General features: G+C 46.0%; 1 protein-coding gene across 1 annotated transcript; it reads right to left on the bottom strand.

Moving 5' to 3' along the window:
- Positions 1-9,722: 9,722 nt before the first annotated feature.
- Positions 9,723-73,399, bottom strand: slc25a14 (solute carrier family 25 member 14). The gene is made up of 10 exons (XM_038775298.1): positions 73,289-73,399; positions 72,148-72,230; positions 60,059-60,206; positions 51,113-51,207; positions 49,025-49,110; positions 41,761-41,856; positions 24,894-25,018; positions 21,408-21,543; positions 20,203-20,283; positions 9,723-11,917 (listed from the first exon to the last, which is right to left on the bottom strand). The coding sequence occupies exons 2-10, from the start codon at positions 72,209-72,211 to the stop codon at positions 11,876-11,878; spliced, it is 873 nt and encodes a 290-aa protein (XP_038631226.1). The 5' UTR covers positions 72,212-72,230; positions 73,289-73,399; the 3' UTR covers positions 9,723-11,875.
- Positions 73,400-112,609: the final 39,210 nt, after the last annotated feature.

The raw sequence follows: 112,609 nt of genomic DNA, 5'->3' as shown, positions 1-112,609 counted from the left end.
TTGATTGCAACCCCGAGATGTTGAACAGTTCGGATGGGGCAGTTTTTGTACAGTGTGTGCAGGAGGGTTTCCTGACAATATGTGGAGGGCACATTGGATTTGGTACTGAGTAATGAACCGGGCCAAGTGTTAGATTTGTTTGTAGGAGAGCACTTTGGAGATAGTGACCACAATTCAGTGTATTTCACTATTGCAATGGAGAGGGATAGGGGCATATGGCAGGGCAAGGTTTATAATTGGGGGAGGGGTAATTATGATGCGATTAGGCAAGAATTAGGGAGCATAAAATGGGAACAGAAACTGTCAGGGAAAGGCACAAATGAAAAGTGGAGCTTGTTCAAGGAACAAATACTACGTGTCCTTGATCGGTTTGTCCCTGTCAGGCAGGAAGGAAATGTCCATGTGAGGGAACCATGATTCACAAAAGAGGTTGAATGTCTTGTCAAGAGGAAAAAGGAAGAGTATGTAAAGATGAGAAAAGAAGGTTCAGTTGGGCTGCTTGAGGGTTACAAGGTAGCAAGGAATGAGCTAAAAAAAAAGGGCTCAGGAGAGCGAGGAGATGTCCTTGGAGGGTCAGATAAAGGAAAACCCCAAGGCGTTTTACTCTTACGTGAGAAGTAAAAGAATGACCAGGGTGAGGGTGGGGCTGGTCAAGGACAGCATTGGGAACTTGTGCATGGAATCAGAAGAAGTAAAAGAGGTGTTGAATGAATTCTTTTCTTCAGTGTTCACCAAGGAGAGGGGCCATGTTTTTGAGGATGAGAGTGTGATACAGGTGGGTAGGCTGCAGGAGGTAGATGTTCTGAGGAAGAATGTATTAGCAATGTTTTAAAACCCGAGGGTCGACAAGTCCCCCGGGCCAGACGGGATATATCCAAGGATTCTTTGGGAGGCAAGGGATGAGATTGCAGAGCCTTTGGCTTTGATCTTTGGGTCCTCACTATCCATGGGGATAGTGCCAGAGGACTGGAGGGTGGCAAATGTTGCTCCTCTGTTCAAGAAAGGGAATAGGAATGACCCTGGTAATTATAGGCCAGTTAGTCTTACTTCGGTGGTCGGTAGGTTAATGGAAAAAGTCCTGAACGATAGGATTTATGACCATTTTGAAAGATGCAGCTTAATCCAGGATAGTCTATACGGATTTGTGAACGGTAAGTCTTGCCTCACAAATTTGATTGAATTCTTTGAGGAGGTAACTGAGTGTGTAGATGAACGTAGAGCAGCTGATGTCGTATACGTGGATTTTAGTAAGGCGTTTGATAAGGTTCCCCATGGTCGGCTTATGAAGAAAGTAAGGAGGTGTGGGAGAGAGGGAAATTTGGCCTATTGGATAAGTAACTGGAAAATTTTCAGATTGGAGACCAGTTACCAGTGGTGTACGACAGGGATCAGTGCTGGGTCCTCTGCTATTTGTGATTTTTATCAATGACTTGGAGGAGGGGGCTGAAGGGTGGGTCAGTAAATCTGCTGATGACACCAAGATTGGTGGTATAGTGGATGAGGTGGAGGATTGTTGTAGGCTGCAAAGAGACATTGATAGGATGCAGAGCTGGGTCGAAAAATGGCAGATGGAGTTTAACCCTGATAAGTGCAAGGTGATTCATTTTGGTAGAAAAAATTTGAATGTGGATTTTTGGGTCAACAGCAGGGTTCTGAGGAATGTGGAGGAACAGAGAGATCTTGGGGTTCATGTCCACAGATCTCTGAAGGTTGCCACTCAAGTGGATAGAGCCGTGAAGAAGGCTTATAGTGTGTCAGCGTTTATTAACAGGGGGCTTGAGTTTAAGAGCCGCGGGGTTATGCTGCAACTATACATAACCCTGGTGAGACCACATTTGGAGTCCCGAATGCAGTTCTGGCCACCTCATTATAGGAAGGATGTGGAAGCATTAGAAAGGGTGCAACGGTGATTTCCCAGGATGCTGCCTGGTTTGCAGGATAGGTCTTATGAGGAACGGTTGAGGGTGCTAGGCCTTTTCTCATTGGAGCGGAGGAGGACGAGAGGCGACTTAATAGAGGTTTATAAGGTGATGAGGGGGATAGATAGAGTGGACGTTCATCCTCGGGTGGATGTAGCTGTTACAAGGGGGCATAACTATAAGATTCATGGTGGGAGATATAGGAGGGATGTCCGAGGTAGGTTCTTTACTCAGAGAGTGGTTAGGGTGTGGAATGGACTGCCTGCTGTGATAGTGGAGTTGGACACTTTAGAAACTTTCAAGCGGTTATTGGATAGGCACATGGAGCACACCCGAATGATAGGGAGTGGGATAGCTTAATCTTGGTTTCAGACAATGCTCGGCACAACATCGAGGGCCGAAGGGCCTGTTCTGTGCTGTACTGTTCTATATTCTATGTTCACTGTTTAAAGTACCAACCCCGACACACTATGTTTTGGGACGATACTACCAACTGAGGATAGCCACCTGGTAGGCAGCCCCGTCATGAAACGAAAATGAAAATCGCTTATTGTAATAAGTAGGCTTCAAATGAAGTTACTGTGAAAAGCTCCCAGTCGCCACATTCAGGCGCGTTCAGGGAGGCTGGTACAGGAATTGAACCGTGCTGCTGGACTGCCTCGGTCTGCTTTCAAAGCCAGCGATTTAGCCCTATGCTAAACCAGCCCAATCATGGCAATCATGAGAACCTCCTCCCGACACTTCTCTGTTCCTCAATTTTATGGAAGCAGGCCTCGCCCAGAATGTTTCAGCGAGACAATGTACAATTTCTCCATGCCCAATATACTTCAGCAAACCAATATCCAATTCGCTGCTGAGCAGCTTCTAGTTGTGCAGCTCTACGTCCGCCTAATAATTGATGTCTATCATCACCATTTTCTTTATTTTATCTAAATTCTCATTTGGTTGTCGGGTGAAAAATGCATCAATCCAAAAATGGAACATGTTGAGCGTGAGTGAATGGCCACGCTGAGCCTGATAAGCAGCTCTTAACGTGGCCGATGGAAGCCAGGAGACCCCACTCCGGGATCTATACGGTTCGCAATGCCTCATGAGATCTAACACGATCTCGCGAGATGTTGTGATGTAAATGCTGCCATTGTGGCAAATCTGAAATATTAAAGCGAGACAACTAGTCTCAGTCTAACGTGTGGGTTCCAAGGTACCCGAAGTGTTGGGATCTATCCCCTTTACCTCAGAGACCTTGGGCAAGCACCATTCAGTACTGGTCTTCACAAATGAGGACCAGAAGAAACAACACTCGTAGGTCACTCCCTGGGGATCAGAGGTAGAAAGAGGGAAAATCGACCATGGATATCTAAGGAAATAAGGGAGAGTATCAAATTGAAGGAAAAAGCATACAAAGTGACAAAACTTAGTGGGAGACTAGAGGACTGGGAAATCTTTAGGGGGCAACAGAAAGCTACTAAAGGATAGTAAAAGTTTCTACAAATATAAAAAACAGAAAAAGAGTGGCTAAGGTAAATATTGGCCCTTTCGAGGATGAGAAGGGAGATTTAATAATGGGAGATGAGGAAATGGCTGAGGAACTGAACAGGTTTGTTGAGTCGGTCTTCACAGTGGAAGACACAAATAACATGCCAGTGACTGATAGAAATGAGGTTATGACAGGTGAGGACCTTGAGATGATTGTTATCACTAAGGAGGCAGTGATGGGCAAGCCTACTTGTGACAATAAGCGATTTTCATTTTCACAGTGGAAGACACAAATAACATGCCAGTGACTGATAGAAATGAGGCTATGATAGGTGAGGACCTTGAGAGGATTGTTATCACTAAGGACGTAGTGATGGGAAAGCTAATGGGGCTAAAGTTAGACAGGTCACCCGGCCCTGATGGAATGCATCTCAGAGTGCTAAATGAGATAGCTAGGGAAATTGCAAATGCACTAGTGATAATTTACCAAAATTCACTAGACTCTGGTGTGGTCCCGGTGGATTGGAAATTAGCAAACGTGACACCACTGTTTAAAAAAGTGGTAGGCAGAAAGCGGGTAATTATAGGCCAGTGAGATAACTTCAGTAGTAGGGAAGGTGCTGGAATCTATCATCAAAGAAGAAATAGCAAGGCATCTGGATGGAAATTGTCCCATTGGGCAGACGCAGCATGGGTTCATAAAGAGCAGGTCATGCCTAACTAATTTAGTGGAATTTCTTGAGGACATGACCAGAGCGGTAGATAATGGGGAGCCAATGGATGTGGTATATCTGGATTTCCAGGAAGCCTTTGACAAGGTGCCACACAAAAGGTTGCTGCATAAAATAAAGATGCTTGGCATTAAGGGTAAAGTAATAGCATGGATAGAGGATTGGTTAATTAATAGAAAGCAAAGAGTTGGGATAAATGGGTGATTCTCTGGTTGGCAATCAATAGCTAGTGGTGTCCCTCAGGGATCAGTGTTGGGCCTACAATTGTTCACAATTTACATAGATGATTTGGAGTTGGGGACCAAGTGCAAAGTGTCCAAGTTTGCAGACGACACTAAGGTGAGTGGTAAAGCAAAAAGTGCAGAGGATACTGGAAGTCTGCAGAGGGATTTGGATAGGTTAAGTGAATGGGCTAGGGTATGGCAGATGGAATACAATGTTGACAAATGTGAGGTTATCCATTTTCGTTGGAATAACAGCAAATGCGATTATCATTTAAACGATAAAATATTAAAGCATGCTGCTGTGCCGAGAGACCTGGGAATGCTCGTTCATGAGTCACAAAAAGTTGGTTCACAGGTGCAACAGCTGATTAAGAAAGTGAATGGAATTTTGTCCTTCATTGCTAGAGGGATGGAGTTTAAGACTAGGGAGGTTATGCTGCAATTGTATAAGGTGATAGTGAGGCGACACCTGGAGTATTGTGTTCAGTTTTGGTCTCCTTACCTGAGAAAGGACGTACTGGCGCTGGAGGGTGTGCAGAGGAGATTCACTAGGTTAATCCCAGAGCTGATGGGGTTAGATTACGAGGAGAGATTGAGTAGACTGGGACTGTACTCGTTGGAATTTAGAAGGATGAGGGGGGATCTTATAGAAACACTTAAAATTATGAAGGAAATAGATAGGATAGATGCGGGCAGGTTGTTCCACTGGCGGGTGAAAGCAGAACTAAGGGACATAGCCTCAAAAGGGGAAGTAGATTTAGGACTGAGTTTAGGAGGAACTTCTTCACCCAAAAGGTTGTGAATCTATGGAATTCCTTGCCCAGTGAAGCAGTTGATGCTGCTTCATTAAATGTTTTTAAGGTATAGATAGATAGTTTTTTGAAGAATAAAAGGATTAAGGGTTAAGGTGTTCGGGCCGGAAAGTGGAGCTGAGTCCGCAAAAGATCAGCCATGATCTCATTGAATGGCGGAGCAGGCTCGAGGGGCCAGATGGCCTACTCCTGCTCCTAGTTCTTATGTTCTTAACAACCCTATCAACCTTGGTGGTAACTTTCAGGGATCTATATATGTGGACCCTAAGATCCCTCTGTTCCACACTTCCAAGAATCATGCCTTTTACCCTGTATTCAGCATTCAAATTCGACCTCGCAAAATGAATCACTTCGCATTTATCTGGGTTGAACTCCATCTGCCACTTTTCAGCCCAGCTCTGCATCCTGCTAATGTCCTGTTGTAACCTACAACAGCCCTCGCCATTATCTACAACTCCACCAACCTTTGTGTCATCAGCAAGCTTACTAACCCACCCTTCCACTTCCTCATCCAAACCTTTTTAAAAGTTCCGCAGGGACCCCATTCGGAACTGGGACCTCCCCTGCCTGAATAACCCCATGCCCTCCACCAGTCCAATGGGCGACCCCAGCCCCTCCTCCACCTGGGGAACACCAACCCATCCAGACCCAGCACATTCCCAGCCTGCCGGCCAGGGGCTACGATTCATAAAACCTCCTGTAGAATTCCTCAAATAATCCATTCACCTCCACCGGGTCCAGTACCACTCTTCCCCATCTGTCCTTCACCCTTCCAATCTCCCTCGCTGCTACCTGAGTTGGTGGGCCAGCATCCTCACTCGCCTTCTGCCCATACGCATACACTGACCCTCCACAATTGCCACACTGCCTTCCCTGTGGACACCGGCCCGAACTCCATCTGAAGCTTCTGCCTCTCCTTCAACAAACCTGTATCGGGGCCTTCGAATATCTCCTGTCCACCAGTAGAATCTCGTCCACCAGCCTTGTCGTCTCTGCTCGCTCCTCCTTCTCCCTTTGCGCCCGGATCGATATGAACTTCCCCCTAATCACTGCCTTGAGCGCATCCTACAGCGTGTCAGCCGAGACCTCACCTGTACTGGGACTTGTGGAAGGAAACCGGAGCACCCGGAGGAAACCCACGCAGACACAGGGAGAACATGCAGACACCACATAGTGACCCAAGCCGTGAATCGAACCTGGGACCATGGAGCTGTGAAGCAACAGTGCTAACCACTGTGTTACCATGCCGCCCATATAATACAACTACATCATTTTACTAACAATTCATTAGAGATAGATGTACATACAGAATATTATCCATTAAAGTTTTGGAGAACTTTAAAAATCAAAATGCAAGATGTTTTAGATCGAATTTATTGCTTCAATCATTTAACTTAAAAATGAATATATATACTATAATCGCTTATTGTCACAAGTAGGCTTGAATTAAGTTACTGTGAAAAGTCCCAAGTCTCCCCATTCCAGTGCCTGTTCGGGAATGCCAGTATGGGAATTGAACCCGCGCTGCTGGCATTGCTCTCCATTACAAGCCAGCTATTTAGCCCACTGTGCTAAACCAGCCCTTATATTATACTTGTAGATCATAGAATTCCAGTGCAGGAGGCCATTTGAGTCCTTGTAAAGAGCACCCTACTTAAGTCCACACCTCCACCCTATTCCAGTAACCCCACCTAATCTTTTTAGACACGAAAGGCAATTTAGCATGGCCAATCAACCTAACCTGCACATCTCTGGAAGATGTGGAAGAGAAAACGTGATTGCAGATTTAATCACGACTTTGAAATGTGGGAAGACTGAAACGTTCAAAAGTGGAAAGACTGACATGGACTCTACTCATTTTAAATTTGCACTCTCCAAAGTAATATATCTCATACAGTATTAGTGGTGTTTAGTAACTTCTAATGTTTAGAGCTGAAGGGCTTTGGAAAACGAAGCCATCTTCTCATATTGCTGTACTTTTTTTAAAAGGGGAAGTGGTATAAATGTAGGCATTTCAGAGATGTTGTATTATATGTTGTATTATTTGGAGCAATAATAGGGCTGGTTTAGCTCACTCAGCTAAATTGCTGGCTTTTAAAGCAGACCAAGCAGGCCAGCAGCATGGTTCGATTCCCATACCAGCCTCCCCGGACAGGCACCGGAATGTGGCGACTAGGGGCTTTTCACAGTAACTTCATTGAAGCCTACTCGTGACAATAAGCGATTTTCATTTCATAAGGGTTAAAAGTCTTGGTTAATGTGTGTATAACTGCTGCAGTGGCCTTTTTAAAAATTCCTGGTTTAAGAGACACACACTTTGGCAACAAGGGATAACTAAAGCATTGTAAAAGTTTGGACTGATGGAATTTTATTTATATAGAAGGTCCCTGGGGAGTAGATAATTAGAGACATTGTGTTTGATAGTAGTAAGATGATGTAGTTATTGGGAGTAGCCAGTGTTCGAAACAGTCAGGTATTGACTTTCAGTTTTGGCTTTCTGTTCAGTTAAAAAATTGACTGTATGGTTTTCTCAAAGAAGTTTAGTTAAAAAGATTTTGCCTGTGAACAGAATAGCATTTTCCAAAAAGACTGGCAGGTTCAACAGTAGCTGACACAGGAAGAATCTGCATCTGCCTCCTGAAGGATTTCTCTTGCTGAAAGTGGTTTACCCAATATATCTCTTCAGCAAGCATTAATTTTGATTTTGACCAGTGATGGGTTTTGCTTGTTTGGAGATAGAAGATAGCAGATAGTAGTCAATGTTTCATGATGTGGAGATGCTGCCATTGGACTTGGGTGAGCACAGTAATAAGTCTGATTTGGAACAAACCTGTTGAACTTTAACCTGGTGTTGTAAGACTTCTTAATGTTTCATGTTATTGTTAAGCAGTGTTTAACCGGTAATTTAAGCTACTTTCTTTCTCAGGTTAAAGTTAGTAGTACTGTGTTTGTAATTAAGTTTGTTTGAATGTACCATATCACTGCTTGTGCATGGAATCACTCCTGGAGCATGGTATCCTCTTCTCACAGTCTTACAAATGAAATAAAATATTGGGGCTTCTGTCCGATATCCTGGGGTCTGATCTAGGATCGTAATACTACGGGGTCCATCTTAAGTAACTATTTACCTATGATTGGACAGTTGAATGGATATATGTAATTAAATGAACACTTACCATGAGGTATTTCCCAGCCCCCTAAATAAGCTTTCTGGACAGTGAAGAAGCAAAGGAAGGAAAGCACATGGCAGGAACCTGCAATGGTAAACCTATGCTAATTTTAGCTCAACACCTTAGCCAGCTTGAGAGGGGGTGGATGAAAAGATCACTACCGTAAACTACACTGTCCTGCCTCATTATCCATCCATCCAATCTGGGGTCGGTGAACTGTTCTCAGCTGTTACTTTGCCTATCTGGATTATGCGCAGTATTTGAACTTTCACTCGTCAATAGCTACTTGTGACTCCTCAATCCTTGAATAAAACTTTACAGTAAATAAGAGGGGAGAAAAGCATATCACAATGAACATTTTTATTCTCCACATTGAATTATCAAGTGGGCAACTATGCATTAACAGTTGAAACCACCAAAACCACCAGTGAGATCAGTGAAGTTTAAACATCTTTGCTCAAACATTGACAAAGGGTACGAAGACCTTGGACCAAAGAATAAAAGATGGACAATGACCCAGGCATTGCAATCTAACTAATGCCAATATCTTCTGGATAGCTACTGATGAAGAAATATTAGTAGTTTTCACAATATAACTAGTTGTGGTCATGACTTTCTTTCATAGAACATAGAACAGTACAGCACAGAACAGGCCCTTTGGCCCTCGAAGTTGTGCCGAGCAATGATCACCCTACTCAAACCCACGTATCCACCCTATACCCGTAACCCAACAACCCCCCCTTTAACCTTACTTTTTAGGACACTACGGGCAATTTAACATGGCCAATCCACCTAACCCGCACATCTTTGGACTGTGGGAGGAAACCGGAGCACCCGGAGGAAACCCACGCACACACGGGGAGGACGTGCAGACTCCGCACAGACAGACAGTGACCCAGCCGGGAACTGAACCTGGGACCCTGGAGCTGTGAAGCATTTATGCTAACCACCATGCTACCGTGCTGCCCAAACCATGCCTTTTAACCATGCAGAGTACAATGAAAACATACAGAGAAAATGCCACAAGCGTCATTTTCAGATCCTCTGACAATTTATCCACAGAAATAAGTTGTAAGAACTATAAATATGTTATAAACTAAAGCATAGTTGTATTCAAGCAAGTTAAATGGAAGTCTGAGTGGTTAAGACGATGATGAGTGAGCAATGATTTCAGTCACAAGCAATTGGTTAGTTTGTCTTAGTAATCAAGGAACACTACACACCTGTTGCATGAGGAAGTCCCTGATTACTGTGAACAGCAAGAGGCAGCAACATCGGCAGGAAAAATGGAGTCACACTGGAAACAGGGAGTTGTCTGGTGACAGCGTCCAGCACATACCACAACAATGATATTCAGGGAATGAAAAATCAGTTTAAGTTGACTCACTGATGTAGAGAAGCATAGTGCGTTCATTATTTTTATACCATTACATAAAGACAAGTTGTACAGATTGACCTTTGCAAATCCAATTATATTTTATCCCCAAAGCCTTCTCAAACTACCAGCATATCAATATCACAAATTGGCAGTTTAAACAGGCACCTGTACATTATAACTGTATTTCTAAAATAGGATAATTTTATCATAAGTACTGTATTGATGAGTTCATTTATGACTGGCCAGCTCTACCTTTCAGGCTCAAATACAATAAATACTGAGAAACATTTTTTCCTTGCATTTCAAAACAAAATTTTACAATTCAATCTACATTCTGTATCTAGGAATTCCCAGTCCTCTATATTGCATTTAACTTGAGTAAGATTGACCAAAATAACATTGCAGCAACATACGACCGCCAGCACACTGGCACCCTTAAGACTCTTGCACTGTAACCAATCTGATTGGGAACATGATCCAGCAGGACACAGTGCTGAAGGGTAGATCCAAGCAATGTTCATTGGCATGCAGTGGTTTCGGCCAGATCGGAAGCAGCTTCACCACCTCCAATGGCACATCACATTGGCTGATAGTAAAGCTCTTGTAGTAAACCCCAGAAAAAAAAGCCACCATGAATCTTCATGGTTTGTTTCAAATTCAGTCATTAATGGTTAAAATTTGAAAACAACTGAAATCTCAAATTTTTGATTAACTTTTCAAAACTCAACTTTAATACTGAAATGGTGCTGAGATCTGATGAGGAGACGGTCACCAAATTAAAATTCTGCTCTTCTGTAACAGGCAACATATAGTAATGACTACAGGAAACAAGCAGAAGCTGTGTGATTGGAGCTTCTGTCAGTATCCCCAACCAGCAATGCACCTAAAGGATATACAGCAAGATGTTTGTGTGGGATAGCACTTGCACCCAACTGTTGTCCCATTTCCTATTGCTCTGGTGCAGAGTGTTAAGTGTCCACCAACTCGATTGACATAATCAAAAATCTCAGCATTATGTTTAGGTGAGGGAGCAAGATTACTACAAGCCTACTCGTACATATAGCTAGAAACTGGAATTAACCAGTTTAAAGACTGGAAAAGTCAGCCTTGATTACATTTTCAGGAAAAGTAGATTCACAACTGAAGTTTTGGTGTAAATTTGATAAGATACTTGATTCTTTTTAAGGAAGGTGAAATTCTGAAAAGCAGCTCAATGATAGCTGTCTGGTGACTAGCTAACACAAACGGAGCAATGACATGATGACATGACACTATTTATACAACAACTGCAGTTCCTTCAAAATAGTTTCTAAATTCTAAAAAAAAACTTCTCTAAATTCACGACTGGCACAAAGTAGAAACAATATAGATTCCTTGTTTCTGATAGATTTGGCAAGTCAACATTGTTTGGAATGAGACTGAGGGTCCCTCCTCCCAAAACGTACCCTCTACATTGTGCGTAATGTGGTTGAAAGCCCAAGACGTAGCTATGCGCCATACAATGTGCAGGATGTGGCTCAGGGATCCGAGCCACAGAAATCCACCCTCTAGTTCATGTATCTCTGTCAGGGTTGCAGTGTGTGTGTCTGATTGTGCAGGCACCAATGTTTACAGCTTTTGTCTCATTGGTAAAAACATTTTGAATCAGGAATTAGGATCATACAGTGAACACATATTGAGAAAATAAGCTGATATGCGAGCCAGTGGTCAGGAACACTTATGAAACACACAAAGGTCAAGTGCACACAGCCACGACACAAGTTAAAGCTTGAAGTACAAAGGGACTTTTTGTAAGTAACCTTCACATTGATGTACAACCCCCACAAACATATTCCTAGCCATGTGCGTTTGTGTGCAACCCGATATTCTCAACTGGATGGCGCTTCTCGTAAATGGTTTCTTATTGGGCAATATCACCATCAATTGAGGTTGCAAAAATCACCTGATGTTCTTCATAGTTTCCAGAAAAAGAGAACCATTGATCACTGTCTGTGAATCATCTTTCCAATACAATGTATTTGAAGTCGAGTGCAGTAACATTCATGCATCACCCTAGGGCAAGGGTGGAATAAAAGGCAACAAGGTTAAGGCTTCCCTCCGGTCAACAAAAATACGGCAGGCAGCATTGCAAGCATCAAACACAGTTTTGGAGAGATTATGTTATGCTAGACAGGGATCTTTCTGAGCTGTTCATATGTAATGAAGAACTGAAATAAACAGTTAAGGTAAACAATATGAATGAGTAATTACCGTCAGCATGTTCACGACATAAAACATGAGAACATCTTACATAGAAATAGAAATATAGAAATAGAAGTTGGAGGAGGCCATTTGGCTCTTCGAGCCTGCTCCACCATTCATTATGATCATGGCTGATCATCAAGTTCAATACCCTGATCCCGCCTTCCCCCCATATCCCTTGATCCTTTAACTCCAAGAGCTCTATCTAATTCCTTCTTGAAATTACACAAAATTTTGGTCTCAACTACTTTCTGTGGTAGCTAATTCCGCAGATTCAACACTCTCTGGGTGAAGAAATGTCTCAGTCCTAAAAGGTCCTTATCCTCAAATTATGACCCCTAATTCTCGACACCTTCACCATCAGGAACGTTCTTTCTGAATCTACCCTGTGTAATCCTGTTGGAATTTTGTAAGTTTCCATGAGATCCCCGCTCTCTCTTCTAAACTCCAAAGAATATAATCCTAACCAATTTAGTCTCCCTTCATATGAATCAGCCTGGTAAACCTTCACTGCACTGCCTCCATAGCAAGAACATCCTTCCTCAGTAAGGACACCAAAACTGCACACAAGACTCCAGGTGTGCCCTCACCAATGCCCTATACAATTGCAGTAAAACATCTCTATTCCAGTACTGAAATTCTCTCACTATGAAGGTCAACATACCTTTTATACTGCCTGCTGCATCTTTGAGCTTACCTTCAGCGACTGATGCACAAGGACACCAAGGTCTCGCTGAGTATCCATCTCTCAATTTACACCCATTCAAATAATAATCTGCTTTCCTATTTTTGCTAACCTCACATTTATCCACATTATACTGCATCTGCCATGCATGTGCCCATCTTCAAATTTGAAGATCATACATTTAGTTCCTTCGTCCAAATCATTAATATATAATGTGAACCGTTGGGGCCCTAGCAGAGATCACTATTGTACCCCACTAGTCACTGCATGCTAATCAGAAAAAGACCCATTTATTCCAACTTTTTGGTTTCTGTCTGCTAACTAGCTTTTTATCCATCTCAAGACACTACCCGTAATCCTGTGCACTTTAATTGTACGTATTAATCTATGTGAGATTGTGTCGAAAGCCTTCTAAAAGTCTAAATAAACCACATTCACCAGATCTCCCTGGTCAACTCTACTAGTTACATTTTCAAAGAATTCTAGTAGATTTGGCAAGCCTGATTTTCTTTTCGTAAATCCATGCTAACCTTACCTGATTACACTGCTTTCCAAATGCTGTGCTATGAAATGCTTGATTATGGACTCCAGCGAGTTCCCTACTACAGGCGTTAGGCTCACTTGTCTATAGTTTCCTTTTTCCTCTCAACCTCCGTTTTTGAATAGCTGGGTTATATTAGCTACCCACCAATCTGTAGGAACCATTCCACAGTCCAAAGAATTTTGGAAAATGACCACCAATGGATCTACTATTTCTAGGGTCACTTCCATAACTAATCTTCAATATTTCTCAATTGAATTAGGTTCATAATGTATCATTTTACCACTCAACTCAGTCTCAACAATCCCAGCCTGATCCAAACTGGGCCAACTTTTTCATGGAGCTTTAGTGGAAGTTTAGCACTGACCTATATGAACATGCAAATTAGAAACGGGAGGCTGCCACTCAACCCCATGTGAACAAGCCTTTCCACCTCAGTATGGCACGGTGCCACGGGTTCAATTTTGACTTTGGGTGACTATGTAGAGTTTGCACTTTCTCCCCGTGTCTCCGTGGTTTTCCTCCAGGTGCTCCGGTTTCTTCCCACGGTCCAAAGATGTGCAGGTTTGGTAGATTAGCTATGCTAAATTGCCCCTTAGTTTCCAAAACAGGTGTGTTTACTGGGTTACGGGGCTAGGGTCAGGGTGTGGACGTAAGTAGGGTACTCTTTCCAAGGGTCGGTGCAGATCCCATGGACCGAATGGCCTCCTTCTGCACTGTAGAGATTCTTTGATATGGAGTTAGTAATCTGCTGATACAGTCTTTACTGAGAGAGGATTTAAAGCTGGTCTTCTCATTCTGATGGTATGGTCCAGGCTGAGAGAGGATAAGAATCTGAGTCTCTACTTCTGATGGTACTGTCCTTACCGAGAGGATGAGAAGCTAATTCTCTCACATTCTGATGGTACTGTGCTTACCGAGAGGGGCTGAGAAGCTGATACCTTCACATTCTGATGGTACATCCTCACTGAGAGAGAATGAGAATCTGATTCTCATTTTGATGGCACTGTCCTTATCGAGAGAGAATGAGAATCTGATTCTCTCTCATTCTGATGACACTGTCCTTACTGAGAGAGCATGAGAAGCTGATTCAATAACATTCTGACGGCACTGTCCTTACTGAGAGATGAGAAGCTGATTCTCATTCTGATGACACTGTCCTTACTGAGAGAGGATGAGAAGCTGATTGGCTCTCATTCTGATGGTACATCCTCACTGAGAGAGAATGAGAAGCTGATTCTCATTCTGATGGCACTGTCCTTACTGAGAGATAGCCACAATGTGGAGATGCCGACGTTGAACTGGGGTGAGCACAGTACGAAGTCTTACAACACCTTGTTAAAGTCCAACAGGTTTGTTTTGAATCACGAGCGCCTCACGGTAGCATGGTGGTTAGCATCAATGCTTCACAGCTCCAGGGTCCCAGGTTCGATTCCCGGCTGGGTCACTGTCTGTGTGGAGTCTGCACGTCCTCCCCGTGTGTGCGTGGGTTTCCTCCGGGTGCTCCGGTTTCCTCCCACAGTCCAAAGATGTGCAGGTTAGGTGGATTGGCCATGCTAAATTGCCCTTAGTGTAAGGTTAATGGGGGGATTGTTGGGTTACGGGTATACGGGTTACGTGGGTTTAAGTAGGGTGATCATTGCTCGGCACAACATCGAGGGCCGAAGGGCCTGTTCTGTGCTGTACTGTTCTATGTTCTTTCAGAACACTGCTCGTTCCTCAGGTGAATGAAGTGATGGGTTCTCCTGCTCCCAGTTCTTATGACATTTTTTTCCTTCGGACACACGGCGAAGAATCACTGAAAGGACTACACAATGATATCAATGAGTTCCATCCCACCATCAGACTCACACATGGACTCTCTGTTGGACTTTAACAAGGTGTTGTAAGACTTCGTACTGTGCTCACCCCTGTCCAAAGCCGGCATCTCCACATCGTGGCTATCTCTCAGTAAGGACAGTGCCATCAGTATGAGAATCAACTTCTCATCCTCTCTCAGTAAGGACAGTGCCATCAGAATGAGAAATCAGCTTCACATCCTCTCTCGGTAAGCCAGTGCCATCAGTATGAGAATCAGCTTCTCATCCTCTCTCAGTAAGGACAGTGCCATCAGAATGAGAGCCAATCAGCTTCTCATCCTCTCTCAGTAAGGACAGTGCCATCAGAATGAGAGCCTATCAGCTTCTCATCCTCTCTCAGTAAGCCAGTGCCATCAGTATGAGCATCAGCTTCTCATCCTCTCTCGGTAAGGACAGTGCCATCAGTCATCTGAGCACTTTGCTTTACTGCAAGTCCACGGATAACCTCACAATGCTCCACTTCTCCAGCTTCCACTCCAAACACATTAAAGAAGCCGTCCCCTATGGACAAGCCCTCTGTATACACAGGATCTGCTCAGACGAGGAGGAACATAACAGACATCTATAGATGATGAAATATTCCCTCGTACGAACGGGATATGGCGTTCAAATCATAGATCGACAGTTCCAACGCGCCGCAGCAAAAAAAACGCACCGAACTCCACAGAAGACAACACGGGACACAACCAACAGAGTACCCTTCGCCGTCCAGTACTTCCCCGGAGCGAAGAAACGACAACATCTTCTTCACAGCCTTCAACACATCATCGAAGAAGACGAACATCTTGCCAAGGCCATCGCCACCCCACTACTTGCCTTCAAACAACCGCACAACTTCAAACAGACCATTGTTTGCAGCAAACTACCCAGCCTTCAGAACTGCGACCACAACACCTCACAACCCTGCCATGGTAACCTCTGCAAGACGTGCCAGATCATCGACATGGGTACCACTATTACACGTGAGAACACCATCCACCAGGTAGGTGGTACATACTCGTGAGACTCGGCCAACATGGTCTACCTCATATGCTGCATGAAAAGATGTCCCGAGGTGTGGTACATTGGCGAGACTATGCAGACGCTGCGACAACGGATAAACGGACATCATGCGACAATCGCCAGGCAGGAATGTTCCCTTCCAGTCGGGGAAGACTTCAGCAGTCAAGGGCATTCAGCCTCTGATCCTCGGGTAAGCGTTCTCCAAGGTGACCTTCAGGACGCGCGACAGCGCAGAATTGCCGAGCAGAAACTGATAGCCAAGTTCCGCACAAATGAGTACGGCCTCAACCGGGACCTTGGATTCATGTCGCATTACATTCATCCACCCCCCACCATCTGGCCAGAGCTTGCAAAATCCTATACCAACTGTCCTGGCTTGAGACAATTCACACCTCTTTAACCATGATGATCCATCTTTCCAGTCGCTCCATCTGGACCTGTAAAGACTCGCATTCAAAGTATCGTCTTGCATCATTGACTTCGTCTGTATATGTTTCTGGAACTCGATGCTTCATTCACCGGAGGAAGGATCTGCGCTCCGAAAGCTAGTGATTCGAAGCAAACCTGCTTGATTTTAACCTGGTGTTGTCAGACTTCTTACTTTCTGAGAGAGAGGATGATAAGCTAATACACTCTCATTCTGATGGCACTGCCCTTACCGAGAGGATGAAAAGCTGATTCTCATTCTGATGGCACAGTCCTTACCAAGAGAGGATGTGAAGCAGATTCTCATTCTGATGGCACAGTCCTTACCGAGAGGGATGAAAAACTGATTCTCATTCTGATGGCACAGTCCTTACCGAGAGAGGATGTGAAGCAGATTCTCATTCTGATGGCACAGTCCTTACCGAGAGAGGATGTGAAGCAGATTCTCATTCTGATGGCACTGGCTTACTGAGAGGACAAAAAGCTGATTCGCATTCTGATGGCATAGTCCTTACCGAGAGAGGATGTGAAGCAGATTCTCATTCTGATGGCACAGTCCTTACCGAGAGAGGATGTGAAGCAGATTCTCATTCTGATGGCACAGTCCTTACCGTGAGAGGATGTGAAGCAGATTCTCATTCTGATAGCACTGTCCTTACCAAGAGAGGATGAGAAGCTGATTCATAGAAACATAGAAAATAGGAGCAGGAGGAAGCCCTTTGAGTCAGCTCCGCAATTCATTGTGATCATGGCTGATCTTTTAACCCAATAGGCTAATCCTTGCTGTCTCCCCATCTCCTTTGATCTTCTTCTCCCTAAGCGCTACATCTGATGCTTCTTAAAAGCATACAATGTTTTGGCCTCAACTACTTCCTATGATAACAAATTCCACAAACCGACCACTTTCTGGTGAAGAAACTTCTCCTCATCTCTGTCCTGAAAGGACTTCCGGCGGCAGCCTTGGAGTATGTGGTCGCACACAGAGCGGCTCCTGCTTGAAGATGTTGATTTTGGCCATTTTCACCTGTGTTTTGGATCGATTCGGCAGATAAATGGAGCAGAGTATAAGGGAAGACATTCTCCCCTGGATGGACGTGTTTATGTGCTATCAACCCAGCTGAAGACAGTGAAAGTCCGAACGAAAGAAATGGAGGAGACTCGTGGCACAGTACCAATTACTAAAAAGGCAGTAAAAGGGGTTATGGGGAGAAGCCAGGAGAATGGGGATGAGAAAATATCAGCCATGATTGAATGGCGGAGCAGATGGGCCGAGTGGCTTAATTTTCCTCCTATAGTCTAAGACGGCTTTTATTATCCCAAGCTTGGTTTCGTGTATACGAGAGATGGACCTGGATAATGCCAAGATCGATCTGCTGAACACTAATAAAAACACATCAATTATATGATTCCAAAAATCAATAGCCCACCCCAGTTGGACTTGATCCAATCCTTGAAGCTGTCATGTTCAAACTATCGAATAAAATTGTGACAAACTCATGATGTAACCCCATCCTGTCACCTGTTGTTTACCAAGGTTCTGTGTCCATTTAAAGTTGTTTTTGGTATAATAGTGAGTGGTGGTGTATGCACCTAATTGGAATAATGTTGGTTTTGTAGAGAATACTGGGAGTGATTCCGGACCGGGACTCTCATCAGTTGATCATGGTGGTGATGTTAATTGTGTAATGGAGCCGAGGGTGGATAGGTCGAGTCCTAAGTTGGTGCGAAGGTCAATATGGCGAAAGTGCTGGGAGGCTTCATGGAAAGGATGGGGATAGTGGGTCCGTGGTGGTTTGGGAACTCAGGCACGGTAGCACAGTGGTTAGTATTACTGCCTCACAGCTCCAGGGATCCGGGTTCAATTCCGGCCTCGGGCGACTGTCTGTGTGGAGTTTGCACTTTCTCTCCCTATCTGTGTGGGTTTCCTCCGGGTGCTCCGGTTTCCTCCCACAGTCCAAAGATGTGCAGGTTAGGTTGATTGGCCATGCTAAATTGCCCCTTAGTGTCCAAAAGGTTAGGTAGGGTTACTGGGTTTACGGGGGCAGGGTGGAGGCATTGGCTGAAGTAGGTACTCTTTCTATGGGCCGGTAGACTCGATGGGCCAAACGGCCACCTTCTGCACTGTAAATTCTCTGATTCTATGATACGCTTTCTTCCCGCAAGTGTATAGGGTGTACTCCAGGATTGATTTTTTTCATGGTGAGCCAGGTGGTGCTGATAGGTACAGTTGGGGCCGAATATGCAAGGATTGTGAGCTCAGACCATGCGCCACACTGGTTAGATGTGAGGCTTTGTTCGAAACAGGTGCAGAGGCTTGGAAATTATTTTATTCAAGGTCCTTGACGTGGCCTTGGCCTCTCTTGATTGCCCAACGATGGATTATTTTGAATTGGAGGTTGGATATGCCTTCAGGGGTCGCGGCTTGGCTAGGAGACTTATACAGGTTTCCCTTAAAGCGATCAAATCCTCTCGCTATGAAAGCCAACATACCATTTGCCTTTCTTAATCACGTGGTGTACCTGCATGCTTACCTTCAGTGACTAGTATGCAAGGACACCCAGGTGTCTTTGCACATTCCCCTCTCCTAATTTATGGGGTGGCACGGTAGCACAAGTGGATAGCACAATTCATATAATGAATTGGGGCAGCACGGTAGCATGGTGGTTAGCATAAATGCTTCACAGCTCCAGGGTCCCAGGTTCGGTTCCCGGCTGGGTCACTGTCTGTGCGGAGTCTGCACGTCCTCCCCGTGTGTGCGTGGGTTTCCTCCGGGTGCTCCGGTTTCCTCCCACAATCCAAAGATGTGCGGGTTAGGTGGATTGGCCATGATAAATTGCCCGTAGTGTCGTAAAAAGTAAGGTTAAGGGGGGGGTTGGGTTACGGGTATAGGGTGGATACGTGGGTTTGAGTAGGGTGATCATTGCTCGGCACAACATCGAGGGCCGAAGGGCCTGTTCTGTGCTGTACTGTTCTATGTTCTATAATTGTCTGCCTTCTCGTTTTTGCTACCAAAGTGGATAACCTCGCATTTCTCCAAATTATACTGCATCTACCATTCATTTGCCCACTCACTCAACTTGTCCAAATCACAGATAGATTTAGGAATCGTCCTTACAGCTCACTCTCCCACCCAACTTGGTATCACCTGCAAATTTTGAGATATTATATTTTGTTTCCTCATCTAAATCATTAATATATATTGTAAAGAGCTCTCTCATTCTGATGGCACTGTCCTTACTGAGTGAGAATGAGAAACTGACTCCCTCTCATTCTGATGGTACTGACTACACTTCAAAAGTACTTAATTAGCTGTTAGATGTTTCAGGACAATGAGTTATGAAATGTTCTACATAACGCAAACCTTCCGCACCCCACCCCTTTACCGGAGATATTAGCGGCATTAGGATAGGTTTGGGGAAGGGGATTGGATGAGTTAAGAGTAGCAGATGGAGTTCAACAGGGGTTGAACTGAAAATTGAATCATCCTCTGTTGCTCCATCTGAAACCCACTTCTCTCCACAAAGGTGCTGTCTTTAACAAAAAAAACATTGTGAGAATATCGACTGCAGCAGAGAAGGAAACCTTACAATAATCAGATTGGCATATGAGAAACAATAAAGAGATGTTCCTGGAGATTTCTCCCACAACGACCTAGGCACGTTCTACACTATGTAAGCAAGCTCCTCAGCAGACTGTTCAAACCAAAGAGAATGCAATCAAGCAAAGGGAAAAGGATACAATGATGTTCCAAGGTCCCAACCGTAACCAGTTTGGCCAGAATCCTTTGTACAAAGCAGAGAAACCTTCAGTCTTCCAGGTCTAATAACACAAAAAGGAAACATATCGATTGGCATCCAAGCATATCCTTCTGACACTGAACAATAATCTTTTAAAAATTGGGACTTGTCTCCTCATGCATTGAATATAATATCTATTCCACAATCACAAAGTTGAGTGTAATTTCTGCTTCATTTATACACTTCTGACTGAGCAAGTTCTGTGCAGTATTGGTGCCAACATGCTTCACTTTGCCCCAATGAGTGCTCCATTCACTCCACCACTTTCCCATCAGATAGAATAGTTATAAGACTCTGAGTTGTGAATGAGCTGGGCCCTTCTCAAACTAATAATATTCATTCTCAGCAATGTGGAGAGAAACTTCAAAGTCACACAAAAACCTTGCATTAACTTCGGACAGATTTCCTAACTGTTGTAAATGGAAATGTGACAGATAAAATGTCTCGGGGGAAAATACTCTCAATGACACCAGTCTGATTAAATGAGCCAGGATTTGTATCCCTGATCACAATCCAGTGACTCTGTCCAATCATACAGGTAAAGGGAAACTTTCTCACTACCTCGCCAGTGAATAGCCTGCAAATGCTCATTCGTGATACAGGGAATTGTGTACACCATACCCCCTGTACCCAATTGTGTACCACCATACCCAAGTGTTTAAAGCACACCAACAGAGAGACAGAGAGAGAAAGAGAGAGAGGAATCGCGAGAGAAAGCAAGAGCGACGGGAGAGCAAAAGAGGGAGAAAAAGAGAGAGAAAAAGAGAGACACAGAGAGACAAAAACACTGCAGAGATAGCAGCAGGTTAGAAATATGCTGTTTTCAGTGCCCTGGGTCACAAGGTCTTGCAACAGCAGTTTTCAAACTTTAAGATGTTGGCCTCTCTCTCTGGACTGGGATTACAGCTCAGACCCTGAATGGCACTGATTATGTTTTAAAAAAAAGCTCCACCAATCATATGTTGGGCCGTGCAAGTCTCAGACATGGGCAGATGGTTCGAGCTACCATCCATAGCTCTGATGGGCATGAATTGGTCTTCCTATTTCATTTGCTGCCTATACATTTCTGTATATGTAGAATAGTTTGCAGCAGCTAATGTATCATGTTAGGCACCCACTGGTGACACACTCTCACTTTTGACTTACTTGTAGAATTCCATCCAAGGTCCCCTTGTAAATGATGTGGCTCCCTATCACCACCTTCTGGTTCATTATGCGAGTCCGCACTACATCAACAGGATTGGAAGTCAAGGCACCGGCCAAGCCGCAGGTAAAGCTTGATCTGCAAAATAACAAACTCAAACATTATATTCTATTCTCACAATTGCAGGTATCTAGAGTACACATTTACTCGATCTCGGAGGATCAGATTAATGCCAATGCAATGGACTAAATGTACATTTGGGCAGTTTATAAAAATCCCTATTGCACAGGCCTTGTTAAGAACTTTACTCGGGATAGCTGGGGTGAGAAGGAATCAAGTATCATGGTTGGCAAATTCTTCTGAGGTTACGATTATAGGTGGAGTACTTAAGGGATGGGCTAGAGTGTGTGACCATTACTCTGTATCTAACCCATGTTGCACCAACCCTCGGAATGTTTGAAATGGGCAGTGTAGAGGGAGCTTTACTCTGTTTCTTATCCATATCATATCTGATCATGGCACAGCACTTCTTCCAAGTGCAAAGGTCTTTCCTCTTTATTCCCTTATTTCCCTTTTCTTTTATTTTGGTGTTATTATTTTTGATCCAAGGATGATAAATGGACATGTAAATTAAAAGCAAGCAGCAGAATTCAGAAGTTAGAGGAGGGAACACTCTGCTAGGTTCTGGTGGTTTGAACAGGAGCTGCAGACTTGTTGGCCCCAGAGAGAGAGAGAGAGAGAGATGGGGTGGGACTCGGATGGATTGCATGGTTGGTGGCCAATGAATTACCCCAAGAGGTCGTACTCTGCCTGGTAACAGGTGGTGATTGGATCCTATCCCAGTGGAATGATTTTCAGGGTTCCAAGGAGTTTCAGTTTTGATCCTGGCAGCACAGATACAAGGTCCTGCCATTCTCTCCCCTCTGTGGTTTCTCCAGAAAAGCTTGTGAGTTCTGTATGTCTGAACTGGCAGAGAACCTGAGTGCATCTGAGTTAACTCATTGTACTTGCCCCATGTTTCATTATAGTTATTGGCTATAAATAAACAGTAATTGTGTTTACATTTTCAAATTATTGGGCAGCCAAGAGCCAAAGACTTTGGGTATTTTTCTAAGAATTATTGGTTAATTCACTTGTGTTGTGACTCTGGGTCAAGTGGGGCTGGAATTGACCGTGCACTAGCCCAGGGTTTTGTAATACAGGTCATGCAGTCCTTTCCACCGCTTATCAACCTATACACGTCTAGTAGTGGGAGCCAGAAAGTATATTTGCAGCAGTCATTTCAACAGCATGATAGTGTCCAGTGTTTAAAAGTATTGATTGAATGTTCATTGTAGGCTGTCTTTGACTTTAAATGGGCTAGATGGAGGTTTACTTTGTGGTTCCTTTCTCCATCCAAGTTTTAATTTTCCAGCCACAACTTGCCTTCAGTGGCCCTTCCCATCTCATTAACATCTGTTACATCCTTTCCTTTCCCTATTCTCTCCATAAACTGTAGAATGTGTGGGCGCAGGCACAAAGCAAAGTTTGAACCATAGAATTCCTACAGTACAGGAGGACATTTGACCCATAAAGTGCACTGACCCTCCCAAAGAGCACCCTACCTAGGTCCACTCCCCTGTCCTGTCCCTGTAACCCATCCAACCTACACATCCTTGGACACGAAGAGGAAATTTAGCACGGTCAATTCACCTAACCTGCACATCTTCAACCAGAATCACCTGGCCCCTCATATATCTGGTAGAATGTATTCACAATGCTGAATGGTTCCCTTGGGCGCTTCAACATGAGGCCCATGCTGTTAATCTCTGCATTGTAATGGTTGTGTTACAGTGCTGCTGCCACTCAAGACCAGTGGCAGTCACCAAGACCAGTGAATTGTTTCTGGAAATTAAAGGTTAATAACATGATGGAATCATCAGGGGCTTTGAATCATAATCCAAGATACAGCGACAGGACTGGTTCTAAATTCTTTGCTGGATTCAGTGGCCTATTCATGAGTCAGCCTTGACGAGCTGTTCGGGTCTTTTTGAATCTGGTAGGAATCAAATTACTAGCACGACATTTTTTGGGATGGGAATTCAAATCCAAATTAACTAAATCATTTAAATTTAGTAAATCATTTCAGGAACAAATTTCCAGCAAGAGGCACGCTTGGACAATTTTAATTTAAGTTAAGAAATTTCAAATTAGGAATAAACTAAAGAGTTGGGATAAATGGGTGTTTCTCTGGTTGGCAATCAGTAGCTAGTGGTGTCCCTCAGGGATCCGTGTTGGGCCCACAATTGTTCACAATTTACATTGATGATTTGGAGTTGGGGACCAAGGGCAATGTGTCCAAGTTTGCAGATGACACTAAGATGAGTGGTAAAGCGAAAAGTGCAGAGGATACTGGAAGTCTGCAGAGGGATTTGGATAGGTTAAGTGAATGGGTTTGGGTCTGGCAGATGGAATACAATGTTGACAAATGTGACGTTATCCATTTTGGTAGGAATAACAGCAAACGGGATTATTATTTAAACGATAAAATATTAAAGCATGCCGCTGTTCAGAGAGACTTGGGTGTGCTAGTTCATGAGTCACAGAAGGTTGGTTTACAAGTGCAACAGGTGATTAAGAAGGCAAATGGAATTTTGTCCTTCATTGCTAGAGGGATGGAGTTTAAGACTAGGGAGGTTATGTTGCAATTGTATAAGGTGTTAGTGCGGCCACACCTGGAGTATTGTGTTCAGTTTTGGTCTCCTTACTTGAGAAAGGACGTACTGGCGCTGGAGGGTGTGCAGAGGAGATTCACTAGGTTAATCCCAGACCTGAAGGGGTTGGATTATGAGGAGAGGTTGAGTAGACTGGGACTGTACTCGTTGGAATTTAGAAGGATGAGGGGGGATCTTATAGAAACATTTAAAATTATGAAGGGAATAGATAGGATAGATGCGGACAGGTTGTTTCCACTGGCGGGTGACAGCAGAACTAGGGGACATAGCCTCAAAATAAGGGGAAGTAGATTTAGGACTGAGTTTAGGAGGAACTTCTTCACCCAAAGGGTTGTGAATCTATGGAATTCCTTGCCCAGTGAAGGAGTTGAGGCTCCTTCATTACATGTTTTTAAGGTAAAGATAGATAGTTTTTTGAAGAATAAAGGGATTAAGGGTTATGGTGTTCGGGCCGGAAAGTGGAGCTGAGTCCACAAAAGATCAGCCATGATCTAATTGAATGGCGGAGCAGGCTCGAGGGGCCAGATGGCCTACTCCTGCTCCTAGTTCTTATGTTCTTATGTTTAAACTTTGCTGCTCAAAATTAATTGGATTACAGTGTCTGTTTACAATTTTGTAGCCAGTTTGCTTTCCATCCTGTTACTTGTTCCCCAACTGCACATCTCCTTTGCCTTGCTATCCGTTTTCCCTCACACCTTGTGAAGTATCTTGAAATGCTTTTTCTATGTGAAAGGTGCTATATCAATGCAAGCAGTTTTTTTTTAATAAACTTACAGAAAGTGTGTGTAGACTGTGTCTCCCATAAAGCCGGAGAGGATGATGTGCTTTTTGGTTATATCATAGACTGGCAGCTCCACACCCACGACAATGGCTGCTCGCTGGGCAGTGAGGCTCACTCCCTGACAATCAAATAGAGAAACACCATCTTAATAAAGCATAGCTTCCAACACACAAACAGATCATTGAAATATATTCGATTGAAACATGCAAGATCTTGAGGGACCTCGTCAGGGTTCATGTTGGAGAGGATGTTTCCTCCTCTGAGAGAGTCTGGAACTAGGGGTCTCTGCTTCAAATTAAGGGGTCGTCCATTTAGGACAATGGTGAGAATTATTTTTCTCTCTGATAATTGAGAATCTTTGCAACTCTGCCTCACAATGCAGTGGAGTCTTTGAATATTTTAAAGACAAAGCTTGACAGTGGACGTGGAGAGGATTTTTCCACTAGTAGGAAAAACTAGTACCAGAGGACACCATCTCAGATTAAAGGGACGATCCTTTAAAACAGAGACGAGGAGGAATTTCATCAGCCAGAGGGTGGTGAATCTATGGAACTCTTTGCCGCAGAAGGCTGTGGAGGCCAATTCACTGAGTGTCTTTAAGTCAGAGAGAGATAGGTTCTTGATTAATAAGGGGATCAGAGGTTATGGGGAGAAGGCAGGAGAACGGGGATGAGGAACTATCAGCCATGATTGAATTGCGGAGCAGACTCGATGGGCCAAGTGGCCTAATTCTGTTCCTACGTCTTATGGTCTTATGATAGAATCTTGAGCGACAAGGGGGTGAAAGGTTATTGAGGGGAGGTAGGAATGTGGGGTTCTTACAATCAGATCAGCCATGATCTTATTGAATGGTGGAGCAGGCTCGAGGAGCCAAGTGGCCGACTCCTGCTCCTAATTCATATGTTTGCATCGCATCATCCTCAATGTGGAGAATCATGGCGTAAATAAGTTATTTGTCACAGCCCTCAGTGTCAAACCCTGCTAGCTCTTCTTTTTAATAATTATCAAACACTCCAATGTAAAGGCTGGAAGTGTTAATCTGCAGGAGAATCCTTAGCGTTTTAAGGACACAAGGAGGAGGCCCCTTAAACCTGCTTCACCTTTCAATAATATCATGGCTGGTTTAGCACACTGGGCTAAATCGCTGGTTTGAAAGCAGACAACGGCAGGCCAGCACGGTTCAATTCCCGTACCAGCCTCCCCCAAGAGGCGCCGGAATGTGGCGACTAGGGCTTTTCACAGTATCTTCATTTGAAGCCTACTCGTGACAATAAGCGGTTTTCATTTCTCAAGACTACTTTCACACATTACTCTCAAGTCCCTTCATTCACTTAGTGCCAGGAAATCTATTATCTCAGTGTTCAATATAATCATCGATGGAGCATCTACAGCTCTGAGAAATAAACAATTCCAAAGATTCACAACCCTCCCAGTGGAGAAATTTCTTATCTCAGTCCTAGAACTGTGACCCCTGGCTTCAGGCTGGCCAGCCAGGTGAAACAGCCTCAACATCTCACCTACCAGTTCTCAAATAATGCCATACATTTTAACAAGATCACCTCTCAATTCTCCAAACGCCAGAAAATATGGATCCATTCAACTCAATGTCTCTTCACAGGACAGCTCCTTCACCCCATCTTTGCAAGGTTTATGATTTATGAGTTCTTTTAGAAACAGGACATTTGAACTTCCAATTCCAAATGCTCAAACAACATTTCCTGAAATTTTCTCTCACCTGTGACCAGAGCATACTGTTACAATTATAGTACCTGCTCCTGGATTGAGGCTACTTGCAATTTTGGGTTTCCCCTACGCAAGTTTCCATGTTCACAGCTGAATCAGTTTGTGTTTCAAACTGTGGTGCAGGCTGAACATTGTGCCTTTATTCACCACCCTGTCTGGGTTTTGCCCAGTCGAGCATTAAATCTAAATTGTGAGGAATAACTTCCTTGAGAAAGTATGGGAAACCAACCACATTCATGCGTCAGAGACAAGAAACAGCACACTGCTCGCCCAGCATAAAACGTTCTTTGTAAAAGTTAATCGGGGGGGAATGCATCAAGGTTAAAAGACCCAGGAACATAACTGAATCAATAGTAACCAAACTCTTGCAATAACAAAATCACTCATAAAATAAAGACTGTTCCATTCTGTTGCCTCCCTGGTGCCAAGGTCGCTTTTGCTACAAGTGGCTGCAGAACATTCTTGGTGAAGGCATCTGAGACAAAGCCTCATATACGAGAAGATTTCAAAGTGTGCTCTTCAAGATTGGATTGGATTGGATTTATTTTTGTCAGGTGTACCGAGGTACAGTGTTGTTCTGCGTGCAGTCCAGATAGATCATTCCATACACAAAAAAAAGGCATAGGGCATACATAAATACACAATGTAAATACATAGACACAGGCATCGGGTGAAGCGTACAGGAGTGTAGTGCTACTCAGTAGAGAAGATGTGTGAAGAAACCAGTTCAGTCCACAAGAGGGTCGTTTAGGTGTCGGATAATAGCGAGGAAGAAGCTGATTTTGAATCTGTTTGTGGTTCTTGATGGAAGAAGTTGGAAGAGCCGGGTGGAAGGATTTTTGATTCTGCTGCCAGTTTTCCCAAGGCAGCGGGAGTTATAGATAGAGTCAATGGATGGGAGGTGGGTTCGCGTGATGGATTGGGCTGTGTTCATAACTCTCTAGTTTCTAACGGTCTTGGGCCGAGCAGTTGCGATACTAGACTAGGATCGCTGACATCGAGGGAGAGATTGTTGTTGTAACACCACTCAGAATACCACTCCACTAGGTTCTATATTCTGACTCATTGTCGTTCGAGATCCACTACGGTCGTGTTATCAGCAAAGCTGTAGATGGAGTTGGAACCAAATTTTGCTTCACAGACATGTGTGTACAGGGAGTATAGTAGGGTGCTAAAGTTCGCAGCCTTGCAGGGCCCCGGTATTAAGGACCATCTTAGAGGAGGTATTGTTGATTTTCCTTACTGATTGTGGTCTATGGGTCAGAAAGTTGAGGATCCAGTTGTAGAGTCTTCGGTTTTGGAGCTTTGATTATGATCTTGGCTGGGATCTTGGTGTTGAAGACGGAGCTGTAGTTAATGAATAGGAGTCTGACATAGGAGTCCTTGTTGTCGAGATGCTCGAGAGATGAGTGCAGGGCCAGGGAGATGGCATCTGCTATGGACCGGTTGTGGCGGTATGCGAATTGCGGTGAATCGAGGCATTCTGGGAGTATGGAGATGATGATACCTCATGACCAACCTCTCGAAGCACTTCATAACGATCGATGTCAAGGAAACCGGACGGCAGTACTTGAGGCACGTTGCCTGGTTCATCTTTGGCACCGGTAAGATGGTGGTCTTCTTGAAGCAGGTGGGGACCTCGGAATGGATTAGGGAAAGGTTGAAGATGTCCGCGAGCACATAAAGAACAAAGAAGAATACAGCACAGAAACAGACCTTTCGGCCCTCCAAGCCTTGACCGGTCATGATACCAACCTTTTCCAAAACCCTCAGCACTTCCTTGTGCGGTATCCCTCTATACCCATCTTATCCATGTGTTGTCAAGTTGCCTTTTGAACGCCGTTAATTTGTCTGCTTCCACAACCTCCCCTGACAACGCGTTCCAGGGACTCACTACCATGGAATGGTGGGAAATTTGGCCAGTTGGATAACGAACTGGCTAACCGATAGAAGACAGAGAGTGGTGGTGGATGGCAAATATTCAGCCTGGAGCCCAGTTACCAGTGGCGTACCGCAGGGATCAGTTTTGGGTCCTCTGCTGTTTGTGATTTTCATTAACGACTTGGATGAGGGAGTTGAAGGGTGGGTCAGTAAATTTGCAGATGATACGAAGATTGGTGGAGTTGTGGATAGTGAGGAGGGCTGTTGTCGGCTTCAAAGAGACACAGATAGGATGCAGAGCTGGGCTGAGAAGTGGCAGATGGAGTTTAACCCTGACAAGTATGTGGTTGTCCATTTTGGAAGGACGAATATGAATGCAGAATACAGGTTTAACGGTAGGGTTCTTGGCAATGTAGAGGAGCAGAGAGATCTTGGGGTCTATGTTCATAGATCTTTGAAAGTTGCCACTCAAGTGGATAGAGCTGTGAAGAAGGCCTATGGTGTGCTAGCGTTCATTAGCAGAGGGATTGAATTTAAGAGCCATGAGGTGATGATGCAGCTGTACAAAACCTTGGTCAGGCCACATTTGGAGTACTGTGTGCAGTTCTGGTCACCTCATTTTAGGAAGGATGTGGAAGCTTTGGAAAAGGTGCAAAGGAGATTTACCAGGATGTTGCCTGGAATGGAGAGTAGGTCTAACGAGAAAAGGTTGAGGGTGCTAGGCCTTTTCTAATTAGAACGGAGAAGGATGAGGGACGACTTGATAGAGGTTTATAAGATGATCAGGGGAATAGATAGAGCAGACAGTCAGAGACCTTTTCCCCGGGTGGAACAAACCATTCATTAACAGAAAGCAAAGAGTGGGGATTAATGGGTGCTTCTCTGGTTGGCGATCAGGGATCCGTGTTGGGCCCACAATTGTTCACAATCTACATAGATGATTTAGAGTTGGGGCCGAAGGGCAATGCGTCCAAGTTTGCAGATGACACTAAGATGAGTGGTAAAGCGAAAAATGCAGAGGATACTGGAAGTCTGCAGAGGGATTTGGATAGGTTAAGTGAATGGGCTAGGGTCTGGCAAATGGAATACAATGTTGACAAATGTGACGTTATCCATTTTGGTAGGAATAACAGCAAACGGGATTATTATTTAAACAATAAAATATTAAAGCATGCTGCTGTGCAGAGAGACCTGGGTGTGCTAGTGCATGAGTCACAGAAAGTTGGTTTACAGGTGCAACAGGTGATTAAGAAGGCAAATGGAATTTTGTCCTTCATTGCTAGAGGGATGGAGTTTAAGACTAGGGCGGTTATGCTGCAATTGTATAAGGTGTTAGTGAGGCCACACCTGGAGTATTGTGTTCAGTTTTGGTCTCCTTACTTGAGAAAGGACGTACTGGTACTGGAGGGTGTGCAGAGGAGATTCACTAGGTTAATCCCAGACCTGAAGGGGTTGGATTACGAGGAGAGGTTGAGTAGACTGGGACTGTACTCGTTGGAATTTAGAAGGATCTTATAGAAACATTTAAAATTATGAAGGGAATAGATAGGATAGATGTCGGCAGGTTGTTTCCACTGGCGGGTGAAAGCAGAACTAGGGGGCAGAGCCTCAAAATAAGGGGAAGTAGATTTAGGACTGAGTTTAGGAGGAACTTCTTCACCCAAAGGGTTGTGAATCTATGGAATTCCTTGCCCAGTGAAGCAGTTGATGCTCCTTCATTACAGGTTTTTAAGGTAAAGATAGATAGTTTTTTGAAGAAAAAAGGGATTAAGGGTTATGGTGTTCGGGCCGGAAAGTGGAGCTGAGTCCACAAAAGATCAGCCATGATCTCATTGAATGGCGGAGCAGGCTCGAGGGGCCAGATGGCCTACTCCCGCTCCTAGTTCTTATGTTCTTATTACAAGTGGACATAAATTTAAGGTAAATGGTGGAAGATATAGGGGTAATGTCAGAGGTAGGTTCTTTACCCAGAGAGTAGTGGGGGCATGGAATGGTACTGCCTGTGGAAGTAGTTGAGTCGGAAACGTTAGGGACCTTCAAGCGGCTATTGGATAGGTACATGGAATAGGGTAGAATAATGGAGTGTAGATTAATTTCTTCTTAAGGGCAGCATGGTAGCATTGTGGATAGCACAATTGCTTCACAGCTCCAGGGTCCCAAGTTCGATTTCGACTTGGGTCACTGTCTGTGTGGAGTCTGCACATCCTCCCCATGCGTGCGTGGGTTTCCTCCGGGTACTCCGGTTTCCTCCCACAGTCCAAAGATGTGCAGGTTTGGTGGATTGGCCATAATAAATTGCCCTTAGTGTCCAAAATTCTATGATTAACCTAGGACAAAAGTTCGGCACAACATCGTGGGCCGAAGGGCCTGTTCTGTGCTGTATTTCTCTATCACTACCCTCTGCGTAAAAAAAACTGCCTTGCACATATCCTCTAAACTTTGCCCCACGGACCTTAAACCTATGCCCCATAGTGACTGACCCCTCCACCCTGGGAAGGAATGCCTGCCCATCCACTCTATCCATGCCTCTCATAATCTTGTAGACCTCTAGCAGGTCACCCCTCAATCTCCATCTTTCTAATGAAAACAGTCCAAATCTATTCAGCCTCTCCATGGAGCCAACACCCTCCAGACCAGGCAACAGCCTGATAAACTTCATCTGTACCCTCTCCAAAGCCTCCATATCCTTCTGGTACTGTGGCGACCAGAATTGTGCGCAACATTCCAAGTGCGGCCATACCAAGGTTCTATGCAACTGCAGCATGACCCGTCAGTTTTATACTCAATGCCCCATCCAATGAAGGCAAGCATTCCGCATGCTTTCTTGACTACCTTGTCCACTTGTGTTGCCACCTTCAAAGATCTGTGGACCAGCACGCCAGATCTCTTTGACTTTTTATATTCCTTTTTTTTAAAATAAAGTTAGAATACCCAATTCATTTTTTCCAAGGGGCAATTTAACGTGGCCAATCCACCTAACCTGCATATCTTTGGGTTGTTGGGGGTGAAACCCACGCAGACACGGGGAGAATGTGCAACCTCCTCACGGACAGTGACCCAGGGCCGGGATTCGAACCCGGGTCCTCAGCACCGTAGGCAGTAATGCTAACCACTCTGCCACCGTGCCGCCCGACATTTTATATTCCTAAGAGTTTTACCATTTACGGTATATTTCCCTTCGATGTTAGACCGACCTCACATTTGTCCGGATTAAACTCCATTTGCCATTTCTCTGCCCAAGTCTCCAACCTATCTGCTGTATCTTTTTTTAATATAAATTTAGAGTACCCAATAATTTTTTTTCCCAATTAGAACAAAGAACAAAGAAAATTACAGCACAGGAACAGGTCCTTCGGCCCTCCCAGCCTGCGCCGATCCAGATCCTTTATCTAAACCTGTCTCCTATTTTCCAAGGTCTACTTCCCTCTGTTGCCGCCCGTTCATATACCTGTCTAGATAGAACATAGAACAGTACAGCACAGACAGGCCCTTCGGCCCTCGATGTTGTGCCGAGCAATGATCACCCTACTCAAACCCACGTATCCACCCTATACCCGTAACCCAACAACCCCCCCCCCCCCCTTAACCTTACTTTTTAGGACACTACGGGCAATTTATCATGGCCAATCCACCTAACCTGCACATCTTTGGACTGTGGGAGGAAACCGGAGCACCCGGAGGAAACCCACGCACACACGGAGAGGACGTGCAGACTCCGCACAGACAGTGACCCAAGCCGGGAATCGAACCTGGGACCCTGGAGCTGTGAAGCATTTATGCTAACCACCATGCTACCGTGCTGCCCACACATTTAAGAGATGCCTCTTAAATGATGCTATCGTGCCCGCCTCTACCACCTCCGCTGGTATAGCGTTCCAGGCACCCACCACCCTCTGCGTAAAGGGGCAATTTAATGTGGCCAAACCACCCACCCTGCATTTCTTTGGGCTGTGGGGGTGAAACCCTCGCAGATATTGGGAGAATGTGCAAACTCCACACGGACAGTGACACAGGGCTGAGATTGAAACCTGGACCCTCAGCGCCGCAATCCCAGTGCTAACCACTGTGCCACATGCCGCCCCGTCCTGCTGTATCTTCTGATAATTCTCCACACTATCTGCCACTCCATCAACCTTGGTGTCATCCGCGAACTTACGAATCAGACCGGCTACATTTTCCTCCAAATCATTTCTGTGCACCACAAACAGAAGCTCAAGCACCGATCCCTGTGGACCACCACTAGTCACAATCTTCCAATCAGAAAAACACCCTTCTACTGCTATCCTTTGCCTTCTGTGACCGAGCCAGTTCTGTATCCATCTTACCGCCTCACCTCTGATCATGTCTGACCACCTTTTTGTACAGTCTGCCATCAGGCACCTTGTCAAAGGCTTATATGAAGTCCATGTAAACAACATTCACTGCCCCCCCCCTCATTAATCATCTTTGTCATCCTCAAAAAACATGTTTAAGTTAGTGAGGCACGACCTCCCCTTCACAAAACCATGCTGTCTATTGTTCATGAGTCCATTTGTTTCCAATGGGTATAAATCCTGTCCCTGAGAATTCTCTCCAATAATTTACCTACTACCGATGTGAGGCTCACCGGCCTCTAGTTTCCAGGATTATCCCTGCTACCTTTCTTAAACAGCGGTACTACATTAGCTATTCTCCAGTCCTCTGGGATCTCACCTGTAGCCAATGAGGATACAAAGATGTTAGTCAAGGCCCCAGCAATTTCCTCCCATGCTTCCCTCAGTATTCTGGGATAAATCCCATCCGGCCCAGGAGAATTATCTCCCTCAATATCTTTTAAAAGTCCCAATACCTCCTCCTTTTCGATGTTAATATGATCCAGACTGTCCACACACACCATACCCAAGAATCAACTTCCACAAGTCCCCATGAACACTGATGCAAAGTATTCATTTAGTACCTCGCCCATTTCCTCTGGCTCAACACATAGATCCCCCCACTGTCCTTAAGTGGTCCAATCCTTTCCCTGGCCACCCTCTTGCGTTTTACATATGAATAAAAATCTTTGGGATTCACCTTAATCCTACTTGCCAAGCACTTTTCATGACCCCTCCTGGCCCTCCTAATTTCCCGTTTCAGTGCCTTCCTACTTTCTCTATACTCAAGGGTTTTGACTGTTCCCACCATCTTGACCCTACAAAAGTCTCCTTTTTCTTTTTGATGAGGTTCACGATATCCCTCGTTATCCAAGGCTCCCTAAACTTTCCATATTTATCCTTCATTCTCTCAGGAACGTGACTTTCCTGAATCCTAATCAGCTGTCGCTTGAAAGACTCCCACACGTCAGATGTTGATTTATTATCCAACATCCGCACCCAATCCAAATTCTTCAATTCCTGTCTAATGTTATCGTAACATCTGCCAGCTGGTCCGCGCAGGATACAAGTGCATGATCAGGGACCCCGTCGCTTTCTGAGGGTTCACTGTCAGGAAGGTCAATTTGACTTCAGAAGCTGTGGTGGTAAATATGGTTCTGTCCGAGGCTGCTGGGGCAGTTGACAATAGCTTAATGGTTTCCTGCTCGAACCGAGCACAGAAAGCATTGAGTTCATCAAGAAGGGGGATGCTGCTGCCGGAGATTCTACTCGGCTTTGCTATGTAGCCTGTTATGTTGTTTGAAACCTTGCCTCAACTGATGAGAGTCCGTGACGTTGGTCTGTGACTCTAGCTTGGTCTGATATTGTCTCTTGACATCCCTGATGACTTTACGGAGGTTGTACCTGGATTTCTTGTATAGGTCAGAGTTGCCCGTCTTGAACGTCTCAGACCAGGCCTTAAGTCGGTAGTCAATCTCCTGGTTAAGCCATGGTTTTTGGTTTGGAGTGGAGTTTGGAAACCCTTATGTGAAAGCCAGTGAGACCAGTTGTCCTACAGTACAATAAGCACCTGGGTGGGTTTGATGAGAAACCCACAGATGTTATTCGGGTGACATCTGTCACTTGGTTTCAGGTGTGGCTGCGTCTGACCATAGATCACCGATTGGTTTACATGGACTATATATTTACTGAGACCATTAAAGTATAGAATATTTTGTAACCTATATAATCCTTATACATCTGTACATACCTGTAAATGTATGGTTAGGTGAAGGAGTAGTGTATTACAGTTCATCTTTTCTTAAAGAATAAATCTTGCCTGAAAAGTTAATCATAGAATTCCTACAGTGCAGAGGAGGCCGTTCGGCCCATCGATTCTGCACCGACTCTCTGAAAAAGCACCCCACCTAGGCCCAGCCCCCACCCTATCTGCGTGACCCCACTTAACCGGCACATCTTTTTGGGGGAGGGGGGGGGGGGGGGGGGGAAATATTTTTATTCAAATTATTTTTACCTCTTCACTTACAACAGTAAAACTTAGTTACTAAATCCCCCCCCCCCCCCCCCCCCCCCCCCCCCACACAACCCTGCCCACACCAGGCAACAGCTAACAGTGACCAGCACTTTAAAGTACAATATAAACGGCCGCCATCGTGCACTCACCCAGGGTGTCATAACAAGGGGATTTGAGGGAAAAACATTTTACCCAGAGGGTGGTGGGAGTTTGGAGCTCGCTGCCTGAAAGGGTAGTGGTGGCAGAGACCCTCATAACATTTAAGAACTAGTTAGATGTGCACTTGCAATCCCAAGGCATACAAGGCTATGAGCCAAGTGCTGGGAAATGGGATTAGAATAATTAGTGATTGTTTTTGGCCAGTGCAGACCCAATGGGCCAAAGGGCCTTTTCTGTGGTGTATGATGGTAAAACCCTTCCACTGACTCTCTCACAGTAAAATTAACCTTTCCAAGGTGTTAAAAACGCCATCAAGTCACCCAGCCATGCCATGGTGCTTGGCCTACAGCCCATGCGGATTAGGTTCCATGCCACAGTGAGGTAAAGGCCAGGACATCAGTCCCTGTCCACAGTTGCAGCACAAACAAATCCCCAAAGTCTCAAAAAAGGACTTCCAGAGCCCAAAGCTTTGAGCACGACCACAACATGTGCACATGATGCGCTGGGCCCCCCAGACACCGATCACATCTATCATTCACCCCCTCAAAAATCGAATCATTCCAGCCTCCGTGATGTGTGCTCAGAACCCCACTTTCAGCTGACGAGACTCAGCCTTGTACAGGATGAGGTCACCTTTACCCTGCTCAGCGTCTGACTCCAAACCTCCACCTCTGAGATCGGTACATAACCAACGTGCTGGCCACGTCCGATCTGGTATTTTGGTAAAAGGTCTTAATTACCTCATTTACCTTCTCCTGATCTGAGACCAGCCCCCCCCATTCCTTGCCCTAATCTGGGCAATCTCCCTCTCAGCCTGTTTCCTCAGTTCATATGCCAGGAGCCGACTTGTCTTCTCCCCATATTCATAACTAGCCCCTTTAGCTCGCATCAGCTGTCGTACTGCTAAATCTGTAGGGTCAAATTAAACTGCGTTTGCAGCTTTCTCCTCTCCTCTAATAGTTCTGGGGATGGGCTGTCCGCATACTTAGGATCTACCGCTATAATATTGTCTACTAGTTTTTCCTGCTCCCTCCTTGCTTCCAGCTCCACATGGGTCTTGAAAGATATAATTTCTCTCCTAATGACAACCTTCAGAGTTTCCCACAGTGTCGAGGGAGAGACCACCCCATTGTCATTATTTAAAATATAATCCCCAAGGTCCTTGCACAGAACACAATGTCCACTAGCAGACCCACATCCAGCCGCCATCCCTTTCGATATCCTTTGCATACCCCCAATTCAAGGTCCATGCAACGTGGAACATGGTCAGAAATGACCACCGCCGAGTCCTCAGATTTCTTCACCCCTGCCACGAGAGCTCGACTTATTACAAAATAGTCAATCCTGGAAAAAACATTATGTACGGAGGTGAAGAACGAGGACTGTTTTTCTCCCGGGTGTCCAAACTGCCAAGGGTCTGTCCACACCCGCCCTGTTTTTTTCCCATCAAAGTCTTAGCCATACCCCCCGGGGCCAGCGATCTTGGCCTAGAAAGATCTACCTTTGGGTCTAGCACACAATTCATGTCTCCTCCCATAATAAGCTACTGGGTTGCTTGATCCAGTATCCTTGCCAGCAGCTGTTTCATTAACATTGTATCATCCCAATTCGAGGTGTACACATTCACAAACACCACCTGTATCCCTTCTAACACCCCAGTTACTACAATATACCTTCCTCCTGCATCTGCTCTTACCTCCGCCAAAGGATTAATAAGGATTGCCACTCCCCAGGCCCTATCAAACCCCGAGTAGAAAACTTGGCTTACCCAAGCCTTCCGAAGACGCGCCTGATCCCGCTCATGACCCATGCTACCAGTGCCCATGCTACCAGTGAGGCAAAGGCCAGGACATCAGCCCCTGTCCTGAGTTCCAGCACAAACAAAACCCCAAAAATCGCCACCAATGCGCAGGCTCCAACCCAACGTTCAGGATTACCGACATGGTCTCTCCAGAGGCCCACATGCTTTGAGCACGACCGTAACATGTGCACATGATGCACCGGGTCCCCCAGAAACCGATCACATCTATCATCCACCCCTTCAAAAAATCGTCCTTCTTGACCCATTAAGCTTAACCAAACTAGTCCAATAAGTCGCAGCCACATCCCCCACTTTACTCCCTGTTAACTAGCTAACTTTTTAGTGCTAGTAAGGTGACCACCCAACTCCAAGTCCCACCTATTCCTTAACAATCGCCTTCATTTCTGCCCCAAGGTTGTTTCTTCCCCCTGATCCTCTTTCCCGCCCATGATAAACAAATGCCTTAAACTAAGGAAACACACCCCATCTCCCCACCGTCCCAACAACTATAAACCCATAAAGAAGGATAATCTTGTGACAAAAAAAAAACTGAGGAAACAATCCCACCATTAACCCAACTCAACTCATAACAACATGAATATGAACAATAGAAACAGTAAAGTATTAACACCCAACCAACCAACATTCCTCAAGTCGTCGCCAGACCACGATCTCTGATAAAATCTCGGCCTGCTCAGCAGTTTCAAAATAGAAATCTTTTGAGTCAAACGTAACCCTTGGCTTTGCTGGGTACACAACCCAAAATTGCACTTCTCAATTGAACAGGACCGTCTTCACCTTATTGAAGGCCCCCTGTCATTTCGCCAGTTCCGTGCCAACGTCCTGGTCAATCCTTACCATGTTGCCATCCCAGTTGATGTTTCGGGCTTTCTTGACCTATTCCAGGACCAGCTCCCTTCTCTGGAAACTACTAACCCGAATGATCACCGCTCGAGGCTCATGCGGTCGCAGTTTCTGCATCAAGGCCCTGTGTGCCTGTCGACCTCCGGCACAACAAATACCTTATCGCCATTAATCAACTGGGAGAACTTCACAGCAAGGTATTCAGTCAGCCTTAAGCCATCAACTCCCTCGGGTAGACCCACCAGACTCAGGTCCATACGTATGCACATGGACCTATTTTACAAATCATCCAGCTGGTCTGATTACTAAGTTTGCGGACGACACGAAGGTTGGTGAAATTGTGGATAACAATGTCAGAGGATGCAGCAGGTTATAGATCGATTAGGGACTGGGCGGAGAGATGACAAATGTGAGGCTATGCATTTTGGAAGGTCTGCTACAGGAGGGAAATATACAGTAAATGGCAGAACCCTTAAGAGTACTGACAGGCAGAGGGATCTGGGTGTGCAGGTCCACAGGTCACTGAAAGTGACAACGCAGGTGGCGAAGGTAGTCAAGAAGGCATGCTTGCCTCCATCAGACGGGGCATTAAGCATAAAAATTGGTAAGTCATGCTTCAGCTCTATAGAACCTTAGTTCAGCATCACTTGGAATATAGTGTTCAATTCTGGTCGCCACATGAGCAGAAGGATGTGGAGGCTTTGGAGAGGGTACAGAATAGGTTTACCAGGATGTTGCGTGGTATGAAGGGCATTAGCTATGAGGAGAGGTAGGGTAAAATCAGTTTGTTCTCACTGGAACGACAGAGGCTGAGGAGCGACCTGATACAAGTCCTCAAAATAATGATGGGCATGATAAGACTGGATAGTCAGCTTTGTTCCAGTTGTCAAACATGATTTACCTCATAAATCCATTTTAATTTTGTCTAATCCCATTGATATTTTCTAAGTGTTCTCTAATCACATCCTTTCTAATAGACGAGAGCATCTTCCCCACTTCTGATGTTAGGTTAGCCGGTCTGTAACTCCCTCCCTTTGAATAAGTGGTGGTCAGTTTTCAGAAAAGAGGAGATTGATGTAGAAGGTGCAGTTAAGGAGGAGTGTGAAATATTGGATGTGGTAAACCTGGGGAGAGAGGAAGCATGAAGGGGATGAGAATCCTTCACAGCAGATAAATCACCAGGGCCAGATGAGCAGCACGGTAGCATTGTGGATAGCACAATTGCTTCACAGCTCCAGGGTCCCAGGTTCGATTCCGGCTTGGGTCACTGTCTGCGCGGAGTCTGCACATCCTCCCCGCGTGTGCGTGGGTTTCCTCCGGGTGCTCCTGTTTCCTCCCACAGTCCAAAGGTGTGCAGGTTAGGTGGATTGGCCATGATAAATTGCCCTTGGTGTCCAAAATTGCCCTTAGTGTTGGGTGGGGTCACTGGGTTATGGGGATAGGGTGGAGGTGTTGACCTTGGGTAGGGTGTTCTTTCCAAGAGCCGGTGCAGACTCGATGGGCCGAATGGCCTCCTTCTGCACTGTAAATTCTATGAATGATGAAATGTATCCCAGAATGTTAAACAAAACCAGGGAAGAGATTGTGGAGCATTCAAGGCTCTGTGTGCCCTGTCGACCTCCGGCACAACAAATACCTTATCGCCATTAATCAACTGGGAGAACTTCACAGCAAGGTATTCAGTCGGAGGACTTTGTTGTAACTTTGTTCAAAAATGGAGTGAGAGATGGCTTGGATCACTGTCTGTGCTGAGTCTGCACGTTCTCTCTGTGTCGGCATGGGTTTCCTCCGGGTGCTCCGGTTTCCTCCCACAAGTCCCGAAAGACGAGCTATTAGGTAATTTGGGAATTCTGAATTCTACCTCTGTGACCCGAACAGGTGCCGGAATGTGGCGACTATGGGCTTTTCACAGTAACTTCACTGCAGTGTTAATGTAAGCCTACTTGTGACAATAATAAAGATTATTATTATTAGATGGACCGAATAATTATAGGCCAGTCCTTCTGACCTTGGGTCAGGGGCAAATTATTGGAATTAATTCTGTTAATGCAAACTGGTTAGAAAAGTAGCTTGGGCAGCAGAGTGGCGCAGTGGGTTAGCCCTGCTGCCTCATGGCGCCGAGGTCCCAGGTTCGATCCCAGCTCTGGGTCACTGTCTGTGGAGTTTGTACATTCTCCCCGTGTTTGCGTGGGTTTCGCCCCCACAACCCAAAGATGTGCAGGCTAGGTGGATTGGCCATGCTAAATTGCCCCTTAATTGGAAAAAATGAATTGGGTACTCTAAATTTATTAAAAAAAAGAAAAGTAGCTCACTGGCAGGAAACAACAGGTAATGTTTAATGGGTGTGTTTGCGACTGAACAGCTATTTCCAGCAGGGTTCCACGGGGCTTAGTACATGATAACCCTACTTGTCATGGTATATATTAATGATTTGGACATAAATGTAGGGGATGTTCAAGATGTTTGTGGCAGGAAGTGGGTGGCACAGTGGTTAGCACTGTTGCCTCAGCGCCAGGCACCTGGGTTCAATTCCAACCTTGGAGTCGTCAAACAAGGCAAAGGATTGCACAATTGATGGGAAGCTACTGAGAGGTGAAGAGGAATGAGGGAGCTTAGAGTGAATGTCCACAGATACCTGAAGATAGGGCAGGTCGATAAGATGGTTGAGAAGCAATGTGGAACTGCTTCTGGTCAGCTCGTTACAAAAAGGATGTAATTGCAAAAGAGAGGGAACAGAGGCGATTAACCATGTTGCCAGGACTGGAAAATTGAAGCTATGAGGAAATTTGGGTAGGCTGAGGTTGTTCCCTTGGAACACAGGAGATTGAGAGGAGGTTTGATTGAGGCATGTAAGGTGCCTGGATAGAGTGGATGGGAAGGACCTATTTTCCTTAGCATGGATGTCAGTGACTAGAGGGCATCGATTTAATTGATTAGTGGAAGGATCAGAGGGGGGATGAGGGGGAACAAAATCATCCAATGGGTGGTAGAGCTCTGGAACTCACTGCCTGAAAGGGTGAAAGAGGTAGCAGACTTATTAGTTAGCTGGCAGACAACAAAGGCACGATGGCACATTGGTTAGCACTGCTGCCTCACAGCATCAGGGACCCAGTTTCGATTCCAGCCTTGGGTGACTCTGTATGGAGTTTGCCCATTCTCCCCGAGTCTGCCTGGGATTCCCCCGGATGCTCCGGTTTCCTCCCACAGGTCAAAGATGCACAATTAGGTGGGCTGGCTAGTCTCAATGCACAGGGTTACAAGGATAGGAATGGGGAGTGGGCCTAGGTAGAGTGCTATTTTGGACGGTTGGTGCAGACTCAATGGGCCAAATGGCCTCCTTCTCCACTGGAGGGATTTTAGGATTCCAGATGGGCAGAGTGGCCTGCTTCAGGCCGCACATTTTTGTAGTTTTGAAATATCTGAAAGGGATGTATGCAGGGAATGGAGGTATGGGCTGAGGAGTTGCAGGACATCAATTGCTCTTTAGGAAAGCCACATGGACATGATGGGCTGTATGACCCTCTCCTGTGCAATCACAATTGTATGGCCAGTCACAATCTGCAACTCTACTTTCCATTTGATAACCCATCCCATCTTCCCCTGGCATCCCTTTATCCAAAACTCTCCTGCAGTCTCTCTTATACCGCCACACATTACCCACCCATGCCCCCCACCCCCATACTTCTAAAGGAAAACATTCCTGTACCCCTGCCTCCACAGCCAACATCTGAGCAGAAAGGTCCATCTTGTACTGGTGATACACATATAACCTCTGCACCACACCTCCACCACCATCAAACTCGACTCCCATCCCAGTGAAAAATAAATTGAAATATGCTTCACTATTTTTTCCATCAATACAAAATGGCCTTCTTATAATCCAAATAATTCCATCCTTTTGCACGAAGAGTGTCAAAAAGAACTAGCATTCAGGGAAAGCAGTCTGCAGCTGTAGGCTGCATCACAGCAACAACTTAAGCATAGGACAGCAGAAAATAGCATAAACTGATCGATAGTACTACTATATTGAATATTTCAATACTTACCCTCCATAAACCCCTGGTACCCTCTTGCTGGTAGATATTAATAAAGTTACCGATCATACTGCCCTGACACAGACCACTTTGAGCCTGCATCCGAATCTAAAAAGAGAATCAAACAGTTACACTGTATCAGTAGTCAGCCAGGAGAACCAGTGGATTGGGGATTACTCACTATGTGTTTATTATGGATAACGGATAATTCACCCACAGCAATGAATTATAATAATTCCTCTTTGAGAGAGAAATTTGGGCAGAGATGTGATTCTCATTTCCACAAACAAAGACAGTTCAGTGCTGTTACTGTGCCTGTAGTTTAGCTCCCAGAGCAGTTGCTGTGCCTGTCATTCAGCGTCCAGAGCTGTTACTGTGCCTATCATTCAGCTCCCTGAGCTGAAACTGTGTCTGTCGCTCAGCTCCCAGAGCTGTTGCTGTGTCTGTCGCTCAGCTCCCAGAGCAGTAACTGTGTCTGTCGTTCAGCTCCCAGAGCAGTAACTGTGTCTGTCGTTCAGCTCCCAGAGCTGTTACTGTGTCTGTCGTTCAGCTCCCAGAGCAGTAACTGTGTCTGTCGTTCAGCTCCCAGAGCAGTAACTGTGTCTGTCGCTCAGCTCCCAGAGATGTTACTGTGTCTGTCGTTCAGTTCCCAGAGATGTTACTGTGTCTGTCGTTCAGCTCCCAGAGCTGTTACTGTGTCTGTCGTTCAGCTCCCAGAGCAGTAACTGTGTCTGTCATTCAGCTCCCAGAGCAGTAACTGTGTCTGTCGTTCAGCTCCAAGAGCTGTTACTGTGTCTGTTGTTCAGTTCCCAGAGCTGTTACTGTGTCTGTCGTTCAGCTCCCAGAGCTGTTACTGTGCTTGTTGGTCAGCATTCAGACCTTGGTGATTATGCACTGAAGTCTGCACTTCAGCACTCAACTATGGCAACTGAGTTTAGCATGTGAAAGCCAAGGTAACAACATAGATCTTCCATTTTAAGATACACAAAAGACTTCAGAACATCTTAGGAATCTGAAGAAAGAAAAACTAATAATAGACAAAATGTGGAGATGTCGGCGTTGGGCTGGGGTGAGCACAGTAAGAAGTCTTACAACACCAGGTTAAAGTTCAACAGGTTTGTTTCAAACACTAGCTTTCGGAGTACTGCTCCTTCCTCAGGTGAATGAAGAGGTATGTTCCAGAAATATATATATCGACAAAGTCAAAGATGCAAGATAATGCCTTGAATGCAAGCATTTGCAGGTAATTCAGTCTTTACAGATACAGAGATAGGGGCAACCCCAGGTTAAAGAGGTGTGAATTGTCTCAATCCAGGACAGTTGGTAGGATTTCGCAACCACAGGCCAGATGGTGGGGATGAATGTAATGCGACATGAATCAGGTTGAGGCCGTACTCATGTGTGCCGAACTTGGCTATAAGTTTCTGCTCAGCGATTCTGCGTTGTCATGGCAGGGTTGTGTGGTGTCGTGGTCGCTGTTCTGAAGGCTGAGTAGTTTGCTGCAAACAATGGTTTGTTTGAGATTGCGGGGTTGTTTGAAGGCAAGGTGTGGGGACGACCTTGGCAAGATGAGCAGCAAACTACCCAGCCTTCAGAACAGCGACCACGACACCACACAACCCTGCCATGGCAATCTCTGCAAGATGTGCCAGATCATCGACATGGGTAAGACATGAGTGTTGCATCTAAAGCTAGCCAACACACTTTATGAAAGATGGGAAGGCAGTGCAGAGTGCAGACAAGGTTTACGAGAATGGTTCCAGCGTTAAGGAACTACAGTTGAAGGAGATAGAGTAGACAAGTTGGGAAGGTTGAGAGAAGATTTGAAGAGATGTTCTAGGAGGACTAGATAGCGATAATCTGTTCCATTGTTGGAAAAAGCGAGAGCAAGAGGGCACGGACTTAAGGTTATTGGCAAAAGTAGCAACGGGGACATGGAGAGGGACCTTTCCACACAGTGAGATTCACACAGATTGGGAATGCGTTGCCTGAGAATGTCATAGAGTCATACAGCACAGTTCTGGGCACACCCACCACCGGGAACATCCTTGTTGCATCTATCCTGTTTGGTCCTGCTGGAATTTTATAGGTTTATATGAGATCCCCCTCATTCTTTTGAACACCAGCCAATACAATCTGAACCGATTCAATCTCTCCTCATACGTCAGTCCCGCCAACCTTGCAATCAGAAACACTCCATTCTTGCTCACTCACCTGTCAATCTCTAACCCTAAACACGCTTCAATCCTTGCACACACCCATTCGATTTCCAAGCCTTATGTACACCATCCTTGCACAGTCCCGGTTAACCTCTAACGAGTAAATCCTCCATTAGCTCACTCCCGGTAAATCTCCAATCCTTAAACCCATCATCATAGATCTTACAGTGCAGAAGGAGGCCATTCGGCCCATCGAGTCTGCACCGGCTCCTGGAAAGAGCACCCTACCCAAGGTCAACATCTCCACCCTATCCCCATAACCCAGTAACACCACCTAACACTAAGGGCAATTTTGGACACTAAGGGCAATTTATCATGTCCAATCCACCTAACTTGCACATCTTTGGTCTGTGGGAGGAAACCGGAGCACCCGGAGGAAACCCACGCACACACGGGGAGGATGTGCAGACTCCGCACAGACAGTGACCCAAGCTGGAATCGAACCTGGGACCCTGGAGCTGTGAAGCGATTGTGCTATCCGCAATGGTACCATGCTGCCCACTCATCCTTGCAAACCTCCAGCCAACCCCAACCCTGACACCTTCCTGGTCATTCTCCAACCCGAAACAATCCATTGTTGCACTCTCCCGTCCATTTCAAACTCAAAACACTCATCCGTGAACAATCCCATTCGATCCCCAACCCTTAAACACTCCATCCTTACACACACAGCCTTTCAAAGCCTCCATATTCAACCCATATCTCCAACCCATAAACCCTCCATCATGCACATTCCCGGTCAATCACTAAGCCTTAAACCCTCCATCGTGCACATTCCCGGTCAATCTCCAATCCTTAAACTCCCCATCGTGCACACTCCCAGACAATCTCCAAAATTTAAATCCTCCATCGTGCACACTCCCAGTCAATCCCCAACCCTTAAACCTCCTATTGTGCACACGTCCGGTCAATCCCAAATCCTTAAACCCTCCATTGTGCACATTCCCGGTCAATCCCCAACCCTTAAACCCTCCATCATGCACACTCCCGGTCAATCCCCAACCCTTAAACCCTCCATCATGCACACTCCCGGTCAATCCCCAACTCTTAAACCTCCTATTGTGCACACTTCTGGTCAATCCCCAACCCTTAAACCCTCCATCATGCACACTCCCGTTCAATCCCCAACCCTTAAACCTCCTATTGTGCACACTTCCAGTCAATCCCAAACCCTTAAACCCTCCATCATGCACACTCCCGGTCAATCCCCAACTCTTAAACCTCCTATTGTGCACACTTCTGGTCAATCCCCAACCCTTAAACCCTCCATCATGCACACTCCTGTTCAATCCCCAACCCTTAAACCTCCTATTGTGCACACTTCCGGTCCATCCCAAACCCTTAAACCCTCCATCAGCACATTTCGGTCGATCCACAACCCTTAAACCCTCCAGCGTGTACATACCCGGTCAATCTCCAACCCTTAAACCCTCCATCCTGCACACTCCCGGAGTGACATGGTGGCACTGTGGTTAGCAGTGCTGCCTCACAATGCCAAGGACCCGGGTGCGATTCTCACCTCGACTGACTGTGCAGAGTTTGCACATTCTCCCCATGTCTACATGTGTTTCCTCCATGTGTTCCGGTTTCCTCCCACAGCCCAAAGATACACAGGTTAGGTGGATTGCCTATGCTAAACTGCCCCTCAGTGTCCAAAGGTTGGGTGGGGTTACGGGGCTAGGACCTAGGGAGGGTGTTTTTCCAAGGCTCGGTGCAAACTCGACGTGCCGAATGGCCTCCCTTTGCACTGTAGGGACTCGATGAATACCCAACCCTTAAATTCTTCATTCTTCATACTCGCAGAGAATTCGGAGCCTTAAATTCTTCACCCTCACACATTCCCGAATCTCCATCCGTTAAACATGGAAACATAGAAAATAAGAACATAATAAGAACATGAGAACTAGGAGTGGGAGTAGGCCATCTGGCCCCTCTAGCCTGCTCCACCATTTATTATGACCATGGCTGAGCATCCAACTCAATAGCCTAATCAAATTGTCCCCCCACATCCATTGATCCCCTTTGCCCGAAGTGCTGTATCCGCTTCTTGAAAACATACAATGTTTTGGGTCAACTACGTCCTGTGGTAACAAACTCCAAAGGCTCATCACTCTCTGGGTGAAGAAATTCCTCCTCAGCTCTGTCTGAAATGGTCTACCCCGTATTCTCAGGCTGTGACCCCTGGTTCTGGGCACACCCACCATCGGGAACATCCTTGTTGCATCTATCCTGTTTGGTCCTGCTGGAATTTTATAGGTTTCTATGAGATCCCCCTCATTCTTTTGAACACCAGCCAATACAATCTGAACCGATTCAATCTCTCCTCATACATCAGTCCCGCCAACCTTGCAATCAGAAGCACTCCATTCTTGCTCACTCACCTGTCAATCTCTAACCCTAAACACTCTTCAATCCTTGCACACACCCATTCGATTTCCAAGCCTTATGTTCACCATCCTTGCACAGACCCGGTTAATCTCTAACGAGTAAATCCTCCATCGGCTCACACCCGGTAAATCTCCAATCCTTAAACCCATCATCATTGCAAACCTCGGGGCAGCACGGTGGCCTACTGGTTAGCACAACCGCCTCACGGCGCTGAGGTCCCAGGTTCGATCCCGGCTCTGGGTCACTGTCCGTGTGGAGTTTGCACATTCTCCCCGTGTCTGCGTGGGTTTCGCCCCCACAACCCAAAAATGTGCAGAGTAGGTGGATTGGCCACGCTAAATTGCCCCTTAATTGGAAAAAATAATTGGCTAATCTAAATTTATTTTTTAAAAAAAATTAAAAAAAAAAAAAAAAAAATCATTGCAAACCTCCAGCCAACCCCAACCCTTACACTTTCCTGGTCATTCTCCAACCCAAAACTATCCATCGTTGCACACTCCCATCCATTTCAAACTCAAAACACTCATCCTCGAACACTCCCATTCAATCTCCAACCCTTAAACCCTTCATCCTTACACACTTAGCCTTTCAAACCCTCCATCCTCACACACTCGCCTGTCAATCCCCAACCTTTAAACCCTCCATCCTTGCACACACCCAAATAATCTCGAACCTTTAAACCCTCCATCCTCGCACACCCCTAGTCAATCTCCAACCCTAAACTCACTGTTCTTGCACATTTCCAAACAATCTCCAACCCTTAAATCCTCCATCATGTTCACTCCCGGTAAATCTCCAATCCTTAAACCCACCATCCTTGCAGCCTCCAGGTTAACCTCTAATCATTCTTCCTTGCATACTCCCAGTCGATCTACAATAATTGAACCCTCCATCCTCACACGTTCCCAGCCAATCTCCAACCCTTAAATCCTCCACCTGAGTATACTCCTAATGAATCTCCAAGCCTAAGCCCTCGATCCTTGCACACTGCTGATAGCTCTCCAAGCATAGACCCTCAAGGCTCAAATCCTCCATTGTTGCACATACACACACAGAGTCAATCTCTAACCCTTAACCCGTCCATGCTTACATACTTCTGCTAAATTTCCAAGTTTCCTTTCTTTTCCAGAACCCTTCAACGTGTTGCCGTTTCCCCATCTTACCCAGAATATTATGTTTTAACCCATCCAATCAGGTTTCACCTCTCCCAGAGTACTTAAAGGGCACTAACCATTGTAAATAAATTACATCTTACTTGGCTGCAACCATGGTAAACTATCCATCCTTATTTATTTTTACCTTTCTGCAATCGTGAACATGTTTGACACCATCCTTCTCGTCGAAAACTGCTCCACTGTCCTTCCCGGGTAATCTTTGTCCACTTCAAATTCTTGTCCACTTTAAATTAGAGGATCATCTGCTGTGGCTTCTCTTCCCACTTCCCAGACTGTTACTTCTAATGTATTTCCAGGAGATACCTGTACAGCAACCATCCCAGCCACGTCCTTCCCTCCCTCCTCTTCGTCTCATTTACATGGTGCCTCAGCAACAATATCCAGGAACATGTCAGGTTCCACATGAACACTGACAGCCACCTCTATCTCTGCACCATTTCGCTCAAACCCTCCATGGCCTCTCATATGTCAGGCTGCTTTTCTGACACTGAATGCTGGAAAAGCAGAAATCTCCTTGAATTAAATATTGCAAAGACCAAAGCCTGGCTTCAACCATTGCCACCCACTCGCATCCTTCTTCCAGGGTCCTGAGGCTGAACCAAACAATCTTGGGTGTTGACCCTGATCTCAGTCCCCAATCTCCTATCCTCTAAATCTCCAAAAGTGCTTACTTACACTTCTGTAATTTTGCAATATTCACCCACCCATACCGCAGCTCACCCTCCACTGAAACTGTTATCTGAGCCTCTAATAACTCCACACTCAACAATGTTAATGCTCTCCTGGCTGGTCTCCTTTCTTCTACCTCCTGCAATCCGAAACTCACCCAAAACTTGCCTCCAGCAAGTAAACCTGCATCAAGCCAGAGTCATCCATCAACCCTGTGTAATCCCTGACCTACACTGGTTCTCAAACGACAAAGAAAAGTACAGCACAGAAACAGGCGTGTGTTGACCATGCTGCCCGTCTAACCTAAAACCTTTTACACCTCGGCAGAACTATGCCGAGTTCAGGTCTAAAATTCTCATCTGTGTATTGAAATCCCTCCCTTAACATGTCACCTCTCTTCTCTGTAACATCCTTTCTGAGATTACTGCAAGCTTCCAATTGCAGTCTCCTGCACATTCCCCTTTTTATCACCTCAACATTAGTGGTCTTACCTTCAACTATCTCCTTTAAACCTCTCTCTCTGATTAAGCTTTTCTTCACTTGTTCTGATATCTCCTTGCTTGGTTCTGATATCAAATGAAGTTTGATTATACTCCTCCGAAGTGCCTGCATATAAATGTTGTTGTTGGGGAGTATGCATGGCCCCCAAGGTGCAAATTGAAACTGTGCTATGCGTTGGTTGAACTTTCCTGAATTTTCTGTTCATGTAGAAACACATTCCTGTTTCCATTATCACACAGCTCCTCAACCTAGGGACTGAACTTGGCTTCCCACATGCACGAGCTAAAAGGAGTGTACTGTATTTTTGACAATTATTCCATGTACCTTTAGAACATCTGTCGGGTTGGCAATCGAGGATGAAATTACTCCAGCAAGAATCCCACACAGAACATTTACAAGGAGCGTTTCTTCTGCAAATTGAAAAGAATTCACATGAATGGAAAGGCAGGCCAGGGGCACAGTGCGCAAAAGTAATATTAACACTTTAAAGAAATTAAAGGGACAAGTATTAAAAGGCACAAAAGTTTCTTCTCCCCAGCACATTGAAAGTCAATGTGTAGATTACTGTTACATTCGCAAGCCCCTTCTGATCCATGTTTTAATTTTAAGTATTTTCAATCAGAACTTCAAACAATTCTTGCAGGCAGCAGCAAAAAGGTTTGCTCCACCTCCATCTTCACTCTCCTCTTGTATCTCTTCACAACTAGAGGTAAAATTCACTGTGAAAATCAAAACAATGCATTTCTGTTCCTAATCACTGCCCGGTGAGATGACACCGTTGACAGTCACTGGGCCAGTGTGATGACGCCGTCGACAGTCACTAGGCCAGTGTGACACTGCCATCGACAGTCACTGGGCCAGTGTGACACTGCCATCGACAGTCACTAGGCCAGTGTGACACTGCCATCGACAGTCACTGGGCCAGTGTGACGATACCGTCGACAATCACTGGGCCAGTGTGACGCTGCCATTGACAGTCACTGGGCCAGTGTGACACTGCCATCGACAGTCACTGGGCCAGTGTGACGACAGTCACTGGGCCAGTGTGACGATACCGTCGACAATCACTGGCCCAGTGTGACGCTGCCATCGACAATCACTGGGCCAGTGTGACACTGCCATCGACAGTCACTGGGCCAGTGTGACAATACCGTCGACAATCACTGGGCCAGTGTGACGCTACCATCGACAGTCACTGGGCCAGTGTGACAATACCGTCGACAATCACTGGGCCAGTGTGATGCTGCCATCGACAATCACTGGGCCAGTGTGACACTGCCATCGACAGTCACTGGGCCAGTGTGACAATACCGTCGACAATCACTGGGCCAGTGTGACACTGCCATTGACAGTCACTGGGCCAGTGTGATGACACCATCGACAGTCACTGGGCCAGTGTGACACTGCCATTGACAGTCACTGGGCCAGTGTGACGATACCGTCGACAATCACTGGCCCAGTGTGACACTGCCATTGACAGTCACTGGGCCAGTGTGATGACACCATCGACAGTCACTGGGCCAGCGTGATCACACCGTCAATAGTCACTGGGCCAGTGTGACACTGCCATTGACAGTCACTGGGCCAGTGTGACGATACCGTCGACAATCACTGGGCCAGTGTGACGCTGCCATCGACAATCACTGGGCCAGTGTGACACTGCCATCGACAGTCACTGGGCCAGTGTGACACTGCCATCGACAGTCACTGGGCCAGTGTCACACTGCCATTGACAGTCACTGGGCCAGTGTGATGACACCATCGACAGTCACTGGGCCAGCGTGATCACACCGTCAATAGTCACTGGGCCAGTGTGACACTGCCATTGACAGTCACTGGGCCAGTGTGACGATGCCGTTGACAGTCACTGGGCCAGTGTGATCACACCGTCCACAGTCACTGGACCAGTGTGACGATACTGTCAACAGTCACTGGGCCAGCGTGATCACACCCAAAATAGTCACTGGGCTAGTAAATGACACCGTCCACAGTGACTGGGCCAGTGTGATCGCACCGTCAATAGTCACTGGGCTAGTAATGTCCACAATTACTGAGTCAAGTAATAGTTTCCTCCAATAAAATGCCCATGATATTTTTCTTAGACAGCTAATTTAGATTTTTTTTTTAACATAAACAATGCAATGTTGCTATCTGAAACAACATGAAATTGATATTGTTTTGAATTGTTGAATTATGTCGAAAATCAAGGCAGAAAGGACTGAAGAATTTGCACCTGTGCTAAAGATTCTATGTTTTGCAATGAACACAGGGCAGGTCGGAGAATCAGATTCAATGAGAAATGTTTAGTTCAGTGAGCCAGGCTCAGTAAGGAAGTTGTGATAATGTGATGTTCCAGTGTAAACAAGGATCACCAAAAATAATCACCAAATATTCACATGAAGTCAAACTAACCTTGTGGACAGCTTACAAACAAGCGTTTCAAACTTTGGTAAGTTCCGATCTTGATGGTGCCATAGGATGCCTGTCGTAACAGAGCTGGGCTAATGCTATATCGGGAAATAAACATTATTACAGATCAGTCTGTATAATAAAACCAAGCAGTCATTAAGCTCCAGTCCCATTGTTCAGCATTCTAGCCTTACTACACCCACTTCTTTAACTTGACCTCTCCACCATCTTCACACAATAAGAATGGCTCTTTATTTAAAATTCCAGTCTTCAGTTTGTTTTTCATTTCTGTCAGGTCGTGGATTAATTCCAGCACAGGAGGGAGCTATTCGGCTCATTAAGTCCAGGCTAGCACTCTGTAGAGCAATCCAATCAGTTCCACTCCCCCTATAGTATCGCCATGTCTCCATATATAAAAACGTACATAAAAAGGCATCCAGTTAAATGCAGGAACTTTCCCTATTCCTTTTCACCTTCCAGGTTTTCGGTTACCCTCCGGCACAAATTGCTCAATACATTAAGCACCTTATTGCTGAAGGAATTAGATAAAAATAACCATAAATGATGCAATCGTGTCAGAGATCATAGCAGACATTTTTATCAGTGGTGCTCAACATGCTTTTGGAAGTCATTAATCTCACACGAGCATTGTCCATTCAACCAAATGCAAATTTACTCACCCATCCTACTACGCCCTCCTCCAGGTCATTTATAAAAATGACAAACAGCAACGGCCCCAAAACAGATCCTTGTGGTACACCACTAGTAACTGGACACCAGTCTGAACATTTCCTATCAACCACCACCCTTTGTCTTCTATCAGCTAGCCAATTTCTGATCCAAACTGCTAAATAACCCTGAATCCCACACCTCCATATTTTCTGCAATAGCCTACCGTGGGGAAACTTATCAAACGCTTTACTGAAATCCACACCACATCAACTGCTTTACTCTCATCCACCTATTTGGTCACCTTCTCGAAGAACTCAATAAGGTTGTGAGGCACGACCTACCCTTCACAAAACCATGTTGACTATCGCTAATCAAATTATTCCTTTCCAGATGATTATACATCCTATCTCTTATAAACCTTTCCAAGACGTTGCCCACAACAGAAGTAAGGCTCACTGGTCTATAGTTACCGGGGTTATCTCTACTCCCCTTCTTGAACAAGAGGACAACATTTGCTATCCTCCAGTCTTCTGGCACTATTCCTGAAGACAAAGATGACTTAAAGATCAAAGCCAAAGGCTCAGCAATCTACTCCCTAGCTTCCCAGAGAATCCTAGGATAAATCCCATCCAGCCCAGGGGACTTATCTATTTTAACACTTTCCAGAATCGCTGATACCTACTCCTTCTGAACCTCAAGCCTTTCTACTCAAGTAGCCTGTATCTCAGTATTCTCCTCGACAACATTGTCTTTTTCCTGTGTGGATACGGACGAAAAGTACTCATTTAGCGCCTCTCCCATCTCCTCAGACTCCACGCACAACTTCCCACTACTGTCCTTGACTGGCCCTACTCTTACCCTAGTCATTCTTTTATTCCCGACATATCTATAGAAAGCTTTAGGGTTATCCTTGATCCTACCTGCCAAAGACTTCTCATGTCCCCTCCTGGCTCTTCTTAGCTCTCTCTTTAGAGCCTTCCTAGCTAACTTGTAACTCTCAAGCGTCCTAACTGAACCATCACGTCTCATCTTTACAGAAGCCTCCTTCTTCCTCTTGACAAGCGTTTCAACAGCTTTAGTAAACCATGGTTCCCTCGCTCGACCACTTCCTCCCTGCCTAACAGGTACATACTTATCAAGGACACGCAGTAGCTGTTCCTTGAACATGCTCCACATTTCCATTGTGCCCATCCCCTGCAGTTTTCCTCTCCAGCCGATGCATCCTAAGTCTTGCCTCATCGCATCATGATTGCCTTTCCCCCAGATATGACTTGCCTTGCGGTATATACCTATCCCTTTCCATCACTAAAGTAAACATAATCGAATTGTGGTCACTATCACCAAAGTGCTCACCTACCTCCAAATCTGACACCTGTCCTGGTTCATTACCCAGTACCAAATCCAATACAGCCTCGCCTCTCGTTGGCCCATCTACATACTGCGTCAGGAAACCCTCCTGCACACAATGGACAAAAACGGACCCATCTAAAGTACTTGAACTATAGTGTTTCCAGTCAATATTTGGAAAATTAAATCCCCCATGACAATGGGTATAGAGGTCAGGAGCACAGATTTGACTTCGCAGGAGGGTGCCAGTGTTCAGGTAGGTGGTTTGAAGTGTGCCTACTTCAATGCCAGGAGTATACGAAATAAGGTAGGGGAACTGGCAGCATGGGTTGGTACCTGGGACTTCGATGTTGTGGCCATTTCAGAGACATGGATAGAGCAGGGACAGGAATGGTTGTTGCAGGTTCCGGGGTTTAGGTGTTTTAGTAAGCTCAGAGAAGGGGGCAAAAGAGGGGGAGGTGTGGCGCTGCTAGTCAAGGACAGTATTACGGTGGCGGAAAGGATGCTAGATGGGGACACTTCTTCCGAGGTAGTATGGGCTGAGGTTAGAAACAGGAAAGGAGAGGTCACCCTGTTGGGAGTTTTCTATAGGCCACCTAATAGTTCTAGGGATGTAGAGGAAAGGATGGCGAAGATGATTCTGGAAAAGAGCGAAAGTAACAGGGTAGTTGTTATGGGAGACTTTAACTTTCCTAATATTGACTGGAAAAGATATAGTTCGAGTACATTAGATGGGTCGTTCTTTGTACAATGTGTGCAGGAGGGTTTCCTGACACAATATGTTCACAGGCCAACAAGAGGCGAGGCCACATTGGATTTGGTTTTGGGTAATGAACCAGGCCAGGTGTTAGATCTGGAGGTAGATGAGCACTTTGGAAACAGTGACCACAATTCGGTGACCTTTACGTTAATGATGGAAAGGGATAAGTATACCCCGCAGGGCAAGAGTTATAGCTGGGGGAAGGGCAATTATGATGCCATTAGACATGACTTAGGATGTGTAGGTTGGAGAAGTAAGCTGCAAGGGTTGGGCACACTGGATATGTGGAGGTTGTTCAAGGAACAGCTGTTGCGTGTTCTTGATAAGTACGTACCAGTCAGGCAGGGAGGAAGGGGTAGAGCAAGGGAACCGTGGTTTACCAAAGAAGTGGAATCTCTTGTTCAGAGGAAGAAGGAGGCCAATGTGAAGATGAGGCGTGAAGTTTCAGTTGGGGCGCTTGATAGTTACAAGGAAGCGAGGAAGGATATAAAGAGAGAACTAAGACGAGCAAGGAGGGGACATGAGAAGTCTTTGGCAGGTAGGATCAAGGAAAACCCAAAAGCTTTCTATAGGTATGTCAGGAATAAAAGAATGACTAGGGTAAGAGTAGGGCCAGTCAAGGACAGTGGTGGGAAGTTGTGTGTGGAGGCTGAGGAGATAAGCGAGATACTAAATGAATACTTTTCGTCAGTATTCACTCAGGAAAAAGATAATGTTGTGGAGGAGAATGCTGAGACCCAGGCTATTAGAATAGATGGCATTGAGGTGCGTAGGGAAGAAGTGTTGGCAATTCTGGACAAGGTGAAAATAGATAAGTCCCCGGGGCCTGATGGGATTTATCCTAGGATTCTCTGGGAAGCCAGGGAAGAGATTGCTGAGCCTTTGGTTTTGATTTTTAGGTCATCATTGGCTACAGGAATAGTGCCAGAGGACTGGAGGGTAGCAAATGTGGTCCCTTTGTTCAAGAAGGGGAGTAGAGATAACCCCGGTAACTATAGGCCGGTGAGCCTCACGTCTGTTGTGGGTATAGTCTTGGAGAGGATTATAAGAGATACGATTTATAATCATCTAGATAGGAATAATATGATTAGGGATAGTCAGCATGGTTTTGTGAAGGGTAGGTCATGCCTCACAAACCTTATCGAGTTCTTTGAGAAGGTGACTGAACAGGTAGACGAGGGTAGAGCAGTTGATGTGGTGTATACGGATTTCAGTAAAGCGTTTGATAAGGTTCCCCACGGTCGGCTATTGCAGGAAATACGGAGGCTGGGGATTGAGGGTGATTTAGAGATGTGGATCAGAAATTGGCTGGTTGGAAGAAGACAGAGGGTAGTGGTTGATGGCAAATGTTCAGAATGGAGTTCAGTTACGAGTGGCATACCACAAGGATCTGTTCTGGGGCCGTTGCTGTTTGTCATTTTTATCAATCACCTAGAGGAGGGCACAGAAGGTTGGGTGAGTAAATTTGCAGATGACACTAAAGTCGGTGGAGTTGTAGACAGTGTGGAAGGATGTTGCAGGTTACAGAGGGACATAGATAAGCTGCAGAGCTGGGCTGAGAGGTGGCAAATGGAGTTTAATGTAGAGAAGTGTGAGGTGATTCACTTTGGAAAGAATAACAGGAATGCGGAATATTTGGCTAATGGTAAAATTCTTGGCAGTGTGGATGAGCAGAGGGATCTCGGTGTCCATGTACATAGATCCCTGAAAGTTGCCACCCAGGTTGATAGGGTTGTGAAGAAGGCCTATGGTGTGTTGGCCTTTATTGGTAGAGGGATTGAGTTCCGGAGCCATGAGGTCATGTTGCAGCTGTACAAAACTCTGGTACGGCCGCATTTGGAGTATTGCGTACAGTTCTGGTCGCCTCATTATAGGAAGGACGTGGAAGCTTTGGAACGGGTGCAGAGGAGATTTACCAGGATGTTGCCTGGTATGGAGGGAAAATCTTATGAGGAAAGGCTGATTGACTTGAGGTTGTTTTCGTTAGAGAGAAGAAGGTTAAGAGGTGACTTAATAGAGGCATACAAAATGATCAGAGGGTTAGATAGGGTGGACAGTGAGAGCCTTCTCCCGCGGATGGAGGTGGCTAGCACGAGGGGACATAGCCATAAATTGAGGGGTAATAGATATAGGACAGACGTCAGAGGTAGGTTTCTTACGCAAAGTGTGGTGAGGCCGTGGAATGCCCTACCTGCAACAGTAGTGAACTCGCCAACATTGAGGGCATTTAGAAGTTTATTGGATAAGCATATGGATGATAATGGCATAGTGTAGGTTAGATGGCCTTTAGTTTTTGACTTCCCATGTCGGTGCAACATCGTGGGCCGAAGGGCCTGTACTGCGCTGTATCGTTCTATGTTCTATGTTCTATGTACTCGTGACAATAAGCAATTTTCATTTCATTTCATTCATTTGTGTTCAGATCTGTGGACCTGCATGCCCAGATCTCTCTGACTTTCTGTATTCCTAAGAGGTTTCCATTTACTGTATATTTACCCTCTTTGTTAGACCTACCAAAATGCATTACCTCACATACGTCTAGATTAAACTCCATTTGCTAATTCTCTTCCCAAGTTGCCAACCTATCTGTGTCCTGCTGTATCCTCTGACAATCCTCAACACTATCTGCCACACTACCAACCTTGGCCATCCGCGAACATACTAATCAGACCACCTACATTTTTCTCCAAATCTTTTATGTATACCACTGAGGGCCCAGCACAAATCCCTGTGGAACACCACGAGTCACAACTTTCCATTCAGAAAAACACCCTTCTATGGCTACCCTCTGCCTTATGTGACCGAGCCAGTTCTGTATCCATCTTGCCACCTCACCTCTGATTTCGTGTGACTTCATCTTTAGTATCAGTCTACCATGAGCCACGTTTTCAAAGGCTTATATGAAGTCCATGTAAACAACATCCACCGCCCCACCCCCCATCAATCATCTTTGTCACCTCCTCAAAAAACTCGATCATGTTAGTGCGGCATGATCTCCCTTTCACAAAACAATGCTGTCTATCGTTCATGAGTCCTTTTGTTTCCAATGGGTATAAATCCTGTCCCTGAGAATTCTCTCCAATAATTTATCTCCTACCGATGTGCAGTTCACCAGTCTATAGTTTCTAGGATTATCCCTGCTATCTTTCTTAAACAGTGGTACCGCATTAGCTATTCTCCACTCCTCTGGGACCTCACCTGTAGCCAATGAGGATAGAAAGATGTCAGTCAAGGTCCCAGCAATTTTCTCCCTTGCTTCCCTCCATATTTTGGGGTAAATCCCATCTAGCCCAGGAGACCTATCGACCTTAATGTCTTTTAAAACACCTAATACCTCCTCCTTTTTGATGTCACATGACCCAGACTATCCAGACGCCCTACCAATAATCATCTTCCACAAAGTCCTATTCTTTGGTGAACACTGATGCAAAGTACTCATTTAGTATTGATCATAGAATTTACAGTGCAGGAGGCCATTTGGCCCATCGAGTCTGCACCGGCTCTTGGAAAGAGCACCTAACCCAAGGTCAACACCTCCACCCTATCCCCATAACCCAGTAACACCACCCAACACTAAGGGCAATTTTGGACACTAAGGGCAATTTATCATGGCCAATCCACCTAACCTGCACATCTTTGGACTGTGGGAGGAAACCGGAGCACCCGGAGGAAACCCACGCACACACGGGGAGGATGTGCAGACTCCGCACAGACAGTGACCCAAGCCGGAATCGAACCTGGGACCCTGGAGCTGTTAAGCGATTGCGCTATCCACAACGCTACCGTGCTGCCCCTTTTAGACGGTACAAAAGCCTCCTTTCTCTTTTTGCCAAGGTTCACAATTATCCAAGGCTCCCTAAACTTCCCATACTTATCCTTCGTTCTCTCAGTAGCGTGACTTTCCCGAATTCTAATCAACTGTCGCTTGAAAGAACCCCACATGTTCGATGTTGATTTACCCTCCAACAGTCACACCCAATCCAAATTCTTCAATTCCTGCCCAATGTTGTTGAAATTTGCCTTTCCCCAGTTTAGCATCAGTTTGTGAATTTTCGCCTTCTTGTAATAAAAGTCTGCTGGAAAACTTGTTTAGTATGGACTGGGTGTGTCAGAGTGTGTGACACAGAAACAAAAAGACAGCAGCAGTAACTTCTGCTCTGAGACAGGTCAAAGTCTGATGATACGGGATAAACTATTTGGGACAGACATGAGAAATGTCTTCACCCAGAGAGTGGTTGGCCTGTGGAATTTGTTACCACAAGAAGTAGTTGAGGCTAAACATACATTTTATGTTTTCAAGAAGCAGTTAGATATAGCACTTACGGTGAAGGGGATCAAAGGATATTTAGGAAAAGCAGGATTAGGGTACTGAGTTGGATGATCGGCCACGATCATAATCAGGCAGCTGCCTCACTCCGCCAGGGACTCGGGTTCAATTCCGACCTTGGGTGACTATGTGGCGTTTGCACATTCTCTTCATGTCTGAGTGGGTGTCCTCTGGGTGCTCCAGTTTCCTCCCATAGTTCAAAGATGTGCAAGTTAGATGGATTGGTCATGTTAAATTTCCCCTTTGTATCCAAAAGGTTACGTAGGGTTACTGGGATATGTACAGATCCAGGGTCTCTGCCTCCACCATGAGCTCAGGCAGCGAATTCCAGATGCCCATTACCCTAAGCGTTCTTTCTCATGTCCCCTCTATATTTTCTGCCACTGATCTTGAATCTATGTCCCCTGGTTCTAGAATTCTCCACCAAGGGAAACTATTTTATCCGATCCACTCTATCTCCTGCCCTCATAATTTTGAACACCTTTATCCTCAAATTACCATCCCTAGTTCTGGACGCCCCCACCATCAGGAACATTCTTTCTGAACCAACCCCGTCTAATCCTGTTGGAATTTTATAAGTTACTATGAGATTCCCTCTCACTCTTCTAAATTCCAATGAACTTAATCCTAACTGACTTAGTCACTCCTAATATGACAGTCCCACCATCCTGGGAATCAGCATGGTAAATCTTCACTGCACTCCCTCCGTAGCAAGAACGTCCTTCCTTAAATACGGACACCAGAACTGCACGCTCCAGGTGTGGTTTCACCGATGCCCTATACAACTGTAGTAATTTATCCCGATTGCTATTCCTATACTCAAATCCACTCGCTATGAAATTGGGAAAGTCGCTATGATTTTTAAAAAAATTTAGAGTACCCAATTATTATTTTTTCCAATTATGGGGCAATTTTGCATGGCCAATCCACCTAACCTGCACATCTTTGGGTTGTGGGGAGACATGGGGAGAATGTGCAAACTCCACACAGACAGTGACCCAAGGCCGAGATTCGAACCCGGGTCCTCAGCGCCTTAGGCAGCAATGCTTTTTTTTTATTTATTTATTTATTTATAAATTTAGAGTACCCAATTATTTTTTCCAATTAAGGGGCAATTTAGAGTTGCCAATCTACCTATCCTGCCAATTTAGAGTTGCCAATCTACCTAACCTACCTACCTATCTTTGGATTGTGGGGGTGAAACCCACGCAGACACGGGGAGAATGTGCAAACTCCACACGGACAGTGACCCAGGGCCGGGATTCGAACCCAGGTCCTCAGCGCCGTAGGCAGCAATGCTAACCACTGCACCACCATGCTGCCCTATAGGCAGCAATGCTAACTACTGTGCCACCATGCTGCCCGGGAAAGTTGCTATGATGATGGCAGCTAGGGAATAGAGATTGTGGTGAGGAGTAAAGAGAATAACTTGCTTTACCCGTATTTAACTGCAGCTAATTTCTGCTCATCCAGCACTGAACAATGAACAAGCAACATGACAATTTAGCAACAGTGGAGGACTCGAGAGAAGTGATTGTGAGGCAGAGCCGGATGTCACTAGTGTACAGGTGAAAACAACTGTTATGATTTCCTATGTATTACAAAAGGACTGTGTGTTACTTGGTAGAACATTCCCCTACTTATCTTTCACACATGTTGATTGTTTGATGGTTCCACACATTACAGAAGAAACTCATCATTCACTGGATTGCTCTTACAGTTACGATGGGCCAAATGGTCGCAGTGCAGAAGGAAATCATGCTGTAAAACCCATCTTGATTTGATGAAATCTCCCTTTGTCTTCATTTTGAATCACATTAGATTCAAAGTGTGCTTAACTCACCCAGAATACAGAGCTCTCAATCCTTCCTCTTTGCATATCTTGTGTAAGGCATGTGACATTCCTCTGTACTTAATCTCTTTGAAACGAGAGTCAATAAACTGGCCCTGGACCTGCAGGCGGGTTTTTGTGAGGTCTATTGGAAAAGTTCCTAGAGTGAAGAAAATACAACATTTTACTGATTTAAAAAAACAAGAACAAAAAAGGCTTATGGGACTTTCAGGGAAATGTACCCATGATAAAGTAGTGACACAGAACCACTCCATCTCACAAACTACAAGCAGAAGGGTGTTGGACCAGGCACTCTGCAGAGACTTGCTGCAGTTTCACAGACAGGATAATGAACAAAACTAATCCAGAACAAACTGTTCACTGCAATTAAGTATTTATACTGCAGGGCATACAAGTTAAACGCCAGCGAGTTGAATAAAGGGCACCTTGCCCGTCCAAAGGATAGTGGAGCTGTTGGATCTGTTGGGCAGGTTAATGCAGTGATGCATAGTTTAAACAAGATCAAGAGATCAGTAGACAGAAGAGATTGAGGTGTGGGGAGGTCAGCAGGTGAAGTCAGTGGATCGGGGTAATGAATAAAAAAACATTTAATGCAGTACATCTTTATTTAGGTTAATGAATCTGTACATTGTGACCAAGTCAAAAGGCTGTGGCCAAGTCAAAGGGCACATGCATGTCTGCACCGAATTGGTTTGATATTTCAATCAGTGATTAATGTTAATCAGAATTAACATGGACAGGACAGACTGTTCACAAATTTAAAGAATGAAAGAAAGCCAACAGCATCTACTCATCTGTCAACCAAAAACTTAATCACTTTTCACATTCATACTGAACTGGGTATGTTCTACTATAAGTGACGCTTTTGATATGAAGGATCACACTGCCTGGAGCCACTGAATTTATTAAGTATAATACTGGATAAAAGCAAATTGCTGCGGATGCTGGAATCTGAAACGAAAGGGAAATGCTGGAAAATCTCAGCAAGTCTGGCAGCATCTGTAGGGAGAGAAAAGAGCTAATGTTTTGAGTCCGATGACACTTTGTCAAAGCTTTGACAAAGAGTCATCGGACTCGAAACATTAGCTCTTTTCTCTCCCTACAGATGCTACCAGACTTGCTGAGATTTTCCAGCATTTTCCCTTTTGTTATTAAGTATAATGGGCTTTCCAAAAGGTAAACAGCCTAGCCTTTAATATGGTCATCACTATCAGTTTGGGGCAAGTGGGTCATTAGTAGATTTGAACATTTCCTGGAGCTATTTACATCTATCATAGAACCATAGAATTATAGAATTTACAGTGCAGAAGGAGGCCATTCAGCCCATCGAATCTGCACCGGCTCTTGGAAAGAGCACCCTATCCCCATAACCCAGTAACCCCAACCAACACTAAGGGCAATTTTGGGCTCTAAGGGCAATTTATCATGGCCAATCCACCTACCCTGCACATCTTTGGACTGTGGGAGGAAACCGGAGCACCCGGAGGAAACCCACGCACACACGGGGAGGATGTGCAGACTCCGCACAGACAGTGACCCAAGCCGGCATCGAACCGGGGACCCTGGAGCTGTGAAGCGATTGTGCTATCCGCAATGCTACCGTGCTGCCCAATCATCAGCTTCATTCGGATGACTGAGTTGATAAAATAACGCAGTGTTCATGGAACCAGAAGGAAGGTGCTTGTTTGACTCCCTCATTAAAAGCAGCCAATACTCAACACCAAACTGGAAGTAGGACAGTGAATCTCTTACTGACTCTCTTTAAAACAGAGCAGAGATCTCTTAAGTGAGCGCCAGTCAGTTCATATGAACATAAGAACTAGGAGCAGGAGTAGGCCATCTGGCCCCTCGAGCCTGCTCCGCCATTCAATGAGATCATGGCTGATCTTTTGTGGACTCAGCTCCACTTTCTGGCCCGAATACCAGAACCCTTAATCCCTTTATTCTTCAAAAAACTATCTATCTTTATCTTAAACACATTGAATGAAGGAGCATCTATTGCTTCACTGGGCAAGGAATTCCATAGATTCACAAACCTTTGGGTGAAGAAGTTCCTCCTCAACTCAGTCCGAAATCTACTTCCCCTTATTTTGAGGCTATTTCCCCTAGTTCTGCTTTCACCCGCCAGTGGAAACAACCTGCCCGCATCTATCCTATCTATTCCCTTCATACTTTTATATGTTTCTATAAGATCCTCCCACATCCTTCTAAATTCCAACGAGTACAGTCCCAGTCTACTCAACCTATCCTCGTAATCCAATCCCTTCAGCTCTGGGATTAACCTAGTGAATCTCCTCTGCACACCCTCCAGTGCCAGTACGTCCTTTCTCAAGTAAGGAGACCAAAACTGAACACAATACTCCAGGTGTGGCCTCACTAACACCTTATACAATTGCAGCATAACCTCCCTCATCTTAAACTCTATCCCTTAGCAATGAAGGACAAAATTCCATTTGCCTTCTTAATCACCTGTTGCCCCTATAAACCAACTTTTTCCGACACATGCACTAGCACACCTAGGTCTCTCTGCACAGCAGCATGTTTTAATATTTTATTATTTAAATAATAATCCCATTTGCTGTTATTCCTACCAAAATGGATAACCTCACATTTGTCAACATTGCATTCCATCTGCCAGACACTAGCCCATTCAGTTAACCTATCCAAATCCCTCTGCAGATTTCCAGTATCCTCTGCACTTTTTGCTTTACCACTCATCTTAGTGTCATCTGCAAACTTGGACACATTGCCCTTGGTCCCCAACTCCAAATCATCTATGTAAATTGTGAACAATTGTGGGCCCAACACTGATCTCTGAGGGACACCACTAGCTACTGATTGCCAACACTAGAAACACCCATTAATCCCCACTCTTTGCTTTCTTTTAATTAACCAATCCTCTATCCATGCTACTACTTTACCCTTAATGCCATGCATCTTTATTTTATGCAGTAACCTTTTGTGTGGCACCTTGTCAAAGGCTTTCTGGAAATCCAGATATACCACATCCATTGGCTTCCCGTTATCTACCGCACTGGAAATTTCCTCAAAAAATTCCACTAAATTAGTGAGGCACGACCTGCCCTTTATGAACCCATGCTGCGTCTGCCCAATGGGACAATTTCTATCCAGATGCCTCGCTATTTCTTCCTTGATGATAGATTCCAGCATCTTCCCTACAACCGAAGTTAAGCTCACCTATAATTACCGGCTCTCTGCCTACCTCCTTTTTAAAACAGTGGTGGCACGTTTGCTAATTTCCAATCCGCCGGGACCACCCCAGAGTCGAGTGAATTTTGGTAAATTATCACAAGTGCATTTGCAATTTCCCTAGCCATCTCTTTTAGCACTCTGGGATGCATTCCATCAGGGCCAGGAGACTTGTCTACCTTTAGCCCCATTAGCTTGCCCATCACTACCTCCTTAGTGATAACAATCCTCTCAAGGTCCTGACCTGTCATAGCCTCATTTCTATCAGTCACTGGCATGTTATTTGTGTCTTCCACTATCAAGACCGACCCAAAAAAACCTGTTCAGTTCCTCAGCCATTTCGTCATCTCCCATTATTAAAACTCCCTTCTCATCCTCTAATGGACCAATATTTACCTTAGCCACTTTTTTTTGTTTTATATATTTGCAGAAACTTTTACTATCTGTTTTTATATTCTGAGCAAAGTTTACTCTCATAATCTATCTTACTCTTCTTTATAGCTTTTTTAGTAGCTTCCTGTTGCCCCCTAAAGATTTCCCAGTCCTCCAGTCTCCCACTAATCTTTGCCACTTGGTATGCTTTTTCCTTCAATTTGATATTCTCCCTTATTTCCTTAGATATCCACGGTCGATTTTCCCGCTTTCTATCATCTTTCTTTTTTGTTGGTATAAACCTTTGCTGAGCACTGTGAAAAATCGCTTGGAAGGTTCTCCACTGTTCCACCATTAAGTCTTTGTTCCCAGTCTACCTTAGGTAGTTCTTCTCTCATCCGATTGTAATCTCCTTTGTTTAAGCACAAAACACGAGTATTTGATTTTACCTTCTCACCTTCCATCTGCATTTTAAATTCCACCATATTGTGATCGCTCCTTCCAAGAGGATCCCTAACTATGCGATCATGAATCAATCCTGTCTCATTACACAGGACAAGATCTAGGACCGCTTGTTCCCTCGTAGGTTCCATTAAATTATGTTGTCGAGGAGAATACTCAGGTACAGTCGACCAGGCTAGATGGGATTGAGGTTCAAAAGGAGGAGGTGTTAGCAATTTTGGAAAGTGTAAAAATAGATAAGTCCCCTGGGCCAGATGGGATTTATCCTAGGATTCTCTGGGAAGCCAGGGAGGAGATTGCAGAGCCTTTGTCCTTGATCTTTATGTCGTCTTTGTCGACAGGAATAGAACATAGAACATAGAACAGTACAACACAGAACAGGCCCTTCGGCCCTCGATGTTGTGCCGAGCAATGATCACCCTACTCAAGCCTAACGTATCCACCCTATACCAGTAACCCCCCCATTAACCTTACTTTGACACTAAGGGCAATTTAGCATGGCCAATCCACCTAACCCGCACATCTTTGGACTGTGGGAGGAAACCGGAGCACCCGGAGGAAACCCACGCACACACGGGGAGGACGTGCAGACTCCGCACAGACAGTGATCCAGCCGGGAATTGAACCTGGGACCCTGGAGCTGTGAAGCATTTTTGCTAACCACCATGCTACCGTGCTGCCCCAAAGGAGAATAGTGCCGGAAGACTGGAGAATAGCAAATGTTGACCCCTTGTTCAAGAAGGGGAGTAGAGACAACCCTGGTAATTATAGACCTGTGAGCCTTACTCCGGTTGTGGGTAAAATGTTGGAAAACGTTATAAGAGATAGGGTTTATAATTATCTTGAAAAGAACAAGTTGATTAGCGATACTCAACACGGTTTTGTGAAGGGTAGATCATGCCTCACAAACCTTATTGAGTTTTTTGAGAAGGTGACCAAACAGGTGGATGAGGGTAAAGCGGTTGATGTGGTGTATATGGATTTCAGTAAGGCGTTTGATAAGGTTCCCCACAGTAGGCTATTGCAGAAAATACGGAAGTATGGGATTGAAGGTGATTTAGTGGTTTGGATCAGTAATTGGCTAGCTGAAAGAAGACAGTGGGTGGTGGTTGATGGCAAATGTTCATCCTGGAGTTCAGTTACTAGTGGTGTACCGCAAGGATCTGTTTTGGGGCCACTGCTGTTTGTCATTTTTATAAATGACCTGGAAGAGGGTGTAGAAGGGTGGGTTAGTAAATTTGCAGATGACACGAAGGTCGGTGGAGTTATGGATAGTGCTGAAGGATGTTATAGGTTACAGAGGAACATAGATAAGCTGCAGAGCTGGGCTGAGAGGTGGCAGATGGAGTATAATGCGGAAAAGTGTGAGGTGGTTCACTTTGGAAGGAGTAACAGGAATGCAGAGTACTGGGCTAATGGCAAGATTCTTGGTAGTGTAGATGAACAGAGAGATCTCGGCATCCAGGTACATAAATCCCTGAAAGTTGCCACCCAGGTTAATAGGGCTGTTAAGAAGGCATATGGTGTGCTAGCCTTTATCAGTAGGGGGATTGAGTTTCGGAGCCACGAGGTCATGCTGCAGCTGTACAAAACTCTGGTGCGGCCGCACTTGGAGTACTGCATGCAGTTCTGGTCACCACATTATAGGAAGGATGTGGAAGCTTTGGAAAGGGTTCAGAGGAGATTTACTAGGATGTTGCCTGGTATGGAGGGAAGGTGTTAAGAGGAAAGGCTCAGGGACTTGAGGTTGTTTTCGTTAGAGAGGAGAAGGCTGAGAGGTGACTTAATAGAGACATATAAGATAGTCAGAGGGTTAGATAGGGTGGACAGTGAGAGTATTTTTCCTCGGATGGTGATGACCAACACGAGGGGACATAGCTTTAAATTGAGGGGTGATAGATATAGGACAGATGTCAGAGGCAGTTACTTTACTCAGAGAGTAGTAGGGGTGTGGAACGCCCTGCCTGCAACAGTAGTAGACTCGCCAAATTGAAGGGCATTTAAGTGGTCACTGGATAGACAGATGGATGAAAATGGAATAGTGTAGGTCAGATAGGCTTCAGATGGTTTCACGGGTCGGCGCAACATCGAGGGCCGAAGGGCCCGTACTGCACTGTAATGTTCTATGTTACATACTGTTCTAGGAAACTATCGCGGATATATTCTATAAACTTCTCCTCAAGGCTGCCTTGACCGACCTGGTTAAAGCAATCGACATGTAGATTGAAATCCCCATGATAACTGCTGTACCATTTCTACATGCATCCGTTATTTCTTTGTTTATTGCCTGCCCCACCATAACGTTACTATTTGGTGACCTATAGACTACTCCTATCAGTGACTTTTTTGCCTTACTATTCCTGATTTCCACCCAAATGGATTCAACCTTATCCTCCATTGCACCGATGTCATCCCTTACTATTTCCCGGATGTCATCCTTAAATAACAGAGCTACACCACCTCCCTTACCACCCACTCTGTCCTTTCGAATAGTTTGATACCCTCGGATATTTAACTCCCAGTTGTGAATATCCTTTAACCATGTATCAGTAATGGCCATTAAATCATAGTCATTCACGATGATTTGCGCCATCAACTCATTTACCTTATTGCGAATACTACGAGCATTCAGGTAAAGTACACTTATGTTGTCTTTTTTACCTCTGTTTTGAATCTTAACACCTCGATCAGTAACCTCTCCTAAGTTATATTTCCTCTTAACATTTCTCCTAATTTTCCTTGTCGTTGAACCCATATCTTCATGTAACAACCTGCTGCGTCACTTACCATTAATGTTTTTACTTCCCATTTTATTCCTATTAGTATTACTGGGCCTATTCACTGAGCTCCCCTCAGTCACTGTACCTTGTCCTGTCGCCCTTTTTGATTTTTGACTATGGCTTCTCTGCCTTACACTTTCCCCCTTACTTCCTTTTGCTTCTGTCTCTGTTTTACTACCTTTTGCTTCTGTCTCTATTTTACTACCTTCCAACTTCCTGCATTGCTTCCCATCCCCCTGCCACATTATTTTAAACCCTCCCCAACAGTTCAATTTTACCTTCATTTCATCAGGGAGTATCAGAAGCAAAAAGTGTGATGTTTTCATGTTATGAGAAATGAAACAAAAAATCTTGTGGGAATATTGGAAGATGATTTGTTTTTATATTCTAGAAAATAAATGTGTGTATTGATTTGCATTTGGTCTAATCTGACATGAGTCATTTCAGTCCAACACCTGACCTTTAGGACAATAATGCATTCAGGATGCCACAGAACAACTTACTTTAAAAAATACCTGAATGGAATAAAACTTCCTATATCAGAATAGGGGAAATCTGGTGGAAGGATCAAGAACAAAAGGGCACAGATTTCAGATAATTGACAAATAAACAGTGGCAACATGAGTAAAAATATTTGACATAGTGAGTGGCTAGGATCTGGAATGCATCACCGGGGGTGCAGAACCCACTTTCTGGAGAGACACGAGTATAATTCCAGTTCAGTGGAAACAATCCTGAAAGTATTACATTTATACAGCTTGTCTCCCACCCCCAAATCCCAGGCAGTCTGAACCTGTTACTGAGTCTCAAGATCTGGGTGCCTCGGCAAAGCAAGCATTTGCTGGCTATCTCTAGCTGCTGTTCTTTATAAACCTTGGCTGTGTGGCGAAGGTGCTTCCAGTCCCCTCAGACAGGGAATGGACAAAATATATCCAAATCAAAGAGACATGGACAAGATCCTGGTGCTGTACACACGTACTAACGTCCTTGAATAAATACACTTTTAGGGTCTAGTCCAAGGGGATGAGAGAATAATGCATATTATTTGTGGTTATTGATACTCTCAGTATCCGCCAAATAAGATTTTAGCTTCTGGTGCTTCCTCATAATGGACTATTAGACCACCTACTAGATTTGTGGATGTTACAAAATGAAGTCAGGGGAAAGAAAGCGAATAGGCAGACAGTGCAGGGATCCCTTGTGGCCGTTCCCCTTCAAAACAAGTATACTGTTTTGGATGCTGTTGGGGGGGGGGAAGACCCACCGGGGGAAGGCCCTAGCGGCCAGGTCTCTGGCACTGAGTATGGCTCTGGGGCTTAAAAGGGAAGGGGGGAGAACTGAAAAGCAATAGTAATAGGAGATTTAATGGTTAGGGGAATAGATAGGAGATTCTGTGGTCGCGAGAGAGACTCCCGGAAGGTATGTTGCCTCCCGGGTGCCAAGGCCAGGGATGTCTCTGATCGTGTCTTCAGGATCCTTAAGGGGGAGGGTGAGCAGCCAGAAGTCATGGTGCACATTGGTACCAATGACGTAGGTAGGAAGAGGTGTGGAGGTAATAAACGAGTTTTAGGAGTTAGGCTGGAAGTTAAAAGCCAGAACACAGAGTTGTCATCTCGGGTTTGTTGCTGGTGCCACGTGATAGCGAGGCTAGGAATAGGGAGAGAGTGCAGTTGAACACGTGGCTGCAGGAATGGTGTAGGAGGGAGGGCTTCAGGTGTTTGGATAATTGGAGTGCATTCTGGGTAAGGTGGACCTGTACAAGCAGGACGGGTTGCATCTGAACCAGAGGGGCACCAATAACCTGGGAGGGAGGTTTTCTCGTACTCTTCGGGAGGGTTTAAACTAATTTGGCTGGGGAATGGGAACCGGATTTGTAGTCCAGCAACTAAGGTTGCCGATATTCAGCACGCCAAGGCGTGTAGTGATGCAGTGGGGAAGGTAACACTGACAAAGGAGAGTACTTGCAGGCACGGAAATGGGTTGAAGTGTGTATATTTCAACGCAAGAAGCTTCAGGAATAAGGTGGGTGAACTTAAGGCATGGATCGGTACTTGGGACTACGCTGTGGTGGCCATCACGGATACTTGGATAGAAGAGGGGCAGAAATGGTTGTTGGAGGTTCCTGGTTATAGATGTTTCAATAAGATTAGGGAGGGTGGTAAAACAGGTGGGGTGGGGTGGGGTGGGGTGGGGCATTGTAAATTAGAGATAGTGTAACAGTGCAGAAAGGCAGTTCAAGTAGGATCTGCCTACTGAGGTAGTATGGGTTGAAGTCAGAAATAGGAAAGGAGCAGTCACCTTGTTGGGAGTTTTCTGTAGGCCCCCCAATAGCAGCAGGGATGGGGAGGAACAGATTGGGAAACAGATTTTGGAAAGGTGCAGAAGTCACAGGGTAGTAGTCATGGGTGACTTCAACTTCCCAAACACTGAGTGGAAACTCTTTAGATCAAATAGTTTGGATGGGGTGGTGTTTGTGCAGTGTGTCCAGGAAGCTTTTCTAACACAGTATGTAGACTGTCCGACCAGAGGGGAGGCCATATTGGATTTGGTACTTGGTAATGAACCAGGGCAAGTGATAGATTTGTTAGTGGGGGAGCATCTTGGAGATAGTGACCACAATTATGTAAGGCTGCGGAAACAAGGTTCAGAACAGGGAGCTGGAGGGACACAAGATAGCCAAATAAAGGGATTAGGAGAGCTAAGAGAGGGCATGAAAAATCTTTGGCAGGTAGGATCAAGGAAAACCCCAAGGCCTTTTACACATATGTGAGAAATATGAGAATGACTAGAGCGAGGGTAGGTCCGATCAAGGACAGTAGCGGGAGATTGTGTATTGAGTCTGAAGAGATAGAAGAGGTCTTGAATGAGAACCTTTCTTTAGTATTTACGAATTCAGAGGAGCCATATTGTTGTAGAGGACACTGTGAAACAGACTGGTAAGCTCGAGGAGATACTTGTTAGGAAGGAAGATGTGTTGGGCATTTTGAAATACTTGAGGATAGATAAGTCCCCCGGGCCTGACGGGATATATCCAAGAATTCTATGGGAAGCAAGAGATGAAATTGCAGAGCCGTTGGTAATGATCTTTTTGTCCTCACTGTCAACAGTGGTGGTACCAGGGGATTGGAGAGTGGCAAATGTCGTGCCCCTGTTCAAAAAAGGGAATACGGATAACCCTGGGAATTACAAGCCAGTTAGTCTTAGAACATAGCACAGCACAGAACAGGCCCTTCGACCCTCGATGTTGTGCCGAGCAATGATCACCCTACTCAAACCCACGTATCCACCCTATACCCGTAACCCAACAACCCCACCCCCCTTAACCTTACTTTTTTTTAGGACACTACAGGCAATTTAGCATGGCCAATCTACCTAACCCGCACATCTTTAGACTGTGGGAGGAAACCGGAGCACCCGGAGGAAACCCACGCACACAGGGGGAGGACGTGCAGACTCCACACAGACAGTGACCCAGCCGGGAACTGAACCTGGGACCCTGAAGCTGTGAAGCATTTATGCTAACCACCATGCTACCGTGCTGCCCCAGTCTTACTTCGAAGTCTTACTTCGGTGGTAATGGAAAGGGTACTGAGGGATAGGATTTCTGAGCATCTGGAAAGACACTGCTTGATTAGGGATAGTCAGCACGGATTTGTGAGGGGTAGGTCTTGCCTGACAAGTCTTAATGAATTCTTTGAGGAGGTGACCAAGCATGTGGATGAAGGTAAAGCAGTGGCTGTAGTGTACATGGATTTTAGTAAGGCATTTGATAAGGTTCCTCATGGTAGGCTTATGCAGAAAGTCAGGAGGCATGGGATAGTGGGAAATTTGGCCAGTTGGATAATGAACTGGGTAACCGATAGAAGTCAGAGAGTGGTGGTGGATGGCAGAATTTTCAGCCTGGATCCCAGTTGCCAGTGGCGTACCGCAGGGATCAGTTCTGGGTCCTCTGCTGTTTGTGATTTTCATTAATGACTTGGATGAGGGAGTTGAAGGGTGGGTCAGTAAATTTGCAGACGATACGAAGATTGGTGTTGTGGATAGTGAGGAGGGCTGTTGTCGGCTGCAAAGAGACATAGATAGGATGCAGTGCTGGGCTGAGAAGTGGCAGATGGAGTTTAACCCTGACAAGTGTGAGGTTGTCCATTTTGGAAGGACAAATATGAATGCGGAATACAGGGTTAACGGTAGGGTTCTTGGCAATGGGGAGGAGCAGAAATCTTGGGGTGTATGTTCATAGATCTTTGGAAGTTGCCATTCAAGTGGATAGAGCTGTAAAGAAAGCCTATGGTGTGCAAGCGTTCAATAGCAGAGGGATTGAATTTAAGAGCCGTGAGGTGATGATGCAGTTGTACAAAACCTTGGTAAGGCCTCATTTGGAGTAATGTATGCAGTTCTGGTCGCCTCATTTTAGGAAGGATGTGGAAGCTTTGGAAAAGGTGCAAAGGAGATTTACCAGGATGTTGCCTAGAATGGTGAGTAGGTCTTACGAGGAAAGTTTGAGGGTGCTAGGCCTTTTCTCATTACAACAGAGAAGGATGAGGGGCAACTTGATAAGCGGTTTATAAGATGATATGGGGAATAGATAGAATAGACAGTCAGAGACTTTTTCCTCGGGTGGAACAAACCATTACAAGGGGACATAAATTTAAGGTGAATGGTGGAAGATATAGGGGGATGTCAGAGATAGGTTCTTTACCCAGAGAGTAGTGGGAGCATGGAATGCACTGCTTGTGGAAGTAGTTGAGTCGGAAACATTGGGGACCTTCAAGCGGCTATTGGATAGGTACATGGATTATGGTAGAATGATGGGGTGTAGATTAATTTGTTCTTAACCTGGGACAAAACTTCGCCACAACATCGTGGGCCGAAGGGCCTGTTCTGTGCTGTATTTTTCTATGTTCTATAAGTGTGTGGTACTGTGCTGAGGCTTCAGGACACAGTCACAATACAGCTAGCAATTAATGACAAGTGATTTTCAAAATAAGAAATTTATCGCAAGGTAACTTTGTTTGTCTACGCTCAATGTCCAGACTTCATTATCCTTGCAATGAGAGTGGAGGAAATAAGAGATGCAATCAGCCAGTACAGTAACCCATGTAAGGACATTATGTATTTGGATATTGAGTGAGTGCAGGAGCAGGATTATGTTCTACTGATGCTGCTCAGATTTGTTTTCTCAGTTCTGACATGAATATTCTGGTGAGTTAGCAACTGGGAACACTAATGCATTTGGAGAGGGATAATGAAACTTACCAAACTCTGCAGTGACAGAAGCCAGGCCTCCATAGACAAAAGGTTTCCAGTTTAGGTTGGACATTTCCTAGTCTTCACAACTTCTATATTCAGAGTAAACATGGGGCACACAGTACAGGTCAAACAATGAAACATACAATTCCATATTGTCCAGATGCAGGTTTGGATGCTGTGGTTACCTTCAATGAACAGCGCCAAATTACTCTGCTCTGTGTGTGTGTGTGTCAGGGGGTACATGTCTCTATGCGCCTGAGGGTATTGCATAGCTATATGGGGGTATATGTGTGTATACATAATATATGAGTACCTATATCTGTTCATATATCTAACTGGGGTTACATATCTATATGGGTGTGAAGGGGGAGTGGGATGTGTGGAGAGGAAGGGACGTGGCATATAATTCTGTAGCTATGTGGGTATATATGTGTCTAAATGGGTGTGCGTATGAGAGAGCGCTGTTTAAATGTGCCTTTATCTGTCTGGGGGTCTTTATCTATCTATAAATATATGGGGATGCATATCAATCTATATCTCTATCTGGGTCTATAATTGGGAGTCTATATCCAGCTGGATATCTGTATGGATTTGTGTTTACCTAAATGTATATATGAGGGTGTTGTATATCTCTGTATGTATGTATATTGGTGTGTAGCTAGATCTGTCGTTGTCTATCTGGGTCTGTATATCAGACCCTATGGATATATCTATCTGGGTCTCTATATCTATAAGTGAGTATATCGATACAAGGGTGTATTTATTGGAGGGTATATCTATCTGGGTCTCAGACTCTTTCAGTATACGTATAGGAGGGATTATGTATACTATCTTTCTGGGTTTACTATGGGGGTCGATGGGTATATCTGTAAGGGACAAATCAGACTGAATGGGTTTATCACTCTGGGCTCTAAATCTATAGGAAGTATATCTATAGGTGGGTATATCGATACAAGGGTAAAGGACCGTATATCTATCTGAGAACACGTTGGGTATATGTATAGGAGGGATATGTACACTAACTATCTGGGAATATCTAAGCGGTCTAAGGTTATATCTCACAGGAGTCTCCCTATTTGTAAGGATATATATCAGAGTCTATGACTATCTATATCTTTATCTTTAACGATTAGTTGTTTTCCCTCACCTGACCCCAACTCTCCGCCAGCGGAGCAGCAACTTCCGCTCTGACCCGGAAATGCTCAAAATGGCCGCCTGCCAACCAGAGCTGCTGTTACCAAGGAAACCACAGAGAGAGAGAGAGAGAGAAGGCGAGAGTGTCAGTAGAGAGAAAGGGAGAGAGAGAGAGAGTGAGCACACAGAGAGAGAGAGTGAGCACAGAGAGAGAGTGAGCACAGACAGAGAGAGAGAGCGAGCGAGCACAGAGAGAGAGGGTCAGCACAGAGAGAGAGAGAGAGGGAGGGGGGTCAGCACAGAGAGAGAGGGAGGGGGGTCAGCACAGAGAGAGAGAGGGAGGGGGGTCAGCACAGAGAGAGAGGGAGGGGGGTCAGCACAGAGAGAGAGAGAGAGGGAGGGGGGTCAGCACAGAGAGAGAGAGAGAGGGAGGGGGGGTCAGCACAGAGAGAGAGAGAGAGGGAGGGGGGTCAGCACAGAGAGAGAGAGAGAGGGAGGGGGGTCAGCACAGCGAGAGAGAGAGAGAGAGAGGGTCAGCACAGAGAGAGAGGGGGGTCAGCACACAGAGAGAGAGTCAGCAGAGAGAGAGTCAGCACAGACAGAGAGAGTGAGCACAGCGAGAGAGAGAGGGTCAGCACAGAGAGAGAGAGAGAGGGTCAGCACAGCGAGAGAGAGAGGGTCAGCACAGCGAGAGAGAGAGAGAGTCAGCACAGCGAGAGAGAGAGTCAGCACAGCGAGAGAGAGAGTCAGCACAGCGAGAGAGTCAGCACAGCGAGAGAGAGAGAGTCAGCACAGCGAGAGAGAGAGTCAGCACAGCGAGAGAGAGAGTCAGCACAGCGAGAGAGAGAGTCAGCACAGCGAGAGAGAGAGAGTCAGCACAGCGAGAGAGAGATGGTCAGCACAGCGAGAGAGAGAGAGAGAGAGAGAGAGGGTCAGCACAGAGAGAGAGAGAGAGTCAGCACAGCGAGAGAGAGTCAGCACAGCGAGAGAGAGAGGGTCAGCACAGAGAGAGAGAGAGAGTCAGCACAGCGAGAGAGAGTCAGCACAGCGAGAGAGAGAGTCAGCACAGCGAGAGAGAGAGTCAGCACAGCGAGAGAGAGATGGTCAGCACAGCGAGAGAGAGAGAGAGAGAGGGTCAGCACAGAGAGAGAGAGAGAGTCAGCACAGCGAGAGAGAGAGAGAGAGAGGGTCAGCACAGAGAGAGAGAGAGAGAGTCAGCACAGCGAGAGAGAGTCAGCACAGCGAGAGAGAGATGGTCAGCACAGCGAGAGAGAGAGAGAGAGGGTCAGCACAGAGAGAGAGAGAGTCAGCACAGCGAGAGAGAGAGTCAGCACAGCGAGAGAGAGAGTCAGCACAGAGAGAGAGAGAGAGAGAGAGTGAGCACAGAGAGAGAGAGAGAGTGAGCACAGAGAGAGAGAGAGAGAGAGAGTGAGCACAGAGAGAGAGAGAGAGTGAGCACAGAGAGAGAGAGAGAGTGAGCACAGAGAGAGAGAGAGTGAGCACAGACAGAGAGAGAGAGAGAGTGAGCACAGACAGAGAGAGAGAGAGAGTGAGCACAGAGAGAGAGAGAGAGTGAGCACAGAGAGAGAGAGTGAGCACAGAGAGAGAGAGAGAGTGAGCACAGAGAGAGAGAGAGAGTGAGCACAGAGAGAGAGAGAGAGTGAGCACAGAGAGAGAGAGAGAGTGAGCACAGAGAGAGAGAGAGAGAGCGAGCACCGAGAGAGAGAGAGAGCACAGAGAGAGAGAGAGAGAGAGCACAGAGAGAGAGAGAGAGAGAGCACAGAGAGAGAGAGAGAGAGAGAGCACAGAGAGAGAGAGAGAGAGCACAGAGAGAGAGAGAGAGAGCACAGAGAGAGAGAGAGCGAGCACAGAGAGAGAGAGTGAGCACAGGGGAGAGAGAGTGAGCACAGGGAGAGAGAGTGAGCAGAGAGAGAGAGAGTGAGCAGAGAGAGGAGAGGGAGAGAGAGTGAGCAGAGAGAGAGAGTGAGCAGAGAGAGAGAGAGTGAGCAGAGAGAGAGAGAGTGAGCAGAGAGAGAGAGTGAGCAGAGAGAGAGAGAGTGAGCAGAGAGAGAGAGAGTGAGCAGAGAGAGAGAGTGTGAGCAGAGAGAGAGAGAGTGAGCAGAGAGAGAGAGAGTGAGCAGAGAGAGAGAGAGGTGAGCAGGAGAGAGAGAGAGTGAGCAGAGAGAGAGAGAGTGAGCAGAGAGAGAGAGAGTGAGCAGAGAGAGAGAGAGTGAGCAGAGAGAGAGAGAGAGTGAGCAGAGAGAGAGAGAGTGAGCACAGAGAGAGAGAGAGAGTGAGCACAGAGAGAGAGAGAGAGTGAGCACAGAGAGAGAGAGAGAGTGAGCACAGAGAGAGAGAGAGAGTGAGCACAGAGAGAGAGAGAGCGAGCACAGAGAGAGAGAGCGAGCACAGAGAGAGAGAGAGAGCGAGCACAGAGAGAGAGAGAGAGAGAGCACAGAGAGAGAGAGAGAGAGCGAGCACAGAGAGAGAGAGAGAGCACAGAGAGAGAGAGAGAGAGAGCACAGAGAGAGAGAGAGAGAGAGAGCACAGAGAGAGAGAGAGAGAGAGCACAGAGAGAGAGAGAGAGAGCACAGAGAGAGAGAGAGCGAGCACAGAGAGAGAGCGAGCACAGAGAGAGAGAGTGAGCACAGGGAGAGAGAGTGAGCACAGGGAGAGAGAGTGAGCACAGGGAGAGAGAGTGAGCAGAGAGAGAGAGAGTGAGCAGAGAGAGAGAGAGTGAGCAGAGAGAGAGAGAGTGAGCAGAGAGAGAGAGAGTGAGCAGAGAGAGAGTGAGCAGAGAGAGAGAGAGTGAGCAGAGAGAGAGAGAGTGAGCAGAGAGAGAGAGAGTGAGCAGAGAGAGAGAGAGTGAGCAGAGAGAGAGAGAGTGAGCAGAGAGAGAGAGAGTGAGCAGAGAGAGAGAGAGTGAGCAGAGAGAGAGAGAGTGAGCAGAGAGAGAGAGAGTGAGCAGAGAGAGAGAGAGAGAGTGAGCAGAGAGAGAGAGAGAGTGAGCAGAGAGAGAGAGAGAGTGAGCAGAGAGAGAGAGAGAGTGAGCAGAGAGAGAGAGAGAGTGAGCAGAGAGAGAGAGAGAGTGAGCAGAGAGAGAGTGAGCAGAGAGAGAGTGAGCGAGTCAGCACAGAGAGAGAGACACAGAGAGGGAGCGTCAGCACACAGGGAGAGAGAGAGTCAGCACAGAGAGAGAGAGAGAGTCAGCACACAGAGAGAGAGAGAGAGAGAGAGTCAGCACACAGAGAGAGAGAGAGAGTCAGCACACAGAGAGAGAGAGTCAGCACACAGAGAGAGAGTCAGCACACAGAGAGAGAGAGAGAGCACGTGTCAGCACAGAGAGGGAGCGTCAGCACACAGAGAGAGAGAGAGAGTCAGCACACACAGAGAGAGAGACAGCACACACAGAGAGAGAGAGTGAGAGTCAGCACACACAGAGAGAGAGACAGCACACACAGAGAGAGTGTCAGCACAGAGTGAGGGGAGAGCACAGAGAGATAGAAATGAGAGAATAGGGTGGAGAGAGTTCCACTTAGCAGCAGTGGGAAGCTGGCAGAACGTATAAGGGAGTCCCGTCCTCGAACAGAACGCAGTGGTGATATGGGCTCTCCCAAAATCTGAGGAGAAAGAAGTTGAAACATTCTTTCGGGCTTTTCAGAAAATAGAAACCTAAAAGGAGTGGCCAAAAGGAAAGCAGACATTACCCTGCAGATTTGAGGAGGCAAGCACATGAAGTTTATGCTGCCTTGTCAGAGCAGGACTCCTGGGATTAGGACATAGTAAAAAAGACTATTCTTATGAGTTGGTTCCTGAAGCATATGGGCAAAAATTTCAGAATTTGAACAGACAACTGGGACAGATGTTGCCACATTTGTAAGCGTTAAGCAGACCACTTTTAACAGATGGGTACGAGTGATAATTTAAGTCCTTTACCCGTCAGTCTGGCCTCAATAAAACTCGAGAGGGATCTGTAGGTATAGTATTATTTATTTTTAAACAACTTGCAAGGCTGACCCGCTCTATAGAGATTCAGAACACTTGCAGTCTCCTGAATCTCCCAGAACCGAGTGAGGTCGAAGACAAAGAGATCTCTGCACATATCATTCAAATGGCATCAAGTTTCACATACAAGATTCCCATAGGCCATCCTATACACCTCCTGACCTGGCCATAGATCCTGATTGGTTCACTTTGCATTCCTCAACCCTGGGCCTCTTGTTACCCAGCATCCTTTTCACCATCCTCTGCAGGAGGCTCCCCTCCCCCCTTCCTGGCCATGCTGTGCTGAATTCCTTTGTTCTTTGTCTGTGAACTCACTACCATCAGACCAGCTCCAGCATCTACATTATTCTAACTAATAATCCTATTTTATATCACATTTGTTTGTTCAATTCCTCACGCGTACTGGGAGTTGAGGCTACCTATGAAGCTTTGAGCGAGGTCATTCTCTTAGAGGATGTGGTAGTTGGTATTAGAGGTATTACGGTACCCTGAATAATGCTGTAAGACCATTGGTGTGGGAGGGACCTGAGACTGCTGTTTCATTGGTTAAGGCTGCCTGCTGGTTCCGCCCAGTAAGGTGGAGTATAAGAGCCTCTGTCTCCCCAGCAGCTGCATTCTGTACCTTCACTGCTGGGGGAAACAACTAGTGAAATAAAGTCTTCAATTGTCTCCAATCTCGCTTCTCGAGTTATTGATCGAGCATCAATTCATTGCACATGATTTTAAAGAATGGAGCTCCAAATCAAGCCGGAGTGCCTGCAACTGTGCTCCCACGCGGCAAACGCAGCAGCAATTTTCAAACACTGGCTGTCGTGTTTCAATAGATATCTCAGGACGGCCACAGCTATACCCACAGAGGACCAGAAATTGCAAGTTCTGCACTCGAGGGTGAGCCCAGAGATCTACACTCTCATCGATGACGCGGACGATTTTGAGGCTCCAATGACTGCTAAAAGGACACTATTTTCGCCCTGTAAACCAGGTCTACACCCAACATCTACACGCGACGAGGCGGCAAATCCCTGGGGAATCGCTGGAGGAGTTCTACCGTGCGCTCCTGGTGTTAGGGAGGAACTGTAACTGCCCGCAAGTTTCGGCCACCAACCACACAGAACAGTTAATCCGGGACGCATTTGTTGCAGGTATGCTGTCCTCCCAAATCCACCTGTGATTGCTTGAGAAAGACACTAGGCCTCAAGGAGGCACAGGTCCTTACTAGCTCCCTAGATGTGTCCTCCCGAAATGCCCGCGCTTACATCCGCGTGGCAGCCCCTTGGGCGGTGTGGTTACCCCCCACCCCCCCCCCCACCCCCAGCGGCCGACTACTATGCATCCCCCATCCCCCCCACAAGCTTGTGCTGCGAGACTGCAGGCAACCCTGGGGGGCCACGTTGCTATTTTTGTGGGCAAGCCGAGCACTCCCGACAGCGCTGCCTGGCCCGCTCATCCATCTGCAAAGGGTGCGGCAAAAAGGGCCATTTCATGGCAGTATGCCAGGCCTGGGTGGTCGCTGCGGTCTCCGAAGGCGAATCGGGACCGCCATCACAACCCTTTTCCCGAGCCACGTGCGGCCAGCGGGCGCCACCACCTTGTCCCTCGGACACCACGTGCGATGGATGGGCACCTCCAGCCATGTGCAACCAGTGGGCACCGCCATCTTGGCTGGACTCTCAGGACCCTGACTCGGATGACTGCACACCGCCGAGGAAAATCTCCAACTTCTGCCACGACTAGTCTCGGTGACCCTGGACCAGTCTCAGCCCCGAATGCTCTCGATTGCAACGACAACCGTGCTCATCAATGGGCATGACACATCCTGTCTGATCGGCTCCGGGAGCACAGAGAGCTTCATAAACCCCAACACGGGGAGGCACGGGTCCCATTCAGTGGAGATCAAAGGGTTCTGCATAGCGAACCTCACGGTCCAGGGAAGGGAGTTGAAAAATTACCGACTCTACGTCCTTCCCCACCTCAGTGCTGCCACGCTCCTAGGGTTAGATTTTCAATGTAACCTCCCCTCACTGTCTGCAGCCTCGCGACCCTCAAAGTCAATCCGCCTTCCCTGTTTGCGAACCTCACCCCAGATTGCAAACCCGTCGCCACCGGGAGCAGACGGTACAGTGACCTTTATTAGGTCGGAGGTCCAGCGATTACTGAGGGAAGGTGTCATTGAGGCGAGCAACAGTCCCTGGAGAGCTCAAGAAGTGGTTGTAAAGACCGGGGAGAAGCATAGGATGGTCATCGATGATAGTCAGACCATCAACAGGTATACAAACCTCGACGCGTACCCTCTTCCCCCGCATATCCGATCTGGTCAACAAGATCGCACAATACACGGTCTTTTCCACGGTGGCCTACCACCAGCTCCCCATCCGCCCTAGTGACCGCAAATAAAGTGCTTTTGAAGCAGATGGGTGGCTCTACCACTTCCTGAGGGTTCCCTTTGGTATCTCGAATGGAGTCTCGGTCTTCCAACGAGAGATGGACCGAATGGTTGACCGGTACGGTTTGCGGGCCACGTTTCCGTACCTCGATAATGTCATCATCTGTGGCCACGACCAGCAGGACCATGACACCAACCTCCAAAACTTCCTTAATACAGCAAAAAATCCTTAATCTCATATATAACAAGGATAAATGCGTGTTCAGCACCAACCGTCTAGCCACCCTCGGCTATGTAGTGCATGATGGAGTTATAGGCCCAGACACTGAACGCGTGCGCCCCCTCATGGAGTTTCCCCTCCCCCACTGCTCCAAGGCCCTGAAACTCTGCCTGGGATTTTTTTCATATTATACCCAGTGGGTCCCCAATTATGTGGACAAGGCCCGCCCACTAATCCAAACCACAGTTTTTCCCCTGTCGTCAGAGGCCCACCAGGCCTTCAGCCGCATCAAAGTGGACTTCGCATAGGCCACGATGTACGCCATCGATGAATCCCTCCTTTTCCAAGTCGAGAGCGACGCATCCGACGTAGCTCTGGTGGCCACCCTCAACCAAGCGGGCAGGTCCGTGGCCGCCTTCTCACGCACCCTCCATGCTTCAGAAATCCGCCATTCTCCAGTTGAAAAGGAGGCCCTGGCCATAGTATAAGCTGTGCGGCACTGGAGGCATTACCTGGCCGGCAGGAAATTCACTCTCCTCACTGACCAATAATCAGTGGCTTTCATGTTCGATAATGCACAGCGGGGCAAGATAAAGAATGACAAGATCTTACGGTCGAGGATCGAACTATCCACCGACAACAATGAGATCTTGTACCGTCCTGGGAAGCTAAACGAGCCTCCTGATGCCCTATCCCCGGCACATGTGCCAATGCACAAGTGGACCGACTCCGGGCCCTCCACCAGGACCTTTGCCACCCAGGGGTCACTTGATTCTTCCATTTAATTAAAACCCGCAACCTGCCCTATTCCATCGAGGAGGTCGGACAGCCACCAGGAATTGCCAAATCTGCGCAGAGTGCAAGCTGCACTTCTACAGGCCAGAGAAAGCGCACCTGATAAAGGCATCCCGTCCCTTTGAACGCCTCAGTATGGACTTAAAAGGGTCCCTCCCCTCCACCGACCGCAACACGTATTTTCTGAACGTGATTGATGAGTTCCCATTCGCCATCCCCGGCCCTGACATGACCGCAGCCACCGTCATAAAAGCCCTCCAAAGTATCTTTACGCTGTTTGTTTTCCCCGCCTACATACACAGCGATAGGGGATCCTCCTTTATGAGCGGAGAACTGCGTCAATTCCTGCTCAGCAAGGGCATCGCCTCGAGCAGGACGACCAGTTACAACCCCAGGGGAAATGAACAGGTAGAAAGGGAGAGCGGAACGGTCTGGAAGACCGTCCTACTGGCCCCACGGTCCAGGAATCTCTCAGTCTCCCGCTGGCAGGAAGTCCTCCCGGATGCTCTCCACTCCATCCAGTCACTGCTGTGTACCACGACCTACCAAACACCTCACGAAAGTCTCCTTGTCTTCCCCAGGAAGTCCTCCTCCGGACCTCACTCCCAACCTGGCTGGCAGCTCCTGGACCCGTCCTGCTCCGCAAACACGTGCGGGCGCACAAGTCACACCCATTGGTCGAGAGGGTCCACCTCCTCCATGCTAACCCTCAGTACGCCTACGTGGCGTACCCCGATGGCCGACAGGACACGGTCTCCCTTCGGGCCCTGGCGCCCGCTGGGTCCCCACCCACACCCCCACCACCACCCCCCTCCCTCCCACTAGCGCACCCCACAGCCGACCCCTTCCCAGGTGGATCGGTCCTCCCACCGGTCCCATCTAGGCGGTGATGAAGAAGAAACCGAAGCCATGCTCCCGGAGCCACAGACGCCCAAGCCGGTACCTGCATCACCGCTGAAGCTATGACGATCGCAGAGGACGACCAGGGCCCCCGATCGACTTGTTGGAACATAAGAACTAGGAGCAGGAGTAGGCCACCTGGCCCCTCGAGCCTGCTCCGCCATTCAATGAGATCATGGCTGATCTTTTGTGGACTCAGCTCCACTTTCCAGCCCGAATACCAGAACCCTTAATCCCTTTATTCTTCAAAAAACTATCTATCTTTACCTTAAAAACTTGTTCCCTTGTAGGTTCCATTACATACTGTTCTAGGAAACTATCGCGGATACATTCTATAAACTCCTTCTCAAGGTTGCCTTGGCCGACCTGGTTAAACCAATCGACATGTAGATTAAAATCCCCCATGATAACTGCCGTACCATTTCTACATGCATCAGTTATTTCTTTGTTTATTGCCTGCCCCACCATATCGTTACTATTTGGTGACCTATAGACTACTCCTATCAGTGACCTTTTCGCCTTACTATTCCTGATTTCCACCCAAATGGATTCAACCTTATCCTCCATAGCACCGATGTCATCCCTTACTATTGCCCGGATGTCATCCTTAAATAACAGAGCAACACCACCTCCCTTACCATCCACTTTGTCCTTCCGAATAGTTTGATACCCTCGGATATTTAACTCCCAGTCGTGACCATCCTTTAACCATGTTTCAGTAATGGCCACTAAATCATAGTCATTCACGATGATTTGTGCCATTAGCTCATTTACTTTATTCCGAATACTACGAGCATTCAGGTAAAGTACACTTATGTTGGTTTTTTTAACCTCTCTTTTGAATCTTAACATCTCCAGTTTTAGTCCTTTTAGTATTACTGGGCCTATTCACTGAGCTCCCCTCAGTCACTGTACCTTGTACTGTCGCCCTTTTTGATTTTTGACTATGTCTTCTCTACCTTGCACTTTTCCCCTTACTTCCTTTTGCTTCTGTCCCTGTTTTACTACCTTCCAACTTCCTGCATCGGTTCCCATCCCCCTGCCACATTAGTTTAAACCCTCCCCAACAGCTCTAGCAAACACCCCGCCTAGGACTTCATTCTGTTGCTTCATTCTGAACTGTAAATAAATTTTGTAAATAGTTGCGAAGTAATGAGGCAAAAAAACCCACTGTACTGATGTATACCGGATACCTCCATAACCTTAACCTCTACCACTGTGAAATGCGAGGCCACCACCCCGCCGAACCTTTTTTTTAACAGGGGTGAATGTGGTATTCGGTATTAGAGGTATTACGGTACCCTGAATAATGCTGTAAGACCATTGGTATGGGAGGTACCTGAGACTGCTATATCATTGGTTAAGCCTGCCTGCTGGTTCTGCCCAGTAAGGCGGAGTATAAGAGCCCGTGTCTCCCCAGCAGCTGCATTCTGTACCTGCGCTGCTGGGGGAAACATCCAGTGCAATAAAGCCTTCAATTGTCTCCAATCTCGCTTCTGAAGTTATTGATAGAGCATCAGAGGAGATTCAGAATTCCTTACCTTTGATAATAAAAACCCATGTTGAACATCAGAACATGCAAACTGCTAGGCATGCTGCAAATATAGCTGATGAATTTGGGCTAACCCATAAATTTAAACCTTTGTTCCTTCACCACCATAATTTTGAATAGGATAGGAAGTGGGAGGGTGAGAGGAAGGCAGGTAGCCAAATAGATAGCTGGAAATGCTCTGAGATCTCCTCCTCAGACCAAAAAGGAAGGTAACTGGGTGTGGAAGTGGGAATTGGAAGCCTAGGTGTTACCATTGTAATAAGGTAGGACATGTTCGGTCGGCATGTTAGAAGTTGCACGGAAAACCCATAGCCCTTATGAGGGTTCCGAAGGAGGTTTCTGAGAAGAGAGCAAAAGTGGAGAAAGGAGGATGGGAAGCCCAGTGAGGTATCTAGGACTGCTGATCTGGAGATACAGCATTTGGCACAAACAGCACTCACAGACATTGAGACTGGGGTGGTTCTAGGGCAGCATGGTGGTACAGTGATTAGTACTGCTGCCTCACTGCACCGAGGAACCAGGTTCGATCCCAGTGTCCGTGTGGAGTTTGCACATGTCTGCGTGGGTCTAACCCCCACAAAACCAAAGATGTGCAGGGTAGATGTGCGATAGAGAGCATCCTATCCGGCTACATCACAGCCTGGTATGGCAACTGCTCGGTCCAACATCGCAAGAAACTGCAGACTGTGGTGAACTCAGTCCAACGCATCACATAAGCTTGCCACCCCCACATTTATTCTGTCTCCACCTCTCGCTGCCTATGGAAGGCAGACAGCATTATCAGAGACCCCTCCCACCCAGGCATTGCCTTCCAGACCCTTCCATCAGGCAGAAGTTACAGAGGTCTGAAGACTCGAACATCCAGACGTAAGAACAGCTTCTTCCCCACCGCTACTAGACTCCTCAATGTCTCCCCCTCGGACTGATTTGTGCGCTGTAAGAACACTATGCTGCTCTTGCTCATGTATTAGCTTTATTTGGCCCCTTGTTCCGCACTGGAACCAATCACTGTTTTGTCGATGTCCCATTTGTCAATGTTCTCTGTTGATTATTCTTGTGTCTACTATGTACGTACTGTGTACGTTCCTAGGTCGCAGAAAAGTACTTTTCACTGTACTTTGGTACATGTGACAATAAATCAAATCAAAATAGGCGGATTGGCCACCCAAAATGGCCCTTAATTAAGTACTCAAAATTTTAGAAAAAAGAGATGGGACATGGGGTTCTGATGAGAAAGTGGAGACCCCCTAATAGATCCGGGGAGTAGGATTGCGCATCAGGTAATGGTACCACCCAAGTACCGACAGGAAGTTCTGTGGATAGCGCATGAGATACCCATGGCCGGGCATCTGGGAATATGAAAAGACTTCAGTCAATAGGCATTCTTCCTGGCTGGGGTTTGCAGGACCTGCCACATCTGTCAGATAATCGGCAGTCTCCAGCATGTGATTCAACCCACAATTAATCCCTATTGCGGTGTTTGACAAACCGTTTAGTCGGCATTGATCAATTGTGTTGGATTGTTGCCCAAAACAATCTGTGCAGGGCATCAGTGTCTCCTTGCGGTCATGCATATGACCACCCAATTCCCAGAAGCTTTATGAACCATCACTGTTAAGGTAGTAGTGGAAAAACTGACACAGTTTATCACCCTCTGTGGTTTGCTCTTGGAGGAGGTGCAGTCGGATCAGGGTTTGAACTTTATGTTGAACATTTTACTTAGGTCTCAAGCAGTTAAAATCACCGCCTACCACCCCTAAACTCAGAGAGCTCTGGAAAGGTACCATCAGACCCTCGAGACTATGATCAGGGCCTAATGCCATGACTACCCGAAGGATTGGGACAGAGGATTGGATTTCTTACTGTTCACTAACAGGGTATCCCCAAATGAATCTACTGGGTTCAGTCCATTTGAGTTAGTGTATGGCCATGCGATACGGGGTGGGGTCCCTTAAAACTGATAAAAGAAGTTTCTGAGACCGGAGGATAATGGATACATATTCCAACATGGAGACACTTTTCTGGGAACACCCATGGATGCCTGTCGGGTGGCCCGAGAGCATTTTTAAATTTCCGGAGCTCGAATGAAAGTGTGGGTGGACAAGCAGGCTGGATCCCAGGTTGGAGATGTTATTGGTGTTATTGCTCTTGCAGCGTGAACCCCTGAAGGCAAAATTCAGTGGTCCTCACAAGGTGCTTCGGCGAGTGAGCAGGATAACATATTTAATCAGCACCCCTGACTGGAGAAAGAAGGTTGTCCCATATCAATATGCTGAAACATTACTGTCACAGGGAGGAGGCTGAACGGGTACTAACATGCCAGGAGGTGTAAGTGGTGGTTGAAGACAATGATGGAAAGAGGAAGGTGGGAGAAGAGGGGCCAATAGCCAGAATTACATTCTGATGATAAGACTAACCAATTCCAAAATTTTAGGACAGTTGGAAGCCCAGTTTGCCTCTTTAGATGAAGGGCAACGAAGCAACCTATACAGACCTTGGGAAAATACCGGCAAATTTGTAGGGACCCCCAGGGTACACAGGTTAACCAGACATGACATAGACATAGGAAACTGAACCCATAAAGCAACAACCATAGCAGCTGAATCCCCAATCTCAGTTAAAGGCTGAAATCCAATATATGTTGGAGCATGATTTAATTGAGTACCGTAGAAGTAATTGATATTTGCTAGTAGTAATTGGTTGCATTGATTACCGGAACGTCAATGCCCTTACCGTGACAGATTATTTTCCTCTTCCAATGTTGAAAGATTATATTGACAGGATAGGTAGTGCCTCCTTCTTGCTGAAGATCGACATTTTGAAGGGCTATTGGCAAGTCCCATTTACATCTAGGGCACTGGAGATATCTGATTTTGTAACACCCTGAAGGTTGTATCAGAGTGCTGCCGTTAGTCTCAAAAATGCATCTACAACCTTCCAATAGCTCATGTCCCAAGTAGTGACTGGTGTGCATAACTGTGTGGTCTACTTGCCTATGTGGTGGTGTATAGTGACAAATGGAAGAGCACATGTGGCAATTGGAAGAGCTATTCTGACAGCTAGAGTTGGCCCAACTAGTGATTAATTTGGCCAAAAGTGAGCTTGATAAGGCCATGTGGTGGGAGGTGGGCAAGTTGTGTCTAGAATTGCTGAAGTAAGGGCCTTGTTGGACTTTCCCACTCCCAGCAGAAAATGGGAAATCCTAGGTATGTATGGGTTCTACCGGAGGTTTGTATCAAATTTCAGTATCCTAGCGCAGTGTTTTTCAAACGTTTTTCCCCGGGACTCACTTTTATCAATAGGAGGATCTTCGGGGCCCATCCTGGCCAACGTTTACGACCCAAGCCAGCCGACCTTAGTGACCCACACCGGCTGACCTTCGTGACACACCATTATTGCTTACCTTTAATGCGGCAGGTGAGCCTGCTTGATCCTCACGATCTTACTTGCTTCATCATTCAATGTTGCATTGTACTATCCAAACATCCAAGTGATCTCCTTCTCCACCCTCACTTACTTCCTGGTTTCTAGAGAGTGGCGACACAAAGTGATGACTGTAGGTTTCTTCCAATGCTGACATGTGTCAGCCGCATTGACTGGCCTCGAAGCCAAGAAGCGCGCAGAACACTTGCACCAGAACAGAGCTCCCAGCTGGGGCCACAACTGTTAGCATTGCATGTCCACTTGGACACCCGTCAGCCCTGTCCCCACCCTCCCACCCGTGTGTGGTGGCCAACATACAGCCCAGCCTTGCGCTGCCCGTCCCCTTAAACGCTGCAACCAATCGGATACTGCCCACGGCCGGCATTCTTAAAAGCCAATCATGGCTGTTGGGAACTGTATCCTCTGAATGGGAATGCCACAACCCTCCTTCGCAACCCTCCTGACCCTGAGTTTGAAAAACCCTGCCCTAGCAGTACTCTTAACCAATGTGCTAGGGAAGCATGCAATAATGATGTGGTACTCAGAATATTAAGGTGCATCTGAGAAATTGTCGGCCATCTTCGTTCGTGAACAAGTGCTGGCCATCCTGGATTTTTCCAGGCCATTTAAACTGGCTACAGATGCCAGTGACCAGGGTGTATGGACAGTGTTACTGCAGGTCGATATTACCAACGTAGAGAGGCCTGTGGCATATTTTTCGGAAAAATACAATTCATGCCAGAGAAAATATTCCACCAGTGAGATGAAGCCTTGCTCCTTGCCCAACAGCATTTTGAAGTGTGTATCAGCCAGAACAATGCTCAGAGCTTAGTTTAGACTGATCATAACCCACTGGCGCCTATCGAGAAGTTCAAGGCCTGTAATACAAGACTGTTTCACTGGAGTTTGCTATTGCAACAATTCAATGTTAACATTATACATATTCCCGGAATGTATCATTTCATAGAATTTCATAGAATTTACAGTATAGAAGGAGGCCATTCGGCCCATCGAGTCTGCACCGGCCCTTACAAAAAGCACCCTACTCAAGCCCACATCTCTACCCTATCCCCGTAACCCCCACTTAACCTTTTTGGACACAAAGGGCAATTTAGCATGGCCAATCCACCTAACCTGCATTTCTTTGGACTGTGGGAGGAAACCGGAGCACCTGGAGGAAACCCACGCAGACACGGGGAGAGCGTGCAGACGCCGCACAGACAGTGAACCAAGCCGGGAATTGAACCTGGGACCCTGGAGCTGTGAAGCAACAGTGCTAACCACTATGCTACCGTGCTGCCCCCATATCATGTGATAGCTGATGCTCTGTCTCGTGTTTAGAGCTAGTTGACTTCTTACTGTATGAAGTCGAGTGCGCTTGTACAATGGGGCTAGTTTAGAAAGGTATGTGTGGGTGTTGTGTGTCTTGCATACCTCATAATGAATACAAATATCCGTTTCCTGAAGTTTTATTCTTTCAGGCGGAAATCTGAAAAAATAATATGTAAGGACAATCTTGTTCGTGCTGTGTTACTTTTTTACTTCCTGCCCTGCTGGTTACCTTTAATCTACAGTCTTCTTGCTATGTAAATAGTCCTACTCGGGAAGGGGCCATACTGGACCTGGTATTGGGGAATGATCCCGGCCAGGTGGTTGATGTTTCAGTCGGTGATTACTTTGGGAATAGCGATCACAATTCCGTAAGTTTTAAAATACTCATGGACAAGGACAAGAGTGGTCCGAAAGGAAGAGAGCTAAATTGGGGAAAGGCAGAGTATAAGAAAATTCGGCAGGAGCGAGGGAATGTGGATTGGGAGCAGCTGTTTAAGGGTAAATCCACATTTGAAATGTGGGAGTCTTTTAAGGAAAGGTTGATTAGAGTGCAGGACAGACATGTTCCTGTGAAAATGAGAGATAGAAATGGCAAGATTAGGGAACCATGGATGACAGGTGAAATTGTGAGACGAGCTAAAATGAAAAAGGAAGCATATGTAAGATCGAGGCGACTCAAAACTGATGAAGCTTTGGAGGAATATCGGGAAAGTAGGACGAATCTCAAACGCGCAATAAAAAGGGCTAAACGGGGTCATAAAATATCTTTGGCTAACAGGGTTAAGGAAAATCCCAAAGCCTTTTATTCGTATGTAAGGAGCAAGAGGGTAACTAGGGAAAGGATTGGCCCACTCAAAGACACAAGAGGGAATTTATGCGTGGACTCAGAGGAAATGGGTGAGATTCTTAATGAGTACTTTGCATCGGTATTCACAAAGGAGAGGGACAAGACGGATGTTGAGGCTAGGAAAGGATGTTTAAATACTCTAGGTCAAGTTGTCATACGGAAAGGGGAAGTTTTGGGTATTCTAAAAGACATTAAGGTGGACAAGTGCCCAGGACCGGATGGGATCTATCCCAGGTTACTGAGGGAAGCGAGGGTCGAAATAGCTGGGGCCTTAACAGATATCTTTGCAGCATCCTTGAGCACGGGTGAGGTCCCGGAGGACTGGAGAATTGCTAATGTTGTCCCTTTGTTTAAGAAGGGTAGCAGGGAAAATCCAGGGAATTACAGACCTGTGAGCTTGACGTCAGTGGTAGGCAAACTGTTGGAGAAGATACTGAGGGATAGGATCTATTCACATCTGGAAGAAAATAGACTTATCAGTGATAGGCAGCATGGTTTTGTGCAAGGAAGGTCATGTCTTACAAACCTAATAGAATTCTTTGAGGAAGTGACAAAGTTAATTGATGAGGGAAGGGCTGTAGATGTCATATACATGGACTTTAGTAAGGCGTTTGATAAGGTTTCCCATGGCAGGTTGATGGAAAAAGTGAAGTCATATGGGGTTCAGGGTGTACTAGCTAGATGGATAAAGAACTGGCTGGGTAACAGGAGACAGAGAGTGGTGGTGGAAGGGAGTTTCTCAAAATGGAGACGGGTGACTAGTGGTGTTCCACAGGGATCCGTGCTCGGACCACTGTTGTTTGTGATCTACATAAATGACCTGGAGGAAGGTATAGGTGGTCTGATTAGCAAGTTTGCAGATGATACTAAGATTGGTGGAGTTGCAGATAGCGAGGAGGACTGTCAGAGAATACAACAAAATATAGATAGATTGCAGAGTTGGGCAGAGAAATGGCAGATGGAGTTCAATCCAGGCAAATGCGAGGTGATGCATTTTGGAAGATCAAATTCAAGAGCGGACTATATGGTTAATGGAAGGATCCTGGGGAAAATTGATGTACAGAGAGATCTGGGAGTTCAGGTCCATTGTACCCTGAAGGTGGCCACGCAGGTTGATAGAGTGGTCAAGAAGGCATACAGCATGCTTGCCTTCATCGGACGGGGTATTGAGTACAAGAGTAGGCAGGTCATGTTGCAGTTGTATCGGACTTTGGTTAGGCCACATTTGGAATACTGCGTGCAGTTCTGGTCGCCACATTACTAGAAGGATGTGGATGCTTTGGAAAGGTTGCAGAGAAGGTTCACCAGGATGTTGCCTGGTATGGAGGGTGCTAGCTATGAAGAAAGGTTGAGTAGATTAGGATTGTTTTCGTTGGAAAGACGGAGGTTGAGGGGGAACCTGATTGAGGTCTACAAAATTATGAGAGGTATGGACAGGGTGGATAGCAACAAGCTTTTTCCAAGTGTGGGGGTGTCAGTTACAAGGGGTCACGATTTCAAGGTGAGAGGGGGAAAGTTTAAGGGAGATGTGCGTGGAAAGTTTTTTACGCAGAGGGTGGTGGGTGCCTGGAACGCTTTACCAGCGGAGGTGGTAGAGGCGGGCACGATAGCATCATTTAAGAGGCATCTAGACAGGTATATGAACGGGCGGCAACAGAGGGAAGTAGACCTTGGAAAATAGGAGACAGGTTTAGATAAAGGGTCTGGATCGGCGCAGGCTGGGAGGGCCAAAGGGCCTGTTCCTGTGCTGTAATTTTCTTTGCTCTTTGTACCTGCTGCGACATTGGGATCTTTGCTTAAGTTACAGACTTTAGGCAAAACAAAATACCCCCTGGTCGAATGAACTGGTCCAGGACTTCCTCTTTATGCTTTATAACAGAACCCGTGATGTCAGTTTGATAGACTTGGCAAGCAGCCAGTTGGAGAGTATGAAATTCTGAGATATTGTCAGTTCTTGCTTGCAATTGGTGGAGCCATTTAGAGCATTCCAGAAGAAAGGCGTGTCATGTGAAGAGCTTCATTTTGTCCTGAGTTCTGTGAGAAGATTCAACCAGGGAGCAGATTGAATGCACCCTCTCTGACAGGCAATTTAAGAGGCTCCTAGCCAGAGAATCACAGAATAATACATTGCAGAAGAGGCTTGACAGCCCATAGAGATGCACCAACAAAAGTACCAGGATGAGCACTTGCACATCATAACAATCAAGGTTATGGGCCAAGTGCTGGCAAATGGGATTAGGTAGGCAGGTCAGATGTTTTTAATACGTTGGCCCTAGTTCTTCTACCCACTTTGCCTTCACTCCTTCAACCGAGCCAGAAGACCATGAGACATAGAAGCAGAATTAGGCCACTTGGCCCATCGAGGCTGATACACGATTCAATCATGGCTGATATTTTCTCATCCCCATTCTCCTGCCTTCTCCCAATAACCCCTGATCCCCTTATTAATCAAGAACCTAGCCATCTCTGCCTTAAAGACACTCAGTAATTTGGATAGCAAAGAGTTCCACGGACTGTCACTCTCTGGCTGAAGAAATTCCTCCTCATCTCTGTTTTAAAGGATCGTCCCTTCAGTCTGAGGCTGTGCCCTCTGGTTCTAATTTTTCCTACAAGTGGAAACAACCCCTCCATGTCCACTCTATCCAGGCCTCTCAGCATCCTGTAAGTTGAAAAAAGATCCCCTCAAACGTTTCTAAACTCCAACGAGTACAGATCCAGAGCCCTCACTGCTCCTCATTCCAGGGATTCTTGTGAACCGTCTGGACCCTTTCCGAGGCCAGCACATCCTTCCTTAGAAACGGGGCCCAAAACTGCTCACAGTACTTCAAATGGAGTCCTTAGAAGTGAATCCCTCCTCCTGTATTCTAGCCCTCTCGACATGAATGCGAACATTGCATTTGCCTTCCTAACTGCACGTTACCCTGAAGAGAATCTTGAGCAAGGACTTCGTGCTTCTGATTTCCTAAGCCTTTTCCCATTTAGAGAATAGTCGATGCCTCCATTCTTCCCACCTCCCTTTTCCACATGGTATTCCGTCTGCCACTTCTTTACCCACTCTCCTAACCTGTCCAAGTCCTTCTGCAGCCTCCCTGCTTCCTCAAAACTACCAGTCTCTCTGCATATCTTTGAATCATCTGCAAACTTAACAGTGCCCTCAGTTCTTTCTTTCAGATTGTTAATGGATATTGTGGTCCAAACACCAACCCTTGAGGCACACCACCAGTCACCGGCTGCCATCTTGAGAAAGACGACTTTATCCCCACTCTGCCAGTCAGCCAATCCTCTGTCCATGCCAGTATCTTACCCTTAAAGCCATGGGTTCTTAACTAATTTAACAGCCTCCTATATGACACCTTGTCAAGGGCCTTATGAAAATCTAATTAGATCACGTCCACTGGTTCTCCTTTGTCTAACTTCCTTGTTACCTCCTCAAAGAATTCAAACAGATTTGTCAGACACGACCTCCCTTTGACTCAGTCCAAGTACTCCGGGATCTCATCTTGAATAACGGACTCTAAAATCTTACCAATGTCTGAAATCAGGCTAACCAACCTATAATTTCCCATCTTCTGCCGACCTCACTTCTCAAACATTAGCCATTTTCCAGTCCTCTGGGAGCCTTTCTGACTCCAGCAATTCCTGAAAGATCACCACCACAATATCCACAATATCCTCAGCTATCTTCTTTAGAACCCTGGTGTCTTGTCCATCCTGTCCAGGTGATTTATCAACCTTCAAACCTTTTATTTTCCCCCGAACCTTCTCCTTAGTGATTCACCTCTGCCCCCTGATTCTCCCAATGCTTCCCCTAATATCAACTGGTATATGCTTGATGTATTGGCCATCTCTGACCCTGAGCAGCACCGGCTGAGAGAGAGAGCGTCAGCACAGAGAGAGAGAGAGAGAGAGAGAGAGGAAGAGTCAGCGCACAGCGTTAGCAGACAGAGAGAGAGTCAGTACAGAGAGACTGAGTCAGCACAGACAGAGAGAGAGTCAGTACAGAGAGACTGAGTCAGCACAGCCAGAGAGAGAGTGTATCTTTTAAAAAGGTAAACTTGAGTTCATAGAATAAACATTGTTTTGCTTTAAAAAATACTTTTCCATTTCTGCTGTACCACTCCTGTAGAATGGGCCATGTGCTCCCCATACCACAATCTATTAAAAGTTGTGGGTCAGGTGAACTCCATGATATATTTTGGGGTTCTCTAAACCCTGGTCCATAACAAATTGGGGGCTCATCAGGGATAAAAGTCTATCTATTGGATTGGCTTAGTGAACTTAAAGACAGTGAGGGGTGAGCATATTGTGGTTGCTTTTCAGGTCTGTTATTCTAGTTAAACTGGGGAGTGTGTTGTGGACAATGGTTCTTTCAGAGCATCTGAAGTTTTTGGGGGTGGAGACAGTCACACACAGTACCTTGCAGACAGAGACTAAAAGCAGACTGTTAGACTTGGCAAAAACATTGCAGTTAACATTACCTGACAAAATACGAAAAGTTGAGGTAATTATTGCGGTGGCTAAGCATTTAAAGTTGCCTGAGATACAGTTTGACTCATTGGAAATGGCAAAAATACAGTTACAAATTAAACAAATGGAACATGAGAAATAATTAGAGCAGCTTGAATACGAAAGAGAGGAAAAAGAAAGAGAAAGAGAGGAAAAAGAAAAGGAGAAAGAAGAAAAGAGAAAAGAAAAAATAGCCCAAGCAGAACAAAAAGAAAGAGAAAGGGAGATACGTATCAGGGAAAAGGATAAAGAGAGAGAGTTTGAACTTCAGAAAATGGCCATGAAACATAACAGTCAGTTAAAATTGGCAAAAGTAAAGGGAAACGTACAGTTGGATGATAGTAATGAGGATAGTGAGAAAGAGCGTCAAAGTCAAAGGCTTGGTGGGGATCTATACAAATATAAAGAACAAAGAACAAAGAACATACAGTGCAGAAGGAGTCCATTCGGCCCATCGAGTCTGCACCAACCCACTTAACCCACTTAAGCCCTCACTTCCACCCGATCCCCGTAACCCAATCACCCTTCCTAACCGTTTTTGGACACAAAGGGCAATTTATCATGGCCAATCCACCTAACCTGCACATCTTTGGACTGTGGGAGGAAACCAGAACACCCGGTTTCATGTCCATATGTCAAAGCAATCCCAAGGTTTGATGAGAAGGAGGTGGAAGCCTTTTGCATTTCATTTGAGAAGGTGGCTAAATAAATGAAATGGCCACAGGACATGTGGGTATTACTGATTCAAACAACGCTGATAGGTAGGGCCAGTGAAGTGTTTGCATCACTACTGGAGGAGGTATCTGGGATGTATGAGGAGGTGAAAAAATCCATCTTAGGTGCATATGAACTAGTGCCTGAAGCCTACAGAAAAAGTTTTAGAAATTTAAGAAAATAATTTGGTCAAACATACATGGAGTTTGAAAGGCTCAAACAGAGTAATTTTGATAGGTGGATAAGGGCTTTCAAAATAGACTAAACGTATGAAGCTCTCAGAGAAATTATACTTTTGGAGGAGTTTAAAAATTCAATTCCTGATGTAGTGAGAACTCATGTGAAAGAGCAGAGGGTTAAAACTGTGAGATTAGTAGCAGAAATGGCAGATGATTATGAAATAGTTCATAAATCAAAGCTTGGTTTCCGACATCAGTTTCAGCCCGTGAGGGATAGAAACTGGAGACATGCGAAACACTCAAGTGGTAAAAGTAAAGGTGATCCGATGGGAGATAATAAGGAGAGTGTACCTCAGATTAAAAAAGAAATCCAGAGGGGTGGAAGAGACATGAAAAGTTTCAAATGTTTTCACTGTAATAAGCTAGGCCATGTAAAGTCACAGTGTTGGTGGTTGAAGAAAAGCAGTGGGAAGGCTGATGTGGTAAAACAGGATAAGACAGTGGGGTTTGTGAAAGTGGTGAAGGAAAGCCCATGTGAAGCGAAGAAGGTGCAAAAGATTGTACAGCCTAATCAAGAGGTGACTGATAAGAAGGTGCCAGATCTCTTTAAAGAATTTACTTGTGTGGGTAAAGTTTACTCATGTGTATCAGGAGGAGCAGGTAATGAAGTCACAATTTTAAGAGATACGGGAGCTAGTCATCTTTAATGGTAAGAGATGAGGAGTTATGCAGTTTGAATATAGAACATAGAACAGTACAGCACAGAATAGGCCCTTCGGCCCTCGATGGTGTGCAGAGCTTTGTCCGAAACCAAGATCAAGCTATCCCACTCCCTGTCATTCTAGTGTGTGCCATGTGCCTATCCAATAACCACTTGAAAGTTCCTAAAGTGTCCAACTCCACTATCAAAGCAGGCAGTCCATTCCACACCCGAACCACTCTCTGAGTAAAGAACCTACCTTGGACATCCCTCCTAAATCTCCCACCTTGAATCTTATAGTTATGCCCCCTTGTAACAGCTACATCCACCCAAGGAAATAGTCTCTGAACGTCCACTCTATCTACCCCCCTCATCTTCTTATAAACCTCTATTAAGTTGTCTCTCATCCTCCTCCGCTCCAAAGAGAAAAGCCCTAGCTCCCTCTACCTTTTCTCAGAAGACCTACCCTCCAAACCAGGCAGCATCCTGGTAAATCTCCTTTGCACCCTTTCCAATGCTTCCACATCCTTCCTATAGTGAGGTGACCAGAACTACACACAATACTCCAAATGTGGTCTCACCAGGGTCCTGTACTGTTGCAGCATAACCCCGCGGCTCTTAAACTCAAGCCCCCTGTTAATAAATGCTAACACACTATTGGCCTTCTTCACGGCTATATCCATTTGAGTGGCAACCTTCAGAGATCTATGGACAAGAACCCCAAGATCTCTCTGTTCCTCCACATTCCTCAGAACTCTGCCGTTGACTCTGTAATCCGCATTCCAATATTTCCTACCAAAATGAATCACCTTGCGCTTATCAGGGTTAAACTCCATCTGCCATTTTTCGACCCAGCTCTGCATCCATTCAATGTCTCTTTGCAGCCTACACCAGCCCTCCACCTCATCCACTACTCCACCAATCTTTGTGTCATCAGCAAATTTACTGACCCACCCTTCAACCCCCTCCTCCAACAAATGAAGAATGTTGCCAGAAAAGTTGGTAATATGTGGAATTCAGGGTGAGAGGAATAGTGTTCCATTATATAAGGTAAGGTTGGAAAGTCCAGTGAAGAGTGGTGAGGTGGTAGTAGGAGTAATAGAGAAACTATCTTGTCCAGGAATACAGTTAATATTGAGTACTGATATCGCTGGATCGCAGATGGGAGTGATACCTACTGTGGTTGATAAGCCAGTTGAAAATCAGACAACTGAAGTGTTGAAGAATGAATATCCTGGGATTTTTCTGGATTGTGTAGTAACAAGGTCACAAAGTCGCAGGTTAAGACCAGAAGAGAAATCAAAGAGTGAAGATTAAGTTGAAGTGCAATTATCAGAAACAGTTTTTGATCAGATGGATGAAAAAGAACAAGAACAGGTGGAGGATGAGGTGGATATTTTTAGTTCAGGAAAATTGGCGGAGTTACAACAGAAAGATATAGAAATAAAATGGATGTATCAGAAAGCATACACGGAAGAGGAATCTGAGTGTATACCAGAGTGTTATTACCCTAAAAGTGATGTTGTTATGAGAAAATGGAGACCTTTACCTATGTAGGCAGATGAAAAGTGGGCAGAAGTTCATCAAGTATTATTGCCGGTAGGGTATAGAAAGGAGGTGTTGCGAGTTGCACATGAGGTACCAGTGGGAGGTCATTTAGGAATAAGGAAAACTCAAGCTAAAATCCAGAAATATTTTTATTGGCCTGGACTACATAAAGATGTAGTTAAATTTTGTCAATCATGTCACACATGTCAAGTGATAGGGAAACCTCAAGCTGTGATAAAAGCAGCGCCCTTAATACCCATTCCAGCATTTGAGGAACCTTTTACAAGGGTCCTAATTGATTGCGTGGGACCTGCTTCCTAAAACGAAAAGTGGGAATCAATATCTTTTGTGTATAACGGATGTGTCTGCTAGGTTTCCAGGGGCCATTCCAGTACATAATATTACAGCTAAAAAGATTGTGGAGGAATTACTTAAATTATTACTAGATATGGACTACCCGCAGAAATACTATCGGATCAAGGATCAAAATTTACCTCCAGGTTTTTCAAAGAAGTTATGGATAACTTAGGAATAAAACAATTTATATCAACTGCGTACCATTCAGATTCGCAGGGAGCGTTAGAAAGGTGGCATCAAGGGCGGCACGGTGGCGCAGTGGTTAGCACTGCTGCCTCACGGCGCCGAGGTCCCGATTCGATCCCGGAACTGGGTCACTGTCCGTGTGAAGTTTGCACATTCTCCCCGTGTGTGTGTGGGTCTCGCCCCCATAACCCAAAGATGTGCAGGGTAGGTGGATTGGCCACGCTAAATTGCCCCTTAATTGGAAAAAAATAATTGGATACTTTAAATTTATTTAAAAAAAGAAAGGTGGCATCAGACATCAAAGACAATGTTGAGGGCTTATGGTCAAGATTATCCTGAGGATTGGGATAAAGGAATTCCATTCGTACTGTTTGCAATTAGGGATGCACCTAATGAGTCAACCAAATTTAGTCCTTTTGAACTAATTTTTGGTCATGAGGTAAGAGGACCACTTAAATTGAGTAAGTAAAAATTGGTGAGTGAGACATCGGAAATTACATTATTGGATTATGTGTCAAATTTTAGGGAACGATTAAATAGAGCAGGTGAATTGGCTAGACAACATTTAAAAGTTACACAAAATGTGATGAAACGGGTAGCGGACAAGAAATCCAAAGTTTGTAGTTTTGCCAGTGAAGATAAAGTTTTAATGTTGTTACCAGTGGTAGGTGAACCTTTAAAAGCAAGGTTTTGTGGACCTTATCAGATTGAAAAGAAATTAAGTGAGTTGAATTATGTGTTAAAAACACCAGCACCTTAAAGTAAATCCTATTTGGAAATAAAAGCTGGTTGTCCCACTTTCTCAATGCAATCCTCCAAACGTGGGATAGGATAATAGTCCATTCTTGTAACTGCATTAACCTTTCTATAGTTCACACACAACCGTTGGGTACCGTCTGGTTTAGGCACCATGACTATGGGTGAGCTCCATTGGCCCCTCCATAGGGGCTGGTTTAGCTCACCAGGCTAAATTGCTGGCTTTTAAAGCAGACCAAGCAGGCCAGCAGCACGGTTCGATTCCTGTACCAGCCTCCCCAGACAGGCGCCGGAATGTGGCGACTAGGGGCTTTTCACAGTAACTTCATTGAAGCCTACTCGTGACAATAAGCAATTTTCATTTCATTTCAGATAGAAGGAAGACTCACCGAGTGTGTCATGTGAATATGCTTAAAAGCTACTTGAAAGGAAAGGAGAGAAAAAGGAGGTTTTAATGATTCTAACTCAAAGTGATGAACCAAATCCAGGTGACTGTGAATTTGACATACCTCAAATTAAATTGGAAAACGAGGATGTTCTTAAAAATTGGGATAAATTGTAGAGTTACCTTCCAGATGAAAAATGAACTGACCTGAAAGGCAAGTTTGTAGAGATAAATTGGGAAGTACTAAAATGGCGATACATGATTTAGATGTGGGAAATGCTGTTCCAATCAAACAACATCCATATAGACTGAACCTTTTAAAATTGGCACAGGTTAACAAAGAGATTGAGAGTATGCTTAAAAGTGGCAGAATTGAAGTGGGTTGCAGCCAATGGAGCTCACCCATAGTCATGGTGCCTAAACCAGACGGTACCCAACGGTTGTGTGTGAACTATAGAAAGGTTAATGCAGTTGCAAGAACGGACTATTATCCTATCCCACATTTAGAACATAGAACATAGAACATAGAACATTACAGCGCAGTACGGGCCCTTCGGCCCTCGATGTTGCGCCGACCCGTGGAACCATCTGAAGCCTATCTGACCTACACTATTCCATTTTCATCCATATGTCTATCCAGTGACCACTTAAATGCCCTTAAATTTGGCGAGTCTACTACTGTTGCAGGCAGGGCGTTCCACACCCCTACTACTCTCTGAGTAAAGAAACTGCCTCTGACATCTGTCCTATATCTACCACCCCTCATTTAAAGCTATGTCCCCTCGTGTTGGTCATCACCATCCGAGGAAAGAGACTCTCACTGTCCACACTATCTAACCCTCTGACTATCTTATATGTCTCTATTAAGTCACCTCTCAGCCTTCTCCTCTCTAACGAAAACAACCTCAAGTCCCTGAGCCTTTCCTCGTAAGACCTTCCCTCCATACCAGGCAACATCCTAGTAAATCTCCTCTGAGCCCTTTCCAAAGCTTCCACATCTTTCCCATAATGTGGTGACCAGAACTGCATGCAGTACTCAAGGAGCGGCCGCACCAGAGTTATGTACAGCTGCAGCATGACCTTGTGGCTCCGAAACTCAACCCCCCTACTGATAAAGGCTAGCACACCATATGCCTTCTTAACAGCCCTATTAACCTGGGTGGCAACTTTCAGGGATTTATGTACCTGGATGCCGAGATCTTTCTGTTCATCTACACTACCAAGAATCTTGCCATTAGCCCAGTACTCTGCATTCCTGTTACTCCTTCCAAAGTGAACCACCTCACACTTTTCCGCATTAAACTCCATCTGCCACCTCTCAGCCCAGCTCTGCAGTTTATCTATGTCCCTCTGTATCCTATAACATCCTTCAGCACTATTCACAACTCCACCGACCTTCGTGTCATCTGCAAATTTACTAACCCATCCTTCTACACCCTCTTCCAGGTCATTTCTAAAAATGACAAACTGCAGTGGCCCCAAAACAGATCCTTGCGGTACACCAATTTGGAGGATTGCATTGAGAAAGTGGGACAACCAGCTTTTATTTCCAAATAGGATTTACTTTAAGGTCACTGGCAGGTACCTTTATCTGAAAGGGCAAAGGAGATTTCAGCTTTTGTGACTCCAGATGGTATATACCAATTCAAAGTTATGCGATTTGGCATGAAAAACGCCCCAGCCACATTTCAACGGTTAACTAACAAAGTCGTTTCAGGATTGCCCAATTGTGTGGCATTTTTCAGCCAGACGTGGAAAGAACATTTAAAACATCTGATGGAGTTGTTCGATCGACTTCAGAGGGCGGGTTTGGTGATAAACCTAGCCAAAAGTGAATTTGGAAAAGCCCAAGTCACTTTCCTTGGCCATACAATCGGACAGGTTCGAATGGTCACACGGGTTGCGAAACCAACAGTTATTGAGGAGTTTTCAATACCCTCAGGATGTGTGCATTTTCATGGAATTCCTTGCCCAGTGAAGCAGTTGAGACTCCTTCATTACATGTATTTAAGGTAAAGATAGATAGTTTTTTGAAGAATAAAGGGATTAAGGGTTATGGTGTTCGGGCCGGAAAGTGGAGCTGAGTCCACAAAAGATCAGCCATGATCTCATTGAATGGCGGAGCAGGCTCGAGGGGCCAGATGGCCTACTCCTGCTCCTAGTTCTTATGTTCTTATGTTCTAAATAATGTGATTTCTTGGCATGAGTGGATTTGATCGAACATTTGTGCAAATGTTTTGTAGCGTGATTGCTCCACTGATAGACTTGTTGAAGAAACGTTAAAAATTTCAATGGACAGCGGACTTACAACAGGCATTTGACGGCCTGAAAGCTGTGATAACTAATGCTCTTGTGTTGGAGAATTACAAGGGACTCTGTGATCATACTGAACTAAAGTATCTGACTTTAAAGAGACATGCTGAGGGGTACAGAAATGGAAGGATCGTGTAGGGACCTTCTTCTTCAAAGAGACTGTCAATCGAGAAGGATTTCAGTTGGTGGAAGAACAGAAATTGACTATATTTTTATATCCGTTGCGTGTGTTTTTTTGAAACAAAAAAGTATATTTACTGTGTGCATTTCTTAAAGGAGGGTGAAAAATGAAACCATTTTAAAGTTTATTTATTTTTCTTGGGGGAAGGTGTCATGTGAGAGTACCTTTAAGAAATGGGTGTTTAGAAATGGGTGTGTATATACATATCTGTAGTAAGAGTACCTTTAAGAAATGGGTGTTTACTACTGCAGTGATGTCAGAGTGTGGGTGGAGCTGGGCTGTCTGTCAGTGTTTTACTTTCGTTTTAGGCTGCTTGCTGCAGGGTGTATTTTCATTTTGTTTTCAGTGTTGGAGCTGAAGCCAAACCAAGCAGGTGTACTGCTGTATCTATGCCATCAAAAGACTATCTCTTGATCTTTGGTGAATTCAGAATTATAAATGTTCTCAGTTATGAATGTGAACCTAATGTGCTTCTGTTAAAAGCTGTTTCTTTTGTCTTCTGGATGTTGTTTGGGAAGTTACTAAGCATTACTTAGTGTTGTATTCTTTGGGGGTTGTATTTGAATTAACGGTTCCTAAGATGTTCACAATATCTTTTAAAAAGGTGAACTTGAGTTCATAGAATAAACATTGTTTTGCTTTAAAAAATACTTTTCCATTTCTGCTGTACCACATCTGTAGAGTGGGCCATGTGCTCCCCATACCACAATCTATTAAAAGTTGTGGGTCAGGTGAACTCCATGATACATTTTGGGGTTCTCTAAACCCTCGCCCATAACACTTAAAGATATAAACAATTTATTAACATTAACTGTGGGTGTACAACATACAAAACAACAGATGAAAAACAGTATGATCATGCACAAGCAACCTCTCTCTGCAGCTCCCGCCAGCCAGTCTGCCTCTATTGCTCTATTCCCATCCTCTTCATGTATTTGTCAACTCGCCCCTTAAACATCACTATTGTGCCTGCTTCCACTACCACCTCTGGCAGTGAGTTCTAGGCACCCTCTACTCTCTGAATAAAAGATTTCCCTCACACATCTCCTCTCTTCCCTCACTTGCCCCTCGCACCTTGAGCCTATGTCCCCTAGTAATTGAGTCTTCCACTCTGGGAAAAAGGTTTCGACGATCAACTCTGTCCATGCCCCTCATAATTTTGTAAACTTCTATCAGGTGGCCCCTCAACCTCCGTTGTTCCAGTGAGAACAAACTGAGTTTATCCAACCTCTTCTCATAGCTAATGCCCTCCATACCAGGAAACATCCCAGTAAACCTCTTCTGTACCCTCTCCAAAGCTTCCACATCCTTCTGGTAGTGTGGCGACCAGAATTGAACACTATATTCCAAGTGTGGCCTAACTAAGATTCTATACAACTGCAACATGACTTTCAAGTTTGTATACTCAATGCCCCTTCCGATGAAGGCAAGCATGCCGTATGCCTTTTTGACTACCTTCTCGACCTGCGTGGCCACTTCCAGTGACCAGTGGACTGTACACCCAGATCCCTCTGCCTGCCAATACTCTTGAGGGTTCTGCCATTTACTGCATATTTCCCACCTGTATTCGACCTTCCAAAATGCATTACCTCACATTTGTCTGGATTAAACTACATCTGCTATTTTTCTGTCCACGTCTCCAACTGATCTTTAGCAAGGCCTTTGACAAGGTACCGCATGGTAGGTTGTTGCATAAGGTTAAATCTCAGGATCCAGGGTGAGTCAATTGGATACAAAATTGACTTGACGACAGAAGGCAGATTCGTTGTTGAGGGTTGTTTCTCAAACTGGAGTCCTGCGGCCAGCGGTGTGCCTCAGGGATCGGTGCTGGTTCCACTGATATTTGTTATTTATATCAATGATTTGGATGAGAATTTAGGAGGCATGGTTAATAAGTTTGCAGATGACATCAAGACTAGAGGCACAGTGGACAGTGAAGAAGGTTATCTTGGATTGCAACGGGATCTTGATCAATTGAGCCATTGGACCAGTGAATGGCAGATGAAGTTTAATTTGCGTAAATGTGAAGTGATGCATTTTGGTAGATCAAATCAGGGCAGGACCTACTCAGTTAATGGTACGGTGTTGGGGAAAGTTATTGAACAAAGAGATCTAGGAGTACAGGTTCATAGCTCGCTGAAAATGGCAACCTCCTCCCCACCCCAGGGTCGGGGTGGCGTCCAACAGAATCTCAAGTTCTGTGTCAATGAACCACGGTGCTTCTCCCTTTGCTGCCTTCTTGTTGGCTGGGATGGTATGTGTGGAGAATGGAGTGCTAATATGCGGTTGAGTTTGTCAGCCTCTTGAGTGTCAATCCCGACTCTGGTGAATCAGACACCGTTTTTCACTTCCATCGGTGATATTCCAAGTGGCCCCAGTGCTAGCCCATTAACGGTCAGTGAATTGGTCTGGCAACTGCGCCAATTTTACTGTCGTAGAACACCAGCAATTCAGTCCCGGTGTCAACACTTAGTTTCTGAGACGGAGAATTCCACCAATAAATGTCTAACAGGATTAGACAGGGTGGATACTGAAAGAATGTTCCTGATGGTGGGGGAGTCCAGAACTAGGGGTCATAATTTGAGGATAAGGAGTAAATCTTTCAGGACTGCGGTAAGGAGACATTTCTTCACCCAGAGAGTGGTGAATCTGTGGAATTCACTGGCACAGAAAGTAGGTGAGGTCAAAACGTTGTATAATTTCAAGAAGGAATTAGATCTATCTCTTGAGGCTAAAGGGATCAAGGGATATGGGGGGAAGGCAGGATCAGGGTATTGAACTTGATGATCAGCCATGATCATAATGAATGGTGGAGCAGGCTCAAAGGGCCGAATGGCCTCCTCTTTCTTCTATTTTCTGTGCATGTTTCTATTTATGTTTCTCCGGCGATGATTTCCAGGTTTTTGTGCGAGCAAATGGCATGCGATGAGAAAGCAATCTGATAAACCATTTCACCAACGGTTGGCTAATTTTTGTTTTTGTACAACTCAACCCCCCCCCCCCCCCATCCACCACAGGGGTCACACCAACTGAGCTGCTCATGGGCCGTTGGTTGAGAACCAAGTTGGGTCTTGTGTTTCCAAATTTGGCGGGGAGGCTGGAGGCATGTCAGGGCTCCTAGAAGAGTCAGCAGTCAAAGCAGCGGGGCGACAGATCGTTCCGGGTGGGAGAACCCATATTGGTCTGTAATTTCGCTTCAGGTTCGCCTTAGTTAGCAAGATGGGTTGTGGCCCAATCGGAGTCAGTGTCATGTGTGGCCAGTGTTAATAGGAAGACCGTTAGAGCACGTTAATCACTTGAGGAGTCAGGAGGTGGTGACCCCCAGCTTGAAGTCAGTAAATCTCACCAATATTGTGAACACTCCTGTAACTTCGTCTGACCAAGAGGATCCAGGGGCTGCACCTGTTGAGACTGGTGAGGTCAGTTCCTCTGTCATTGAGATGGTGCCTGCTGAGGTGACATCGACTTTGACAATCTGATTGCCCAGAAGGATGCTGAACTGTGTTAGGGCTACGGAAGTCCGGAGGACCCAGAAGTCTCCGGATCGATTAACTTTTTAATGGACTCTCTTTCTCCTGCTGTCTCTTCTAACATTTGTAACTTCTGTACATAGTTTTTTTGGGTAGCTGTAATAAGGGGTTTAAGGGATGTGGTCGCGGAGCCCTTTTAAGGGGCGGGCTCAATGGACCACGTGACTGGCTCAAGGCTAATCACGCGGGAGGGCGTAAATCCCAGCCAATGGGGAGTTTGTGCAGGGTCCTGAGATGAGGACCCCAGGCAGTGTGGACCAAAGAGCTGAATTGACCAGACCTGTTAAATTGTGTTCTGTACCTGTTACGTATCTGCCTTTCCTTTCATCAATAAATCCTTTTGTTAATGACTGGAAACCCCCAGTGTATGGCTCAAGCCACCACAGTTACCAACAAATATATGTTTAGGGATGTAGGCTAAGGTTAGGGTTAAGGTGAACATGGTTAAATAATTTTTGGGTTAAGGATGTGTTTATGTTTAGAGTTAGGGCCAGTACAAATATTGATGTCAGGGTTTCATGATGTTTCATGATTTGATGCTGAAATTGGTGCAGGATAACAGCAGTTGCTGTATAAATAGTGGATGTGACAATGTTTGTTGTGGAGATATCGAGTGAGACTAATTAGGAGAAGCTAATGAGCAGCACTAGTGTGAGACAGTCGCTCTGAGAATAATGCTGTTGGCAGCTGTGAGACAACATGGACACCAAACCCCAGAGATATCATTAATCAGGAGTGTAAATGAGCACAAGGGCTGGAATGATGAAAGTTACATCTGCATGAAAAGAAATAACTAGAGTGGGTGAGATTCGCACAACACAGCAATAATTAATCTCCTCATTTCAAGCGACTGTTGAAAAATTGCAACAAGAATTTGTACAAATGTTAATGGTCTGAATATAGAACATGAAGATCTGATGCCTTTTGTGTTTAACATTACAATCAGAGCTTCCAGATCTAAGAGGATGCGTTTCAGCAATGTGTAATGTTCAATGCTAGCTCCATATTTACATACCAATCACCCTTGGCTCCTATGTCTGTTTTCCTGTTCTATTTCAATTTGTTACTTTAAACACAGACATCAGCTGTGGCAACCACAAAATCAGATTGTTTACCAGCTCATGTAAGGACTTGTATTCAAAAAGCACCTTTAATCTAATAAAACATTCGCTGGTGCTTTACAAAGATATGATCAAACAGATGGAGAACGGAGAGCTGGGCTGCAGCTTGTATCTTGGTGGCCCGGGGTAGTATCTGTCCTTGGCCCATTATGTGTCCGAAATCGGTCACTTTTAACTTCAACAAACTCACTCTTTCCAAAATTTAGACCATTAGCTCAGCTGACCCAGTACTGTCTGGAAAAGGACTTCCAGTTGTTCTGAGTTGGCATGCGAGGCTATTTCAGAGAGCAGTTAAGAGTAAACCACACTGCTGTGGATCTGGAGTCACATAAAGGCCAGATCACGTAAGGGTGGCAGATTTCCTTTCCGAAAGGACATATTTGAACTAGATGGGTTTTTACGACAGGGTATTTACTGTTAATTTAATAAAGTACTCCAATGTCCAATGTGAACATTTCCAACCAACCCAGTCTGATCCACTGGATCCAATCTCTGGCCATAAGACCTCCCCCAGAATTACAAGAATTCCAGACAATTACAAGGGGGCACAGGTTCAAGGTGAGGAGGGGGGGAAAGGCTCAGCGGAGATGTGTGGGGGTAGTTTTTTACACAGAGGGTGGTGGTGGCCTGGAATGCACCGCCAAGTGAGGTTGTTGAGGCAGGTACGTTAGCGACCTATAAGACTTATCTGGATAGGCACATGAACAGACAGGGTATAGAAGGATACAGGCGGTTGGTGTAGATAGGACACGTGATTGGAGCCGACTTGGAGGGCCGAAGGGCCTGTTCCTGTGCTGTATTGTTCTTTGTTCTTAGCCCGCGGCTCCAACAATTTGCTTAGTACCACGTCCCTGGTAATTCCAGGTTTGATTCCCGGTTTGGGTCACTGTCTCTGCAGAGTCTGCACCTTCTCCCCGTGTCTGCGTGGGTTTCCTCCGGGTGCTCCCATTTCCTCCCACAAGTCCCGCAGGGCATGCTGTTTGGTAATTTGGGCATTCTGAATTCTCCCTCCACGTACCTGAATAGGTGCCGGAATGTGGCGACTAGGGGCTTTTCACAGTAACTGCATTGCAGTTTAATGTGAGCCTACTTGTGACAATAAAGATTATTATTATTATCTGTACAAACTGGATGGGTTACACCTGGGCTGGACTGGGAATGATGCCCAAAGGGGACTGTTTGCTTGAGCCCTTTGGGAGGGTTTAAACTAATATGCCAGGAGGGGAAACCTATGTAATGAGTCAGAGAAAGAGGGAGCAAGGACAAAAACAGAAAGCTAGAAAAGAGAATAAGAAAAGTGATAGGCGGAGGAACCAAGGGCAAAATTCAAACAGGGCAAAAGAGAAAATATTGGGAGCAAGACAAACAATGTGAAAATGACAAAGTTAAAGGCTCTGTGTCTTAATGCATGGAGCATTTGCAATAAAGTGGATGAACTAATTGCACAGATAGATATAAATAATAGATATGAATAATAATAATACTAATAATAATAGCTTATTGTCACAAGTAGGCTTCAATGAAGTTACTGTCAAAGGCCCCTAGTTGCCACATTCCAGCGCCTGTTCGGGGAGGCTGGTACGGGAATGGGTATGATATAATTGGGATTACGGAGACATGGCTGCAGGGTAACCACAAATGGGAACTGATGTCCCAGGGTATTCAGAATTTAGGAAGGACAGGCATAAAAGAAAAGGTGGTGGTGTGGTACTGCTGGTTAAAGAGGAAATTAACTGTGATGATCGGAATACTTTGCCCCTTTAAGAGGCTTGGAACCCTGGGGGACTCCGCCTCTGGCTACGCCCCCTGGGAAACAGTATTTAAGATGAGACTCCATTTTGCGAGCACACTTCTCTTGGATGCTGCCATTGTTCACTGCTTATTAAAGCCTTTGATTACTGACCTAACTTTCACGTCGTAATTGAGAGTGCCTCAATTTAATAAGCATTGCACATCAAGATGGACAGCGGTCTGAAACCAGAGAAACTCAACCTGGATGGCAGGACGCCTGAAGCCTCGGAAATTTTTAAACATTGGCTCCGGTGTTTTGAGGACTATCTGGACTCCTCACCGTCTGATGTCAACAGCGCTCGCAAGCTGCGCTTCCTACATGGCCGGGTGAGCCACCGAATCTCCGCCATGATCGAAACCGCTACGACCTATGAGGCGGCGATCGAAATATTGAAGAAACGCTTCATAAAGACTACCAATGAGGTACATGCCAGGCATTTGCTCTCGACCTGCAGCCAGCGTTCCAGGGAAACGCTGGACGAGTTCGTGGAAAGACTCACTGCGCTCGCGAGGAACTGCGACCACAAAGCAGTGACGGCTGAAGAACACAGGGACTTACACATCCGCGACGTCCTTGTGTCTGGCATCAGGTCATCGTACATCCGGCAGCGGCTCCTAGAAGACGGGGCGAAGGATCTCCAAGGCACGGTAACGCTCGGCTTTTCTCTCGAAACGGCCCACCGTAATCTCCGTACGTACTCCGCGGACCTTACGAATCCCTCTCGATCCCCTCCAGACTCGGCCACGCTACAGGCCTGTGCCACGCGTCGATCCACTCACTCCGGGGGCTCCCCATGCTATTTCTGTGGGCAAGGCCAGCACCCACGCCAGCGTTGTCCGGCCCGACCCGCGACCTGCAACGACTGCGGGAAGAAAGGGCACTTCGCGAAAGTCTGCCTGGCTGGGCCCAAAGGCCATAAACAAAAGTCTCACCGGGCCCAGAAATCAAGCTCCCGGCCTCACAGACCCCGCAACACGGCTGCGCTGCGGCCAGACACGCCCACTTCTGATGCGTCATCGACCTCGTGCGAAATATGAGAGCGGCCATCTTGGCGGCGGCCATCTTCGAAACCCGACACGTGCGACCGCCGGCGGCGGCCATCTTATGACTCCGGGCGGCCATTTTGTGAGTCCGACTCTGACGGCCCACACCTAGGAGCGATCACGCTTGATCAATCACGGCCGAAACACCTGCGAAACTCGATGATGCGGGTGCGAATCAACGGCCAAGACACTCCCTGCCTGTTCGATTCCGGGAGCACGGAGAGCTTTATCCACCCAGACACGGTAAGGCGCTGCTCCCTGCGCACCTATCCCGCCTCCCAAACTATCGCCCTCGCCTCAGGGTCCCATTTGGTTCAAATCACGGGGTATTGTGTCGCGGACTTCGCAATTCAAGGCGCAAAATACTCCCGTTTTAAACTTTACATTTTTCCTCAACTCTGCGCCCCCCTGCTGCTCGGCCTCGACTTTCAGTGCAGCCACCGGTGCCTGACACTGCAGTTCGGCGGACCCCTGCCCCACTCACAGTCTGCAGCCTGGCGACACTCAAAGTTGCGCCACCCCGCCTCTTCGCGAACCTCACTCCCGACTGTAAGCCCATCGCCACCAAGAGTCGCCGGTACAGTACCCAAGACTTGACTTTCATCAAGTCGGAGGTTCAGCGGCTACTAAAAGAGGGGGTCATAGAGGCCAGCAACAGCCCTTGGAGGGCCCAAGTATTAGTAGTCCGCTCCGGGGAAAAGCAACGCATGGTTGTGGATTATAGCCAGACAATAAACCGCTTCACACAACTCGATGCGTACCCACTTCCACGCAGAGCTGAAATGGTGACCCAAATTGCCCACGGTTGACCTCAAATCGGCCTACCACCAACTCCCTATTCGCTCAGAGGACCGCCCCTACACGGCTTTTGAAGCAGCCGGTCAGCTGTTTCACTTCCTCAGGGTACCCTTTGGTGTTACAAACGGAGTCTCCGTTTTCCAGAGGGCGATGGATCAAATGGTGGACCAGTACAGCTTACGGGCGACCTTCCCATACTTGGACAACGTCACCATCTGCGGCCATGACCAGCAGGACCACGATGCAAACCTGAGGAAGTTCCTCCAGACTGCCTGGGCCCTCAACCTCACGTACAACAAAGAGAAATGCGTGTTCCACACAACCCGGCTCGCCATCCTCGGCTACGTCGTGGAGAACGGGGTTCTAGGCCCGGACCCCGACCGCATGCGTCCCCTTAAGGAACTCCCCCTCCCCCGTAGCCTCAAGGCACTCAAACGGTGCCTGGGGCTTTTCTCCTATTACGCCCAGTGGGTCCCCAAATATGCGGACAAAGCCCGGCCACTCATTAAGACCACGGTTTTTCCCCTGACGGATGAGGCCCAGTCGGCTTTCAACCGTATCAAGGCCGGCATCATCAAGGCCGCCATGCACGCGGTGGACGAAGCCATTCCCTTCCAAATAGAAAGCGATGCATCAGACATCGCCCTGGCTGCTACCCTCAACCAAGCGGGCAGACCGGTAGCGTTCTTCTCCCGAACCCTCAACGCCTCAGAAATTCGACACTCTGCAGTCGAGAAGGAGGCACAAGCCATAGTGGAGGCCGTGCGACACTGGAGGCACTACCTAGCCGGTAGGAGGTTCACTCTCGTCACCGACCAACGGTCGGTTGCCTTTATGTTCGATAACGCACAACGGGGCAAAATAAAGAATGACAAGATTCTGAGGTGGAGAATAGAGCTCTCCACCTATACATACGATATTAAATATCGCCCGGGGAAGCTCAACGAGTCCCCAGATGCCCTGTCTCGCGGGACGTGCGCCAACGCGCAATTGGACCGCCTGAGAGCCATCCATGATGACCTCTGCCACCCGGGGGTCACCCGGCTTGCCCACTTCATCAAGTCCCGCAACCTGCCCTACTCCACAGGGGAGGTCAAGACCATGACTAAGGCATGCCATATCTGTGCGGAATGCAAGCCGCAGTTCTATCGACCAGACAAGGCCCACCTGATAAAAGCCTCTGGGCCCTTTGAGCGACTAAGCGTGGACTTCAAAGGGCCTCTCCCTTCCACCAACCGCAACATCTATTTCTTCACCGTCATCGATGAATTCTCCCGCTTCCCTTTTGCTGTCCCCTGCCCCGATACTACCTCGGCCTCCGTGATCAAGGCACTGCGCAGCATCTTCGCTCTGTTTGGTTTCCCCGCTTATATTCACAGCGGGGTACATCGTTCATGAGCGATGAGCTGCGTCAGTACCTGCTCAGCAAGGGCATCGCCTCGAGCAGGGCGACGAGCTATAACCCGCGGGGAAACGGGCAAGTGGAGAGGGAGAACGCGACAGTTTGGAAGGATGTCCTCCTAGCCCTACGGTCAAGGAGTCTCCCTATCGCCCGCTGGCAGGAGGTCCTACCCGATGCCCTGCACTGCATTCGGTCGCTCCTCTGTACGGCCACAAATGAGACCCTTCACAATCATTTGTTTGTCTTCCCCAGGAAGTCCACCTCTGGGGTCTCGCTTCCACCCTGGCTGACGACTCCGGGTCCAGTCCTACTCCGGAAGCATGTGAGGAGCCATAAAACGGAACCAATAGTCGAGAGGGTCCACCTGCTGCACGCAAACCCTCAATATGCCTACATCGAGCACCCCGATGGCAGGCAGGATACTGTCTCCCTGCGAGACCTGGCACCCGCTGGCTCTCCCACCGACCCCACCGATCCTCCCATCGACCCCCCCCTTCTACCGACGCTCCCGGCCCTACACCGAAGGCCGACTTCGACAGCGCCCCCTCCAGAGCGCCCCCTGCCCCCCAGCCGACACCGACCACCCTAATCACTCCTGATACCCCCCCCTCTCCAAGGCGGACAAAGCTTCAGTCAACCGTGCTCCCGGATAGAACACCATCGGAACCGACCGCATCTACAGCGCCACCACTGGAGCGGCGAAAGTCAGCACGGACTATCAGACCACCACAAAGACTGAACTTATAATTTAAAAACACTTCATCCCCGACGGACTATGTGTTTTTTTTAAAACAGGGGGTGAATGTGATGATCGGAATACCTTGCCCCTTTAAGAGGCTTGGAACCCTGGAGGACTCCGCCTCTGGCTACGCCCCCTGGGAAACAGTATTTAAGATGAGACTCCATTTTGCGAGCACACTTCTCTTGGATGCTGCCATTGTTCACTGCTTATTAAAGCCTTTGATTACTGACCTAACTTTCGCGTCGTAATTGAGAGTGCCTCAACATAATAGTGAGAAAGGATATTAGCTTTGAGAATGTGGAGTCTGTATGGGTAGAGTTAAGAAATATCAAGGGGCAAAAAACATTAGCGGGTGTCATATATATATATAGATCCCAAACTGCAGTATGATGTTGGGAATGGCACCTATGGACAAACAAGCCAAGGTCTCTTTGTTCTTTGGAACTTACCAGTGTCAGACCTTTCACAGTATACTTCCTTGTCAAATTACTCCTTCCAAAGTGTATCACCTCACACTTTTCAGGGTTAAATTCCATCTGTCACTTATCCGCCCATTTGACCATCCTGTCTATATCTTCCTGTAACCCAAGACACTCAACCTCACTGTTAATCACCCGGCCAATCTTTGTGGCATCTGGAAACTTACTGATTCTACCCCTCACATACTCGTCGATGTCATTTATACAAATGACAAACAATAGGGAACCCAGCACGGATCCCTGTGGTATGCCACTGGTCACTGGTTTCCAGACACTAAAGCAGTCGTCTATCATCACCCTCTGCCTCCTACTGTTAAGCCAATTATGAATTCACCTTATCAAATCACCTTGTATCCAATGTGCTTCTTAATAAGTCTCCCATTGTGGGACCTTGTCAAAGGATTTGCTGAAATCCATGTAAACTACATCAACTGCACTACCCTCATCTACACACCTGGTCACATGCTCAAATAATTTAATCAAATTTGTAAGGCATGACCTCCCTCTGACAAAGCCATGCTGGCTAACCCTGATCAAACCTTACCTCTCCAAGTGGCGGTACATTCTCTCCTTCAGAATCTTCTCCAGTAGTTTCCCAACCACTGACTTGAGACTCACTGGTCTGTAGAGCCATGGCTTGTCTCTACTACCTTTCTTAAATAATTGGAACACATTAGCTGTTCTCCAGTCCTCTGGCACCTCCCCTGTGGTCAGTGTTGTATCAGATAAATATCAGATACTTCAACCAGTATATCAATCAAAGTTTAACCAGATGCCCTTAGTTATAAGATGGACAAAGGACAAACACAAGTAAAGGTTCAATAAGTTTATTAACAATATTATTCACCTTTAAATTAGCCAAATAAAACAAGAGGGTACCCCAGATTCAAATATACTACCCGTAAAGATGGCTTGGTAAGCTGGGGATCTGATCGGTGGAATTCCTCTGGCGTCTTCACAAAAGTGGTTCTTCCTTGCTGGTCTGGTCAAGGTCAGCTCGCAAATCTATGATTGATGGGACAGGCCCAGACATGTTCTGGCAGCTTGTCTGTATTTGACTTTGGTCAAGTCAGAATTCCAACAGCGTGCCTGAGGTTTTGACTGCCGTATGATTTTAAAATGCCCAATTCTTTAATTTAGGATAT

The sequence above is a fragment of the Scyliorhinus canicula genome, chromosome 17 (assembly GCF_902713615.1).
Source record: "Scyliorhinus canicula chromosome 17, sScyCan1.1, whole genome shotgun sequence".
Classification (NCBI taxonomy): domain Eukaryota; kingdom Metazoa; phylum Chordata; class Chondrichthyes; order Carcharhiniformes; family Scyliorhinidae; genus Scyliorhinus; species Scyliorhinus canicula.
The sequence above is the reverse complement of the archived record's forward strand: the minus strand, read 5'-3'. Positions and strand labels throughout refer to the sequence as shown.

Coding starts and splice junctions, on each gene's coding strand:
- slc25a14 (XM_038775298.1), bottom strand. CDS start 72,211: ATGTCCAACCTAAACTGGAAACCTTTTGTCTATGGAGGCCTGGCTTCT. Junction 60,207..72,147: donor TTCTGTCACTGCAGAGTTTG/GTAAGTTTCATT, acceptor TCTTCACTCTAG/GAACTTTTCCAATAGACCTC. Junction 51,208..60,058: donor TTGAGAGCTCTGTATTCTGG/GTGAGTTAAGCA, acceptor TTCCCGATATAG/CATTAGCCCAGCTCTGTTAC.